Source organism: Neodiprion pinetum, chromosome 5 (genome assembly GCF_021155775.2).
Source record: "Neodiprion pinetum isolate iyNeoPine1 chromosome 5, iyNeoPine1.2, whole genome shotgun sequence".
Lineage (NCBI taxonomy): Eukaryota > Metazoa > Arthropoda > Insecta > Hymenoptera > Diprionidae > Neodiprion > Neodiprion pinetum.
Window position 1 is genome coordinate 23,085,103 of NC_060236.1, and position 128,962 is coordinate 23,214,064.

At 39.2% G+C, this 128,962-nt stretch overlaps 6 protein-coding genes and 1 non-coding gene across 18 annotated transcripts; 5 read left to right on the forward strand and 2 right to left on the reverse strand.

Annotated features, from left to right (window-relative positions):
* Positions 1-12,009: 12,009 nt before the first annotated feature.
* On the reverse strand, positions 12,010-61,920 carry LOC124220673 (synaptic vesicle glycoprotein 2C). Of its 3 annotated transcripts, none has more exons than XM_046629908.2 (9): positions 61,736-61,920; positions 22,412-22,620; positions 17,852-17,911; positions 17,113-17,196; positions 15,199-15,523; positions 14,904-15,025; positions 13,883-14,566; positions 12,958-13,245; positions 12,010-12,382 (listed from the first exon to the last, which is right to left on the reverse strand). In XM_046629908.2, the coding sequence occupies exons 2-9, from the start codon at positions 22,446-22,448 to the stop codon at positions 12,327-12,329; spliced, it is 1,656 nt and encodes a 551-aa protein (XP_046485864.1). In that variant the 5' UTR covers positions 22,449-22,620; positions 61,736-61,920; the 3' UTR covers positions 12,010-12,326. The 3 variants fall into 3 exon arrangements, with proteins under 3 accessions (XP_046485864.1, XP_046485862.1, XP_046485863.1); XM_046629906.2 differs by lacking the exon at positions 61,736-61,920 and adding an exon at positions 47,749-48,155; XM_046629907.2 differs by lacking the exon at positions 61,736-61,920 and adding an exon at positions 37,371-37,978.
* TRNAR-UCG (transfer RNA arginine (anticodon UCG)) lies at positions 24,147-24,219 on the reverse strand. The gene has a single exon. It is a non-coding gene; the product is annotated as a tRNA-Arg (tRNA).
* Positions 61,921-73,332: 11,412 nt separating the features above from the next.
* LOC124218911 (cytochrome P450 4C1-like) lies at positions 73,333-80,539 on the forward strand. Of its 2 annotated transcripts, none has more exons than XM_046625832.2 (13): positions 73,333-73,493; positions 73,613-73,791; positions 73,883-73,989; positions 74,057-74,147; positions 75,793-75,978; positions 76,077-76,146; positions 76,345-76,471; positions 77,889-77,967; positions 78,176-78,291; positions 78,460-78,528; positions 78,646-78,835; positions 78,968-79,147; positions 79,346-80,539. In XM_046625832.2, exons 1-13 carry the CDS (start codon positions 73,348-73,350, stop codon positions 79,525-79,527), a joined length of 1,722 nt encoding a protein of 573 aa, XP_046481788.1. In that variant the 5' UTR covers positions 73,333-73,347; the 3' UTR covers positions 79,528-80,539. The 2 variants fall into 2 exon arrangements, with proteins under 2 accessions (XP_046481788.1, XP_046481789.1); XM_046625833.2 differs by having other exon boundaries at positions 78,188-78,291.
* Positions 80,540-82,919: 2,380 nt separating this feature from the next.
* Positions 82,920-89,491, forward strand: LOC124218914 (cytochrome P450 4C1-like). 2 transcript variants are annotated; one of them, XM_046625837.1, is made up of 13 exons: positions 82,920-82,990; positions 83,752-83,930; positions 84,022-84,128; positions 84,196-84,286; positions 85,272-85,457; positions 85,556-85,625; positions 85,825-85,951; positions 87,324-87,402; positions 87,612-87,727; positions 87,885-87,953; positions 88,071-88,260; positions 88,370-88,549; positions 88,798-89,491. In XM_046625837.1, exons 2-13 carry the CDS (start codon positions 83,753-83,755, stop codon positions 89,001-89,003), a joined length of 1,599 nt encoding a protein of 532 aa, XP_046481793.1. In that variant the 5' UTR covers positions 82,920-82,990; position 83,752; the 3' UTR covers positions 89,004-89,491. The 2 variants fall into 2 exon arrangements, with proteins under 2 accessions (XP_046481793.1, XP_046481794.1); XM_046625838.2 differs by having other exon boundaries at positions 87,624-87,727.
* Positions 89,492-91,310: 1,819 nt separating this feature from the next.
* On the forward strand, positions 91,311-97,882 carry LOC124218913 (cytochrome P450 4C1-like). 2 transcript variants are annotated; one of them, XM_046625834.1, is made up of 13 exons: positions 91,311-91,381; positions 92,143-92,321; positions 92,413-92,519; positions 92,587-92,677; positions 93,663-93,848; positions 93,947-94,016; positions 94,216-94,342; positions 95,715-95,793; positions 96,003-96,118; positions 96,276-96,344; positions 96,462-96,651; positions 96,761-96,940; positions 97,189-97,882. In XM_046625834.1, exons 2-13 carry the CDS (start codon positions 92,144-92,146, stop codon positions 97,392-97,394), a joined length of 1,599 nt encoding a protein of 532 aa, XP_046481790.1. In that variant the 5' UTR covers positions 91,311-91,381; position 92,143; the 3' UTR covers positions 97,395-97,882. The 2 variants fall into 2 exon arrangements, with proteins under 2 accessions (XP_046481790.1, XP_046481791.1); XM_046625835.2 differs by having other exon boundaries at positions 96,015-96,118.
* Positions 97,883-99,709: 1,827 nt separating this feature from the next.
* LOC124218915 (cytochrome P450 4C1-like) lies at positions 99,710-111,173 on the forward strand. 7 transcript variants are annotated; one of them, XM_046625841.2, is made up of 13 exons: positions 99,710-99,772; positions 100,432-100,711; positions 105,667-105,773; positions 105,841-105,931; positions 106,891-107,076; positions 107,175-107,244; positions 107,445-107,571; positions 108,945-109,023; positions 109,233-109,348; positions 109,506-109,574; positions 109,692-109,881; positions 109,991-110,170; positions 110,419-111,173. In XM_046625841.2, exons 2-13 carry the CDS (start codon positions 100,534-100,536, stop codon positions 110,622-110,624), a joined length of 1,599 nt encoding a protein of 532 aa, XP_046481797.1. In that variant the 5' UTR covers positions 99,710-99,772; positions 100,432-100,533; the 3' UTR covers positions 110,625-111,173. The 7 variants fall into 7 exon arrangements, with proteins under 7 accessions (XP_046481797.1, XP_046481796.1, XP_046481800.1 ...); XM_046625840.2 differs by having other exon boundaries at positions 100,533-100,711; XM_046625844.2 differs by having other exon boundaries at positions 99,771-99,900.
* On the forward strand, positions 100,856-105,274 carry LOC124218919 (uncharacterized). Its single transcript, XM_046625850.2, has 3 exons — positions 100,856-101,174; positions 101,477-102,371; positions 104,189-105,274. Exons 1-2 carry the CDS (start codon positions 100,982-100,984, stop codon positions 102,364-102,366), a joined length of 1,083 nt encoding a protein of 360 aa, XP_046481806.2. The 5' UTR covers positions 100,856-100,981; the 3' UTR covers positions 102,367-102,371; positions 104,189-105,274.
* Positions 111,174-128,962: the final 17,789 nt, after the last annotated feature.

The following is a 128,962-nucleotide window of genomic DNA, read 5'->3' on the forward strand; positions in this document are numbered from 1 at the left end:
CTTGTACTCCTTCCGTCGTTATTTCTCTGCTGTTGGTCCGACGCACTTTCTGCTGCGTTTTCTGAGTTCCTGGGGGTCCAATTGGTCAGATAAGGGTCATACGAATCGAATCTGAGACCAAAAATTTTTCGTCCAAAAAATTAGTAAGGCTAACCCCTTTCCATCTTTGGCGAAAATTTTCGCGATTTTGAAAAGTGCCGGAATAAATTCTTCGATGCACTATTCCGACGTAGTTTTGCGAGAGAAATTGATTGGGCGCAGTCCCAATACGCTGCGGTCAACGAGTCAAAAGTTACAGCCAAATAACCTGAACCTAAATTTTCGCCATTTTTCAGCTTGTACTCCTTCCGTCGTTATTTCTCTGCTGTTGGTCCGACGCACTTTCTGCTGCGTTTTCTGAGTTCCTGGGGGTCCAATTCGTCAGATAAGGGTCATACGAATCGAATCTAAGACCAAAAATTTTTCGTCCAAAAAATAAGTAGGGCTAACCCCTTTCCATTTTTGGCGAAAATTTTCGCGATTTTGAAAAGTGCCGGAATAAATTCTTTGATGCACTATTCCGACGTAGTTTTGCGAGAGAAATCGATTGGGCGCAGTCCCAATACGCTGCGGTCGACGAGTCAAAAGTTACAGCCAAATAACCTGAACCTAAATTTTCGCCATTTTTCAGCTTGTACTCCTTCCGTCGTTATTTCTCTGCTGTTGGTCCGACGCACTTTCTGCTGCGTTTTCTGAGTTCCTGGGGGTCCAATTCGTCAGATAAGGGTCATACGAATCGAATCTAAGACCAAAAATTTTTCGTCCAAAAAATAAGTAAGGCTAACCCCTTTCCATTTTTGGCGAAAATTTTCGCGATTTTGAAAAGTGCCGGAATAAATTCTTTGATGCACTATTCCGACGTAGTTTTGCGAGAGAAATCGATTGGGCGCAGTCCCAATACGCTGCGGTCGACGAGTCAAAAGTTACAGCCAAATAACCTGAACCTAAATTTTCGCCATTTTTCAGCTTGTACTCCTTCCGTCGTTATTTCTCTGCTGTTGGTCCGACGCACTTTCTGCTGCGTCTTCTGAGTTCCTGGGAGTCCAATTAGTCAGATAAGGGTCATACGAATCGAATCTGAGACCAAAAATTTTTCGTCCAAAAAATAAGTAAGGCTAACCCCTTTCCATTTTTGGCGAAAATTTTCGCGATTTTGAAAAGTGCCGGAATAAATTCTTTGATGCACTATTCCGACGTAGTTTTGCGAGAGAAATCGATTGGGCGCAGTCCCAATACGCTGCGGTCAACGAGTCAAAAGTTACAGCCAAATAACCTGAACCCAAATTTTCGCCATTTTTCAGCTTGTACTCCTTCCGTCGTTATTTCTCTGCTGTTGGTCCGGCGCACTTTCTGCTGCGTTTTCTGAGTTCCTGGGGGTCCAATTAGTCAGATAAGGGTCATACGAATCGAATCTAAGACCAAAAATTTTTCGTCCAAAAAATAAGTAAGGCTAACCCCTTTCCATTTTTGGCGAAAATTTTCGCGATTTTGAAAAGTGCCGGAATAAATTCTTTGATGCACTATTCCGACGTAGTTTTGCGAGAGAAATCGATTGGGCGCAGTCCCAATACGCTGCGGTCAACGAGTCAAAAGTTACAGCCAAATAACCTGAACCTAAATTTTTGCCATTTTTCAGCTTGTACTCCTTCCGTCGTTATTTCTCTGCTGTTGGTCCGACGCACTTTCTGCTGCGTCTTCTGAGTTCCTGGGGGTCCAATTAGTCAGATAAGGGTCATACGAATCGAATCTGAGACCAAAAATTTTTCGTCCAAAAAATAAGTAAGGCTAACCCCTTTCCATTTTTGGCGAAAATTTTCGCGATTTTGAAAAGCGCCGGAATAAATTCTTTGATGCACTATTCCGACGTAGTTTCGCGAGAGAAATCGATTGGGCGCAGTCCCAATACGCTGCGGTCAACGAGTCAAAAGTTACAGCCAAATAACCTGAACCTAAATTTTCGCCATTTTTCAGCTTGTACTCCTTCCGTCGTTATTTCTCTGCTGTTGGTCCGACGCACTTTCTGCTGCGTTTTCTGAGTTCCTGGGGGTCCAAATAGTCAGAAAAGAGTCATACGAATCGGATCTGAGACCAAAAATTTTTCGTCCAAAAAATAAGTAAGGCTAACCCCTTTCCATTTTTGGCGAAAATTTTCGCGATTTTGAAAAGTGCCGGAATAAATTCTTTGATGCACTATTCCGACGTAGTTTTGCGAGAGAAATTGATTGGGCGCAGTCCCAATACGCTGCGGTCAACGAGTCAAAAGTTACAGCCAAATAACCTGAACCTAAATTTTCGCCATTTTTCAGCTTGTACTCCTTCCGTCGTTATTTCTCTGCTGTTGGTCCGACGCACTTTCTGCTGCGTTTTCTGAGTTCCTGGGGGTCCAATTCGTCAGATAAGGGTCATACGAATCGAATCTAAGACCAAAAATTTTTCGTCCAAAAAATAAGTAAGGCTAACCCCTTTCCATTTTTGGCGAAAATTTTCGCGATTTTGAAAAGTGCCGGAATAAATTCTTTGATGCACTATTCCGACGTAGTTTTGCGAGAGAAATCGATTGGGCGCAGTCCCAATACGCTGCGGTCGACGAGTCAAAAGTTACAGCCAAATAACCTGAACCTAAATTTTCGCCATTTTTCAGCTTGTACTCCTTCCGTCGTTATTTCTCTGCTGTTGGTCCGACGCACTTTCTGCTGCGTCTTCTGAGTTCCTGGGAGTCCAATTAGTCAGATAAGGGTCATACGAATCGAATCTGAGACCAAAAATTTTTCGTCGAAAAAATAAGTAAGGCTAACCCCTTTCCATTTTTGGCGAAAATTTTCGCGATTTTGAAAAGTGCCGGAATAAATTCTTTGATGCACTATTCCGACGTAGTTTTGCGAGAGAAATCGATTGGGCGCAGTCCCAATACGCTGCGGTCAACGAGTCAAAAGTTACAGCCAAATAACCTGAACCTAAATTTTTGCCATTTTTCAGCTTGTACTCCTTCCGTCGTTATTTCTCTGCTGTTGGTCCGACGCACTTTCTGCTGCGTCTTCTGAGTTCCTGGGGGTCCAATTAGTCAGATAAGGGTCATACGAATCGAATCTGAGACCAAAAATTTTTCGTCCAAAAAATAAGTAAGGCTAACCCCTTTCCATTTTTGGCGAAAATTTTCGCGATTTTGAAAAGCGCCGGAATAAATTCTTTGATGCACTATTCCGACGTAGTTTCGCGAGAGAAATCGATTGGGCGCAGTCCCAATACGCTGCGGTCAACGAGTCAAAAGTTACAGCCAAATAACCTGAACCTAAATTTTCGCCATTTTTCAGCTTGTACTCCTTCCGTCGTTATTTCTCTGCTGTTGGTCCGACGCACTTTCTGCTGCGTTTTCTGAGTTCCTGGGGGTCCAAATAGTCAGAAAAGAGTCATACGAATCGGATCTGAGACCAAAAATTTTTCGTCCAAAAAATAAGTAAGGCTAACCCCTTTCCATTTTTGGCGAAAATTTTCGCGATTTTGAAAAGTGCCGGAATAAATTCTTTGATGCACTATTCCGACGTAGTTTTGCGAGAGAAATCGATTGGGCGCAGTCCCAATACGCTGCGGTCAACGAGTCAAAAGTTACAGCCAAATAACCTGAACCTAAATTTTCGCCATTTTTCAGCTTGTACTCCCTCCGTCGTTATTTCTCTGCTGTTGGTCCGACGCACTTTCTGCTGCGTTTTCTGAGTTCCTGGGGGTCCAATTAGTCAGATAAGGGTCATACGAATCGAATCTGAGACCAAAAATTTTTCGTCCAAAAAATAAGTAAGGCTAACCCCTTTCCATTTTTGGCGAAAATTTTCGCGATTTTGAAAAGTGCCGGAATAAATTCTATGATGCACTATTCCTACGTAGTTTTGCGAGAGAAATCGATTGGGCGCAGTCCCAATACGCTGCGGTCAACGAGTCAAAAGTTACAGCCAAATAACCTGAACCTAAATTTTCGCCATTTTTCAGCTTGTACTCCTTCCGTCGTTATTTCTCTGCTGTTGGTCTGACGCACTTACTGCTGCGTTTTCTGAGTTCCTGGGGGTCCAATTAGTCAGAAAAGAGTCATACGAATCGAATCTGAGACCAAAAATTTTTCGTCCAAAAAATAAGTAAGGCTAACCCCTTTCCATTTTTGGCGAAAATTTTCGCGATTTTGAAAAGTGCCGGAATAAATTCTTTGATGCACCATTCCTACGTAGTTTTGCGAGAGAAATCGATTGGGCGCAGTCTCAATACGCTGCGGTCAACGAGTCAAAAGTTACAGCCAAACAACCTGAACCTAAATTTTCGCCATTTTTCAGCTTGTACTCCTTCCGTCGTTATTTCTCTGCTGTTGGTCCGACGCACTTTCTGCTGCGTTTTCTGAGTTCCTGGGGGTCCAATTGGTCAGATAAGGGTCATACGAATCGAATCTGAGACCAAAAATTTTTCGCCCAAAAAATTAGTAAGGCTAACCCCTTTCCATTTTTGGCGAAAATTTTCGCGATTTTGAAAAGTGCCGGAATAAATTCTTTGATGCACTATTCCGACGTAGTTTTGCGAGAGAAATCGATTGGGCGCAGTCCCAATACGCTGCGGTCGACGAGTCAAAAGTTACAGCCAAATAACCTGAACCTAAATTTTCGCCATTTTTCAGCTTGTACTCCTTCCGTCGTTATTTCTCTGCTGTTGGTCCGACGCACTTTCTGCTGCGTCTTCTGAGTTCCTGGGAGTCCAATTAGTCAGATAAGGGTCATACGAATCGAATCTGAGACCAAAAATTTTTCGTCGAAAAAATAAGTAAGGCTAACCCCTTTCCATTTTTGGCGAAAATTTTCGCGATTTTGAAAAGTGCCGGAATAAATTCTTTGATGCACTATTCCGACGTAGTTTTGCGAGAGAAATCGATTGGGCGCAGTCCCAATACGCTGCGGTCAACGAGTCAAAAGTTACAGCCAAATAACCTGAACCTAAATTTTCGCCATTTTTCAGCTTGTACTCCTTCCGTCGTTATTTCTCTGCTGTTGGTCCGACGCACTTTCTGCTGCGTTTTCTGAGTTCCTGGGGGTCCAATTGGTCAGATAAGGGTCATACGAATCGAATCTGAGACCAAAAATTTTTCGCCCAAAAAATTAGTAAGGCTAACCCCTTTCCATTTTTGGCGAAAATTTTCGCGATTTTGAAAAGTGCCGGAATAAATTCTTTGATGCACTATTCCGACGTAGTTTTGCGAGAGAAATCGATTGGGCGCAGTCCCAATACGCTGCGGTCGACGAGTCAAAAGTTACAGCCAAATAACCTGAACCTAAATTTTCGCCATTTTTCAGCTTGTACTCCTTCCGTCGTTATTTCTCTGCTGTTGGTCCGACGCACTTTCTGCTGCGTCTTCTGAGTTCCTGGGAGTCCAATTAGTCAGATAAGGGTCATACGAATCGAATCTGAGACCAAAAATTTTTCGTCGAAAAAATAAGTAAGGCTAACCCCTTTCCATTTTTGGCGAAAATTTTCGCGATTTTGAAAAGTGCCGGAATAAATTCTTTGATGCACTATTCCGACGTAGTTTTGCGAGAGAAATCGATTGGGCGCAGTCCCAATACGCTGCGGTCAACGAGTCAAAAGTTACAGCCAAATAACCTGAACCTAAATTTTCGCCATTTTTCAGCTTGTACTCCTTCCGTCGTTATTTCTCTGCTGTTGGTCCGACGCACTTTCTGCTGCGTTTTCTGAGTTCCTGGGGGTCCAATTAGTCAGATAAGGGTCATACGAATCGAATCTAAGACCAAAAATTTTTCGTCCAAAAAATAAGTAAGGCTAACCCCTTTCCATTTTTGGCGAAAATTTTCGCGATTTTGAAAAGCGCCGGAATAAATTCTTTGATGCACTATTCCGACGTAGTTTCGCGAGAGAAATCGATTGGGCGCAGTCCCAATACGCTGCGGTCAACGAGTCAAAAGTTACAGCCAAATAACCTGAACCTAAATTTTCGCCATTTTTCAGCTTGTACTCCTTCCGTCGTTATTCCTCTGCTGTTGGTCCGACGCACTTTCTGCTGCGTTTTCTGAGTTCCTGGGGGTCCAATTAGTCAGAAAAGAGTCATACGAATCGGATCTGAGACCAAAAATTTTTCGTCCAAAAAATAAGTAAGGCTAACCCCTTTCCATTTTTGGCGAAAATTTTCGCGATTTTGAAAAGTGCCGGAATAAATTCTTTGATGCACTATTCCGACGTAGTTTTGCGAGAGAAATCGATTGGGCGCAGTCCCAATACGCTGCGGTCAACGAGTCAAAAGTTACAGCCAAATAACCTGAACCTAAATTTTCGCCATTTTTCAGCTTGTACTCCTTCCGTCGTTATTTCTCTGCTGTTGGTCCGACGCACTTTCTGCTGCGTTTTCTGAGTTCCTGGGGGTCCAATTGGTCAGATAAGGGTCATACGAATCGAATCTGAGACCAAAAATTTTTCGCCCAAAAAATTAGTAAGGCTAACCCCTTTCCATTTTTGGCGAAAATTTTCGCGATTTTGAAAAGTGCCGGAATAAATTCTTTGATGCACTATTCCGACGTAGTTTTGCGAGAGAAATCGATTGGGCGCAGTCCCAATACGCTGCGGTCGACGAGTCAAAAGTTACAGCCAAATAACCTGAACCTAAATTTTCGCCATTTTTCAGCTTGTACTCCTTCCGTCGTTATTTCTCTGCTGTTGGTCCGACGCACTTTCTGCTGCGTCTTCTGAGTTCCTGGGAGTCCAATTAGTCAGATAAGGGTCATACGAATCGAATCTGAGACCAAAAATTTTTCGTCGAAAAAATAAGTAAGGCTAACCCCTTTCCATTTTTGGCGAAAATTTTCGCGATTTTGAAAAGTGCCGGAATAAATTCTTTGATGCACTATTCCGACGTAGTTTTGCGAGAGAAATCGATTGGGCGCAGTCCCAATACGCTGCGGTCAACGAGTCAAAAGTTACAGCCAAATAACCTGAACCTAAATTTTCGCCATTTTTCAGCTTGTACTCCTTCCGTCGTTATTTCTCTGCTGTTGGTCCGACGCACTTTCTGCTGCGTTTTCTGAGTTCCTGGGGGTCCAATTAGTCAGATAAGGGTCATACGAATCGAATCTAAGACCAAAAATTTTTCGTCCAAAAAATAAGTAAGGCTAACCCCTTTCCATTTTTGGCGAAAATTTTCGCGATTTTGAAAAGCGCCGGAATAAATTCTTTGATGCACTATTCCGACGTAGTTTCGCGAGAGAAATCGATTGGGCGCAGTCCCAATACGCTGCGGTCAACGAGTCAAAAGTTACAGCCAAATAACCTGAACCTAAATTTTCGCCATTTTTCAGCTTGTACTCCTTCCGTCGTTATTCCTCTGCTGTTGGTCCGACGCACTTTCTGCTGCGTTTTCTGAGTTCCTGGGGGTCCAATTAGTCAGAAAAGAGTCATACGAATCGGATCTGAGACCAAAAATTTTTCGTCCAAAAAATAAGTAAGGCTAACCCCTTTCCATTTTTGGCGAAAATTTTCGCGATTTTGAAAAGTGCCGGAATAAATTCTTTGATGCACTATTCCCACGTAGTTTTGCGAGAGAAATCGATTGGGCGCAGTCCCAATACGCTGCGGTCAACGAGTCAAAAGTTACAGCCAAATAACCTGAACCTAAATTTTCGCCATTTTTCAGCTTGTACTCCCTCCGTCGTTATTTCTCTGCTGTTGGTCCGACGCACTTTCTGCTGCGTTTTCTGAGTTCCTGGGGGTCCAATTAGTCAGATAAGGGTCATACGAATCGAATCTGAGACCAAAAATTTTTCGTCCAAAAAATAAGTAAGGCTAACCCCTTTCCATTTTTGGCGAAAATTTTCGCGATTTTGAAAAGTGCCGGAATAAATTCTATGATGCACTATTCCTACGTAGTTTTGCGAGAGAAATCGATTGGGCGCAGTCCCAATACGCTGCGGTCAACGAGTCAAAAGTTACAGCCAAATAACCTGAACCTAAATTTTCGCCATTTTTCAGCTTGTACTCCTTCCGTCGTTATTTCTCTGCTGTTGGTCTGACGCACTTACTGCTGCGTTTTCTGAGTTCCTGGGGGTCCAATTAGTCAGAAAAGAGTCATACGAATCGAATCTGAGACCAAAAATTTTTCGTCCAAAAAATAAGTAAGGCTAACCCCTTTCCATTTTTGGCGAAAATTTTCGCGATTTTGAAAAGTGCCGGAATAAATTCTTTGATGCACCATTCCTACGTAGTTTTGCGAGAGAAATCGATTGGGCGCAGTCTCAATACGCTGCGGTCAACGAGTCAAAAGTTACAGCCAAACAACCTGAACCTAAATTTTCGCCATTTTTCAGCTTGTACTCCTTCCGTCGTTATTTCTCTGCTGTTGGTCCGACGCACTTTCTGCTGCGTTTTCTGAGTTCCTGGGGGTCCAATTGGTCAGATAAGGGTCATACGAATCGAATCTGAGACCAAAAATTTTTCGCCCAAAAAATTAGTAAGGCTAACCCCTTTCCATTTTTGGCGAAAATTTTCGCGATTTTGAAAAGTGCCGGAATAAATTCTTTGATGCACTATTCCGACGTAGTTTTGCGAGAGAAATCGATTGGGCGCAGTCTCAATACGCTGCGGTCGACGAGTCAAAAGTTACAGCCAAATAACCTGAACCTAAATTTTCGCCATTTTTCAGCTTGTACTCCTTCCGTCGTTATTTCTCTGCTGTTGGTCCGACGCACTTTCTGCTGCGTCTTCTGAGTTCCTGGGGGTCCAATTAGTCAGATAAGGGTCATACGAATCGAATCTGAGACCAAAAATTTTTCGTCCAAAAAATAAGTAAGGCTAACCCCTTTCCATTTTTGGCGAAAATTTTCGCGATTTTGAAAAGTGCCGGAATAAATTCTTTGATGCACTATTCCGACGTAGTTTTGCGAGAGAAATTGATTGGGCGCAGTCCCAATACGCTGCGGTCAACGAGTCAAAAGTTACAGCCAAATAACCTGAACCTAAATTTTCGCCATTTTCCAGCTTGTACTTCTTCCGTCGTTATTTCTCTGCTGTTGGTCCGACGCACTTTCTGCTGCGTTTTCTGAGTTCCTGGGGGTCCAATTAGTCAGATAAGGGTCATACGAATCGAATCTGAGACCAAAAATTTTTCGTCCAAAAAATTAGTAAGGCTAACCCCTTTCCATTTTTGGCGAAAATTTTCTCGATTTTGAAAAGTGCCGGAATAAATTCTTTGATGCACTATTCCTACGTAGTTTTGCGAGAGAAATCGATTGGGCGCAGTCCCAATACGCTGCGGTCAACGAGTCAAAAGTTACAGCCAAATAACCTGAACCTAAATTTTCGCCATTTTTCAGCTTGTACTCCATCCGTCGTTATTTCTCTGCTGTTGGTCCGACGCACTTTCTGCTGCGTTTTCTGAGTTCCTGGGAGTCCAATTAGTCAGAAAAGGTTCATACGAATCGAATCTGAGTCCAAAAATTTTTTGGTCGAAAAATGAAAAAAAAGTAAGGCTAACCCCTTTCCATTTTTGTGAAAATTTTCACGATTCCGAAAAGTGCTGGAATAAATTCTTCGATGCACTACTCCGACGTAATGTTGCGAGAGAAATCGATCAGGCGTAGTTGCAATACCTTGCGAGCAACGGGTAAAGTTTCAGAGATGAAAAGTCAGAAATTCATATCCTTATTCCAATTCAAAACAATTCGAGCAAACAAAACCGCGAATCAAAGTAGCCTCTGAGATAATTTGAGATTCGACACTTGTTGTCAGGTTTCTCACAAGAGGAGTATTGTACTTAACAATCTGAATTCGATGTAAAAGCAGTAACAGTTGTGTTATTCACTTTGTCGTCTTATTTTTTGAACAAATTCATGCCGTAAAATTAGGATACGCGTATATTCATAGAATCGAGATAATGTTGCACCTATCATTAGGATTACTGGTATTTTATAGAATTTTGAGGGACGAGACCACAGAATTGATTGGTCAGAGCTAGTGAACAATCGCGAAAAATTCACCGACACTCAAATGGACGAGCTATTCGAATTGTAAGCATGCTCGAAGCTTCCGTGCAAGCGTTAACTGCTAGATTAGTACTTGATAAATGCATATAATTAAATAAATAAATAAATTCCCTTCGTAATTGACGTTATGATCAAATATCCGCTTCCTCAGTTCCAGAATTCTATACTTAAATGTTGCATCCCATATGATGAACGGCACAGTTCGATCACACATTGTTAGCCTGTTCCATTACACTAAACTTAAGATCGATCCCGTGATTTCCCTCTCATCGTTGTAGCACTCATCTCGTAGAAAATGAATGAATCTCTGGTCAATTGTGATTGACTAGTGAATACTATACATATGTCCAATAAGGTATAAGTTTTCTCCAGTTTCCATAAATATTGAAGTAAGTACCTGTCTTCTAAATGTTCTCAAAAAATATACGTCGAATATCAAAAAGCTACTCAAAAACTGAGGTGTACGAACACAAATATTTCAGTGTGTGAAAAATCTGATTAAATATTTTTGAAAGCGTTCACACATCTCTTCATAAGACTCTAAAGTATGCAGAAGTTTCAAATTTCTGCACAACTTTCATCTAGGAATGACAATTATAAAACCGTATATCTTAGATACATCAAACACATATTCTTACATTGTTTAAGCTCTTTTTTGATTTCATACTTTCATCTAATACGGGCCCTTTTTTGAAGTTACATGAGCAGTCGCTGAATATAGTAATTTCGATAGCATTGTTACAATTCCAAATAATTTTATTCTGAGTATTCTAACACTGAGTACAAATAGGCATAATATAATACATTGTGTGTATTCAACGATTCTCTTTAGTACCAACAGTAAGAAATCATCCAAATTATCAACAGCTTACGGTATCTAGATATATATGTATAGGTACAGTATAGGTATTGTATATATAACCAATATTTATATAATCGTAAAAGTTTCAAACAATAACAATCATCGTACTTCACCTATATGGGGTCGTGTATTTTTCTAAGATTCTCAATATGACATTTTTGTTTTTTTCGTGCTTTAATACTTTCCTCAGTAATTCATTGCAACACAAACCACTGCAATGATGATTATATTTTTCTATTGGGAAATTAAATTTGCAAGTAAGAAAACAAATTATTCGTGTTATTGCTGATATGTATATGAGCTGTATGAGGTTTCAAATAATCGGCATTTATACAGAGTATTTATTACCGAAGCAAGAAACTTACTACACCATTTAGATTTATATACATGTTTTTGGCAAAGGAGCAGAAGTGAGAATTAGAACGTGAAAAACAACAAAGAAAAAGAAAAAAAAAAGAAATCGAGGAACTGTGAACAAACAATTTTGAAACCGTAATTTTGATTCATAAATAACCTGTTAGTCACATTACATAACTATTAATCGTAATAAAAATCTTCATCTTATTCATTATTTAAGAAAGTATTACGTAATTGATATACGTAGAACATACCTATAATACGTATATTAAATTTAACGGAGTTATGTACCATTATAATTAGCATATTTTATTCGCTTGGTTCAATTAATTAATTTTTAACAACGACGTTACTTGCCGAGTGATTCAGTATATAATATACGTATAAATATTGTAGTGCATGCTGCCTCGCTTATTGTTAGGGTAATTCAGAATTTTACATAATCCAGTTTATTTAATATATGTATATACTTGGCGACAATTATTTAGTTTTTCTTTTTGTAACCTCTGACTTCGTTCCTCTGATCAAAATATACCACAATATCATTACTGACATGTTGTTGTTTTGTTTTTTTCTGTTAATTTTTCAACAGTTTTTTTTTCACCTCCAACTTCTTCAACGCGGAAACTAAGTAAATATTTTTCATTCCAACATGTAGTACACATTCATTTGACATACGTATACATACATATGTCCACTCTGTGTACAATCACGTGTTACATGTACTGTGAGCGTATGCAATTTGTGAGTATGTGCCTCTGTGTGTGTGTGGTTGTGTGTGTTTGTGTGTGTGTGTGTGTGTGCGTGTGCGTGTATGTGTGCATAGTGCAGTCAAACTTTGGGGGTGGGCATGTTACAATAATAAAGGTATACAGACCGGTTACGTACATCTTCCTAATAATACAAATGCATCATGACTATACAACGGAGCTCGATCAGAATCGAGTGTGTTATTTATTTATTTAAAGTTTTTATTTTTTTTTTTTTGTTCAATTTATATTCCTCTTATATATAAATATTTATATATTCAATTTCAATAAATTTTCATTAAAACGGTATCAGGACAACGGCTGGCGCGTTGTGTTTGGTAAACCTAAGCACATCAGACCTCCTCCTGTTTTGGGAAAAATGGAGAAAAAAAACAATTACAATTAGTCATCAGATGCAAAATCAGACCGGAAAGGATGTTGAAATAAATGTGTGAGTACATACCGGCGCCTCTTACGAAAAGTAGCACGTTTCAGATACCTTAAGATGACTGGCATGTTGTGGTTTTCACCGTGAAAATTGGCACCTTTTGTTTTTCACCGCGTGAACTGGCACGTTTTGGTATATACTGTGAAAACTAGTACGTTCTTAGAATTGGAACGAATAATATTTCTATCTTGCGAAGTTTTATCATTCTTTGACTGTGTACTGTAAGATTTACAAATTACGTATTAAAGATATTTCGACGACGGGAACACCGTACAAATCTTCAGAAAATCCTTATTGCATTAATCGAAACATGACAGTTTCGTGGGGATAACCGAAACGTGCTAGTTTTTGGCGGCAATAATTTGAACCTAGTATAGTTTTCAGGGTGAAAATCGAATCATCCTGGTTTTTCGTAAAAAGCCGAAACGTGCTGATTTTTGTAAGAGAGGCATCGTCACGTGGATAAATGGTGAGAATGAAACTGCAACTTACCGATAAGAAGTGCGGCGACGATAAAGGTGGGCGCTGGACAATACGTGTCCAGCAGCTGAGCAATGACTATGTTACCGATTATCCCACCCAGACGGGCTGCCACCATTGAAATTGCCACGCCGGTGGCGCGGAGGTTTGTGGGAAATACCTCAGTGATCAGACAATCGAGGGCGGCGTTACCGCAGCTTATCACACCGCTGAAGAACGCTGATACGATCAGGTTGTGTGTTTTGTTCGTCACGAAGTATAGTCCGGTGGAACAAAGACCGGCGGAGAAGGTACTGAAGACTGGAAGAACCAAAAAAATTTAAACAGATCAGTTGAATTCTTTCGTGCAGTTTTTGCTGAACAGAGGTTACTCGGTTCCTCGAGAATTCAACATTTTTTGACATTAGACTTATTTTTTCACCCAACACTGAGCTATTATAATTTTTGAGATTGAAATGACATCGAGGCATCCAAATCTTTCGCGAAGAATGTTGTGAATCTGTTGGATAATTTGTATTCATGGAGTTCATTGTTCACCGATTTAACATGGAATCGTTCCAATTTGACATCTTAGATTCTAGACTTCAGATATTTCGTATGAACTTTTCATCCGATTAGGCTGAGTTTTTCTAAATAATTTTATCATGTCGGTCTGAGTATTTTTTAGCCCAAAATTTGGATCTTAAATTAACCATACGAGCTGGTATTGATAACGATGCATGTTAAGTAGGAGAAAAAGACTAGGATCGAAACTCTACTCTATTCAAGTATTTTGTTCTGAGAACTATGACGTCACGGAGTTTAATAGAGGAAGGAACGGAACAGTGCTGAGGCTAGTTGTTGTATCTGCAACAAAAGATTTGTCCTGCGAATGAACGTATCGCTGATAAAACGGAACAATCGGCCCTCGGCGCGTAATGAAGTGCATAATTCTTACCGAGGAAGAACTTGCGACCAAGACGATCCATTCCAACAACAGCAAGGATATTAGCAGGTATTGCAGATGCGACGGTAATGAGAGACTCTTGGAACACTTGGGCAGAGATTTCGTTCGTACAAGTAACGTTTGATTCCTGTGTTTTATTATTGACGACGAAGTCCGTAACCTCGCAGATGCCTATCGAGGTGACATTTGGGTGGGCCGTTTGGTACTTGTCGAAACGGTTGAACAGTTCAGGGAACCACATCATGAGCCCGTAGTACCCGATGTGGAAGGTGAAGTTAATTATGATGGATATTAAAGTGAAACGGAGGATCGGTGAAATGAACAGCTGTTTAGTGTTTCCCAATATGTCACCGAAGAGCATTTTGCATTTGCTCTGCGGCTTGGTGCTCGCCTTTTCCGACCGATGCCTCGAGTCGTCGAATATCAGCTTTTTCACTGGGTACATTGTTCGCGATTGACCGGTGTTTATCGCGTATATGCCACGGAATATTTCCAGAGCCTCCTTCTCTCGTCCACGGATGAGTAAATACTTGGGGGATTCGGGCAGGAGCAGCAGAAGCCCTGCCACTAAAAAGGACGGTGCAGCGCAGATCAGCAGGAAGATTCGCCATGAGTTATACTTGAATGCGAGGCTGTCGAAACCGATCCCGGAAGGGATAATGAGCCATGCCAGTCCTGTAAGCAAATTGAATAAAATTAGCGCTTGGCCATCATCTGAAAGAAAGCCAGTAGCTACTGGCATATCGGTTGTTTGCAGCTATAAATAATCACGCGAGTATCGATTGGACTCGAAAAACGTCACTTTCTGGTACGAATAGAACCCCACTTTGTTCAACCATAGTGATACAACAAAAGGTACATTCGCATAAAGTTCAGCTGAAGTGACTTTACTTCTCTGCTGAAATGAGCAGAAGAATTGCCAACTACCATTAAAAATTGGTGATGATTTGAAAGTGGTTTGTTGGAAGCTGCGGAGTACATCTAGGCAGACGGGCAGAGGGTATACACTTACCAGCAACAAAGAGGTTCCCAAGGGTCCAAAATGCCGCCATAAACGACAACATGGAACCTCTTTTCGCCTTCGGCTGGAATTCAGCAAAGTAGGACCAGATCACAGGTCCACTGCCTCCAAGGCTGCAGGAATGAAAAGGATCATGATAATTACAGGATATCATGCAATGACATGGCGGAGAAAAAATCCACCAGGTGATAATCGATCTTGACGGATAACCTCCTTGGATATCTCTAGGATTGTTCGCCGCTTATTTCATGTACTCGGCTGCAATTTAAGTAATTCAGTGACTTACGCAGCACCGTTGAGAAATCTGAACAACAAGAAGTATTCATATCTCTGGGTGAAGCTGGAGGCGACTATGCAGACGGCGTTCATGATGGAGATGACGATCAGAACCTTGCGGCGGCCCAGGGCGTCTGCCACTGAACCCCACGCGTAGGCACCGACCATCATCCCTATGAATATGATGGAGCTCATCCATCCCTTCCTGTGGGTATCGAGATCCAGGTCACATTGTGCACTCGGCAAAATGTAGGACATGGAAATTACATCCATCTCCTCGCTCGTGCTGACCAACCCGCATACTGCGAGCAGGAAGTAGTGGAACTTGCCATATCCTGTGGACGATTGAAACAACCCCATCAGTTTCGTTTATTCATCCTTTACACATGGTATAGTTGTATTGTCAACGTTTATTGTTAGAGATAAAATGTCTTTGAGAAGATATTGGACTGCGACCAAACCATGAATTTATTTTTCGCTCATTCTTGCTCACTTTAGGGTTATGGAATGCTATTGTGTGGTTATATATCCCATATATTTTTCACACTTTTTCATTGATTATTTTTACGAACTTCATATCAGTGACTATTGCAGAAGTACGGTCATAAACCTGATAATTCTCAAAGAGACGAAGCGAAACTACTCGTTAAAAATTTTCCACACCTTTTCTTTATTTTTAGAAAATAAAAATTGGCTAATCAAGATAGCGGCGAAACGTAGTATGGATTTGCGAATGTTGCTTGTGGTGTTTATCCTTATTCAAAATTGTAAAGCTTCAATTACCTGAACCGATAAAAGAACCCTAACCAAACATTGAGCGTGTTGATACAAGTGTTAGGTATCGTAATGCGAGATGGGAACACCATTCCAAACATTGGCAATCATTTTTCTATAATACGCCTCAATTAAGCACAACATTTCAGCGCAACATGTGTACACATGAACGGTATGTATGACTTAGTATGTACATAGTTGTGCGTACAATAGAATGTTTATTCAAAACGTTGAAATACGATGGAACATGAAAAGCGTGCCACGTGTGTGGATACCATCTAATGCCTCGTCTTCGATACACGTGCACCGGTATGATAAACTTTAAGGAATTTACGTGGTACTAGTGCAGTTATAATATACATGTATATACCGGGTCATTTCGAGTACGCGTCCCGTAAGATTGATAGGACTAAGTTGACCGAATTGCCTAAATGCAGGCGGGTACGTAGCTGAGCGTATCTTCGGTTGCCTATATGCGGGCGGAATCGTCGTGTTGAATCTCCTATGACGCGCATACTCGAAATGACTCAGTATATATTTATCAGGATTATTTTTGACGACTGATTATAGTTGCGCAATTATCGAATTCATAAGATGGAATATTTGTATTGGTTTTTAAACGTGACGGCTAATTGACCTTATGTAAATGTTCAACCATTGGCCTTGCGTTCTTATTAGGTACAGAAGCTCAATTTTCAGTTGTTTTTTTCCCAAATAAATAGAGAAAGAAAAAGAGGGAAGTCAAAGAAACCCATTAAATCTGATAAGTAATACATTTTGCTATTTATTAGTCTTGAAATTATAACCTCCTTATTTCAAATTTTTATGTAATTATAAAACTTTTTCACCAAATATGAACCGCGCACGGATACATTTCTTTCATTCAACATAAGATTAATCACAGCTGTGTCTCACAAATATTTTTCTTTCAGGTTTATACGAAACGTTGAAGAAAGTAAGAATTTCTTGACGACTACGATCAAATGTTTACGTATAACGTTGTGAAGAAATCAATTATATCCTCGACGTATCGATTTAGTCAAGTATGAGCGTTATTACACAAGTAAAAAATGACTGCTCAACCGCATGCACTTGTGCAACCACGGTGGTTATGACAAAACGAAATATATTGATCAAAACAGGTACTCACCGGTAAGTTCGATAGCCTTTTCGAAATCCGCTTTTTCAAAGGATCCTTTCTCGGGATCGAGAGTCTTGCCCTTTGTCCCTAAACCTGCGTGAGAAGAAATAAGTTAATCACTTTTATGGTTGTAAAGAATAAACAGCAACGGATTATGTATATTTAAGAATGGTAAATAATTACAACACAGTTCTTCAATATCGTTAATATTGTACATTAAACGCGTGTCAAGAGATGAAAGAAACGGTAAATCGGATGCTGTGGTAACATTCAGCTTTAATAACTTCGTCATTTCTAATTATCGCTCTCTGACTGAACACCGTAAATATACGAGTTTTTTTTCATCCACAAGCAGCAGACAATTACTTCATGGTGAAAATATACATTTGAGTTGACGGAGGCATATGTAACGGGTCATTTCTGTGTTTTCTTGCCAAGAAACGGAGGTATTTCTTTTTTTTTTTTTTCTCAAATATCATTGAATCAAGAACAAAATTCATTCAACAGATTCTATACTGCTGGACTGATTCTATTTTTACGCGAGTGACACACTTTGTGTAAAAAAAATGTCATCTTCCTTATTCCGCGGGGGACCAAGGGTAAAATGATTTTCAAGCCCTGCTACAAAGGAGAGAGATAGAGAGAGAGAAAGAAAAGGAAAAAACGATTCATTTTTAACCATTGGAAAACGCATAAGTAGGTATAACTTAACGCCAGTGACTTCAAGACTTTTGATTTCGAAACTTACGTGCGAGCTCTAGGTCTTTTGAACCACAGCCGTTTGGGCGATCGTCCTTTACATCACTCTCTGAAAAATAAGGTTAACGGTAAAGTTATAGAAAAAGAAGACGAGTATATGGGAAATGCAAACACAGATAAAGTTTGGTCAAAGTCGCCGAACTTGGTACAAATTGAAAGGCTGCAAAGAGAAAAAATTGTTTGCTCTCACGTTTTAAAAGCTAATAACACATCTCGCCACGTTCCAAAAACGTACGCGTATCATCATATATATGCGTATATATACCAATATTAATAGTTTATTACCACGCATTCGGCGGATGTCTCGAGTTAAAAATATACACACAGAAATATCATCATATTTGACGTCAAGACTCGGCCACAAGAACTTTATATTCTTTTTTTTAGGTGTATTTTTTGACAATATTATTATTATGAACGTGTTACACGTGTATGTATTGTGGCCGATTGCAGATCAAGTTCAGCAGAGGATAAAATTGAAGCAAATTGTTGCAAAAATGCCTGACGCATTTAAGTCAGATTATCTGCCAAGCTATGCGTAAGAAATTTACAAGGGAAATATTTTTTTATACATTATTCTCGAAAATAGACATTTGCGATTTTCTTTTTTTGTCAATCAAAGGTAAGAATCTTCCGATACGTTTCGCAGTGCTGTGTTGTCAATTTTAATTGACAGTCTAAAGAGTATTTTCGATTTTGAATTCGAATTAAAATTCCTTGAGTAACCTTCGCCGCAACGCTCGCTGATTGTCTCGCGATACGTGAAATAGTCTGTGACTTATTGGATTGCGTTTGAGCGATGCATGAAAACTATAAAATTGCGATGTAGTTTGTTCCAGTTTTAAAACGAAACAAATGAAGAATGTATCGAACTATCGATGAGACAAGATACATCGCGACTACAGTTCAAAGATTAATTATTTCTCGGAGAGTACATAAATATCAATCACGCAGGCGAGCAAAGTACGAAAACGTTTAACTCCTAAGGTGTATCTTTGATTCATGTTAAAAAATTGTGCGTATCTGGCAGGTGTTACGGATACGGTGTATCGGAGTAAAAAAGAAAAAAAGAAGAAAAAAAAGAAGGAAAAGAAGAAGAGCAGCTGTGCAGAGTCTCGAAGGCTCCGAGCAATGTGCCCCGTTGTATAACGGTCGCGTCAAAACATTCGAAAACCGAAAATAATCACCGGCTAGAAAATAGTTCCAGTGCGGCATTCGCCGTCAATGATTTTTATTTAAAAATACTACTCGACAGCGCGACTTATACCTACAAGCGAAACATTCCCGATTATAAATTTAGTTTTTGCTCTACATCTTCGCGTAACCGGCCATCGTAGGTGTAAATGAATGTTTAAAGGTCCCGACGTTACTTTCTTTTATTATGCATCATGTCACGGGTTAGTAATATACAGAGTGAATTCCTAACGACTGCACGTTCCATACTCTGTTGAAATTTAACGCGCATGCGCTAAAATCCGAGAGTGGCTATTTGCCAGGCTGACCAACCGTCTCTAACCTCAAACATTGACCACCGATACAACATTCGTGACATCTTCGTAATTCGTGTTTTATAGCGAAGGCTTCTTCTTTGATATACGGGGTAGGCGACAAAAAATTGAAACGATTTAAAACGTGATTTTCAGAAACATTTTCGAGCTTCATATTAGGAGAATAAAACTTTTGTTTCGCGTTTGAAAATCCGAAGAATCTTTATTCCTTGCTGAGATATACGATGTTGAAAAACGGGGTTTGAAAAAGTCACTGGGAGTATGAAAAAAGACTGATATTAAGGAATGATTAACTTAATTTTCATCCTTAATTGTGTTTCGAAGTTTTATTCTGGCGTAATATTAAAGTTCAAATTAGCACATTGAGGTTAAAACTCTGTTTTCGGGACATTGTTAAGAAAGTTCAGTATCAAAAAAGTCCGCTGTATACAATATCACCAACTTAATCAAAATTGATAAGCATGAAGTAAGCGATCTGAATACTTCAGCCAACGGGCAATAAGAATTCTTTCATGTTACAAGAAACGTTTCGCGTCATGTGAATAAAATTGATGAGAATTGCTAAAATGCCAGAATCAAACTACGAATCGCGATTCGAGATGAAAATTAAGTTGAACATTCCTTAACATTTTTGTTTTTTTCATGCTCCCAGCGATTTTCACCAAAACCTGTTTTTGGCGAGCGTTTATCTCAGCACGGAATAAAGATTCTTTGAATTTTCAAACGCGAAACAAATGGTTTATTCATCTCGATTCGATCAAAAAAAAAAAAAGTTTCTGAAAATCGGTCAACGCGTTCGTATTTCATTAACGTTTCAAATCGTTCCGGTTTTTTTTTATCCCACCCTGTATATCCATGAGCTATTAAATTGTTTTCGTTTTTTTTTTTTTTTTTTATCGACGGCTACATAAAAATCTTCTCAATTACAATTTCTTATTTTCGGAATGATAAAATTGAAAAATGCACGAAGGCGATTATCGAAATTATTCTTCTTTTCACACCGAATAAATGTGATTATTGTGCCGTTTTCTACACGAATGGTTATTAAACATTTACACAATACTTGATACATTTTCTCCAGAGCTCTTCTTGGTCCGTTTTAATATTTACCGTGCTGATATAACCGACTTGAGATATTTTTAACTGCGGTAGACTTTTGGAGGACACTTTTAATTTCAAGGTTCCCAGCAGAGCTGATTCTCAATCCTCAAGGTATGCGAAATATTAAATGCCACAGGTCTGAAAGGTATGCAAGTCAGGTTTACTGGTGCGCGGTACAATTTGCACGATTTATCACCGTAATCGTAAAGCGATTTATAATTTATGCTGCGTATAAAAATACAATAACATAACGGGACGGGGTTGAAAGACCGTATCGCAGTATGAGAACATTACTGAATTGATTACCGTTCTGTATTGTACATTATTTTACATAATGCGTGTACGTATTGTCTGAGGTTACACATTGCTATTGATCATTTTTAATTAATTTTTCTTTTACGAAGCACATTCCAATATGCTTTTACAGAATACATACACATGCCTGTATCACTCGTACGTGTATATATTATTATACGTGTATATATGTTATATGTTATATGCGTAACATGCTTGCAAATGTAAGCAATAAGGAGAAAATGGATAAAAATTGGAAATATTTGTAATTTGTGAAACATTGATTTCTGTCATTTTCGAGGCAGTCTTGAAACGGTTTGATAAGATATGGAATACCGATGCCTAAATGACTTATGGAATTACGTGTGTGAATATTTTCTATTTTCAATTAATTTGGATTTCGAAGTAACGAAAAATGTATTAAAAAAAAAAAGAACCGCACAATTGCTCTGGAAAATTTTTAATCCGAGAAGCGCAAATCTGTGACTGATCAAGTTATAAACTAACTTTTTGACGCCTCAGCTTTACAAAAAAAAAGGAACAAAAGTATCGGTTTACCGTGCTTACAATTGTGGGCGAATGTAATTATGTTTATTAAAAATCGATCTTATTGTGAGGCGATTAGCAGATACAGCAGTCGTTTATTAATAAAATGAACCGTCATTGATCCAATGGGAAGTGTTTTATGATTGCAAAGAGGAAAAAAGATAAAAATTCGTCGCTTGATAATGAAGTAATTTACTCTGTTGAAGTTACTGGTTTGAAAATTTTTCAATTAATCAAAGAACATGTTTCTGTAACTAAATTTCAACCAGGTTTGAACGATCTGTAAATTATAATATGTTTTTTAAAACCATTTTACGACAACGTACGTATTTGGTTCAACACTTTTCACCATCGAAGATATATTTCACGCATTGCTATAGTAATTTGTCAGCGACGATAAGAAAATTTGATCAGTGAATCTATGCGGCGAGTTCTGAATGGTTTCTTCCATCAGCCGTTCGCCGATAATCGTATCGACAGTGGAAAACTATTTAAACATTTGTTGTTCAATGCATGGTCTGTGGCATAATTTACAGCGTCGATAAGTTTCACACATTTACGGACGTAAGTAGGTTTCGTTGCTGTTAAAAATATACGTGCGTATAACAGACTCGTAAAATTAACCTTAAGATATTGAAAAGAGGACGAGAACGCATTCGATAATAAAAATGAAATCAAGGACGTTGAAAGAGAAGACAGTTTCTGTAAATGATTACGTTCACACCTCTTCAGCCGCCCTGAATCAACTTTTGGAAAATGTTTTTAATTCAAGATTCGTGACAAAAAAAAAAAAAAAAAAAACAAGCAGCTAGTATAGGTGTAGAGTAAATGCGTTCAATAGAATTTAACAAATTTTTACCAATACGAAAGAAGAGAGAGAGAAAAGAAAAGACTTCATCTTGCAGATTATTTCTGAATCATCGCGGGAGTTTTTCGGACAGACCGAGAGATCGAAATTTTTCTAAAATCGTGTTTCTCCGATTCTAGTGTTTCGAAAACGTAAAGATTGGCAAAGTTTGTTCGCGTGTAATGAAAATCGAACGATTCGACGGCATACCAGCTTGTACGTCTCGTAATTAAAGGATTATATTTGTACTCACTACGATTGTGCTTTGAGTCGGGTTCACCTTCTACCATCCTACGATGTCGGCGCGGTGTTTAAATCTGGCTGCGGTAAGCGAGCTAAAAGAAATTACTCCGGTTAAGATAAGCTGGGAAACGGTTGGCTATGATCTGGCGTAGTCTTCCTGCTGATCCTGCGCTGCACTGCTTTTCGTGGGAGGGATTGGGTTCTGAACTCGCTGCCAAGCTGAAACATCACCGTGAATACAAACCGATAAGAAACTGTGACAATTGCGAAGGCAAGGGAATACGGGGCTTTCGTTGTAAAATCGACAAGTGATTTTCTTTCCAACCGCTAATTTGTTAGGATCATTCAGACGCGTCTTAAAATCGGTCCTTTTTAAAAATCTCAACGAGTTCTCAAAAATGTTGTTTTTTATTTCAATCATTTTGACACCCGCCGCATCATGGTATTTTTCTGAGAATTTTCAAAACTTTGAAACACGGTGTTTTGTTTCTTCAAACTGAAAGTGCTAAAAAGGATAAAAAACAAAAAATCGTCCCATCGTGGGACGGGTATCAAAATGATCAGAATGAAAAATAAGATTTTTAAGAAATTTTCCAAACTTTCGAAAAAGGTTAGTTTCGAGATGATTCTGGATGATCGTAAAAAATGAACGATTGAAGGAAAAAATCTGAAATAATTCAGGAGTAAAATTATTGATCGGGTTAACAAGGAAAGCTCCATATACATGAAACGAGAGAAAAGTTAATATATGTAACACTCAGGTATAACAAATCACGAATCAGAAAACGTTAGTTTGAAATAAATTCCCTACGCATAAATAGACGCCGTTGATTAAGAGAGAAAACATTTATTTTATTTTTTTTAGCCATCAACAGCACGTATTCGTACTTTTTATTTTTCACACCCGTTATATCGTTCACATGAAAAGATGCTGCTGATCGAACTACGGACTTACCAATATCTGATCTACTAGTCGTCACTTTTCTTTGTGGACTTCTTTTACGTAATATTATTTTTCCCCGTTGTTTGGTTTTTTTTTTTTTTTTTTTCTAATTTCTGACAGTGAATTGCTTGGCAATTGTAACGCGGTGCAGGGCTTGAGATTATTTGCGAAAATGAAACGAGGATGTAAACTGTGAACGAGGTTTTGGAACCCGCGGTCTTCTGGTCAGCTCATTCCCGAATAACAATTCAATTTCTTTATACAAAACATTAAATACATTTGAACTTTGTTGTACAAGCCCTGATTCTTGAAGCAGTTTCGTACGCGGGAGCGCAACGTGGACTATATTTCACTACTCCGGGTTTGAGAAAATGATGAGGAGAACACTGAGCAAACCACGGGCTAGCAGCGTTGCCGAAATATTGACGCTCAAAGTTCAGTGCGCCTCGTTATATATACGTATCCGTGTGTCGTACGTACGGAAGGTAAGATCGGTAACCACAATCCAGGCACGTGAAAAACATTGATATAAATATCTAAAACTGACACATCATCAAATGTTTTCTATTATTCGCATATTTTTCTACTTCCCTCTCAGGTGATCGTTGCTAATTTTAAGTATCTTTATTACGTTTAGATACACTTGTTTCAACAGAACCCGAACACGTACCGCATACACTTGAAAACCATAATTGTATAATCGAAGTGAACGTGATCTATTAGATTCGCAGGCTATGAAAAGACTGGTATACTTAATTTCGGAGCTCGCGAAACGGAATGAATGAAAAAAAAATATCATCCACGACCGTGACAGGACTCGAACCTGCAATCTTCGGATCCGAAGTCCGACGCCTTATCCGTTAGGCCACACGGTCTGTTGGGGGTGTATTCATATCAGTAAATTTCACCCCTTACTAGCCTACTAAATTCCGTATGGATCGATACCCTTGGAGCGGATGTTTTCCGGACTGAGATTGCTTTGTCTCTCGTACCGGTACAGCAGGGATTTATCGGAATAAAAATCTTGACATATTTCGAAAATCTAAGTTCAGTCAGATCGGAATTTAGTTTAGTTTCGACGGTAAAATTCTTTCGTACAGGAATGAAACGACAGCTGACGATGAACAGAAGAACAGCAAATAACTGTGCGTCAGTAAAGCGACCGGACTGCAATAAACTATATTGATAGGGAAAATAAAGTTCGACGTCAAGCGCAATGCACTAAAAGTTTTTCACGAGGATGGAGGTTGAAACGGAACGTAATCATTGACGACAATGAGGTGATATAGTTTATTTCATTGCACTGCGAGCGACGCACACGCGCTTGTCTGTACCTTGTGTAAATATACTTATTACTATACTTGTAAGCGGGGTACTTGGAAACTACTTTTTGTGGAGGAGGCAGAGAGCTTCCGCTATTGCGGCATTACGTGCAGTGCCTAACGTGAGCTGCGAAAGCTCAATGACATAATGATAGGAAGGCTGACGGTACTGGATTTTGAGCTTGTTCCAGAAAACTGCGTTAAAAGAGACATCCGGCGGTAAATTTGCGCTAACCGAGTATCGTCACGCTGATCTTCGGTATGTCAGGTATTGCGACTTATACGGTATGTATACATTACACACATAGTATACCCTTACAGGTTCTTTCAGGCTAGCAGAGGATGCTCAAAGTTAAATGCCACTTTTAATGACAGTTTTTTCACGCATGCGTGCGAGTGGTTTGTTCGAAATTCATGAACCTTACGTTTCCATTCTGCTAATTGAAATCAGTATTCTATTCCTCCTGCGCATTACGAAATTGCTCTTCCCCGTTGTAAGAATCTAATCACTTACAGAGTCAAAAAACGCGTTGATTCTTGATATAAACGTAGTGAAGAGTCTAATGGGAGTCACTCGGTTTTGTAATTTCATACTCAATCCTGGTATTGAAAATCGAAGAAGGGATAAAGATTGAGCAATCTGAACCTACTTGACGTATCATCATGTATTCGAATACCTGCTCAGGCATCGCCGATCAGTGTGTTGTTTTTTTTTTTTTTTTTTTTTTTCTTATTCATTACCTTGCACCCGCCCTTGACCCGAGCCCAAACTCTTAGTATTAAATAAACAAGATTTTCCCCGCCTTTATTTTCCAAACTTCCAATAACAAGAGGCGCCGGCTAGGTGCCGCGATTATAGGTATATGGAGTTTGCGCATGAGTTCCTACACACTTGAGGTGATGGTAGTACGAGGCCTTGAAACTCAACCGAGCATATTACTACACACGCCTTAGCGTCTCGCGGAGAGACCCGTTATATTGAGCACAATTAAGACGTCTCTCCCGAATCAATCACGACTACTATAGTCATGGCTTGTTACTACGAGTCGGCAAGAAGAGAAAAAAAAAAAAAAAAACAAACTTTGAATGCCGCACGATGAGACTTGTGTAGTAAAAAAAAAGAACAGGGAAAGAAAATATTCATAGAATGTGTGTGCGTGTGTGTAACTAGACAACATTTTTTCTACCGATGCAAATATACATGTATGTACGTAGCAGGCGTGTACGACTGGTGGTCGAATCTAATCCAATATTCGAGAAATTCGAATTAATCGAAAAAATCAAATTACTCGACAAAAACCGAATTACTAGTGATTTGAAACGATTCGCACGCCTCTGGTACGCGAGTAGGTAACGGATACACGCAGAAGAATCGAAGCGATGACAAGGAATGAAAGAAGAAACAAAAAAAAAAAAATGAAAGTAAAGTAAAGGGAATGGAAAAGATGAAACTACGGTCATGTTTCCATACGAAATGCCACGTGAATTCTCGACCCCGAAATATTATAGAACGGTGCATTCGATGAGCGCGTTTGCTGTTGTGTAAACGAAATGATTCAGCTACGATCCAGGGTTCAATGATCAATTTATTAATGCTAAGGCCACGCCTGTGACTGTACATTATTCCGACAGTCGCGGTTATCTTATAAAGATTTTAGAATGCGTCGATTCGTGTTTATAATGCCGTTCAAAACGTGGCACGAGAAAGCGCCACTCGTGTTCTGAAATCCTGCTGTGAAATTACGTCACGAATGATGCGTGCGCAGCAGCCTTCGAGGCCGAGGTTCACCTGCGTGGACTCGAAACGTCGTCGCTCTGAATAATGGACCGAGAACAAGAATCGTTCTATCGGAAGATTAGAATAAAAAAGAGAAAACGGCTCTGGAGTAATGCGATGACTCTTGGTCGACGATTGAAACTACTCCGATTACACAGTTTTTGGAACCTTTAGCGTCTATTAGTACCATGTGTTTGATTGGAGGAAGCAATTTACATTGTGTTAATTGAGAACATTTGATTCGCATCAAGTCACGTTGTGCCCGATACAACGTCAAATGCAAAAACAAGAACTCATTTAGTGCTGCGGTTTTCAAGTTATTCAAAAAGTCGTAGTCTCGGTTACTGATTGATGATCGAGCAATCCTTGATAAGTATGACATCTCCTTAAACGGTAATCACGCTACTTTAGGCAACGAAACAACAAGAACTCAAACATAAAATTCATAGGCCTAGTAGGTACAGACAATAATACATCAGTGACTAGAATCGCAATATAAATCAAACTCCTCGTTCCAATAATATCTTTTAATCAATTCTGACCCCCAAACGAAATTCTGCTGCAAAGAAACAGGTTCTTTTGCATTCTTCCCGTCCTAATCAATCATCAGTAGTATTCATTCAGATTATGTGCATGCACGAAATATCTAATATTTGTATGTAAACTAGAGCGTTACTAAATAAATATAATCAGATACGTGTGAACTTGCACTGCACAACAAAGTCTCGTGATCATATTACGCCGGCAAATGCAACGGCACATTATTTAGATGCTTATCGCTCCGGGTTCTCGAACATCGTGACGAGGCCGAGAGTAGATTGAAATTATACCCGAAATTCTAACTAGCAATGACGTATCTGGCGCTTCGCTGATAACTTAGCTGTTACGAGCATCACAAGACGCATGGTGTTCCATGGACAAAAATGTTGGAAATTTTGCTGGTCTTACCGACGATCCGAACCGTCCATGAAACGATAAGTATGTGCGTGGAGCTGAAACTTATTAAAGGATAGTCGAGTAACGCCAGGGCGCCACCATCCGCCATGTTTATTTTTCTGCTTTTAGCTTCAAGAGCACGCGATTGACGTTTTGCCAAAATGAAAATTTGCCAATTTTTCTATCCGTCGCTGGGCTGCTGCCGTGTTCAAGAAAACTGGGGTATTTACTCGGGAAAGGGTCGAAAATAATGTTGCAAAACGCGAGGTGGTAGACGGGGCGTTCCGTCGGCCCGCCATGCCTTTCATCGTCATGCAGAATTCATTACCAAGCTATTTTTACGATCCAGCCATAATTTTTCACTCGCGAGAATTATTATCAGCCGTTATACAAGTCTTGTTAACTCAAGTTGTGTGTTGAACGCTACTTCGAAATTATTTTTATACTATTTATTGCACTAAACACGCAGTGTGACTTCAATAATTTCGTATTACATATTCTCAGAGTTTATCATACGTCGAAAGGTAGACTATACAACAAGAAGGTTACTACAAAGAAACTTCGGGAGACGAAGATATTTTTAGAATTTGCTGTACAGAAATGGTACCTTGTTTTCCGCGATAAATATTTGAAATAAAACAAAGTAGGTCACGTGAAAGTTTGCAGGTCACGGCCGTGAAAAAAATATTCGTCAAATATTAGCCACACGCATTCAAGCCGTACGGCATCGGTGGAAAATCAATATCGCATTGATCGTCGCAGCATAGCGGTTGAGTTTCAAATATTATACAACTATTTCCAGCATTCAACAATATCACTACGTTTTCAAAGCCAATATTCACGCATGAATGATTCAGTTACCATTTCAACTTCGATTGGAAAAACCTTAATAGTGAGAATACATCTAACGAGATCCATTGGTACCCAGTTACTGTTGGGCCTATCTGTGTAAGCGTTGAATTTTTTTTCTCGAAATTAACACCTTTTCGGAGCTTATTTTACGTCTCTTGTTTACAAAAACAATTCGCAGAAAATTGTTAAGCCGTAGGTTCAACAGATATTCGCAAACTTCATCTCCGTCAAGGTGTCAACAGGTCTTCACAGATAAAAACACATCAAGCTTCTACTGTCTCACTGACGAAATACAAAATGTGAGTCACCACCAGATGTTACCGAGGTCTGAGCACTCTTGTGACGCAATGAAGTGGAACTCCGCGATAATTACTCGCATCCCAAACCCCCAAAAATCGTTCGTAAATATCCGGTACCTTGCCGTTATTTTCAGTGCAAAATCGTTGTCAATGAAACGTTAAACTAGAAGTATTCATTTTGTACAAATTTCAAACTGTTTCGCTACGTGTAATTCGTACCGGTTGCGAATCGACGCTATATTTACTACGTCTACTGTTCCAGGTACGGCGAGTAGTCGAATCAGAGTTGTAGATATGCATCTGCGAATTGGTCGTTCACATCAGAGTGCAGTGAGTTCAATTAGCTGGTAGAAGTAACCCAAGTGGCCCGAGTGTAACTTGTAAGCCAGCTCTCTGCGCAGCACGCTTGGATCTACTGCGCATGTGAACTCTCGCACGTGAACAATTGTCCACCGCATCAGAGAATCGTTCGTTCGGATCGTGTGTATATATATATATTTATTACGTCGCATCGCGAGAGATGTCAGATGCAAGGCTAAGCGAATTTTACACGCCTGTGAAAGGGCAGCCACTCGGTCCGCAGTCTCTTCTCGGCCGATTGATTGTAGTGTACCAATTTACAGTCCCACACTCGACACACGTACACTTGCGCAAGTGAATATTCTTTCCTGCCTTAGCACAACATCGCCGGCTCCCAGAGTGCGATAGTTATGTATTGAATATCCGTTTACGTGGTACCAAATCTCCCGGTGTTGACTTACAGATGTCAGCCTGTTGGACCGACCGGCATACCTTGAATCGGATAGCCCTCGAATTTGAGGTTGTTGAGATAAGAATCCCTGGTACGTTAAGCTGATTCGAAAAGACATAACGAAACGTGGGAGACTGGGAACAGTTTCATTACTTGCATACTAGCCAAGTTCTGCTTCGAGGATTGTTCGATTCGAAACCTTTCGCCGCATTTTTTTTTACACGTATTTCACAGACTCAAAATCCGTACGCTATAGGTATTCGTGATATTTCGATAGTTTTTGTCCGCGTTGTTCGATCAAAGATTGCATTCAAAAATTGGTAATCGAATAGCTGTAAATTCGTAACAATAAGTCGAATTTTTTCAACGACTGATGACCGAGATGCGAGTTGCGGAATTGCAGTGCTTGGTAGTTGGAACGCCGGAAGCTCGGATATTCTGCAAAGCGGACGGCAAATGGTGAATTGCGCAGCGTTCCTGTTCTGCTTATAAAGAAGTACTTGCTAATCTCGTCGAGAATTTATACCGCGAATTAAGGTTAGCTCATTCTACGTAGTACGAGATCAGCTGTCCTTTGCGCGGTGAATTGGATACTTGTACGAGATTCGCATTCGTCAACTCTCGAGTCTCGTGTTACATCGAATTCCAACATTCATCGCTCATCGTAAAACGAAAATCTTGCTTGATACAATTAACAAATCAAATTTTAATCGCTCGGATCCACGTTTTACTAAAAAATTGTGTTTCGACATATTTTTCAAGTGGATTTTGAAGTTCAAATAAACGATAAAGATTCTTTCGGAAGAGGCAGAAATTGACCGGTTCATCGCATACGAACTAAATGTGGATAATTTCAACGAAGAAAGTTTGGTTATCGGAAAAACAATTCGATTTTCAGATGAAATGCGAACAGAGCAGTACTTCAATTGATATTCCTGACGTTGCCGAGATGTGTAAAGCTTTTAATTTTTCATTTTCCTCGCGCAATAAAAATTTAAGCTGCGTTATCAAATTTTTCACTTTTCAACTGCGGTTAGCGAATCAAAAAAGTTCAAGTATCGTTAATCACTCATTGGTAAGTAAGAACGGATTCCTATTACGAATTTTAAGTCCAAGCTGAAAGTCCAACCTGCGTCTCATTCTATCATAACTTATCCCATACGTCATGAATCTATTGTCAAAGCGGTCAAGACTTGCCACCATAATAAAAGTAATAAAAAAAAAAAACAAAAAAAAAAACAAAAACACTTGTAACCTTTTCTCTTCACTATTTACGTTAGTACATAGTAAAGTATAATAAGAGGGACACTGACAAAAAGACATTGCATGTCAGTCATAACAATAAAATATATGCGACACGTATAGTGACATACATTATAGATGCAGCAAAACAAATATAAGTAAAAAATATGTATAGGCATAACGTTTGACATAAATGTAAAAAATTTATGTAGCACACGATATTAGAAACGTGGAAAAAGTGTACAGTTCTTGGTAAATGTGACAGCAAATAACAATAGGTAGTCTATAAGTAACATATCTTTAGTGTGTATTTCGCTTGTTTTATGCTTCCGTTTGTATATATATATATATACATTAGGGTGATTCAAAAAAAAACAAAAATTTTTTTTTTTCTCGCAAACAGGCTTAAAATTTCCTTTTGGCGTAAAAAAGTGCCAGTTAAAATTTGAGCCCTTAATATTAATATTAAAGTTGTCCGCATCGCGCTTTTCTATTTCCCATAAGAATAACATGGGAAAAATTTTTTTTGCACCTTCTGATTTTTATTGCTAGCCTATCGTGTGTCATAAAAAAAAAACCATGACTTAATCTTGTAGAAAATTGAACGCTCTACAAAAAAGGTCTCTTATGATTTGTTGCGGAAACTAATAGTTCAAAAGTTATTCGAGGTCAAAATCCAAGTTATCGCAAATTTTACCGTTTTTAATGCATTACAGCGAATTTCATGGTTTGATTAAAAAAATTTATCAGAAAATTTGTGTTTATCTTGAACTTAGTCTTAAGGAAAAATAAGTTCAAGATAAACACAAATTAAAAAAATTTATCAGAAAATTTGTGTTTATCTTGAACTTAGTCTTAAGGAAAAATAAGTTCAAGATAAACACAAATTTTCTGATAAATTTTTTTAATCAAACCATGAAATTCGCTGTAATGCATTAAAAACGGTAAAATTTGCGATAACTTGAACTTTGACCTCGAATAACTTTTGAACTATTAGTTTCCGCAACAAATCATAAGAGACCTTTTTTGTAGAGCGTTCAATTCTCTATAAGATTAAGCAATAGTTTTTTTTTATGACACACGATAGGCAAGCAATAAAAATCAGAAGGTGCAAAAAAAATTTATCCCATGTTATTCTTATGGGAAATAGAAAAGTGCGATGCGGACAACCTGAATATTAATATTAAGGGCTCAAATTTTAACTGGCACTTTTTTACGCCAAAAGGAAACTTTTAAGCCTGTTTGCGAGAAAAAAAAAAATTTTTGTTTTTTTTTGAATCACCCTAATATACATATATATGTCGGATACAATACACGACTCGATTATACGTCGAATGCTGCTCAAATACTTTCGTGACAGACGCAGGCACGATATCCTTCTTTTATCACACAGACGAACATCGTACGAATGTACCAAACGCGAATACCGCGCCCTGATTTATGTCAACAAATACCACGCGCATACAGAGAAACGGGCAAACAACTTGTCGGGAGGTTCGTCCGATAGAAAGAGAGAGAGGGGACGTTGGCCTTGCCGCGACACGATAATTTTTTATCATCCCTGAATATTTGTATAAAACTTACTGTTAATCGTGTTTACGGTAATATTAATATTTTTACCGATTCTGTCGCAGGTCTGCGTACGTGTGTATTTTTACGGTGAGCGTATCGAACGCATGCGTGTAAAATCGAAATTCTTTGGCGATCGTGATCTGCGGACGGTCGAAATGAATGAAACCGGAAGTAACGTCGAGCCGCTTGGCTGCGACGCGTCCTTGCATTAGACTGCTTGCGCTATTCGAATGAGGGCGACATTTTTAAACGGTACATATTCGAACATCGATGTATAGATTCAAGTATAGGCACTGGACTCTTTCAAATTCAGGATGCAATTTTTTTGTTTTTTCATTACTCTTTCTTCCGGTCGAACTAGATCCGAAAAACAGCATGTGCCTTGCAAAAATTACTCCGGAAATATGGGATTTTTGGCGTACGTCTAAGAAGTGCCTTAGAGTACGTGTGACTTTTACCTATTCGAATGACATCTTAAAAAAACATGCTTATTTCGAAAAGAGAGAAAAAAAAAAAAAAAAATCGTAATAATCGTGACTACCATCTCATGTGAATCTAATAGTCACGGAGATGATTGAATTACCTTCAAAAATTATGAGATCCTTTTTTCACATTCGGGCAACCATGGAAACCAGATACGTATTACAGAATCAAGAATTTTCGTATCTTCTGTTCGGAATTGCGGAGAAAAGCTGACTTTCGGTGAAAATGTGGTCAGTGCAACTGTAGAACCGTACTGTGCACAGACGATCAGGCACCTCTAAGACTTGAGCTAAAAATCTTACACTTCGGTAGGATTTAAAGTTCTGTAAAAACAATCGTTCAAATACTGTTCACGCAAAAAACAAGTAAAAGAACATCGCCTCAATTTTAAACAGTCTAATAATTCTCTTACCGAGTTTTTTATTCGATTTATTTTATTACTATTGTTTGTTTTTTCCAGTGTGCAGAGGGATTTTGCTGTAAGACACAAGCTAACAGATCGACAGAATTACAGAAACATACAGAAACGGAGAACTGACATTGCGTATATTCTATATGTTGTTGGAAACGCCGTTACCGACAGGGTAATCCTTTAAACACGTAGACACAATAGTTAGACATAGAGCGCTATTGAGAACCATGCCTTGTGCGTTATTTTTTTTTTTTTTTTTATGGTCACAGAGCCGAGAGTCGATACTTCAGAGAAGCCAAGCCAAGCCGTTTGCAACAATCTATCCTACAGTGAATACCACAGAATTAATGTTAAAAAGTACTTGACGTTTTTTCTGCTTCCAATCTCTAACGTATTTTGCCAGGGTAGCGAAACGCGAATGACAGATGAACTCGCGGGTCTCTGAGTATGATTAATTTTGGATAAGAATATAAGATTTGCACTGCAGATTCGAATTCCGCAACGGCCGTTACCCCGTAACCATTTAACGCCCGAATTGTACGAGGGGATCGGGTGGCTTGACTTGATTATGTTAACCAGGCAGCGGTTACCTGACACTATAATTGAACTTACCTAACACTCTAAACGCGCGGTATATACGCGAGCATATTACTGGGTAAGCGGTGTACAAGTATCGTATGCACCTTGATGCGATATGCCTTAAGTCTACAAAATTGTACCATTTAAGGAGGCTTAGCTCCCGCAAAATACAATTTTTTAATGAAAACTCAGATCTGGCCACACCGGAACCCAAGCGGATTATTATATATATATTTATATTATATATATTAGTGTATTGTAAGGATGTGTTTGTGAATAAACGTTTACGTGATTTTCTTCATTTCTGCGTCGACGAATAAAATTCACCCCTTCAGCGGTAGAAGTTCTGGTCAATTCACAATCGTCAAATTTTTTTAGGTTAGAGACAGTTGGTCACCCTGGCAAAGAGCCAATATCGGATTGTAGCGCTTGCGCATTAAATTTCACCAGATGACGTACCATGCAGTCGTTAAGAATTCACTCTGCGTGTATAACTATGTACGAATAAGCTTTGCCACAAGCTGTAATAACTTGAAAATTGTCCATTTTATAACTGTGGTATAAAAATTACGAAAATGTATTGATACAATCGGAGCTTTGTACACAAAACAAGAATGGCTTGAATTTGATAGGATAAAGGAAAAGAGGAAATAAAATAAAAACCGACAAGCACTCGAAAATTAAGGATTTATGTTCATCTAATTGCACGTTCACCTACTTACGATTCGAATAGCGAGCCGTGCGTTCTTGTGATACCTATTATACCCATTACTAGATGCGTTGTGACCAAACGTAGGCCCGCGCGCTCGTTTCAATATGCTAAAAAACGCGTTCTTGTAAGATAAAAATACTTGACCCAAAACGCAACGCACTCTATATAACTACATAAACCACAGAGCGCGCGATCAGTTTACCCAACGGCTATGACACCGTGCAGCCGTTGGTAAGAAATATAAAAATAAATTCATTTCAAAATACGTCTATACGTACACACGTATGATCGATTCAATGAGGAATTCGGAAAAACCAAAAAAAAAAAAAAAACGAACATAAAATCCATGAAATTTCATACCAATTACGATCCACCGACATGATAGACGCATAAAGATCAGCGTTCATGGGACATCAGGTCAGATACGTATTCCTGCCCAGATGCTCATGCGAGATGATTAAAACTTCTCACTAATTGAATAGTTAAATACCTCTAAGTGTACTGCATAAACATTCCCGACCATAATTCTGTGACACCATTTAGAAGCTGCTGCGGTGTTAACGCGCGTTTGCGGAAATCTATAGTAAGGCGTGACGATGGTTGCAGCAGAGAAAAAACGGAATAAGATATATATATATATGTGCATATGAAAACAACAACAAAAAAATTTACAATAAAAATTGATACGCCGTAGGATATATACACACACATACATACATTTCAACGGTTGTTATGTAACTCGTCTGATACGGTGTATTATACGAGAAACCGTTCTACCAGTGTAAAATAATCACGTGACATTAACAGTCAGTATCGCGGACTATCCATTGTCCTATTTTATTATTGTTTGACGAGTTGTGTTTTTTATTTATTTATTTTTTTTTTGTTTTTTATTTTTCTCGCCTTTGCAATTACTTTTTGTGCTACATAATATATGTTACGTAGGATTACGTATATAGCTATGTATACATATATATATGATATACATGCACGTGTTATTACACACGGAAAGATAGGTATTATAGATTAGTGGGTAATGTGTTCTACGTGCGGAGATAACTGTACAGGTATATTCATTTGAATAACCATTGTGATTATGGGCTGTTTTACGCACCTAGATCTTAATATTTATTTGTCTCATTATACACGATCTGTCATACGTTAAGTTATAGGTATGTATATTAATGCGTAACCGATCGCTATACGTACGTATTATACATATGTATATGGGACGGGCGGCAATGGTTTTCTAAACGCACGTATTGATTTCGATCGATGAATAAAATCAATAAATCGGTAATTTATTAATCGTACGGTGAAACCGCGTAAGATCGGAGATATGCATGATGAAAATAATCGGCTGTATCAACTATTCAAGCTCTTGTCTGACGTAAAAATTTTTAAATTAACACCTACAATATTCATTTTATTCCATTTGGTTTCACTGATTGAACGGCAGAGACTTTACCGATTCAAAATTTTATTCGACACTTCTTTATGTATAATAATCGCTAATTTTTTTCCCAACAATTTTGTTCGTTTCACAATCATACAGAATTAAATTATATCTATAATCATCTTAGTTTTTGATCGATTAAGAAATTTCGATCGATTAATATTGTAACAAATAAAGTTTTCGTCGTTTAATTATGCTTGTAATGTAGGAATTTAAAATCATCAAGCACGAATTATCTACCGGTTGGATTACTCATGAGTGAAAATCATCACGGGTTTCACGTTTAGTTTCATCTTCCGCATCCCTAACCACTTCTATTTGTTTACCAGTCTGGCCGATTATTACGGATAACATTCGCTTGGTTCACGACATTTTTTCTCCTTATAATTTAAAATATTTGCGGAGAAAACGCGAGGAAAATGTTCGGGACCCAAATATTTGACCACTGGAACTCGATTAGCGTGATTGTTTTTTCCGCCCGTGTACCGGAAATCCGGTATCGGATTCTCCGGTTCGTTATTTACACTCGAGATAAACGCGGAGGTTGTAATCGAGTATCCTTGACTCGTGAACTTTATCTACTCGATAATGGCGGTTGAGATTGCATTACGGATGAACAATGACGTTGATTCGAGAGCCTGCGTGAACGGCGCCGAATTCGTTGACCGACCAATCAATTACGCGTTTGCAAGCTCACCTTGTGAATGTTCCTAAATTAAAGTTTACAACAACGCGTCGATTGAATTTTCACGAACGTAGATCGAGATGTCGAATATTGCGTGATCGGTTGGGGCGATTCTTTGGCGTCGAACAACTCGACTTTATTTCAATGTTTATACCGGAATAAAATCCACGATCTTGTCTAATAACTGTCGTTTTATTTGGCACGAGAGTTTAAGGACGTATAAATTGATGATGTAACGAAGTAGCCCTCGCGAGGATTATAATAATTCATAGATAGATCGCACGTATAGATCAAGTCTATAATATGTATATTATACGAAATTGACGCGTTTTACGGATATTATAACTATTCTAGACTTTTAGACTTTTAGACACTTAGATTTTATCTGGGAAGTTGACCGAACGCCGAATTTCATTCGTCACTTGAATTTGAAGATCCACTATCGTGTTGCAATACGTGTCAAGCATGCTGCGAAGATTATGCAATTTATACGTTATTTTTGCTAAGTCGTTTCATTTCAATCAAGACACATAAATATTCGTACATTATAGGTAACCGTGTATCTGCGATATTTTGAAACTGCCGAGATTTGCATCGGCAGTTATGTCGCACGGGTATATTTAAAAATGTCGCTAAAAAGGAATAAATCAATGAAAAATTTGCACAATAACGAGTATCGAATAAAACGAGTATGAAGAAAGAAAGAAAGAAAGAATAAAAAAAAAAAAAAAAAACTTTTCCGCCTCAAATAACAACCTTTACCCAAAAACTGGGACTCGACGATTCTCAATTCAGCGCATAAAAATATATTTAAAATAAATCCATCGTCCTTCCATGCGGTCGAATTTGCGGTAAAATTCAAGTCATAAAAAAGAACGTCAACCGTATCAATGAATCTGATAAAAACATTGGAATTACTCGTACTAATAATTATCACCGCATACTCACCGCAGTGCGGTCGGAAGTTGTGCCTTTGGATCGGAAACTCAGTAGTAAGTCCTAATCCTTGGTGCGACGGTGTTGGGAGAGTTGAAGAAGGGTAAGAAGAGAAGGTAAAGAAGTAAAAGAGATAGAGAGAAAGTCTCTTGCTCGTTGAGCAAAGGCTTGAATAGAATCGGCGATCAAGGAAGGGATCAACAAACGATTTTTACACTTGATGTTCTCTTCTCCGTTATCACTTTGACGATCACAAACTGCAGCACTTTTCACCGAATAATTTGCCGCAGCTGGTTTCGGTCAGTTTGACGTTTGAAGTAGTGAAATTTTTAGCAAACATGTGAACTTTGTTTATACAAATCTTTTTTACGTTAAAAAACAACTTTATTTATTTCTTTATTTATTTATCCTCTCGTCGCGAATTATTTAATAACGAAGTTGCCTCGTCGCGTTACAACAACGAACTTTAATCCCCGGATTATTTACACCGTAAAATCCGCCGTTAGCTGTACATGTACAAATACATGAACATGCCTTTAAATTGTTTATTAATTATAACAACCAAGGGCTCATTATCAGCTGCGACGAACGAATCTATGGTACAATATTTTTGCTTATTCGTATAAATAATGTGCGCGTGTAAAAGAGAGAGAGAGAGAGAGAGAGAGAGAGAGAGACAGACAGAGACAGAGAGAGAGAGAGAGAGAGAAAGAGAGGGATTGTTTATATACACCAGCCGAGTGAGAGGAATTACTGTTTCATTCACAATTTGCGTTTATTATTTCCTTCGGTTCATCCGTAATTCAACGTTCGATTGTCTTCCGTTAATTTGTTTATACGTATATATTATATGTATATATATATATATATATATATTGACGCGATCGTTTTTTCTTCCTCGGTGTACGATACAAGGTCTTATATTTTCAATTAAATTGTGTATTTATTGCGTGGAGTAAACGCGGTGTCGGATATCGAAGAGATTATTGGCGCTGCTGGTGATCCGTGAGAGACAGCGAGTCGAGATGAAGTGAGTGTCGTTTCGAATACTGCACACGTTTGTTCAACCAGCTAAATGCTGCCTACCTGAGCCGCACCTCCCCCACTATAATATCACGGTTATACCGATGCTGTGTACTCGTGCACGCCTTTATCGTACATACGTAGGTACGTAAATACACGTAACGCATACTCGAAGAGTGGTAGGAAACGTGTGTCAGAGAAGCCGCCTGCAACCCGCGGCTAGAGCACGATTTCCAGTGTGATTAACGCTCCGAATTCTAGCCTCCTTTACGCCCGGGAATAAATTGCCCGAGGCTATCGCTAGCAGCCGGCCAAAAACGCAAACCGGTATAACGTTCGTTACTCGTTTACTTCATTTTTTACACAGCCGTGTCGGAGCTCTTGTATCAGTTATTCTGTAATTCGCAGATAACGCGGGTCGACCTCAAAAAAAAAAAAAAAAAAAAGAAAAAAAAAAAAAAACAATTATTTTCATCGAGTTTGTTTCATTGAGTTAAATAAATTTTGATTTTGTATCGAATAATAAACAAAATCTTCGTTTAGCACTTCATGTAAAAGTTTGCGTTTCTCTTTTTTACCTTAATAAACAGTCTTGAAGTTTTCGGTTCACAGCTGTGAGAAAAAGATTCAAGACTTCTTTATCAACGTAAAAAAGACAGAAGCAAAATTTATAAGTAATAAACCAAGATTTTCGTTATTATTCGATGCGTAGAGTTGTAATTTGTTTTTGTAAATATAAACTTCAGAAAAAAAGAAATCAGTTGACCTCCGATTAATTGTTAATTTTGAATATTAAATCCAAGTTTGTTTAGCTGTTATTTACAGTAAATTTTTGAGAAGATAGGTTAATTTTCTTAAAATTCCAAATATCATTCTGGTTTTTGCAGAAGCAAACTTTATCTAATGAAACCGTTTTTTTATTTTATTAATCACGTGGAAGAAATGAAAATTTTGTCACAATTCCTGTTGTCCGGTGTAATTCGTTGCCACTTATCGCATCGCTGAGTTGAAGAAATTAGTAATTAAAAAAATGAATTATTCCAATGACTAATTGACATTTCGCTACATTTAGTTCCGACAAATTGGTGTACGGAAGATTCGTCTACCAAGCACAAGAATAAATCGCAAATGACCCCAAAAGTTCGTTACAAACGAACCCGTAATTTTCTCTTTCATATTGCTTGGAAATATTGTTATACAATATTCGATGGAATCAATACACAAACGCATCATTAATCTGATTCATTTTAATTGCATCAATTAAATCATGAATCGATCAAATTATGTGACATAATTGAATCTAAACAAATTCGACTATAAGCAGAGGTGTGGAGAATTTGTGACACGGTTTCACGACGAGGATGTTAGAAATGATCGAACCTGATGGTTTCGATATAATTCTACCGTTTTTCGACTTGCCTTGTTTACTTATCGATATCCAGCGACCGCGTGAAAAAAATTTAACAATTCAAAATCTCGTTTCGAGACATTGATTATAGCGTTCCCGATTTTTTTCACATAGGTTTTCCTCACCGCAATGCGGTTTCCCAGCAGTGTTTCCATGTTTCGCGTTTATAAAGTCTGGTCTATTCATTTGTTTGTTTATTTCATTTTTTTTTTTTCTTTATTTATTATTCAGATTGATGCACAATTTACACGCAGACACAGTGCGGCTGGTTTCGCAACCGCGTGAGCGATCTGTTTCTAAAAAAAGCATTTGGAGACTTCAGTTACGAAATGAAATTCGTCCGTGAATATGTAGCGCCATGAAATTGTGCTACGTTCGAGTCTCCGATATTTCGTATGTTACGGTACATAAAGTTCGATTTATGTATCTATTTGCTGCTTTTTTTCGCGCAATACTGTCTCAACATATTCAGAGGTCATTTCATTGATGTTTCTATTTCTACGCCATTTTTTTTTTTTTTTTTTTTCTTGTCACACCATTTCGCAATTCGGACATAGTTACCGATTTATGTCGAATTCTCAAACCGTCACGGTAATTGTCCTATTTTCAAACGGATTTTCTTTACAACCTGAAAGTATGCGAGTTGGGAAATTTTCAATTTCCAACGCCTTCAAGTTTCCTCCTGTAGCACTTGGACTACATTTTGCTATAATTGCACGCGGTCCGAACCATGAATATCAATAGAATTGTGAAATTCCAGTGAAAGAAAGTTGCAAAGTTTTATACATCGCAATAACGAGGAAAAGAAGATTTCAATTTTCTTCGTCAAAAATATATATATAAAAAAATAGACGACTTGCAGGCAAACGAGTACCCGGCACGAAGTAAGGATACTGTAAATAGTGAAATTTTTGTTCTATTTTTTACTTCGTCTTAGAGCGAAAGAAGGTGAAATTTTTCAAACGATTTGAAAAAATCGCTTTCGAGTCCGGAGAAGGAAGATGAGACCTATAAAATTTTCTCGAATCCCGAGGTTAACGACTGCATTTAATCGACGAAATCTGTTTACCGCGGCATATTCGCGACCTCCGAAGCCGTAAATTTGCACTCTCGTAACCTCGGCGAGATAAGTTGTAGAGGAATGGGTGGCTGTCGGATGTGTACGGAGGTGAGTAGGCAGCGGTGTGGAGGGTATATAAGTTGCACGATCGTGACTGGCGCGAATTGTCGCAACTATTAAGGTCAGAAGACCATTTGCGCCTTACTCGGAGCGATGTTCGAGATCTCGGGAGCTCGCGAGGACGGCGTTCGCGATCGGTAAAGGCTAAATTTACGTCGTGACGCAGCCGGGGACCAAAGTCTGCAATAAACAAAAATATTTTCCTTCAATACCGTAGGCAAAAGTACCGGACGTAGGCAGATGATCGGTATTTACCGAAATCATCGAACCGCTTAGCGCTGCTCGAATCTACAAGTTCCGACCCTATTCACATTTTGCGGAGTGTCGAGAATGATTATCGTTAGGAAACGGTACTGAGTTTTACCGGATTTTCAGTCACGTTGGGTGTTGTGTATCTGACCCTTGATTCTTCCGAGTTAGCTCACCGATTTTTTGTATTATTGCTTTCACTCTCGAAGGCGACAAGATTTTACATCCATATTTTTTTAAGCGATTTTAATTGGCTACAATTTTTCGAAGCGACGATATTGATCGACACGATTATGAATATCTGAAATAATTCTGAAGAATCCTGTGTCGTGTATTCAAATTTTTCAGCACCGAGCCGGTCGACCGACTTTCTCATCAAACTTGAATGAAAATAAAATTTCTCGAAAAAACGTCAAGAACATATACCGAATTATTTTTCAAATCAGAAGGAAAGTCGGTTCATTTTAGTTTAATGCTCGAAAATTTTTACGTCTGATGTACAGTTTTTTTTATAATTGTGTCAGATTTTCAAAACGTGTCGATCGGTATGGTTTTTTTCAAAAAATGATAGCTAATTCAAACCGATTCGGAAAATGTCGAAAGAAAACTTAGTACCTTCGGGAGTCAAAACATTCGTACAAAAAAATTGCAAGCCAAATTGGAGAGGTCAAGAGTCAGACCCAGGTCGATTTGTGATGGAATGCCCCTTACATTTCACCAAAATCAATTTATATTGACCATCGGCACTGTACTTTTATCATAGTACAAGGAATCACTGTCACAGTATTTCGCAGAAAGTTAAAAGTAATTTTTTTTTTCATCAATCAAATACTTTCTCTTTCTTCATTGATATTTTTCCTTGTTTATCGTTATAATGAAAAAAATTAATAGCCGTGCGTGCGATTTGACGCTCGCGATATGTGCCTAGATATCGTGAATTGGTACGGATAATTCCTGCATTGACGATGCAGCTTCCACTTTCAAATAACTTATCCGCTTCGTATAATTTTATACAGCAGATTTTTTTACAATGCTGAATCAGCTTTCACAGGTAAACTGTAACAGTGATATTCCATAATTTATTAAAGTTTTGTTGATAACGCATAAGTTTCCGGTACCTTATACTTGGATAGAAAAAAAATCGCTGCTGCTTAAAATCAAATAATGCGGAAAAAAGAAACCACGACAGTGAAAACTTGACTTTTAATTTTTATTTGAAAATCAGCGTACTCGATAATCACTTTTTTATCTCTTTCTCTCTCTCTTTCTCTCGCGATATCTCGGGAACGTATCGCTCTCTCGATAGAACTCGAAAGAACAGATAATTATCATGCATGCACGAAATTCCAATGTTCGCTCAATCTCGGTACGTATGAAAAACAATGCAATCACGATTCTATCACGTTTATTAGAATGGTGTATGCAAATTTTATGATTGCACAAAAATTACAATACACATACGTAAACCCAGAACGAAGAAACAGATATAAACAGAAAAATTGGTACATAAATATCGGGATTATAGAAACACTTATTCGCGATAATGCATGCGCGCAGTGCGGAAAAGAGGCCTTTTCAGCACTCCGCGCATGCGCATCAGCAGACTCACTCGACCGTCGTAGAAACGGTTACTTTGTGTACGGAAAACACGTATGGAGAACCGCGTAAGACATTCTCGGGTTATGTGAAAAAGTAAACAGGTATCACGTAAAAACCCTCTATCGAAATTTATTTATCGTAGGCGAAAGTGACGAAGAAATGTAAAAAACCGAAGAAAAAAAAAAAAAAAAAAACAAAGTTAACAATCAATTACGATTCCCGTATATTTGCGTTACAAAATCGATTGACGACTAGATGACGATGATCACGCATCGTTGATGATTATCGACACGCCGGTGATTTGATGAACGTGAACAGAGTCCTACGACTCTCTCTCTCTCTCTCTCTCTCTCTCTGAAATCTTTACTTTCCAGCATGTGAGTGAATATCGCATGCGTCTACACGCAGTAAATATGAACGATAGAAAAATGGATTTGAAACAGCCTGGCAGACAGCTGCAGAGGTCGAGAGAGGAGACCTACGCAGGTCGGCCCTCGCCTCCTCGGCGGAAAATGATTCTTTTTTAAAAATAGGCATCGACCTTGAATACACCAAGATAGGTATGTGTAACGCGGCTTCGGTCGGTCCAGACATAACAGTTTGTCAAATTCTTCCTCTCTTGTTCTCAAACTTATTTGTTACGCGTAGATGGACAAAAATTTATCGATTTTAGGTACACAATTTCAATAACTACATATCAAACTATTTGCCTGGGATGATATGTTTCAGTAGGATTTACTGTAATTGGACCGACTCAGTGATAGTTGTCCTCCTTTATTATTTATTTTCAATAATTTTCATTGATTAATTACCGCTCATTTATACAATTTAAAGATGCGTCGGGATTAGTTATCAAGATTTTTAGAAACTTTTGTAATACTTTTGAAATTGTGTAAACGCGTTCTTAAAATTGCATCAATCAGAGTTTCAATTCTCGTCTACAAAAAGGTGGAGAAGAATACGATCAACAAAAAATTGAATTTGTAACGTTGGATGCGGCAGGTAAGCAAAAAAGTAAAATTTTAAAAAATGCAGCCAAAAAATAGTCGGTAAGTGCGAATTGTTCTTCGAATTGTGAGTGTTCAACGTAAAGTGAGGTTATGAAAATATCGAATGAAGCAAAGACAGAGAGTAACGCGGAAGAGTAAATAGCGCATAAATTTTACAATGTCGACACGGAATATTATTATAAACAAGTTTCTCGCAAGCTGCCAATGTACGGCATGTGGTAGCAAGTGATTAAATGAAACGAATTGTTGCCGAGGGGGGTCAACCGGGCATCGCAAGCAGCCATCTTTAATTGATATATGAGCTGCGAAGAAGCGGATCTAACCAGCTAGTCCCGATCTCTTTGACTTGACTGTATGGACGTATTAGTGTGATGTACTTATAAAATAATCGTCTACATAAGTGAGAGTATTGAATGGAGCAGAGAGCGCTAATAGCGAAGGAAAGTTACAATTAACCGTGTGTCGGGTATATTTTTCTCCAATAGCACAAGTACATACGAATCAATTACCAAAACGCAGCTAAAACTGAATTCTTGACACGATAAGGGCGATTGAAAAATGTCTACAGTTTTTATCGTTAAATATTTCTGCCGCGAGTCGAGACGCTAGGTCAAAGTCAACATGGCCGCCGTTTACACGCTTGCGATTATTTTTCGGTTGGGCGGAAGTTTTGAGATCTCATTGTGTATCACATTTTATTTAACGTTGAACCAAATCGTGGCAGAAATAGTTCAGTTGCGTAAGAATATGTGTGAACCGTGAGAATAATTGAGACAAATTTTATAACCTGATCATAGTTACTTCTTCTCGTTTAAAAAATTTAACTCTACGAGTGTCTGTACGATGCAAATTTTTCCGGTAACTGGTAGATAATCAGAAATAGTAAGTTCCAGCTTGTTTACTTAAACATAACGCAGTAATAGTTCGTCACTTATTACGCTTTACAAATTATTCAAAGTACATATTATCACCAGAAATGTGTGCTTAGAAGTATGCAAATATTGAAAATCGTAGGACCCTATAATGTATGATTATAAAATCTCGAAGGTCAGCGAAGTTGCGTTGCTAACAAAAATTCCGTCGCGTTGTTTTCGCCTTGAGAAACTTTTCACATCAAGGATTTTCATACTGGCTCGTAATTTCTTGAAATCTCGTACATTTCGACGATATTTCTTAGTGAGAACAGGAAAAGCTAGTATTTTTATATTTACCGGTCAATTGGGAATTCACATACGTGAATTCTTGTTTCGAAAAGTTCCTCCATGGGTGGTAAACATGATTTAAGAAAGCTCGGGATACATTTTAATACACGTGATCTTAGTGGTGTGTGTTATATTATCTGGTGGCGTTATGGAATTCTTCAGAAATAAAAGTAGACACATTTTTTTTTTTTTTTACTTGTAATAAAGTGCAAGTATTTTTCAGTTAATTAACTTCTTGAATTATTTCGCAACTTTAAGAACTGTCGTTCCACGAGTTTTTCGATCAATCGTGCATAGCTGTAAATACATCTTATCAGAGCAAAAGTTATAGGAAAAAACCGTCGATTTGGACAAAGAAAGATAGTTGTTATTTTTTTCAAATATCATTCAGGCTGACATTATAATTACCGCATAAATATAATACATTGCGTTCTGTTCGCAACAAGCTATAATTTTTTTCTTCATATTTTTTTATACTCATGGTAGGAAACGTGAACCGGTCGCAGAATGACGTATGGCAATATTCATTGAGCTCTGTATTCAGCATTATCATAATTTTGATAAAACCTCCGCTTGTGTTGTTGTTAGTCATCGTGGTGTAGTGATATTTCGTACTGCCGATGGTGTGCGCGTTGAAAGGAGATGTATGAAAACAGAATAACAATGTAAGCGTAAAAAAAAAAAAAATAAAGTGCTATGTACGGATCGTGAAACTTGTTCAAAATAAGTGAGAATAAACATATCACCTCGTAAAAACGGGAATAAAAATACTTGAGAAATTAGGTAAATCGATTATACATAATTTACGCGTTGAATTATAAGCACAGTTAATTGTGTACGTAATACTTGTTCGACAAATAAAATTTCGCCTGTGGTATGCGGGCGTGAGTAGGGTAAGCTTAGGCGATTGTCTAAACTGCATAAAAACTAGTATAAATACGTGCACCGCACGTAAAAATACCGCATAATATTAATATTTGACATTTAAATAGATGTAAATTATGCACTGTGAAAGAGTGTATTCTACAAAATAACATTTGCCAGTGCAGTAATGTCACGCGTAAATAATTCATAAGCTTGTAAGATTCACGACTGTCTTGCAGCCTATCCGATAATTATATTAACCGATGGTCAATCGCGTATCGTATATATTACTTGGAGTAATTTATTACTTCATTGACACTCAATTTCTGTGAACTTGTATCCGCAGAACGTGACGCTGCGAGTCGTTGGATATGAGTTTGTTGGGAAATAATCATGTACGAACGTTGTTCTAAGGCCTTATCACTCCGTGGTATCGTCATTAAACGCGTAACCACTTTACACCCATACTCCCGATTCCAGACAGAAGGATATTAATATTTACACAGTTGACTTCCGAGCTTGCAGCGAGACCACAAATTTGTCAGTCTTACATTTACGCTCTATAAACAATACGTGCGGTTAATCAACGCCAGCCAACATCCTGCACAACGAGTCGTAAATGGCGCACACAGATAGTAGCCCAATTTGTATACATGATTTTTGAAATTTTCCGTTCGTTTCGAAATTTGTTTTTTGCTAATAATGGTTACATAATTTTCTAAACCAACGCGGACGCTTTGTTCTCAAACGATTTATTAATCTTTCGTTCTAGCATCAGTTTGTAGATGAGATCGTGACGAATCCAACGATATGCCACAAAGCCCTATTTGAGTCACTTGATCAGGAGTTATCTTGTTTTTAACAACAAGCGCCAGAGCGGTGAAGCAGACACGCTTACCGTAGCACGCCCGTTCTGCGGACCATCATGCACGAGTCGAACGCTGCGCTGGCTGCGCTCTTACGCATTGGTACGCAATATTTCGGTATTTAGGCACCGGGATGGTACTTTGTTGGGTATCGTTGGATTCGGCTCAATCCCCGTTTCAACGCTGCTGATAAGAAATTCGCCTATTTCAACTTTGATTCCTTTCGTTACACTTCTCCTCTCTCCGAGTTTTAAAAATAATTGTAAGGTCGGTTTGGTGACATCTGACGAATTCCAGCGTTTTTATAGCCGCTTTGTATCTGTGTACTTTTTTCTCTCGTGCTGTACAATTTACGGATGCATACGCATGCGATCATACATGTTTTGTACGGATATCTCAAGTATCACCGGAGTTTAGTATAGCCTGTATACTTGGCCCATTCGAAGGAAGATTGATCGAGGATTTAACAAGCGGGAAAGATCACCGCACAATGCCCGTAAAATGAAATCATGCCAAGGTTTGATTGCCCATGTCGGTGCGAGACCCCGAGTATGCCTTGAATGAACTTCTATAATCGGCGGTTATTATATACGCTCGCGTAAACAAAGACAGCCAGGCTATCTCTCGCGGCGGCTCCGCCCTCGAGAAGGCTGCTCTGCAAGTTCAGAAGTGTAAACGAAAGTATACGTAATAAATAACGGAAAATTTACAGGTGGAAAGAAAACCAAAGAAAAGTAAAATAAAATAATCGTGAAGACGGAAAAGGACGAGGTTATAGATACGTTATTTACGGTATCGGTTAAAAACGGGTAAATGTAAACGATAAAATGACAACGATGATGGTAATAGTATGAGAAGGCAATAAATTATTCTAAATGAAGCGGAATACAGGGAAAAATAAACATTGTGTAAAAATGTGAAAAAATTGAAGTTTGAAAGGAAATTTTTTTCGTTTTTATATACGGTCGTGAGAAAAAAGAAAAACTTACAGTGGTTCCGGCGTTTGCCAAGTCTCGGGAAAGTTGCCCGTAGGGGAACAACCAAAGTCTGAGAGAATGATCAAAGCTTTATATACAGGGAGGCGGCGCGCTGAATGTCGATGCGCCCCCACCACCGCGGATAGCTGTGACCGGCTAACGTCAGCGTTGTTCTTCATCTTCGTCTCGGTACACGTTTTGTCGCCGATATCGCAATCCGGGGTTTAAGGGGTGCCACAAATCACTGCCGAGATATGGACGGCAGTTTGATTGCCGAAGGAGGCGTATCGCCGTACTCCGTACGAAAGTCTCGAAATTTTAACGAAAAATCAAATTCCGTTATCGCGATAAGAGCGGACGCCATTTGCGCGCACACATCGCTGGGACGCGGAAGAACATGCCTCACACACTCGCGCGGCTAAAATCGAACGAGCGAAAGTCGAAGCTGCCCGCAGCTGCAGCTACTCGCGCGCGCAGCTGCGCAAATCGTCGCCGTGCGCCAACGCGAGTTGCAGTTGATTGCGCCGACCTGCTGCAGCAGCGGCTGCAGTCCTCGAACTCGCAAGCGAACCGGACAAACTTATTGTGAATAACCCGGGGTGGGGGGGGGGCGGCGGGAATCCGAGGGGCGGTAGGTATGCAGAATGCCCGCGCTCATCGCGGAACTGTCGTTTTCCACGCTATTTGGGAAATGCAGAAGCTCCGAGAGTCGGCGATCGGACGCGATCGCCTCGCTCTCGAGTGCAGAATTCCAAAATGGCCGCGCGTAGTCGACCGCCTCTTTCACGCCTGGCATGATTACGTGATTCTTGCCTCTCGTCACTGGTTCCGAAGATTTGTTAAATCAGCCGACTGGCTTCCGAGGAACTGGAGGATGACGGCTGTGGAAACCCCGGTGAACGGGGGACGCAGAAACCGCGGAATAAAACTGTGCCAATTATTGACCACGCGCCGTCTCTCTTCCTCCTTCTAAATACATTTCGCATTTGGTACGCGAGTCTCTGCTCTGTATCGCCCGTCTCGCTCTAAAGTTTCATCTCATTCTACATCTCGTTCTTCCCGCCGACCGAGCTATATACATGTTTCTCCACTAAATATAGATCGAACGAGACTGCAGAATTGACTTCGTCGGAGTTATTCCGCCTGTTAGGAGGAAAAAAATATGACGATGAGAAAAAAATTTCCATTCTCGATTCCTCTATCCTGCTCTTACTTTAGCGATAATCAAATAAGTATGATACTGATTGTAGTACTAATTAGGAAAATCGAACGAGAACATCTGACGCCTTAGCCTTACTGTGTGTGAAACACGTTTTCCAGTCCCTTCGATATTACTGTTCAGATTTACCATACATAATATGTTACGGAATATGTGTATCCTGAGTAATTAAGGCTGATCAATGCACTCGCAATATTATGACGTTTTTTTTAGATGACTTCGAAACGGGAATGAAGCATGAGTTTTATATTTATTTTCATAGAATTTCAAAAAATGATTCCATATCCCACATGGGTAAGCGATACGGGACATCACATTTTTAGCAAAAATCATCAATGTCGCAATTGATTACCGCACTTGACAAAAGAAAAAGACGCGATGAGCATTGACGACGTTTCAACTAGATACTCACACATCGTTTTTTAAGAAGAAGAAGAAATAAATTTTCATAATTTGTGTGACGTTATGTTATATGTTTTCATTTTTTACGAGCGCGAGTCAATTTCATGAGTAGTATTTCTGAATCCGCGGTACGTTAAAACTTGAATGTTTCCGCACAGTCCGCAAAATTATGAGGCACTCCTTCTATAATGATTTTCTCGATTCCTGACTTCTCTTTTGTTTTCATTTCCTGTAAAATTGGTCGGAGGAATTTTTAAACAAAGTCTAATTTTCCGGACCGGTGTTTATGACATTTTTTGACAATATTCTGTCAAACCTTGGACTTCGATTTACGCAGATCATTATATAGTCTTCTGCATTTTATATCTACACCATCTTCGATCTACAGATGCTATGATACAATTTTTTCGTTCGAACTTCTCGGCGTCTCTGCAATCGTGTTTCAATCTCCACTCGACTGCGACCATGGTTCTGATTCCGCGATGCAAAAATCTTATTCAGCATTGAACTTGAATAAAAATATTTGCGCAAACAGAAGTATGTCAGAATCCAGTCAAATTGAGAATTTATCAAAAATCGTGATAGCAATCGCGTGTTTATACTAAACTGCGAAAATTCATTCCAAGATCGTTGACTTTGATTATTTCCATTTCATGTGCTTCTAGCTTTGCAATTTCTACTCTATCGTAGAAATTCACCGATACATGAATGAAAACGTGCTCAATTCATATTTGTAATCCTGGATGGCATAAAAAAGGGTGAAATTAATTAAGATGTTTACCGTCTCAACAATTAACGGACTTGCGTAATTATACATCAATTAACCTAGCTAGCCAGCTACCACAATCGCACGCAAAGTCCCTCGACGAAAGAACGACTCGTTAACGCCTTGTTTTTCAAGCCAATCTCTTTAAGTACATATTATTGCGCCTTACATATATTCGACTGTAAAAACTACTAGTGTATGCGTCCTATTCGAGAGCGCAAGGAACAACTGGAACATGGCATGTCTGGGTTTTTTCCAACCCTTACCGGACTACGCATGGAAGCACAGAAATCATTTTTCGTCGAGTGTTCGGCTGGTAATACATTTTTTAACGATGCGATTCATTGGGAACAATTTTACTCTCTTACACGAATGGAAAGGAATATTTGAGTCAAGTGATATATTCGTTTTATTTAACTAAAGGCTTTATAGTCAAATGCGCCGCACACAATGCTTACTTAATTCAGCAAAATACTTTTGTCGGACGAAACAGTTGTACCGACTTTAGATAGAATTGAATCAAGCCTTTGAATGTTCATGCTGACTGTCAATTTATTCAAGATAAGACGGCGCGAGTTCCTTGCAATAATATGAATTTAGTATCAAGACAATGTCTGATGGAAATGACTAAGGATTTGATTGAACGCACCTCAATCGTTTTGTTTAAAAAATATGATATTGTTGTAACAAAACAAATTGAGCTTGGTTTAAATTCACGTTTTGTTAAGTTACACGTGTTCAATGGTTGAAACAGGTGATGAAACTTGTTGTTACAAAAGTCTTTTGCGTAAGACTGAACATTAGAATTATTCAAGCGTAGAAAAATGGAATTCTCCAAATGATATTTAATAATTTTTCTAATTTGATATTTTGTGGGATTTACCCGAGATTAGTTGGGTAATACGCGGAAAGTTATCGTTGTTTACGTGGATGTATAACATTTAACGGGTGTCGCGACTAGTTTTTGATTATTTGTACTCCGTATCAATTTTGATTACTCGAAACATGGCATAACGTGTTCGTCGTGCGTATTCGATCTGACGCAGAACTTATCGTACAATGTCCGTAACCGATTTCTGGGTCGACTACCCAGTCTTACAAGTATCTCTGAAGCTACTTCCGTGGCGAGAAAGTTCGCCGCCTAGCGTCAGTTTATAGTACTAGTAAGACGGCTGTAAGAAGGTTTACTGGTAGGGGTTTAACAGAGCTGACATAGCTAGGCGTTTAAAAGGGCGAACGTTACATGCCTCGTTTATCCCTGCCCAGTTTGCCGAATCAACACCCTGATTAAACCGAGGCAACTGTTCAATGCCCGAATTGGACCCACAACCGTACTAAATATCTATTCTGGGCGACAATTGGCGTAACGATTTTTTAAAGACAGTTTGTTGTTTCAAGAAAATGTCACAGCTGTTAGGCACGCTTTACGTATAAGACGCGTGACGAACAAGGCCTGTTCTACGTACGAGGAAAAACGAGGAATTGCGAATCTCGGACACGCACAGCGAGCCGGTAAAATTGAGTGAGTCATTGACAGGCTTGACGTCACAAGATGATGAGGAGCAATCAAGTGATGATTAGAGCGCATAAATACTTTTATGTGTGAGTATAATTGTTGTATTTGCGCGTCGGTTTTATCAAGATTACAGTGGCGATGAGAGTAGTCAGATATTTCCTGATATCCCAGGTATCACAGAAGCTTCTTGATTTTGTAGGTTTTGTTTTCGGGTTGATGGAAATTCGCCTATCAGAACAACATGAATTTGGTCACACCTTAATTATTTCATAATCAATTGTGTTCTTGGACTAATCAGAAAAATTTTTCTCCAAAACGAACGAAATTTTTATGCTTTTTCTGACGTTATATTAAAAGAGCTTGTTTTTCAGACGCTTCTCCTTCTTTTTACAAACCATCAGTTCGGAAGTTCTGAAACATTTAGCAAGTTTTTTGAAAAACTTGTTTGCTTGATGTATCATCGTTTTTCAAACAATCGCTGCACCTTTCATTCCAAATTTTAGCACAAAAAAAATTTGCAGAACGATTCTTGTATAATTCTGTGATATGTTTTCCTTGAAAATTAAAAATTGAACCGGCATTGAGTCGTAATATTACATTAAAAGAAAAAAACATTCATTCTGAAAAACGTGGCCATGATTGTTCTTATCAATTGACTTTGACTCGGTGCCATATATAATACGGAGAGGTGTTTCACGAAACCCAAGTCTAATCTCGCTTCGCTGGCTTTGTTAATTGGTCCGAAAAACCAATTTTTTCATAAAATAACAAGGACCCAAATGAATGTGTACTTCAAAAACACGTCCTTGTTCCCCCAGGCGAGCTAAATCTATTTCGATGTATTTTTTTTGGAACGAAGACGCGACAGTGACGAGTCGAATGTTATACGCTGATAATGATAAGGACGCTTACGCACGTTTATTCCATAAATCGGTCCATCAGTAAAATGAGGAGAGAGAGAAGAGAAATAAAAAACATCGAACAATAGTGTAAACAGTAGGATCTTAACAGCAAACCGTTATTGTTTACTTATGCATTTGCAGATAGCGAGCTGCGATAACGTCGCCGCAGTTATACATTCTAGAAACAAGTGCGCCTAACTTCGCGTTTCTCTGCTGTTCCCAGCTATTCGTATGGCTTGTACATAAAAATTTTCGTGTAACTGCGGCTAAGGCTCTTGAGTGAAACGTTGTAAAGAGTAGTTAGCCAATTAATACCAGTTATATTTGTACAATTTTCTGCGTACTTTATGGCCTTGGATACAGACCGGCTGAACTAAATTAGGCAGACTTATATATACCGAATAAGATTTCGCAATAATCCTTTGGCACACTCACCCGTGTGTATTACATGTATATAAATAATATGTGTGTGTATTCTTCCTTAATTTAAACAATCTCGCGATAATTTGTCGCCCGTGGAATTAATTGATCTAATCTTCTATTTCGTTTTCGTTTTTTCAAGATTTTTCTAAAAATCTTTTAAATCGTAGTAAGTTCTTATTCGCGAAAAATGGGTTATTGTCGGATTCTTAGATTTGTTTTCTTTTTTTTTTTCTAATCACGTTGAGTGAAACAATACCAGTTTTATATTTTAGAGGTTGTAAAAAATTTTACTTGAACGATTTCGGGTGGACAAATCTGGGGATAACATTAACGCGTTGACCTAGAAATTTTGAACCCATGTTTCAATGACCGGTGTTGCGATGGATTTGTGTATCGTGATTCTAAGATACCCATTTTGTTCATGGTCATTCTCGATTATGTAACGATGTAAACGGGGTTAAAAATATGATTGGGATCGAAAGAGTGATACGAAAAACGTGAGGACGACTCGTAATAAAATCTGACGTCATCATCATTTGCGGTGACGTAAATACATTGGGAGGAGAAAATGTTTCTTTCACAGTTATACGAAACAGACAAGAATCTTGTCTTACGTATTCAAATTTTTCACTCGGTCTGTGATACAATTTTATCAGTAGAATTACTCGTCCGATCGTGACGTACATACGAGTAACTGTCACTAGAACCTAAATGGCGATTTTATATTCTATCCACTTAAAAATCACCAATTATTCCAGAAACTGCAGTTTTTCAAATTTTGAAACTTTGAAGATTCTATTATATGTTTCAAAAAATTTACTTCATTTTGTTCTCATGCCATTTAATTGGGTTTCACGGATTTCACAGGATTTAAAGAAATTCAGCAAGATGTTAGTAGAGTTTAGACGGACTTAGCAACAATTCGCCAAATTATGTAACATTTCATGGATTTCAAAAAATTTTGGCAGCTTTCGGACTGAGTCTATAAGAATTCCTGCGGTTTTCGAGGGAAATTCATATGTATAATTTTACGAAATTTCACAGGATTCCATGTGATTTTATGACTTTCGGAAAAACGTCAGAAGATTTCACAGATTTCGTCAAACTTTAACTTTTGTAGATAGTCTCAAATGAAGCATTAAAAAATGTTTGGTCGTCGCATATCAAATTTGAAAATTCTCTTCAATGTTTCTGCAAATATCGTATGTGTGAAAATTGGAACATAAATGAAAAAATTTCACCATTTTCCACGATAAGGGCAACCTTTGTCAATAAATATGTTACATCAAGTTTAGTTCAAGAAACATATTTAGGAACGGGCTGAGTTTCTATAAGGCGTTGTAAAAAAGATTCTGAGAAAATTTGAGAGTCAGGTTACGTTTTCAGTCATGCAAATAGTGCCAGCTGATTTTCTTATTTTAAACACTTCATTTAACAGCTAATAATAAATTATTGATTATAAAAATAGATGGGTTATTTTACAACGACTCTGTATATCTAAGAAGCGCTGTACATTTTAATGTGTAAAGCCCGACACATTTTCTATCGGTTATAAATTGCAGACACTAATTGTACGGAGATTGAATAGCCATTTTAAATATTCCGATCAAGAATGTATAATTTTAATCATCGACGAATACTTGTGCTACTCTTTAAATAGATATTGAACATCTGCGGAATGTGTGACGTAAAAATTTGAACATTTTTCACATATTGTGTCACTACCAATTTCATATATTATTCATACCAACGTTTATCTGGGCTTCAAACCTTCCAATCAAAGCTTTCGCAAATATTATGTGAAATTAAGTTGCGTATTTTTCCATCGACTAACAGACAGCTGTGTGAGAATGAGCTATGTCTCGATGGAGCTGAAAAAACTCTGGGCTGTAAGCTCTCGCCGCGATGCATGTACGTACATAAGTGTGCGAAGATAAGTGGTTACTAATGCTATTTATAGAAAACAGACCTGCTAAACACCATCGTTAACAGTTTAAGTTTCCCTGATAATTGCAGAACAGCCCAACCTCGGTAAGCATGATTATACCGCCCTGTACCTACTCTTCACGACTCGTCGTCAAACACATATGTATACATATAGAAAATTATGTTCACATTTTTGACGTGCAACGTACATTCCGTGTATAATATTCTCTTTTCTCTCTCTCCCCAAAAATCAGCAAATTCTACCTTTAATTATAGTTCGAGGCGTATAGGAAAGGTATGTTTTTCTCCATCGGTTTGTAAGTCAAATTTCACGTGGCTGCAGATTCGCGTATTTTTTTTAAATAAAATAAAAAACTAAAAAAAAAAAGAAACAAAAAAACAAAAGACGGTCAGATATGTTTGACATTTAAGTAATTTATACTGAAAGTTTCATTTTTCATGTTTTCCAAAAGCTTTGAGGCATAAGTAATTTTTCGAAAAGAACATCAAAATTATTACCTTTTTTTATTTGTCGCTACTGTCGTTATATTCGAAAACTTGTGCCACATAAGTATGTATATTCGCTATGGTAACGAATTATTTAAAATACACTTGTGCACCCATATTTCATCCACGTATAAACAATACTTTTAATCCGACAGCGTTCAACGGCCTACAGCATATACATACATACATACCTCTAGGTGTATTTTCTGTAACGAGCTAGAAATACACATTGATTACGATAGTGAGAAAACATCTCTCTGATTTTACCCCTTAGCACCAGTGACTTCTAGTCACCGTCGACAAATACAGTTCGATAATACTTATCACGTATAGCTACAGTGAAGTATACTTGATTCATTTACCATCCCGATCCACACTTTATTCCCACAATAATAAATGACAGTATAATTATAGTGCCTCAAATATAACTGCGGATGGTGCTTATCGTATTTGCTCAAGCGAAGAATGAGGCTTCAATTTTTAGGAAAATAGTATGACTTAAAAAAAGTTCGAGAAACTGGTAAAAGCATGAAACAGAAAAAGAATATGTGATAAAAAAAATTCTTTTTTTCGGACTAATAATCATCTGCTCGATTCCTTGTATTGACGGAATAAGTCTTCGCACGTGTAAAAACTAACCAGGCGATTAAACCTGACGAGAGAAAACGATGAAAGTTAGCAGCTGATTGTGAGTGACCTCTAACGTGCATGCGTAAGATAATTGAAATCTATCGGTGGGCGAGTTCATGCCGCGGCAATATTTTCATCCGCAAGAGAGATATACCAACTTACAATTAGTCAAAACGAGGTATGAGCTGTCAAACTCTTGGGCGTAAAGCAGCGAATTGAGGTTATGTTGTTACGATGACTCGTAGCGGTCATCGGATGATTATGCCTGATCGCTCAGTTAGCAATAAAACTTTGCAAAGCACTGATTTCTGTACTAACTGGATGACTGACTCTTATGCTTTCAGCGCATGGCTTCTTATGTCGATTAGAAGCTCCAAAAACCGACACTAGCGCCGCAATACCTGAAGTTGAACTAACGAGTCACGTGGGTAATAGCCCGTCATAAACAGACTTAGTCACATGGTGCAACGTGGGAAAGTTTGAATTCATGCGCCTCGTCTACAAAATGACAATGTCTTTCCTCTTTTCATTAGATACTTACTTGAAAAAATGCATTGACGAATGTATTTTCTCGATTTTCATACAAAACCAACAAAACCCCGTTTCTGCAGGAACGTTTACGTGCTGTCAGTTCTGGCGAGTCACGTGACTCGTTAGTTCCATTTAAGCTATTGAAGCGCTGGTGTCGATTTCCTTTACTTCTAACCGACTCAGGACGAGGAGGCTAGTTAAACATCCAGTTGTTACAGAGACCAGTGTCGCGAAGCCTCCTCGAGTCACTGCATCGATTACTTGAGAAATTTTTACTCCGAAAGAATTTGCAACGTCTTTTTAATAACCTTTGTACGACGAGTGTGGTAGTTGAAGTTTGCGTTGGCCAGCCTGCATGACCAGACGACAAAACCTGCGCGCGCATATCCAGTCGCTCAGCTTGTTTGACTTTCACCATTTGCTCACCATTTACAATACATAACCGCGCATAACCGGAATGCAATTCGACAGAATTATTATTATAATAAATATAAATATTGTTGTATTGTTGTTGCTGTTGTAATAAATTATTGCCATTTTTTTACTCCCTGGTAGTTTTTCTTTGTTTAGGCTTTTTCTTTACTTCGGTTGTATACTTCTCCCGCAGCCTTGACCCGTTCCTTGACAACAGATGTGGTCTACAGTTTTAACGTCAGGTTATCATACGCTAGTATAATACATACCGTTATGCAAATTAATGAGAAATTTACATAGCATGGCTCAATAGAACACAGATGATATAGATAGAATTCTCGAAGAATATGTTGTAAGCATCGGGTAGCGGCCAATCGCTCGGTATTATAAGGTATAATATATTATATGTGTACATTGAACGTCGACTGATCTGAGGCATTCGGCATATACCTACCTACATATATGGGTAAAACCGTTATGGTTGTGATATGAATGATTCTCTTCTTTTTAATACTGCAAATGAGAACAAGAATGGTCGCTGAAAAGAAAGAATTTTAACATTGTAATGCGATAAACTTGAAGGATGAGCCTCGTCTTCTGATTTCCAAATTTTCCAACATTTTCGGACATTCTTCTTACCATCCTTAATATAATTTTTGTTACATTTCTACCATTCGAACATTCCCGTCGAAATAATTGATGATTACCGTTGTTGTCTTGTTTCACGTCATTTCCTTCATCCATTCTTGCCCTTAACAGTAAAATTTTTATCCTTTACATTCTTTCACCATTTCAAAAGTGTTCATGTAGATTGTATTTATTATACCTTCTCGAATCCTATTTTTACAAGCTTTACGAAAATTCATTTCACACAACAGTTGAAAATTTTGTACTTTAAATATCATCAATAACATCATCGTGGACCAATTTGCGATTGCTAACGTTATTCGCGTTCAAGTTAATTAACATGTGATACATGTGAGTATGTAGCTATCTATATTAGGAACGAGTTGTCATCACTCATATGCCACGCATTAAACCGGGCATTAGACTAATCCAGTCAAAATAGGTCTGTATTAAAAATATTCGGGATATAACTGCAAAACAGCAAAACTTGACGTTTTTTGTGTTTTCCTCAAAAATTGCTATTCATAGATGAAAAATGTTTTGACGATCGTGCAGAGTGGAAAATTCTACATCGAATTATGTCCTTACATATCGGAAATGGAGTCGGATTAAAAAGTTAAGAAAAATGACGTTCTATGTATCGACGGTATCTCGGGAATTTTGGTGAAATAATTTTTTTTTTCTCAATTTCTTATCCAACTTCATTTCCGACATTTGAGAATATAATTCGTTGTAGAGTTTTTCGCTCTACGCGACGGTCAAATCATTTTTCGTCTACGAATAGCAATTTTTGCGAAAAACGCAAAAAACTTTAAATCTTGCCGTTTTCTCTAACGCCAGCTATGCAGCTCAAAAACCCTTGTACTCAAAAACGCAGCGACATCCGGAATATTTTTCATTCATATCTACGTATTTTGATCGGACTAAGATTCTGGGAGCGTCGCTTGATAATTTACTATTTTTGCCAACGGATGAGTCAGTACTTGAAACATGGATTCTTCCCTACCCGTTATCTCTCCGTCGATTCCATCGTATTTTTTAGAATCTCATAATCACGTTGTCATCTGATGCAAACCTCTCCGCGCAGTTCTGCAGAATCGAGTCTCTCTTATCTTCCAGACTTCGAAGCTAACTGCGATCTCTACACCCAGAGTAAACGTCCTCGTGCGCGAGATTCACGTCGCGTGTTTGTACAGCGGATGTAAAACATACATACTTAGGTGTTAGGTGAAATGTACGAAAAAAGAACGGAAAACAACCCAAGCATCAAACTGTTACGACGTAGTAGAAAGTATCACCCAATATGCCGGTACGCGTAGTATCACTGATATTATACAGCTGGTTCGCAACTGTTGCACAATTTCTCAGTAGGTACCCAGTTACTCCAACATCTGGCAGTTGCAAGGTATTATTATATCTGCTATCGCAAAAGCTGGTATTCAATAGGTCTTTGCACTGTTTATAACACAGCTCGCGAAGAAAAAAGAATTTTTTTACTGCCTTAATTTTGGTGTTTGAGAACGTAGAGTTTATTAATAATATCACGATTATATCAGATTGGCTCTAGCTTTTATCTTACTGTAGAATTATGAGAATAGTGGGAGATGGGATAGTTTCGGTAGGTTTTGCAAATGAACACGGAAGGTAGATGTTGAAGCTTTCGCCAGGATTTGAGAGTGATGTAGGAATGATTTGCTTCAGGGTCGGTGGGATAGTCACGTGACGCTGGATTACTGCTGGACTCTGTAAAGTCATAGGTCCCAAAAATTTTGTAAATCAAAAGCTTATAAGAGAAGTTTCTGAAAAGCGTTATATTGTTTATATTCTTTTCACTTTTGTATGAATAAATTAAGTACAACAAAAGTCATTGATAGTATTTTGTTCGTAAACTTTAGACATTAAGAAGGATCATCAAATTTTGCATCTAAATATCGCTTTTTCGCGTCACGTACGAAAATGTCGATAAAATAAATAAGTAGAGCGAATTTCGAAAAATTACTCTTACCATCAGGGTCGATGACATTAAATCTGTTTAAGACCACTCAAATATCGAAGCCAATGAAACCACTGTTGATCGGTATACCTAATATATTATAAATTGCAGCGGTATAGAGACTTAAAGAGTCGGAGATGAATTGGGCGTAATTTGGTTCAATATTTCATATTGAACCAATTGGATTTTTCTACCTTTACTTAAGAATGGCGCAACTTTCACATCACAGCATTTTACACCCTTGAATATATTACAACGGTTCTCGATGCTAAGGATACGCATTTTTGCAATTTAAAAAAAATATCTAGCAACTAGACGTTTTGAAAAATTTCGTCAAGAAACGTAACCACTTGTGTTGAATCTCAAATTTGCAGGTTTGAAAATTGCAACTTTTGCGCAAGACCGTGCAAAATCTTAAAAAATATTGATGGAATTTTTAAAACGCGATGTATAGTTTCATCTGCGTTCTCTTGGCTATCGTGATGCGTTATACGAGGCCAAGCGCGGTCGCAAGCTCTTCACTTTCAATACCAATTCGCCCCTGACACTCTGGCCCTAACACGCACGTTTCAACTGTCCATCTAGATTTAAATCCTGAATTACTTGATTACTGCGGGGCAGTTGGTGACGGCGAGTAAAGAAACGGAACAAGAAAGAGAGAGAGAGAGAGAGAGTGAGAGTGAGAGAGAGAGGTGGAAAAAATGACCCAAGAATGGTTTTATCACGTTTTGTCTCCCAAGTTGATAATCTTCCGGTGACAACTTGTGCGTATGCATTAATAAGAATTCACGTGACTATCAACCGGGCCTTTAACCAGTGATGAGCAGGTTGGAATGAGTTAAGGTTTTGAGCGAGAGGAACTGCTAAATTGATAAGGTGATCACGTAGATTTATACGTTCAGCTTTTTGACACTTGAGACGAATAACCGACTCGGATCACATTTCGTACGTGTAAAAAATGCACAAAATTTAGTCATCAAACCGTCTTCTCGAACGTTGAAAAGATTTTCACCTCCGAAATTATTCCAATTTGTAACAAGAAAAATCTGTGCGAAATAACAGTTCTCGTGGAAGAAAATCGTGGTTGCTGGCACAAGATGAATTTTTTCCCCCAATATTCACGTTTTCGATTTCATCATTCTTCGAAACAGTCTATTTGAGGTTGAAAGAAAAAATCAGATCTAGTGCACAAAAAGTGTGATCAATTGTGTATTTAAAAATTTATGTTTTAGTACTTAAATTCTGATCATAATTTAGAATTTTTTTGCTATCGCGAAAAAAGAATTTCCTTCAAGTCGATTTTGTTCGTTGGGATTCCGAAGTAGTAAAAATCGAAATATTCTACGAAAAATCTATTTTCACACGATTTCGTTCTGAACGTACAAAGTTTATTCCTCGGATACGCGTAAGTTGCTAATCATCATGATTGGGAATGAACAATTTTGTTTACATGTTTCATGATTTGAAGTCAGTAAGATATTTCAAAAACGTTTCAAGTCTTGCAATTTCCCGCTAAAAACCTGCACCCGTCAGGGTGAGTTTGATAAAAAAATTGTTTTTCTAATTATACGATAGGAGTAAAGTCAGGCAAAGGATCGTGTTATTCTGCTGAAGACTAAGTATCGCCACTTCCCAGAAATCGTTGCTAATTTTTTATAATCAGAGGCCTCGTCAAAATTTTCGTTGATCGAATCGTTGTTCGATTTCACGAGAAAAAAAAGAAGCATTCGTTCGACTAAATGACTGGATAGATAACGTGTCTCGATATGTGTTTTCCCCTATTTTTCAAAGAAAATTTGATTTCTTCTAGCTTCCAATTAGATTCAGAGAATTGATTAAAATTAGAGGACCGACGTACAAGAAATGAAAACGTATAAAAAGGAGATAAATTGACAAGGTGAAGCTAACAGCCAGAATTAGCAGCGAAACGTCCTAATATGCATTCACGTAAGGTAATGAAGTACGAAAATCAAAATCTTGCGAAAAATCTTGAACCCCCGACACTGATGTAGAATTATGATGATAAAACGGAACTGCATCGGTCTATTCCCAAAAAGTTTAACACGTTTGGCTGTTAACTCTGGCTGCAAGCTTCAGCCTCGTGTGTAAAGTGGCTGTTTAAACGGGGCTCGAGGCTACTCACCTAATCATAATATCTTGCCTTGAAGGGATAGTACTGTAGCAGAAGCTCACTCATAGAGGACAAAGGGCGCCTCGATAGGTAGATTTCCGTTATAGAGCACACTTTCCCGACGTGGACAGCCTGCGACCTGGCAAAGCGTCGATAGGTACCGTACGTGGTGACTAAATAACTGAAGGGGTTCGGTCGGTTCGCGACAAGAGCGTCTGTCAATCTGGTGGCCGAAGCCACCTCTCGAGGACGTCAGACAGGGCCGGCGGCTTGTCGGCCCTTCGAAAAGCCCGCGCGGCGTTTGAATTGCGTTCCGAAATCCCGCGCGGTCTCCTCAAGTGGCGGCGTCGAGCCTCGAGTGACTTCGGAGGGTGTTTTCTCACCGCCCGATTCCCGCGCTTTTTCCGTTTCCGCCGTCTCAGGAAGGAGAGAGGCAGGGCTCCCATAGGCGCAGCCCTGAGCCCCGCTCGATTTAAACTAGTGGCACTGTAAAGGCTTTATCCACTTTAGTCACTGCCCGCCGCGGGCAATCATTCTATTGCTGCATTATCGTATCATGAATGAGACGGTAAGAAAAGTAGCCCGAATCCAGTGTCATGAGCTCCCCTTAAATATATCGAACGCTGTTTACGCCCGGATGACGATACTTTTGATTATGCGTATCCCTTATAGGTACCCCTCTGCGACTCTGCGAACATCGACGCCCGTTTTTCACATCGCCCTAAGGACTCTCTCGTAATCGCTGATGATCCCTGGGTTGTCTGTCGGCCTCAGGTAAGGCGACCGCTCACGATGCGTGGGTGGTTACAGTTTGGCCGGAAATCTAGCCGACTTCAGAGATGCAACTGACGCAATCGGGCCCAATTTTGGCGACACATAATACCTGTATCTAGAAGAATATTGGAAAATCATGAATCTTTATTACGGTGGCGCAGTGATGAGTAATTAATTAAAAGAATTCACCAGATTTTTTGAAACGATCAAGTATTCTCGTCATTATTATCTGGAATGAATTGACGGATCGTGCTTTTTATGCCGTCAAGTGAGATTTAGGTATATCAAAGCAGTGTTGGAATTTCGTTTCAGTAATATTTTTCTCAGTGTACAATTTCACGTTGTAAGCATAAAGGAAAAGCAATTTCTGATTGATTTGACTGCAAAATTTTGACGTAGTGTGGATGATAAATGTAACACCAAATGAATCCAAACGCGATACTGTTTTCAATACAGACTTAAGCAAGTGTTTAATGGTTTGACGAGCTTCTTCGTTAAAATTTATTCTAGATAAAATTTCTTTTTCAGTGAATTTAGTACCTGCTATTCCACAGGCTGATGAAATGGACATTTTTTTCTTGGAATCGAGAAAATATTTTTATCGTCGGTCTCGTAGGAGACTTGCATACAAAATTCATAGACGTCTGTAAAAGAAGTTAAAAATTTACCGGAACAAATAAACTTAAAGTCTCCTGAATTTTCAGACTTTCCCCACAAATGACAAAGTCCAACATTTCGAAACTGCAAAATTGGTCAAATTAATCAGGCCGTCTGTAGGAAGAAATGAGGTTCCACAAGGAGGAACCGGGGAAAGCTCATTTCAGAAGAATCCGGATTTGGCACAAGAAGTAAGTCATTGCCGTTACCTGGGTTGAACGATTTGTCGAGTAAACAAAAAATGATGTTTTTTTTTTTTCTTTCTCAATACATTACCACGAAAACATTCGTGTCTCGTGGGTATGATTTATTTCTGAACAAATTTCCCGAACGGTTTTGCCAAAATATCTGCGATGTGAGATTTGCAGAAAAAATTTTCACACAGGTGTATAATATATGCGACCATAACAGCACCGTGAAATTCCAATTTGTTTTAGGTACGTACGCGATGACACGTCGCACGAGTTGACTTTAAGCACTTAAATATTGCTTTGTAAATTATCACTGTGAATCCGGCGTGGTTCAACTGTGAGTTAGTTAATAAGCCAATTATATGTCATTTACACGTTAGTGACTCATTTCATCAATTTATCCATGTCCGGTGGTGAGACTGCAGATACGAATACGTACCTATAGGTATCCCGAAGAGACAGACTTGGGTATGACGACTCGGCTTTCCGCCCGCCCCATTCCGCATGCGTTGCCATGTTTGCGTTGTAGTTGAAATAAAAAGTAATGTTAGACCCATTGTTGCATCGACGGATTGAATATTGTCGAGAATATGCAAAAATTGGATGCTGGTAACCGTTTAATTTGACTATAGTTTTCGTAACTAAATTTTCTGGACACGGTAAGGTTAAAGTGTCTGATTCGGTGCATTTTTTTCACGCAAATAATCCCTCGAGATTAATTTGCTGTCGCACCAACGTGAAGTTATCGCAATAGTTACAAGAAAGTTTGGTACGAATTGCCATAATCAAGAAGATTAGTAATGTAAATACGTATGTTGATTTTCCGATTACGATTGTACTGAGAGAAATTTGTTGGTTCCGGTTACCGCTCAGTCCTCAACTTTTTTCATTTTCTACCGCAATCGAAAAATATAGTTTTAGGTACGAAATGAAAATTAGTTTTCTAGCTGTTACCGGAAAATCTAGTATCCGTTGCTATTCTTTCTCATTACGATCACTGTTGCTATATTTTCTTGTAACTGTTGCGAAAATTTAATGCTTGTGCAACAATAAATTGATGTTAAAGCCTCGTTTAACTAAAAAAGTAGAGTAAACCTCACAAACTGATTTTGCGTTGCAATTACCAAAAAAGGATCGACAATAGCGCAAAATGGTTACGTGTACCTCGTTTTTCGTAATCCCAACGATATTCGAACAGTTTTTTTTTAACGATACCTGTTTTACTGAATTTTTCTAGTTACTGTAAGAAATGAAATTTTTTTCAGTGTGCAAAACTAATTTTCATTTTGTACTCGGAACTATATTTTTCAGCTGTGGTGGAAAATGAAAATACTTGACTGAATATATAATAACTTTCAAATGATTCTTCAGTTTACATTGCTAAACGAATTTTCGATAGCAATTATCGTTTTTCCGTAAGTAAGCATAAGTCGATTGTTATTTGCTACCTTTTAAGTAGTAAACTAATTATATTTCATGGATTTTGTGCAAATCGTATGCATTTGCCGTTGAGAACATCGTAAAATACTGCAGTTTCTTAAAATTTTTTTTAACAACAAGACATCGCGGTTGGAATATTGCAATTAAATACTTTTTCACCTCAATTAATTTTATCTCTAGTAATTTCATTTGACCTTTCGAACATTGTTTTATGTTGTTTTGTGCCGGCCGAGTAATAATACGTGCAGTTAATTCGGCAATTCCAGCATAAACTAGCCAATTTGCGTAAGCGGATATTCACTGACAATCAGGTTTGTAGCCATTGATACATGATTGCCTTGCGAGCAACGCGGATAAATTATTTCGAATGAAATTACATTTAACCATAGCAACAAGCTCTATTTCGCGTTATTTTCCACGCTGAGCTCTATATCTAAGAGGCTGTATTGTTTAGTGCTTTTCCTGAAATAATTATCTTTTCATTACTAGTATGCAAACAAGGCAATTTGCCTTGAGTTTCAATAAATTGCAGGATCTCATTCACATACGCCTGCACTGCCAGTATTGGTATACATAATTATTATTCACATATGACCCGCGGGCAAGAAGTTGAAGTGAATCATGCAGTTCTCTGTCTAAAGATGTCGTGCGTATAACGGCGTAAGGTCGTAAGCGTCACTTTACGATCCTTTGCTTCTGAGAAAAGGCAAAGGGGCGTATATGTTTCGTTTCATCGTATCTGGACTCAAACCATGAAAATATGATTAGAGACGTTGACATTGAATAATAGTTTAATGAGGAACAAAAGGTCTTATGTACTGGTAGATACGACCTTCTGCTACTGATTCAACTAAAGAAATCTATGTCGACCAATTCTGTAAGGTCGTATGTGTTACAAAGATCATTTTTATTTTCACCTTTCTAGGGTTCAAGTATAAATTCATCGACTCAAAGCAAAAGGTCGTATGTGCTGGTAGATACGACTTTTCGGTTCTGATGAAAATTGAAAAAATTATCTACTACGATAATTACGTAAGAGTGTAACCGGCACAAATTATTGTTGTTATCGTTATCACTCCGATACTTGGCGATTTGAATAATCGACATTCAGAAAATCGAACAATTCATTTGTTTTTTCAAGGGTATTCAGCATTATCTACGATTTGAGAATTTTTTTTTCCAAAGATATCTGAAAATTCGTAGCTTCCAATTCATTTGTGCGTTTCAATGAATTTTAGAACGGTTTCAGAAAAACAAAAGTGGCGGTTACGACCTTCTGTTTTGACCTTTTTTTTTCCACCTATGAATGGAAAAAGGTTGTATCGGCCGAACCTACGACCTCTCGCTTTTATATTTTCAAACGCTTGATTTTAATCAAACTATAAGTTTTCATCATTTTCAGAGTGAATGGTGAAAAATAAAATTATACGCCCTTTTGCCACTAAAATCGCATTTTTGGTGGTTACAACTTTATGCCATTAGACACGCGATATTTTAACATATATCCACATATTCCGCACCAAAGAACGAAACGTTGGCGTATTCGAGTCAGCCTATTCAAAGTTAACCGTCGAAACTTGATACCCAGACCCTTTTTTGCAAAAGCCTTGGATATTTACAATTTTACCTTTGATTGAGAAGTTTTGCGTTGCCAGTTTTGTATGCTTCGAAATCGCCAACGATTCAATGGTGTGATACTGTTCTTCTTACGATACTCGTATTACTTACTATTACTCACGTGTTTTTGTAATACCTACGCATGACTCAGGTTCCAGTTAACGCGATCAACTTGTTTCACACACGAATGAAAACTGCTCGGAGCACTCTTGAGTATAATGCAAAATTCTCGTTTAACTTGTTTTAGTTCTGTAGTGCCTGAAAGTTGTTAAACTACATTTGTTAAAAAATAAATAAATGATAAATAAGAAAAACCCTAATCTACATCTGAATCATTCCCTCTGAGATACGAGAACTGATGTTCAGTTGAACTCGTCTTTGATTTTAGTCTACGGTTGATTTCACGCATGAAAATTACATTTCATTTCCATTTTTTCTATCTCAAATGCTGAAACTACAGTTATATAACTACTGAAACATTCAACTATAAAGTCCATGACCACGAATCACTTGCATGATTAGTATTAACATTTTATGGTTAAGAACTTCCAATTTCATCGATCAATCATCTTTATTAGCATAGAATTGCTAGAAATAAATTGTCCCGTTGTTCCAGTGTATTATATGATGCTGCAACCATAGCCACCGTTGTATATTTTAACAATTTCCGATAACAGCACCGTTAATAAAAATTTCCTGCCAAACAACGGTTGGCAACTCGGATGTCGGTAAGATATAAAACATGGACCGGATATAAGATGACACTCGCAATGTCTCTGATCTTTTGCTGCTGTTCTCACAGTTACCGCCAGTCGCAAAAAACAAACTATTTCAATATCGCGGTTTTCATAAGCTCGCGAGCTTTATAAGTCGGTATTGCCTTTAGTCGATGTGTGTTCAATCTACTGAGATTAGCGAAACACAAAGGCAAGTGGAGAGTTCTTTACGAACTGCTCACTTATCGTGCAAGTGAAAATTTTCTGACGATCCGTAAGCGAGCAGCCTGGCAGTCGTTAACGTCTTGTCTGCTGGTAAGACTTCTCCGCAGATCCCTGCAAAGTTTCGAGGTATAAGCAACTGCCTGAGGTTCTTTCTCGGTCGACTGAAATTCCCTTCATTGGAGTTTTACCTGCAACCATTACACGTCGAACAGACGTGGAATCGATTTTTTTTTTACCGCATCAGATTTTTTATAAATAAAAATAGAATCGATTCAGGCAAAATTTTCGGAAGAACATCAGTGTACTTTGGAAAGAGTGTAAGTTTCCGGTATTGACGATACGGAAAAAATAGTTCACTTCTCGTTTCAATGAATGGCTCAGCTTCGGCGCACTTTTTACGAATAATAAGATATCAGCAAAAAAAGTGTTACGAGATTTCGCGAGTTATTCCTTCCGCAATCAACTGTGGTCTCGTGCTATCAATGATTCGTATCTAATGAGTAGAACGTCGCGTTAAGCTGCCGCGCAGCTTTCGCATTCGGGCTTGGTTACACGATAAAATTGTAACGTAAACTTAGACCTGGGTTCCTATCCGAGTTAATAATGCCGTCGCTCTTCTACCTCCGTGCCCAGCTTTGACTGATCCAATACCTGCTTTCGACAAATCTAATTCTAATGTTGGTATCTACGACAATGAAACCTCAGTTATACGTTTCGGACTTGTATGTTTTTCTCGTTTATAGGTTACAATTTCTTGGTCCTAAAAACTTATGTATGTAAACCACGTGAAGATAATTCACTTGTACGTTTTTCTCGTTTATAAGTTAAGATTTATTGGTTCTAAAAATTTCTGCCCATAAACCGTATGAAAATATTTCACATTTACGTTTCTCGTTTACACGTTTTTTGTACTTATACGTTAATACTGCCAGATCCCTTGAAAAATATATAACTGAAGTTTTACTGTATCTATTCTGCTTGTGGCAGTTATTGAAGCAAAGAATGAAAGGTACTATTTATCAAAATTGTGATAACGTTAAATTGAGCGTGGTACTAAAACTTTGAAAATACGAAGCCCCTTGCTCTTACCATTTTATCTTACAACCTTACCACATCAAAATTTGCAGGACATTACAGGTCCGGAAATTCAAGTAACACCTCACAGATTTATGGTTTGCAAGAATCAATTTCTAGTCAAACGTGTGTATACAATTGTTTATAATTCACACGCGTATCGTCTACGAGAAAATTAAGAAGAGAAATTTCAGTTTGCTTTCTGTCGTGAGTACAGAGACAGTGAATTAAGAACTTACCCTTGGATCATCCATGTCCATTCTCCTGGTCACTTGGGAGTCCATGTCTGCGTGGAAAATGCGTCCAGAAAAATTATCCGCATCACCACGTGGATACCTCGACACGTTCTTACTCGACTTTTATTATGGAAGGCCTGTATTCGCCTATAATCAAGATGTGGTCAACGTCTTCGAAGCGTCTCAAATGCCAGTGAAAGCGTCGTGCGGTGGTGAAATATTACGTTCATTAGTTTCAACGGTACGATCGATCGACAAAAGGGTCATTTACGTTCGGCGAGCGAAAGGTTGGCTTGTCTGTCAGTATTGACCGATTCGCAAATTTTCTTCCGTCGTTTATTTGCAATCGGTTGCGAACGGAAAGATAAACGTAAGCGCGTTGGTTCGTTACGCACGTTCATTGTAGATTCATCAGCGACTTAACGATCGCACTTTTGCGATGCAACTTTTTACAAACGTTTATTTCATCGTCGCATCTTGCCAAAATGATATATATTTGTTGGAAATTCGTTATTCTGCTGTAAAAACTTGTGCTTTTAATTTATTGAAAATTGACCGTCGAGTTTAAGTATATAAAAATAAAATTTTTACTTCGGAACCTTGCTTGGCTGGTTGGTTCATCACGAGTACGATGACGGTTGTTATTCATTTCTGGTGTTTTGAAGATGATGAATTTTCACCACAACGAAGACGCAGCTTTCTCCTCCGAGAGGTGGGTATAAGAACTTTTGAAAAACAGGATCGACTGTATCGCCAATAACACGTAATTAACGCTGTCGTCGCAGATTCCATGAATAATTCCCGGAGCTAGGCGACTAAACAACCCTGCGGTATCCCTCACATAACAGGCCATATTGAGCATGCATGAATTTCTTATGAAACCGAACGGGCAGGTGAAAATTAAGGATCGAGCTTTGACGAAGTCCTCTGCGAAGCCTTCGGCTTCGTTGTTCTCGGCAGAGGTTGAACCCGATCCCCGGGGATACGCCGATGCTCGACTGTTGCTTCGTTAGGGTAAAAGCACATCGCACTGGCCGTCTATTGAACGGTCTCTTGCTTACGGCACGATCCTGACCACCTTATTCCGCATAGATGGTAAGGCGTGGGTAATTGCCAATATTGGTGGGTCGGTTTACGCACTTTAATGTCTCTGCAGACACGAATATCGTACTTGCTCAAATACTCAATACGGTACTCTCTGTGATAAATATTTACTCAACGATAGTCTCAGTTTCGTGAAATTACGATTTTAGTGAATACGTCTACATTGTGCAGCAAACAAATTCTGAAAGAAGTTAACCTAGGCCAAGAGAAACATGGGATATTGATAAATAGCTCGCTGCTGCTTCTGCTGCTGCCAAAAAAAGAATATCTCTATTTCTTTACGCGACCATTCTGATACTCGTGGAATTCTTTCCATCGATTTACACCATCGTATTTTATAGATATAATACGAACGTAGGATATAGCGATGTAAGCAATGTGCCTGTACAGCAAACGAAGAAAACAAATCGAATAAAATTGTCGAAGACGGTTGATTAACTTGCGTGAAAAAAATCTGTCTACGTAGAATTCAAGCTGAGAAACCGAGTCCAGATGTTTTTCGCGGTATATTCCTGAGTTATACATTATACGTGCATGCGAGAGAGAAAATTCAACTTCCGTGTTTCCGTTGTATGCGCCCGCCTTTATTACATTTGACGGGTATATGTAGGTACGTTCGGTGGTGAAGAAGGGGGATGAATCGGGAGAAATTTAATCAGGTAATGCCCTGGTGTAGAAAAGAACCACCGTAACGTCGTGGAAACAAGCGATATTAGAATCAGGGCACAGGTTTCGCGGACCAGCCGATATTCTCCTCTCTGCAACAGCTCGCAAAACTTATGCCATCGTCGATTGATAGAAACACGTGTTTCGTATATTGGTGCAATTATATCCTTGGCTGAATATTAAATCAGGCTCGTAACGATTTATGTTTGAGTACAAAATAGTGGACGAAATAAAAGGTTCGCGATTTGTTTTCATGTTTTCAATCCCTTTTACGGGAAATGTCCGGCTTTGTGCGAATATTGTTATCGAGACTGCAATGATTGTTGTCCTGCATTATTGACGTCACTTAGGTGTAATATGGGGTGAAGTCATACTATTTTGTAACGCATGCACGATTTTCGCGCTTTGCTGGCCCATTAAGCGTTTTTTATTTGTTTCAAATATGTTTGTTTTCCTAGTAAAACTGATGAAAAAATATTTACTCAATCTTTTTCTCTCAAATAAGCAAAATTATTTCAAATAATCTAATAAATATGTGGCTACTGTGTCAGAAAACATTCATATCAGCTCCGCTTAATATGCCAAATAAACGCGAAATTCTATACGTGCGTTACAAAATATATTGTTTCGTCATACGAAGCTGAAAACCGGATTTTACGCCTGCTTAGGATAAAAAATATTGTTCGCATTACGGGCATGATAATTTACGCCCTTGGTACGAAAATAGCAGATTCCTTCATGTTTCATATATCTATTTGCGGGCGCAAAGCTGAACTTTACGCCCAGTAGGCGTAGAGTAATGAATTGTTAAAATGAGTGATTTAACGTGAAAAAAATGATTCAAAGAAATAATTTCAAATTCAAATGAACACGACACGATCCTGACGCGCGTCGCACGATAAAACGACCGTTCGTGTGTTGCGCATTTCGCGTCACAGAGGCATAGCATTAGCTTTTAATTAGTCATTTTCGCGATTCAAAATAGTCATTATGAAAGATCAAAGTGTAGACAGCGATGACGTCGTCCCTCCGAAATCACTCGTGGCTGTCGATAAAAATGTGATTATATTGAACAAAGTATATTTTCGTTCGATATATATTACACATTTTTATTTGACTTATTTTTATTCACTCCTTACTTCTTTCTCCAATGTTTCACAGAGTATTTTCGTCTAGGTGCGTCAAACAACCACGTGCATCACGTCGAACAACGTGGCTGATTATATCCAAAATCTTCGAAATCGATATCAAAACTCATCGGATTCATCGGAACGCCAATAACACATGGTTATTCAAATTACGGAGCTGCTGACATATTCGAAGCATACGGATGAGTTATTTTCGATTTATTACCGATTTTTTAATTCTTCCCGATGTCAAAAATAAGAAAAAACGTAATATTCCGACGCTTATCCCGACGTACCAAACTTTATTCTAACTTACGTGATATGTGATAAATTCTGCGAATTTCACAGCGTAATTTGATGCGTGTACGATTATGCGACGTATGAATGTACGAACGTATAATTTTGACTTTCATGAATACTACCGATTGAATTAATGCGCGAGTCTATTTTCGTCGAATATTCCCGATAGATATTGCTAATTGTGAATTAACGAAACAAATATACTGATTGTGTAAATATACAGGGTGTCCCAGAACTAGGTGACCAAACTGATAGGGTTGATCTGAGTAAATTCGCGTTCGCGAGATACGACTGGTTGAAAAATCATCTCGTAAAGACTGATTACAGTAATGATAATTGATTTAGGAAATACTTTCGTTCGGAATTCTTAAATCTGCAACCGTTATCCATTTCCATCGTACGTCCTCGTCGTTGTGTTTGGCAAAAATTCAATGTCAAGAGTGTTTTCGTTTGAAATTCGTAAATTTGAAATCATTTATCAACCGAACGAATCGAATCAAATTTGAGAATTTCAAACGGAAGCATTTTCCAATATCAAATTTTATCACAAAAACCAGTCGTTACAAGACGAGTTTTTAAACCAGTCGTATCTGGCGAACTTGATTTCGAAGAACATGTGTTCTTCAGGTTTGTTTACTCACTTCGATCCCCTCTATAACCCCTGTCAGTTTGGTCACTTGGTTCTAGGACACCCTGTATATGACTGACGAAAGTGAAAACTTGATATCGAATCGACTGACTGATAAATAAATACAATGCATACGTTGACGGTTGAAGCGACTATTCTGACATTCGCTGCATAGAATGCTGGCACATTTGACCGGGAGTTGAGAGTGATCGCAGTTTCAGTAGACGCTGAGTTCTCATGGCATGGCACGATGGTTTTTTACCAACGTGCTAGGTGTACAAAAGTTAACGAATCCAGTTTCTTTGATTCACAAATCGTAGGAAAAGGATTCCATCACCTGGAGTTGTGCAGTGGAGGTTTCACGCGAACTCGATTCATGATTTACTGGATGGGTGAGGGAAGTGGCTTTGAGAAACTAATTGACGGGAATCATAGTACAAATAATAAAAATCTGTCATTTTCAGCGTTTGATCACTCGCGAGCAGAAATACGCACGTATCACAAATTTCCTCTCCACGCAGAAAGATGTTTGATCCGACTACAGAATTTCTTTTGACACGCAAGATGGTTTGAGCCGCTGCAATGACATCACGTACAATGAATTTCATGGGTTGAAAAATATCAATTTGTTACCGCTGACGGAATATTCGTGACTGAATTAGTGTCAATTAACTCCGAATACCGCGTTAAAGAAATTCTGACGCACAAGGATCGAACGATAACTAGCAAGCTGCTTGCTGTACCTCTGATTTCAAAGGCAAATCGGATTTCTATGAAGCGCATCAAGTGACTTGAGGTGTCCCATTGACTGATTCTGTGTGAGCGATAAGTAATTACTGGCCTTGAGTGGATAGTGGGAAGAATTTTCAATGATTCTGGGGGGAATACGTGTTGCGTTGTTTCCCGACTCTATAAAAACGGTGAATCCGAACTCAAGTTCCACAGATCATTTCAAACCGCGCGAAGACAGGGATCTTGTCTACCCTCAGCCTGTTGTATATTATAAGACAGAAAGGTGAGTTCAGTGAGGACAAACAGAGACAGGTGTTGCGATACTACAGGCCGATTTCAATGAAATTTCATCGACACATTTCGGAGGAAAATAAAAAGAGCCGTGTTTTCGCTGAATCGCAGGATGGACCTTTTGACGGTAGCCATGCTATCGGTGGCATGCTTCGTGTTGTACCGGATAATCAGCTTTACAGTCAAGCTGTTGAAAGTTGTATTGCTCTCCGAATATCCGCCTAATGCCGATGAACTGCCGAGTCTGCCTTTCGTAGGCCATGCGTACCTCTTAGTCGGTGGCACTGAAGGTAAGCAGAATCCTGTTTTTGTCGAATTCGTTGACCAATCTTAAGTAACGAATAATATTATTCTGAGGCTCTGTCAAATGTGCAATTTCAGTTGTCTTGAAGAGGATACTTGAACTGGGAAAAATTTATCCTACGTCGTTTCGATTTCTGTTTGGTAACAATTCGGTGTACATCACAACTTCTCCTCAGCATATAAAGGTAAAGTAGTCTGATGATAATCGAAAACGGATGAAATTTTGAGATCTGAGTTAATTCGTCATTTCAGGAGATACTCCTCAGTCCGAAGACCATTGAGAAAAACTACTTCTACGAATTCGGGCGACCTTGGATGGGGGACGGATTAATCACCGCTCCTGGTAGGTGAAGATTGTCGCTTTGTTATCTAATTTCATGTGAGATATCAGAGTCAGGAAAGGATTGCCTAAATCTCACGAAATTTTAAATCATGTTCAATATATCGGAGTGAAATTTGTCACGTAAAGTCAAGATTCTTCACGAGTCGATTCATATCTCAAGCAAACGGAATGACATGATTCTTACTCATGGTCCTCATGTTCCAGTGAAGTTCGTCGAGCTAACAAAGTGTGCGATATCAAAAACGAGTGACGCGAAATCTCACCTCCGGTTTCTCGAATTGCTTTCTGAATTTACAGATCATACGTTGGCTCGAGCAAAAAACTTTTGTTGCGAATAACCTAAATTAAATTCTGGTGAATAGTAGTAACTTCGAACTTGTTACCGATCCGGCTGCACGCTTCGCTTCACATACGTAAATGACAATGCGTGTCTCCTTGTACTTTCATACAAATTTTTCCAGCACATTTCACCCTATTTCGTAACGGTACTGGTAGACCTCATCTGTTGCAAAATCGTGATAATAATCACCATGATTACTGACGTAAATCATCAGTGTTTCTGCGTCAATGCGTTGTTACGATTATAATCACGTTTATCAGATCATTTCTCTCAACATCTCAACATCTCAATCATCGGCATCGTCATCATGGTAAATTCGTTTTGCTGCCATGACTGGAAGATCGAGGATGAATGGGACGTAGAATCAGGTGACAAACGTGTGCGATCGAAAACATCGTAAAGAGAGTTAAACGGGGCAATTGAAGCTAATCAAGTTGAATCTAATTCAAGAAAGTCTTTGACAGCCAGACGACATCGTTTTGACTCTAAATTTTAATTATGAATACATTGTTATTAAGATCGTTAGAGAAAACGTATTGTTCAATTATTTTTCCACTAGAAAATACGCAATGTTCTTCACGTTGCATTTGAAAGTAGCTCGTTTTATTCGCAAATCAACTTCCTACAAATCGTGTCAGACAGATTCTTTGTTCATTGCGTCACTTGGCAAGGAACTTCCGGTATATGCAACCGTAATAATTCGCCGATGGTAACTTTGTGTTTTAATAAAATATACGTTACTGTTCATTACCATTTGACTAATTGTTAGAGAGATTAATTGAGAATTCGTTTGCGAATGAAATGAGCTATTGTTTATTAGAATAAGACAAGCATTATGAACTTTTTGGTGAACCAATACTAGGATACTGAGATTTTTACGATGTGATTGAAATTATCAGGTGAACGCAGTCGAATTTCAATATTTAAACATTTTCTCTGCCATCGCGGAAACCTCTACAGTCGAACATCACTCATTTCCTCACATTAGTTAGCTTCGGTGACACTGATTCAAATCTCTGTTTTATCACGTTTTTGTTTCCACACTTCTTCAACCATACTGTACGACCCATTCGTTCTTGAGGAAAATGGAATTCCATACGTCGCATATTGAAACTGAAAACTATCCATTGTTCGTCGCATGTGTGATCAGACTCTCCAATCGGTCTAAAGATTGGATTTCACAATTGAGAATAGTTGACCGGTAAATGTATTCAGCCGTGTCTCTACGGAGATGCATCTCTTGGGGGACTGGTCCGCGTCGATGTACGAAATTGTTGCCGAATACTCTAGAATCTTTCATTACAGCCTCAATATGGGAAGTGCACCGGAAGCTGCTGCAGCCGTCCTTCAATCCCGTGGCCCTCAAGTCTTACGTCAAAACATTTGCCACTCAATCAGTGATAATGACCAAGAGGATGGACCAACAGTTGGACGGACCAGAATTTGAAATATACAAATACATTTTTCTGAATTCATTGGACACAATTTGCGGTAGGTCGGGTGCAATTCGGGGAGACTCAATCATACCTATGTAAACGATACATTTTTTCTGACCCAAGGCTAGTACATATCTATTTTCCGTGTCACAGCGACGGCTATGGGCATAAATTTGGAAGCACAGGTGAACGAAGAATGTCAGTATGACGAAGCGATACGGAAGTAAGTCGATTGAAGCGTCTTTTGCATGATGACACATCAACCTCTCGCTCAATTACACCTTGTACGCAAAACCCGAAACCTAACAACTTTATTTGAAACACAACGCAGTTTTAACAATTCTACCACGATTACGGATTCGTATTTTGTTAAAGTCATCAATGCAAGCTTTCTGATTGTGCAATGATTCTGTTTTCACAGGGTGATGGCTGGTTTCACCGAACGAGCCGTTAGCCCTTGGCTGTACCCAGACTTTGTTTTTTACCGTACGCCACTTGGCAAGGACCTGATGAAACAGGTCGATTATTTGCACGAGTTGACGGACAGCGTAAGTGCGAGACATGTTTATTATTAAAATTACGGCAGGTACTGGATGAGTTATTTTGTGGACGAATTATTTTGCGAAAGTATCCCATTACCCGAATTCTTCGCACAGTACTTGAACAGGGAATTAGACGGGATTACTTTCAGGGCATGACAATCTAGCGTACGGACACATCATTCGCCAAAAATTAATTTCTTTGATATGTTGAGTTGCGAATTTGACGTGGCGTAAAATGACGATATAGGTGATGATAACACTTGAAGATGGATTTGGATTCAACACTCGTTTCTTTCGGTATTCTCATTTCTCATTATTTCCGTTCCTCACATTTTTGTTCCGGGATTGCACACTTTCGCAGTAAATTTTTTGTCGTAACTCGTCCGCAAACGTAGTGTTTGAGCTGATTCGAAGGGTAGGTTCATAGATCAAATAGAAATATGACATTCTTCGGTAAGTGTAACGATTCATGACGTCTACGGTGACTTTTTTACGCGGGCTTTTGCCACACTTGACAATCTCGAAGAAGTTGCAAAGCACTCATCCCGCGCGTGATATTTCGGCGACTCGCGACGATAGCTACAACGACGAAATTGACTTGACGCTTTGTTGCGAAACTCAGACAACGGCCACCAAGCACAGATAATGGCAAGCGTCTCTGACGTGCAGTTTTTAGCACGCAAACTTGAAGATGGCTAACCGTTCTTCGACACGCCGTTACTTCGTGTCTCTCGGAATTCGATCACTGGAAATTGAATAAGCGACAATTCCGTTGTCGGAGATTTCTCGCGTCTCACAAATTAGGCAACTTTTGGAATACTGGTCTGTCCCACTTTTATTTTTCACTATTCGATCCGAGCTTTCGTTCAGACTCAAGCGAAGAGCTACGCTATGTTGATCCAAAAGTTTGAAATTCAGGCGATATTATTCGTGGTATTGCATGATTCTTATTGGCTGTTGGATCTTAAAATTTTCAGATTCCAGCGTGACGCATCGATCGTCGCTCGCTGTCGCGAAACGCTTGTTGGCTGATGAATTCGTCGCTTTTCCGTTTTCGGAATTCGCGTCGCGGTGTCTTCCCGATGCGGCGATAACTACGGATTTTCGCGGGGCGACAGCGATACATAGAGTACATGTCATAGAGTACATTTTTAGTTTGTTTTTAATCGTTACCACGGATTCCCTAGCGTAATTGGGTTCCCGTTCAGGGTTGGGGGAGTCCTTTGTAACAGGCAGCCGTGATGACGCGTTGCTCGTTACACACACGCATATCGGGGCAGTTGTACATTGTTACCTAGAACACGCATGAATACTCGGTATCTGAACTTGCTCTTTAATCGATAGATATCTGAATTGATACGTACGTCTAAAATATTTGGAATGAGCTCCGTACAAGTTATCACCTTGTATTGTTTAATTTCAGGTGATACGACAGAAGAAGGCAGAAATCGTTCGGCGTGGTGATCAACGAGTATCAGCCGATGAAGAACGAGATGCAGATGGCAAGTATTACAGAATCCGGATGCAGTCGTAAAGTGCCACGATAGAGTTTTTGTTTCGTAGGAGTGAGTTGTACTTGAGGCCTTCTGCTTTACACTTTTGATGAAATGCATACGGAAACCCGAATAATTGTAGATTTCCGGGGCCATTTGTGGATGAGTTAGACGTGGTAGCTGTCTTTTTTTAATTACCTAATCATTCATGTATCAGATGATTCCACAGCTGGACCTCAGATACTGATAGAAAATCTCTTCAGACTGTCCGACGACAACAAAACGCTGACGGATAAAGAGGTCCGGGATCATGTTGATACTATGATCGTAGCTGTAAGTATAACGTACTTAATACTGTAATTACGGCGCAGTTTGGTAAAATTGTTGTACATGTAAGTTTTGTAATTCATTAAGAACGGAACAGTAGGTACACGCTACGTCATTGTCAGCTCGCAATAGGAGGCATCAATGAGTAATTTTACGATTAATGTCCTCTCTTAGGGCAGCGATACAACGGCCATCACGATGAACTACGTGTTGTTGATGCTGGCATCCCATCAAGACATTCAGGTGTGTTTGTTATTCAACTATACGTTACGTAGTGATCTTACGGAAACAAGCATTGAGTGTTGTGCACCTCTTACAAGGCTCTGCTTACAATGATTTCCGTTTCATATAATCGGGCAGGAAAAAGTGTACCAGGAATTGTGCGACATCTTCGGAGAACATGTATTAAACGACGACAGTGAAGAGTTGCACATCACGATGGACGTCTTGGCGAGAATGGCGTACATGGAGAGAGTGATCAAAGAAACTATGCGCCTGTTTGTCGTTGGACCCGTGACCTTCCGGAAGACGACGGAGGATCTGGATTTAGGTTTGTCAGCTTTCGTCAACTAATTCATTCTTCTGACATTGAATGTTTCTAAGTATCGCCCGTGAAATTAAGTTACATGTCATTTGTAGAAGGTGCATCAAGTCACTTCTCAAACGATCACCCATTTTATAGGTGGGCATACTGTGCCAAGAGGAAGTTCGGTCATGGTCAACGTTATGGGAGTTCACAGAAGTGAGAAGTACTGGCCCGACGCTCTTAAATTTGATCCAGACAGATTCTTACCTGAACGGTTTGCAAAACAAGAACCGTACTCCTACTTGCCGTTCAGTGGCGGTCGAAGAAATTGTCTCGGTAAGGGAAATTGTGAAGATGACAATGATTTTTAATTACCATTTTCATGATTCATCGAGATTTTTTGGAATCTTTATTCTGTTTCATATTTACTGTACTTTTCAGTGAAAAAATGTTCGGAATGACATGAATATGAAACTGAATATATGAAGAAACGAAATAACTTTCAATAATTGGACGAGTTCTTTTTCATTTCAGGAGCGAAGTACGCTATGATGTTCATGAAGACAATGACCGCAACGGTTCTCCGAAAATATGTTTTAACCAAGGACAAAGTGGTACCAGTCGAAGATGTGCGGCTGAAACTTGACTTTTTACTGAAATCTGTCCATCCTGACACTGTACGGATTAAGAGACGAGCAAAACAGCATGCTTCTTAGGAAGGGAATATTGCCGGCGAATATAATACTTTCCACAAAAGGAAAGTGATTTTACTTCGTGCTGATGCGATTAAATAAAAATTCCGCACTCGACAATCCTACCAACGTTGAAATTGTATGATTTTACTCCCAATCAACGGGGCTTTCTAAACTTATAAGTCATCAAATTCTGGATATGATCAGTCGTGTGGTTGCTGTTTTCTTGTTTTTGTTTTTAATATTTTGTGAGAATTGTTCTGTTTTTCTAAGAATTTCTCTGAACAACCGCATATTTTTCGAATATTTAACACTCAGCAGCACGTATGCATTCAAGCAAATATGACTGTCCAAGCTATGATACTTGTGGCTGCAGGGTCCAAACGTTCATTTCATTGTGATATTGCTGAATAAAAATTGATCAATTGAAAGTGCAATGTTGAGTAATTTAAAGAACAAATGAGAAAAAAAAGGAAAAAAGAATGGCTCTCGAAATTTATTGATTTCCAGTGAATAAATTTGTTGTTACAATATTAATTTCTGATTTAAAATCATTCATTATAAATAATAATTCATATAAATTGTACGGCCGCCAACTGCTGGCATAATTTCATAAGTCTAAATTACTGTCATTGTAAAAATTAAATGCTGAAAAAAATGTTTTTCATTATCCGACCGGAGCATGATTATTAATATTTCTTATCACGACAACTGTCTCTATCTTCGGAAATATCGACATTTTCATTGTTTTTCGTGTCCAACACTTTCCAAATGGTTTCCCAACCTGTTTCCAAACACGATGTTTTTCAATTATCAAAACAGAAAATTAATCGATCTTGTTCGACTTTTACGGAATTATTTACAATCCACTGTTCAAATAATCAGCGCCCTCGTAAAAATATGTGAAATTCATTTTCACGAACAGGCAATCTGTATATCATGTATGCAGATCTGTTTACGCGCTTAGAAGTAGTCCAGTAATTATCCTTCTGCCAGAACGAAGTAAATTAAAATGCCAAACAGTCATTCCGTGTATAATTACAATGTAAAACCAATTGCCGTGGTAATGATTAGTGAGTTTCGAATCCATTACTCATTACTTTGGTAATAGATAAAGCATTGCTATTTGAATTATCGTACTTTCGTAACCTTAGTCCCTTATCGTATCTCATTATTCCGAGTAAGTAGAATAATATAATCATCAATCCGGACACCACTGCAGTACTTTTTAAGGACCTCAAAACATTCGAACGGCTCTCATATGAGAGGAGCATCACAGAGAGTACCAGAATAGGTATAATAAGGGGTCCAAGTATGAAAGAAATAGCTCTCTCAAGTTTCCGAACAGGGCGTAAGGACCAAAAAGTACTAAATAATGCTCTGTGTAGTACCTACAGGCTTATGGAAGGGTCTAAATTTTGACTTGGGTGAAAATTGCTGCTACTTTTTGACAATATTTGCGTTGAGATGCTTTTCTTTTTCTCGTTTCGGCAAACGGCATTTCTTCTCTGCTGTTTGCTTATTCTTTTTTCATTTATACTGCCTACTTCTTTTACTTATATTTGAACTCGTAGTGGTAACTTCTGATGAACATTTTTTAGGATCTGGTTGATCGATCATTTCAAGATTATTCGTCCTGTTTCTGTTGAGTCATTGAATAGGATGACTTGCGTCTTTATTTATAGCTGCACCCATTGCCAAAATCGAGCCGAACCTGGCTGCTTTCTCACGTTGGTTTCCGAATTATCCGATACGTCGAATTCGTTGATTCTTTGAACATTCGCAAAATATGCGGAATACGGACGATGAGGCGATCCTGAACCCGATCCTGACAACGAGCCGGTCACGGTCTTTAGTATGGCTTGGTATTTGTAGTTACGAAACGCGGAGCGATAGACAAGCGTCACGGTGAAATTGGGTTCAGAATAGCCCGTCACTTGATTATTAGCGGAATTGACGTGACGCGCGATTCTGGACTGATGTCTGTATCGATTTAGGTCCAACTTTTCACCTAATTTCGTGCCAGTATAGACTACTGACTCTCGTCTACGACGACTGAATTGCTCACGACTGGCTAAGAACAGAATTTCCTGCGTGAATACGACGATTCTCCGTGAATACGTTTCGACAATGGATGAAGTGGAAGCGGCCAAAGGTTTGGGGGTGGAAAATGATACTGTGCTAAGGATCTGGGGACTCTGTTGCACTAAGAATTAGGAGACTCCCAAAAACGCATATATTCCACTGGGACAGCATTTAAAATTCGTGATTTAACGTGAAACAAATGATTCAAATGAATGATTTCAAATTCAAATAAATTCAACATTATCCCGACGCGCATTGCACGATAAAATTACCGCTCGTGTGTCTTCGCATTTCACGTCACAGAGGCATAGCATTAGCTTAGTTATTTCCGCGATTCTAAATGATCATTGCGGAAGATCAAAGTGTAGACAGTGATGACCTCATCCCTTCGAAATCACTCGCGGCTGCCAATGAGCTTATGAATTATATCCAATGAAATTTACTTCCGTTCCATATAACATGTTTTTATTTGACTTATTTTATTCTCTCGTTACTTTTTTTTTCAATTGTTCACAGAGTACTTTTGTCCAGGTGCGCGGAGTTCCGTCCCCCCGCCATCATGCCCACGAAGCTTTCCTTCTTTTATTGATTTGAAATCATGTTCCACCAAATTGACAATGCATACGTTAACAGTTGCAGCGACTATTTTGACATTCGTCGCTTCGAATGCCGGCACATTTTACCGGGACTTGAGGATGATCGCAGTTTCAATTGTCACTGCGTTGTGACAGCATCACACGATGATTTGTTACAACCGTGCTGGGTGTACAATAGTCAACGAATCCAGTTGGTTGATTTGACAAATTGTAGAAAAAAGATTCTATTACCTAAAGTCATAAAGTGGTTTATTTCCTTCCGTATTGTCAGCTGAGTTGCGATAATACGTGCCGATATTTTCTATACGACGTACATACATAGCGATTGAACAAGATCTTGGAAGTCTGCCGATGCTTCCGATATGCAAGATGATTCAATACGCTGTAATTACGTAACCCTTAATAAATTTCTTGTCTTGAGGGATATCAATTTGTTACCGCTGACGGGATATTCGTGACTGCATTAGTGTCAACTGACTCCGAATACCGCGATAACGAAATTCTGACGCACAAGGATCGAACGAAAATTAGCAATCTGATGGCTGTACCTTTGATTTCAAAGGCAAATCGGATATTCGAAAGGCTTCGAGTAAATTCAGGTGTCCCAGTCACTGATTCTCTTTAAGCGGTAAGTAATTACTGGCCTTGAGTGGAAAGTGGGGAAAATGATCAATCTGGGGGTAATATGTGATGCGCTGTTCCCCCTCTGTATATAAACGGCGAGTCTGACTTCAGGTTCTAGAGATCAGTTCAATCAGAGCGGAGACAGGAATCTTATCTGCCTTGTAATATTACCCGACAGAAACGTGAGTTTAGTGAAGACTAACAAAGACAGGTGTTGCGATACGACAGGCCGATTTCAATGAAAGGATCCCGCAGAATCCTTATGGAAATTGACTCCCGCTCGGCTTAGTTGGATTTTCAGTATATTATAGTACATATCTTCCCGATCAAAAGTTCGCACGCACACAAGTATCAAAAACTCAGTAGTTTTCGAGGTATAGGGTTCGGAAGGAGGGGTTAATGGACTTTTCGATGTCTACGGATTAGACGATCTTTACGAATTACAAAGCTTCAAGGGGGATTTGAAATCGAATGCATTATTCAAAAACTGCACAGCCGATCCGTAGAGACTCCGCACAGGCGTGAAGAACAGGACAAGTCGATTTTTGCAACAATCGGAGGGTCTCGCTCTTCACGCGAAATCTGACGTTGCGTCTCCTTCCAGTCAACCAACGAGTTTATTAATGGAATCAATCATAACTTCCTGCCTATCTTTGAGAATCAACCGTCAAGTTTTTTGAGTGATTTGTTTCATTTCAAGTCTCCTTGAAGCTTTGGAATTCATGAAACTCACGGAAGCCGTAGACATCAAAACCGTCTGGGCACCTTTCTTCCGAAGCCTGTATCTCGGAAATTACTGATTTTTGGGACTTGTGTCAAAAAGAACTTTAAATGAAATCCAGCCAATGAAACGGGGAGCCAATTCCCGTAAGGATTCGGCGGGGTCCTTTCATCTCAGGGAAAAATGAAAAGAGTCGTGTTTCGGGTTTTCACTGAATCGCAGGATGGACCTTTTGACGGTAGCCACGCTTTCGGTGGCATGCATCGTGTTGTACCGGATAATCAACGTCGCATTCAAGGTGTTGAAAATTGTATTGCTCTCCGATTTCCCGTCTAATGCTGAGGAACTTCCAAGTCTGCCTTTCGTAGGTCATGCGTATCTCTTCATTGGTGACACTGAAGGTGAGCAAAATCTTTTTGCTGTCGAATTGGCTGTCCAATCTTGAGTAACGAATGACATTATACTGAGGCTCTGTCAAATATGCAATTGCAGCTATGTTCAACAGGGTTATTGAACTGGGGAAAATTTATCCTACAACGTTTCAACTTTCATTTGGTCACAATTCAACGTACTTCACAACTTTCCCTAAACATATAAAGGTAAAGTAGTCTGATGATAATCGAAAACGAATGAAATTTTGAGATCTGAGTTAATTCGTCATTTCAGGAGATACTCCTCAGTCCGAAGACCATTGAGAAAAACTACTTCTACGAATTCGGGCGACCTTGGATGGGGGACGGATTAATCACCGCTCCTGGTAGGTGAAGATTGTCACTTTGTTATCTAATTTTATGCGAGATATCGGAGTCAGGAAAGGATTGCCTAAATCTCACGAAATTTTAAATCATGTTCAATATATCGGAGTGAAATTTGTCACGTATAGTCAAGATTCTTCACAAGTCGATTCATATCTCAAGCAAACGGAATGACATGATTCTTACTCATGGTCCTCATGTTCCAGTGAAGTTCGTCGAGCTAACAAAGTGTGCGATATCAAAAACGAGTGACGCGAAATCTCACCTCCGGTTTCTCGAATTGCTTTCTGAATTTATAGATCATACGTTGGCTCGAGCAAAAAACTTTTGTTGCGAATAACCTAAATTAAATTCTAGTGAACAGTAGTAACTTCGAACTTATTACCGATCCGGCTGCACGCTTCGCTTCACATACCTAAATGACAATGCGTGTCTCCTTGTACTTTCATACAAATTTTTCCAGCACATTTCACCCTATTTCGTAACGGTACTGGTAGACCTCATCTGTTGCAAAATCGTGATAATAATCACCATGATTACTGACGTAAATCATCAGTGTTTCTGCGTCAATGCGTTGTTACGATTATAATCACGTTTATCAGATCATTTCTCTCAACATCTCAACATCTCAATCATCGGCATCGTCATCATGGTAAATTCGTTTTGCTGCCATGACTGGAAGATCGAGGATGAATGGGACGTAGAATCAGGTGACAAACGTGTGCGATCGAAAACATCGTAAAGAGAGTTAAACGGGGCAATTGAAGCTAATCAAGTTGAATCTGATTCAAGAAAGTCTTTGTCATCTAGACGAAATCGTTTCAACTGTGAATTTCAATTATGAATACATTGTTATTACCAACGTTACAAAAATCATAACCAAAATCATATGGCCATGTCCCTCTATGGATATGCATCTCTTGGAAGACGGGTCCGCGTTTGATGTCTGAAATTGTTGCCGAATACTCGAGAATTTTTTCATTACAGCCTCAAAATGGGAAGTGCACCGGAAGCTGATGCAGCCGTCCTTCAATTCCGTGGCTCTCAAATCTTTCGTCAAAACATTTGTCACTCAGTCAGTGATACTGGCCAATAAGATGGAGCGGCACTTGGACGGACCAGAATTCAAAATATGCCGATACGTTTCTCTGTGTTCATTGGACACAATTTGCGGTAGGTCGGCTGTCATTTGAAAAAAATCAACTATACTTATGTGAATTTTACATTTTTTCTGACCCAAGGCTAGTTCATATCTATTTTACGTGTCACAGTGACGGCCATGGGCATAAATTTGAAAGCACAGGAGAGCGAGGAATGTCGGTACGACGAAGCGATTCAGAAGTAAGTCAATTGAAGCGCCTTTTACATGCTGAACACATCAAGCTCTCGCCTAGTTAGACCTACATTGCAAAACTCGAAACCTGATGGCAACATTCGAAACACGACGCTGTTTTCACAATTCTACCTGAATTATGGATTCATATTTTGCTAATGTCAATAATGTAAACCCTCGGATTGTGTAATGATTCTGGCTTCACAGGGTGATGGCTGGTTGCGCCAAACGAGCCGTTAGCCCTTGGTTGTACCCGGACTTTATTTTCTACTGTACGCAACTTGGCAAGGATCAGAAAAAATACATCAAGTATATGCACGACTTGACTGACGAAGTAAGTGCGAGACACCTTTATTAATACAATCATGGCAGGCATTGGTTGTGTCGGTTTGTGGACAAAAAGTATCCTATAGACCGGATTCTTAGCACGGTACTTCAACTGAAAATTAGACAATATTACATCACAGGCAACTTCAATCTAGGGCACGAACCAATCATTCACCCAAAATTCATGTCTTTGGCTTATTAAGTAGCGTATTTGATGTGGTTCAAAAGTACGATTTAAGTGATGATCAAACTTGACGGTGGATTTGGATTCAACATTACTTGCGCACAATCCGGTCTGGTATTGAACATCTTTACATTCAACTTTGTGTCACATCTTGCCGGCAAACATAGTGTTTGAGCTGATTCGAATGGTAGGTTCATAGACCAAATAGAAATATGACATTCTTCGGTAAGTGTAACGATTCATGACGTCTACGGTGACTTTTTCACGCGGGCTTTTGCCGCGCTTGACAATCTCGAAGAAGTTGCAAAGCACTCATCCCGCGCGTGATATTTCGGCGACTCGCGACGATAGCTACAACGACGAAATTGACTTGACGCTTTGTTGCGAAACTCAGACAACGGCCACCAAGCACAGATAATGGCAAGCGTCTCTGACGTGCAGTTTTTAGCACGCAAACTTGAAGATGGCTAACCGTTCTTCGACACGCCGTTACTTCGTGTCTCTCGGAATTCGATCACTGGAAATTGAATAAGCGACAATTCCGTTGTCGGAGATTTCTCGCGTCTCACAAATTAGGCAACTTTTGGAATACTGGTCTGTTCCACTTTTATTTTTCACTATTCGATCCGAGCTTTCGTTCAGACTCAAGCGAAGAGCTACGCTATGTTGATCCAAAAGTTTGAAATTCAGGCGATATTATTCGTGGTATTGCATGATTCTTATTGGCTGTTGGATCTTAAAATTCTCAGATTCCAGCGTGACGCACCGATCGTCGCTCGCTGTCGCGAAACGCTTGTTGGCTGATGAATTCGTCGCTTTTCCGTTTTCGGAATTCGCGTCGCGGTGTCTTCCCGATGCGGCGATAACTACGGATTTTCGCGGGGCGACAGCGATACATAGAGTACATGTCATAGAGTACATTTTTAGTTTGTTTTTAATCGTTACCACGGATTCCCTAGCGTAATTGGGTTCCCGTTCAGGGTTGGGGGAGTCCTTTGTAACAGGCAGCCGTGATGACGCGTTGCTCGTTACACACACGCATATCGGGGCAGTTGTACGTTGTTACCTAGAACACGCATGAATACTCGGTATCTGAACTTGCTCTTTAATCGATAGATATCTTAATTGATACGTACGTCTAAAATATTTGGAATGAGCTCCGTACAAGTTACCACCTTGTATTGTTTAATTTCAGGTGATACGACAGAAGAAGGCAGAAATCGTCCGGCGTGGTGATCAACGAGTATCAGCCGATGAAGAACGAGATGCAGATGGCAAGTATTACAGAATCCGGATGCAGTCGTAAAGTGCCACGATAGAGTTTTTGTTTCGTAGGAGTGAGTTGTACTTGAGGTCTTCTGCTTTACACTTTTGATGAAATGCATACGGAAACCCGAATAATTGTAGATTTCCGGGGCCATTTGTGCATGAGTTAGGTGTGGTAGCTGTCTTTTTTTTAATTACCTAATCATTCATGTAACAGATGATTCCACAGCTGGACCTCAGATACTGATAGAAAATCTCTTCAGACTATTCAACGACAACCAAACGTTAACGGATAAAGACGTCCGGGATCATGTTGATACGATGATCGCAGCTGTAAGTCTAACACACTTGATACTGTTATTACGGTGTAGCTTCAAATAATTCTCATACTTGTCAGTTTTGTGAGTCATTGAGAACGGAACAGTAGATACAAAATACACCATTGTTAACTTGCAATTGGAAACACGAATGCGCAATTGTACTCTCTTAGGGCAGCGATACAACGGCCATCACGATGAACTACGTGTTTTTGATGCTAGCATCCCATCAAGACATTCAGGTGTGTTTGTTATTCAACCATACGTTACGTAGTGATCTTACGGAAACAAGCATTGTGTGTGGTGCACCTCTTACAAGGCTCTACTTACAATTAATCGCTTTTCTTATAATCGGGCAGGAAAAAGTGTACCAGGAATTGTGCGACATCTTCGGAGAACATGTATTAAACGACGACAGTGAAGAGTTGCACATCACGATGGACGTCTTGGCGAGAATGGCGTACATGGAGAGAGCGATCAAAGAAACTATGCGCCTGTTTGTCGTTGGACCCACGACCTTCCGGAAGGCAACGGAGGATCTGGATTTAGGTTTGTCAGCTTTGGTCAACTAATTCATTCGTTTGACATTGGATGTCTCTGAGTAATAGCCGTGACATGAAGTGATGTATGATTCCTCAAACGATTACTCATTCCGTAGGTCAGTGTACTTTGCCAAAAGGGAGTTCGGTTATTATTAACGTTATGGGAGTTCACAGAAGTGAGAAGTACTGGCCCGACCCTCTAAAATTTGATCCAGACAGATTCTTACCTGAACGGTTTGCAAAACAAGAACCGTACTCCTACTTGCCGTTCAGTGGTGGTCGAAGAAATTGTCTCGGTAAGGAATATTGCGAAGTTGACAATGATTTTCAATTACTGTTTTCACGATTTATCGAGATTTTCCAGGATCTTTATTCTTTTTCATATGCAATGTATATTTCAGCGACAAAATGTTCGAAATGTAATGAATATTTAATCGAATACATCGAGATGGTTTGGTTTTGTTTTTCGTAGTTTAGAACGGGATTACGAGATGCACCAAATGAAATAACCTTCAATAATTGACCGAGTTCTTTTTCATTTAAGGAGCCAAGTACGCTATGATGTTTATGAAGACAATGACCACAATGATTCTCCGAAAATATGTTTTATCTAAGGATAAAGTGGTACCGGTCGAAGATGTGCGGCTAAGAATTGATTTTTTACTGAAATCTGTTGAACCTGACACTGTACGGATTAAGAGACGCGCAAAACAGCATGCCTCTTGGAAAAGCAACATTGCCTGCGAATAATCCTTTCCACTAAAGGGTAGTGATTCTACTTTGTTTTGTTTTATCAACTTATTTGTTGTTATTTACTTGTTCTTGTTTTCAATATTATCCGAGAAACGTTCTGTTTTTTCAAGAATTTTCTCTCTTATATTTTTCAATTATTTGTCACCCAACAGCACATAGATATTCAGGGCAACATTACCGTAGAATTCATGATACTTGTGCCTTAAGGGTATAAGATTTGCATTTCATAGTGATATTACTCAATTCAAACTGCTGAATTGAAAGTATAGTGTTGAGCAACTCAAAGCGTACCAAAAAGTAAAAAGAAAACAATCAAAAAAGAATGGTTATCGAAGTTTATTGATTTTGAATGAACAAATTTCTTCTAATTATATTATTAACTGAATCTAATTCATCAACTAGACATAATAATCCATATAAATTGTATAATCGCAACTGCCGGCACAATATTTCTTCATATTCAAAATATATTCTGTAAATCCAAATCATTTCCATTGTAAAAGTAAATGATGCAAAACTATATTTAATTTTCCTATAATGACCATTCGGTGAAATGCCAAAACCTAAATTCCCTTGGGTTTGGCCAAACATCAGACGACAGTTTTTTGTTGAATATGACTGTTTTTATCTCATGACTTCTCCTTCTAACAGAACAAATAGTCGTATTTTCTTCACCGTAGAAGCTGATCTTCTCGACGGCTTCCTATCGCAGAACGGAGCCTCGGCCGCAGCCGCTTTCATAGTGGCGCGTTTCACATTTCACTTTGGAAAATCGGATTTCTCTCCGAATTCTCGTCCGATTGTTGAGGGATGAGATTGAGTCTCGACTTGACAAAAATCATTTTCTCTCCGCATAATAGTATAGCTACTTTTTCAAGGACATTTTAGCTCAAAGCCGACGTCGAATACTCAAACTTTGATTCTCAAAATTGGTCCTTAAGCCTATTTTACGTCTGTCGAAAAAGATACAAGTCGCTTCAGGTGACGCGGCGTCACGGCGAATTATGGCTCGGAATAATCAGACACTTGACACCACGAGTCAAAGAAAATGATACTCTGCTATGATCTGCGGACCATGTTGCACTAAGAATTAGGAGACTCCGAAAAACGCATATATTCCACTGGGACAGCATTCAAAATGCGTGATTTAACGTGAAACAAATAATTCAAATGAATGATTTCAAATTCAAATAAATTCAACATTATCCTGACGCGCATCGCACGATAAAATTACCGCTCGTGTGTCTTCGCATTTCACGTCACAGAGGCATTGCATTAGCTTAGTTATTTCCGCGATTCTAAATAATCATTGCGGAACATCAAAGTGTAGACAGTGATGACCTCATCCCTTCGAAATCACTCGCGGCTGCCGATGAGCTTATGAATTATATCCAATGAAATGTACTTCCGTTCCATATAACATGTTTTTATTTGACTTATTTTATTCTCTCGTTACTTTTTTTTTCAATTGTTCACAGAGTACTTTTGTTCAGGTGCGCGGAGTTCCGCCCCCCCCCCCCCCCCCCCCCATCATGACCACGGAGCTTTCCTTCTTTTATTGATTTGAAATCATGTTCCACCAAATTGACAATGCATACGTTAACAGTTGCAGCGACTATTTTGACATTCGTCGCTTCGAATGCCGGCACATTTTACCGGGACTTGAGGATGATCGCAGTTTCAATTGTCACTGCGTTGTGACAGCATCACACGATGATTTGTTACAACCGTGCTGGGTGTACAATAGTCAACGAATCCAGTTGGTTGATTTGACAAATTGTAGAAAAAAGATTCTATTACCTAAAGTCATAAAGTGGTTTATTTCCTTCCGTATTGTCAGCTGAGTTGCGATAATACGTGCCGATATTTTCTATACGACGTACATACATAGCGATTGAACAAGATCTTGGAAGTCTGCCGATGCTTCCGATATGCAAGATGATTCAATACGCTGTAATTACGTAACCCTTAATAAATTTCTTGTCTTGAGGGATATCAATTTGTTACCGCTGACGGGATATTCGTGACTGCATTAGTGTCAACTGACTCCGAATACCGCGATAACGAAATTCTGACGCACAAGGATCGAACGAAAATTAGCAATCTGATGGCTGTACCTTTGATTTCAAAGGCAAATCGGATATTCGAAAGGCTTCGAGTAAATTCAGGTGTCCCAGTCACTGATTCTCTTTAAGCGGTAAGTAATTACTGGCCTTGAGTGGAAAGTGGGGAAAATGATCAATCTGGGGGTAATATGTGATGCGCTGTTCCCCCTCTGTATATAAACGGCGAGTCTGACTTCAGGTTCTAGAGATCAGTTCAATCAGAGCGGAGACAGGAATCTTATCTGCCTTGTAATATTACCCGACAGAAACGTGAGTTTAGTGAAGACTAACAAAGACAGGTGTTGCGATACGACAGGCCGATTTCAATGAAAGGATCCCGCAGAATCCTTATGGAAATTGACTCCCGCTCGGCTTAGTTGGATTTTCAGTATATTATAGTACATATCTTCCCGATCAAAAGTTCGCACGCACACAAGTATCAAAAACTCAGTAGTTTTCGAGGTATAGGGTTCGGAAGGAGGGGTTAATGGACTTTTCGATGTCTACGGATTAGACGATCTTTACGAATTACAAAGCTTCAAGGGGGATTTGAAATCGAATGCATTATTCAAAAACTGCACAGCCGATCCGTAGAGACTCCGCACAGGCGTGAAGAACAGGACAAGTCGATTTTTGCAACAATCGGAGGGTCTCGCTCTTCACGCGAAATCTGACGTTGCGTCTCCTTCCAGTCAACCAACGAGTTTATTAATGGAATCAATCATAACTTCCTGCCTATCTTTGAGAATCAACCGTCAAGTTTTTTGAGTGATTTGTTTCATTTCAAGTCTCCTTGAAGCTTTGGAATTCATGAAACTCACGGAAGCCGTAGACATCAAAACCGTCTGGGCACCTTTCTTCCGAAGCCTGTATCTCGGAAATTACTGATTTTTGGGACTTGTGTCAAAAAGAACTTTAAATGAAATCCAGCCAATGAAACGGGGAGCCAATTCCCGTAAGGATTCGGCGGGGTCCTTTCATCTCAGGGAAAAATGAAAAGAGTCGTGTTTCGGGTTTTCACTGAATCGCAGGATGGACCTTTTGACGGTAGCCACGCTTTCGGTGGCATGCATCGTGTTGTACCGGATAATCAACGTCGCATTCAAGGTGTTGAAAATTGTATTGCTCTCCGATTTCCCGTCTAATGCTGAGGAACTTCCAAGTCTGCCTTTCGTAGGTCATGCGTATCTCTTCATTGGTGACACTGAAGGTGAGCAAAATCTTTTTGCTGTCGAATTGGCTGTCCAATCTTGAGTAACGAATGACATTATACTGAGGCTCTGTCAAATATGCAATTGCAGCTATGTTCAACAGGGTTATTGAACTGGGGAAAATTTATCCTACAACGTTTCAACTTTCATTTGGTCACAATTCAACGTACTTCACAACTTTCCCTAAACATATAAAGGTAAAGTAGTCTGATGATAATCGAAAACGAATGAAATTTTGAGATCTGAGTTAATTCGTCATTTCAGGAGATACTCCTCAGTCCGAAGACCATTGAGAAAAACTACTTCTACGAATTCGGGCGACCTTGGATGGGGGACGGATTAATCACCGCTCCTGGTAGGTGAAGATTGTCACTTTGTTATCTAATTTTATGCGAGATATCGGAGTCAGGAAAGGATTGCCTAAATCTCACGAAATTTTAAATCATGTTCAATATATCGGAGTGAAATTTGTCACGTATAGTCAAGATTCTTCACAAGTCGATTCATATCTCAAGCAAACGGAATGACATGATTCTTACTCATGGTCCTCATGTTCCAGTGAAGTTCGTCGAGCTAACAAAGTGTGCGATATCAAAAACGAGTGACGCGAAATCTCACCTCCGGTTTCTCGAATTGCTTTCTGAATTTATAGATCATACGTTGGCTCGAGCAAAAAACTTTTGTTGCGAATAACCTAAATTAAATTCTAGTGAACAGTAGTAACTTCGAACTTATTACCGATCCGGCTGCACGCTTCGCTTCACATACCTAAATGACAATGCGTGTCTCCTTGTACTTTCATACAAATTTTTCCAGCACATTTCACCCTATTTCGTAACGGTACTGGTAGACCTCATCTGTTGCAAAATCGTGATAATAATCACCATGATTACTGACGTAAATCATCAGTGTTTCTGCGTCAATGCGTTGTTACGATTATAATCACGTTTATCAGATCATTTCTCTCAACATCTCAACATCTCAATCATCGGCATCGTCATCATGGTAAATTCGTTTTGCTGCCATGACTGGAAGATCGAGGATGAATGGGACGTAGAATCAGGTGACAAACGTGTGCGATCGAAAACATCGTAAAGAGAGTTAAACGGGGCAATTGAAGCTAATCAAGTTGAATCTGATTCAAGAAAGTCTTTGTCATCTAGACGAAATCGTTTCAACTGTGAATTTCAATTATGAATACATTGTTATTACCAACGTTACAAAAATCATAACCAAAATCATATGGCCATGTCCCTCTATGGATATGCATCTCTTGGAAGACGGGTCCGCGTTTGATGTCTGAAATTGTTGCCGAATACTCGAGAATTTTTTCATTACAGCCTCAAAATGGGAAGTGCACCGGAAGCTGATGCAGCCGTCCTTCAATTCCGTGGCTCTCAAATCTTTCGTCAAAACATTTGTCACTCAGTCAGTGATACTGGCCAATAAGATGGAGCGGCACTTGGACGGACCAGAATTCAAAATATGCCGATACGTTTCTCTGTGTTCATTGGACACAATTTGCGGTAGGTCGGCTGTCATTTGAAAAAAATCAACTATACTTATGTGAATTTTACATTTTTTCTGACCCAAGGCTAGTTCATATCTATTTTACGTGTCACAGTGACGGCCATGGGCATAAATTTGAAAGCACAGGAGAGCGAGGAATGTCGGTACGACGAAGCGATTCAGAAGTAAGTCAATTGAAGCGCCTTTTACATGCTGAACACATCAAGCTCTCGCCTAGTTAGACCTACATTGCAAAACTCGAAACCTGATGGCAACATTCGAAACACGACGCTGTTTTCACAATTCTACCTGAATTATGGATTCATATTTTGCTAATGTCAATAATGTAAACCCTCGGATTGTGTAATGATTCTGGCTTCACAGGGTGATGGCTGGTTGCGCCAAACGAGCCGTTAGCCCTTGGTTGTACCCGGACTTTATTTTCTACTGTACGCAACTTGGCAAGGATCAGAAAAAATACATCAAGTATATGCACGACTTGACTGACGAAGTAAGTGCGAGACACCTTTATTAATACAATCATGGCAGGCATTGGTTGTGTCGGTTTGTGGACAAAAAGTATCCTATAGACCGGATTCTTAGCACGGTACTTCAACTGAAAATTAGACAATATTACATCACAGGCAACTTCAATCTAGGGCACGAACCAATCATTCACCCAAAATTCATGTCTTTGGCTTATTAAGTAGCGTATTTGATGTGGTTCAAAAGTACGATTTAAGTGATGATCAAACTTGACGGTGGATTTGGATTCAACATTACTTGCGCACAATCCGGTCTGGTATTGAACATCTTTACATTCAACTTTGTGTCACATCTTGCCGGCAAACATAGTGTTTGAGCTGATTCGAATGGTAGGTTCATAGACCAAATAGAAATATGACATTCTTCGGTAAGTGTAACGATTCATGACGTCTACGGTGACTTTTTCACGCGGGCTTTTGCCGCGCTTGACAATCTCGAAGAAGTTGCAAAGCACTCATCCCGCGCGTGATATTTCGGCGACTCGCGACGATAGCTACAACGACGAAATTGACTTGACGCTTTGTTGCGAAACTCAGACAACGGCCACCAAGCACAGATAATGGCAAGCGTCTCTGACGTGCAGTTTTTAGCACGCAAACTTGAAGATGGCTAACCGTTCTTCGACACGCCGTTACTTCGTGTCTCTCGGAATTCGATCACTGGAAATTGAATAAGCGACAATTCCGTTGTCGGAGATTTCTCGCGTCTCACAAATTAGGCAACTTTTGGAATACTGGTCTGTTCCACTTTTATTTTTCACTATTCGATCCGAGCTTTCGTTCAGACTCAAGCGAAGAGCTACGCTATGTTGATCCAAAAGTTTGAAATTCAGGCGATATTATTCGTGGTATTGCATGATTCTTATTGGCTGTTGGATCTTAAAATTCTCAGATTCCAGCGTGACGCACCGATCGTCGCTCGCTGTCGCGAAACGCTTGTTGGCTGATGAATTCGTCGCTTTTCCGTTTTCGGAATTCGCGTCGCGGTGTCTTCCCGATGCGGCGATAACTACGGATTTTCGCGGGGCGACAGCGATACATAGAGTACATGTCATAGAGTACATTTTTAGTTTGTTTTTAATCGTTACCACGGATTCCCTAGCGTAATTGGGTTCCCGTTCAGGGTTGGGGGAGTCCTTTGTAACAGGCAGCCGTGATGACGCGTTGCTCGTTACACACACGCATATCGGGGCAGTTGTACGTTGTTACCTAGAACACGCATGAATACTCGGTATCTGAACTTGCTCTTTAATCGATAGATATCTTAATTGATACGTACGTCTAAAATATTTGGAATGAGCTCCGTACAAGTTACCACCTTGTATTGTTTAATTTCAGGTGATACGACAGAAGAAGGCAGAAATCGTCCGGCGTGGTGATCAACGAGTATCAGCCGATGAAGAACGAGATGCAGATGGCAAGTATTACAGAATCCGGATGCAGTCGTAAAGTGCCACGATAGAGTTTTTGTTTCGTAGGAGTGAGTTGTACTTGAGGTCTTCTGCTTTACACTTTTGATGAAATGCATACGGAAACCCGAATAATTGTAGATTTCCGGGGCCATTTGTGCATGAGTTAGGTGTGGTAGCTGTCTTTTTTTTAATTACCTAATCATTCATGTAACAGATGATTCCACAGCTGGACCTCAGATACTGATAGAAAATCTCTTCAGACTATTCAACGACAACCAAACGTTAACGGATAAAGACGTCCGGGATCATGTTGATACGATGATCGCAGCTGTAAGTCTAACACACTTGATACTGTTATTACGGTGTAGCTTCAAATAATTCTCATACTTGTCAGTTTTGTGAGTCATTGAGAACGGAACAGTAGATACAAAATACACCATTGTTAACTTGCAATTGGAAACACGAATGCGCAATTGTACTCTCTTAGGGCAGCGATACAACGGCCATCACGATGAACTACGTGTTTTTGATGCTAGCATCCCATCAAGACATTCAGGTGTGTTTGTTATTCAACCATACGTTACGTAGTGATCTTACGGAAACAAGCATTGTGTGTGGTGCACCTCTTACAAGGCTCTACTTACAATTAATCGCTTTTCTTATAATCGGGCAGGAAAAAGTGTACCAGGAATTGTGCGACATCTTCGGAGAACATGTATTAAACGACGACAGTGAAGAGTTGCACATCACGATGGACGTCTTGGCGAGAATGGCGTACATGGAGAGAGCGATCAAAGAAACTATGCGCCTGTTTGTCGTTGGACCCACGACCTTCCGGAAGGCAACGGAGGATCTGGATTTAGGTTTGTCAGCTTTGGTCAACTAATTCATTCGTTTGACATTGGATGTCTCTGAGTAATAGCCGTGACATGAAGTGATGTATGATTCCTCAAACGATTACTCATTCCGTAGGTCAGTGTACTTTGCCAAAAGGGAGTTCGGTTATTATTAACGTTATGGGAGTTCACAGAAGTGAGAAGTACTGGCCCGACCCTCTAAAATTTGATCCAGACAGATTCTTACCTGAACGGTTTGCAAAACAAGAACCGTACTCCTACTTGCCGTTCAGTGGTGGTCGAAGAAATTGTCTCGGTAAGGAATATTGCGAAGTTGACAATGATTTTCAATTACTGTTTTCACGATTTATCGAGATTTTCCAGGATCTTTATTCTTTTTCATATGCAATGTATATTTCAGCGACAAAATGTTCGAAATGTAATGAATATTTAATCGAATACATCGAGATGGTTTGGTTTTGTTTTTCGTAGTTTAGAACGGGATTACGAGATGCACCAAATGAAATAACCTTCAATAATTGACCGAGTTCTTTTTCATTTAAGGAGCCAAGTACGCTATGATGTTTATGAAGACAATGACCACAATGATTCTCCGAAAATATGTTTTATCTAAGGATAAAGTGGTACCGGTCGAAGATGTGCGGCTAAGAATTGATTTTTTACTGAAATCTGTTGAACCTGACACTGTACGGATTAAGAGACGCGCAAAACAGCATGCCTCTTGGAAAAGCAACATTGCCTGCGAATAATCCTTTCCACTAAAGGGTAGTGATTCTACTTTGTTTTGTTTTATCAACTTATTTGTTGTTATTTACTTGTTCTTGTTTTCAATATTATCCGAGAAACGTTCTGTTTTTTCAAGAATTTTCTCTCTTATATTTTTCAATTATTTGTCACCCAACAGCACATAGATATTCAGGGCAACATTACCGTAGAATTCATGATACTTGTGCCTTAAGGGTATAAGATTTGCATTTCATAGTGATATTACTCAATTCAAACTGCTGAATTGAAAGTATAGTGTTGAGCAACTCAAAGCGTACCAAAAAGTAAAAAGAAAACAATCAAAAAAGAATGGTTATCGAAGTTTATTGATTTTGAATGAACAAATTTCTTCTAATTATATTATTAACTGAATCTAATTCATCAACTAGACATAATAATCCATATAAATTGTATAATCGCAACTGCCGGCACAATATTTCTTCATATTCAAAATATATTCTGTAAATCCAAATCATTTCCATTGTAAAAGTAAATGATGCAAAACTATATTTAATTTTCCTATAATGACCATTCGGTGAAATGCCAAAACCTAAATTCCCTTGGGTTTGGCCAAACATCAGACGACAGTTTTTTGTTGAATATGACTGTTTTTATCTCATGACTTCTCCTTCTAACAGAACAAATAGTCGTATTTTCTTCACCGTAGAAGCTGATCTTCTCGACGGCTTCCTATCGCAGAACGGAGCCTCGGCCGCAGCCGCTTTCATAGTGGCGCGTTTCACATTTCACTTTGGAAAATCGGATTTCTCTCCGAATTCTCGTCCGATTGTTGAGGGATGAGATTGAGTCTCGACTTGACAAAAATCATTTTCTCTCCGCATAATAGTATAGCTACTTTTTCAAGGACATTTTAGCTCAAAGCCGACGTCGAATACTCAAACTTTGATTCTCAAAATTGGTCCTTAAGCCTATTTTACGTCTGTCGAAAAAGATACAAGTCGCTTCAGGTGACGCGGCGTCACGGCGAATTATGGCTCGGAATAATCAGACACTTGACACCACGAGTCAAAGAAAATGATACTCTGCTATGATCTGCGGACCATGTTGCACTAAGAATTAGGAGACTCCGAAAAACGCATATATTCCACTGGGACAGCATTCAAAATGCGTGATTTAACGTGAAACAAATAATTCAAATGAATGATTTCAAATTCAAATAAATTCAACATTATCCTGACGCGCATCGCACGATAAAATTACCGCTCGTGTGTCTTCGCATTTCACGTCACAGAGGCATTGCATTAGCTTAGTTATTTCCGCGATTCTAAATAATCATTGCGGAACATCAAAGTGTAGACAGTGATGACCTCATCCCTTCGAAATCACTCGCGGCTGCCGATGAGCTTATGAATTATATCCAATGAAATGTACTTCCGTTCCATATAACATGTTTTTATTTGACTTATTTTATTCTCTCGTTACTTTTTTTTTCAATTGTTCACAGAGTACTTTTGTTCAGGTGCGCGGAGTTCCGCCCCCCCCCCCCCCCCCCCCCATCATGACCACGGAGCTTTCCTTCTTTTATTGATTTGAAATCATGTTCCACCAAATTGACAATGCATACGTTAACAGTTGCAGCGACTATTTTGACATTCGTCGCTTCGAATGCCGGCACATTTTACCGGGACTTGAGGATGATCGCAGTTTCAATTGTCACTGCGTTGTGACAGCATCACACGATGATTTGTTACAACCGTGCTGGGTGTACAATAGTCAACGAATCCAGTTGGTTGATTTGACAAATTGTAGAAAAAAGATTCTATTACCTAAAGTCATAAAGTGGTTTATTTCCTTCCGTATTGTCAGCTGAGTTGCGATAATACGTGCCGATATTTTCTATACGACGTACATACATAGCGATTGAACAAGATCTTGGAAGTCTGCCGATGCTTCCGATATGCAAGATGATTCAATACGCTGTAATTACGTAACCCTTAATAAATTTCTTGTCTTGAGGGATATCAATTTGTTACCGCTGACGGGATATTCGTGACTGCATTAGTGTCAACTGACTCCGAATACCGCGATAACGAAATTCTGACGCACAAGGATCGAACGAAAATTAGCAATCTGATGGCTGTACCTCTGATTTTAAAGGCAAATCGGATATTCGAAAGGCTTCGAGTAAATTCAGGTGTCCCAGTCACTGATTCTCTTTAAGCGGTAAGTAATTACTGGCCTTGAGTGGAAAGTGGGGAAAATGATCAATCTGGGGGTAATATGTGATGCGCTGTTCCCCCTCTGTATATAAACGGCGAGTCTGACTTCAGGTTCTAGAGATCAGTTCAATCAGAGCGGAGACAGGAATCTTATCTGCCTTGTAATATTACCCGACAGAAACGTGAGTTAAGTGAAGACTAACAAAGACAGGTGTTGCGATACGACAGGCCGATTTCAATGAAAGGATCCCGCAGAATCCTTATGGAAATTGACTCCAGCTCGGCTTAGTTGGATTTTCAGTATATTATAGTACATATCTTCCCGATCAAAAGTTCGCACGCACACAAGTACCAAAAATCAGTAGTTTCCGAGGTATAGGCTTCGGAAGGAGGGGTTAATGGACTTTTCGATGTCTACGGATTAGACGATCTTTACGAATTACAAAGCTTCAAGGGGGATTTGAAATCGAATGCATTATTCAAAAACTGCACAGCCGATTCGTAGAGACTCCGCAGAGGCGTGAAGAACAGGACAAGTCGATTTTCGCAACAATCGGAGGGTCTCGCTCTTCACGCGAAATCTGACGTTGCATCTCCTTCCGGTCAACCAACGAGTTTATTAATGGAATCAATCATAACTTCCTGCCTATATTTGAGAATCAACCGTCAAGTTTTTTGAGTGATTTGTTTCATTTCAAGTCTCCTTGAAGCTTTGGAATTCATGCAACTCACGGAAGCCGTAGACATCAAAACCGTCTGGGCACCTTTCTTCCGAAGCCTGTATCTCGGAAATTACTGATTTTTGGGACTTGTGTCAAAAAGAACTTTAAATGAAATCCAGCCAATAAAACGGGGAGCCAATTCCCGTAAGGATTCGGCGGGGTCCTTTCATCTCAGGGAAAAATGAAAAGAGCCGTGTTTCGGGTTTTCACTGAATCGCAGGATGGACCTTTTGACGGTAGCCACGCTTTCGGTGGCATGCATCGTGTTGTACCGGATAATCAACGTCGCACTCAAGGTGTTGAAAATTGTATTGCTCTCCGATTTCCCGTCTAATGCTGAGGAACTTCCAAGTCTGCCTTTCCTAGGTCATGCGTATCTCTTCATTGGCGACACTGAAGGTGAGTAAAATCCTTTTGCTGTCGAATTGGCTGTCCAATCTCGAGTAACAAATAACATTATATTACGCGTCTCGTTCTCGATGATGTTACTTGTAGTAACGTCAGTTGAGGCAAATTTCACAGTTTTCAGAGTTTTTTTGTTTTTTTTGTGTGTGTGTGTGGTCACCCCTGACTACCCTCATATCGTTTTGTTGTGCGACACGAACAACGAGTAAGAGTACGAAGAAATCCAAATTATAAACAAATAACAAGAATCCCGAGGACGCAAATATGCCGAAAGAAAAGAAAAGAAAAAGGTCGAGGTCGAGATCTAATGAAAGGAGGAGGAGTGAGGATACGAGGTTTCGAAATATGCAAGCGCAATTGGATAACCTCACTAGCCTTGTTGTCGAGTTGACGCGGAGCATGGCAACGCGTGAACCTACGCTGCCAAAACAAAAAAATGACCAAGATTCCCTCCCAGGTAAGAATTATACAGGTTCATCACCCCCACCCCTCCCCCGTTGCTTGCTATCTCTTTTTTCTTTCGAACATCGGCATGGAGAAAATTTCTCTCAGTAAGACCGAACAAACCTCGACAAGTTCCACACGAACTTTAGAGGTTTAGGTAGCACATCTCGATTAATTCCACACGAATTTCCGAGAAAATGACGGTAAAAAATTACGTAATCTTCAACAAGAGGATATATCGCCCTGTCAGCGTCAATGAGACAATGACGAACCAATAGGTTATTTCTACCGCCCCCTCCCTTTTTTTCTCAACAGATAAACAGAAGGACGGGGAGAATGAAAATATGACGGAAAGTGCCACCGAAACTCCCAAAGAGCAAAACCTCTCGCATGAAACCAACAAGGTATCCGAGGAAGGGGAGATCGATGAGCTCGAGATTCGCGAACGAGCTGCAAGGAAAGAAAATTTTCTGGACCTGCTGGGCGAAGACCCGACAGCCTCAAAAGAAATCAAGATTGCGTTCGACGCAGACTTACAGACAAGGTGGAAAAAATGGATGGAAGATGGGTATCCAGAGGAAACCAAGAGAAAGACTCTTGAAAAATATCCGAGAAAAGCAGAACTGCACACGGAGGCTCCAATGATAAATCCAGAAATCGTTACCACGATGACGGATATAGGGAAAAAACGTGACCAACATTTCGAGTACACGCAAAACTGTGTAGGCTCGGGTATTTCTGCCATTGGGGGAGCGATCTCCATGATTCTTAACCCACCGGAAGACGGGGTTGACGAGCAATTGCTCCTCGAGTACCTCTGTGATGCAGGAAAACTATTCACCGACGTGCATCACCAGCAAACGGTGGCGAGAAAGTCCTTTATCACGCCAATGCTAAACAAGTCAATGAAACCGATAATCGACGCAGCAAAATCGGATGTATGGCTGTATGGCGAAAAATTCGCTGAGCGGTTAAAGGAGGCAAAAACCGTTGAAAGAGCGTGCGCCGATCTCAAATCGGCGGAAAAACCATCGGACAAGAATAAAACAAGGACCCAGGGAAACTGGAAGCACCCACCTGCGAACTATCGTCAGGTGGGGGGAACTCAAAAACGACCATCAATGAAGTTCAAGCAGAAACCGTACACGGGAAGACCGCAGCCCCGACCGTCGTCACGAACATCGTCACAAACGAGGAGGAAATAAAATCGGTAAGGATCAAAGCGGGCCGTCTAAAACTCTTCACCAAAAAATGGGAAGATATCACGACAGATAAATTTACCCTGCAATGCGTTACAGGATACAGAATCCCCTTTAGGTTTCACCCGACTCAAACAATTCCTCCCAAAGAACCGCCTAGGTCAGCATATGAGGAGAAGCTCTTGAAAAGTAGCATAGATGAATTACTCTATACAGAGGCAATAGAAGAGTGCGGAAGTTGCGAAGAGCAGTTTCTTTCGTCGTATTTCCACGTGCCCAAGCCGGACGGGTCAAACAGATTCATAATTAATCTGAAAAGTCTGAACAAGTTTATAGAAGCGCCCCATTTCAAAATGGAGGACATCCGAACTGCACAAAACTTACTATCGAAGCATGATTTTATGGCAAAAATAGATTTGAAGGACGCGTACTATCAAATACCTCTTTATGAACCGCACAGAAAATTCCTAAGATTTTCCTTCCAAGGAAAATTGTTTCAATTTAAATGTCTCCCATTCGGTCTGAATACGAGCCCATTTACGTTCACAAAGATTATGAGATCGGTTTTCAGTCAACTAAGAAATCAAGGCATACTTTCTGTCATATATATTGACGATATTCTACTGATTAATCAGTCATATGAAAATTGTATGAAAGACATTGCAAAAACAAAGACTTGTTTAGAGCGGCTCGGTTTTATTATTAACGAGAAAAAAAGTACACTAGTTCCAACCCAGCGCTGCGGATTTCTTGGTTTGATTATTGACTCAGTAGAATATAGACTGGAATTACCACAGGAAAAGAAAGAAAAAATTTGCAAAATGCTCAAACCTTTTATGGAAAAGACCACACACAAAATTCGCGAATTAGCAAGTCTCCTCGGTACACTCAACGCCGCAACCCCGGCAGTAGCGTATAGTTTAACGTATTGTAAAAGACTAGAGAGAAAAAAATTCTTAGCCCTGATAGCAAGCGATATCGATTACGAAGGGAAAGTAACAATTAACGAAAGAGTTCGGGAAGATTTAGTGTGGTGGAAAACGAATGTTAGCAAGGGCTTCAGTAAGATCAGAACGAAAAAATTCGCCCTAGAGATTAGCTCAGACGCCTCGCCGACGGGTTGGGGTGCCCACAGTGAGAACAGAAGTACGCACGATTTTTGGGAAAAAAGTCATGAAAAATATAGTATAAACTACCTCGAGCTTCTGGCAGCGAGCTATGTTTTGCATGTATTGCAATGTTTTGCTTCAAATCTGTCGGACTGTGAAATACTGCTCCGTATCGATAACACGACCGCTGTATCTTATATCAATAGAGCGAGGGGGATACAATTACCCCACCTGAGCGAGCTAGCTAGGAACATTTGGGAATGGTGTGAGTCGAGACAAATTTGGGTGTTTGCATCATACATACCGTCGGGAGAAAACGTAGAGGCAGACAGAGCCTCAAGAATTAAAAATATAGACACAGAGTGGGAGATTTCGAATAAATTCTTCTCAAAAATAGAATCAAAATTCGGGCCCTTCTCGATCGATTTGTTTGCATCAAACAAAAAATGTGAAAGATTCTGCTCTAGATTCCCACAGCCGAACACAGAAACAGTCGACGCATTTACCATTCCCTGGAGTGACAAAGAAGGACTCTATGCCTTCCCTCCTTTCTCTCTCGTCTTAAAAACCCTACGAAAAATCATCATAGAAAAAGCCGAATGCACTATAATTGTACCACACTGGCCATCTCAAGCGTGGTATCCGCTATTCGTAGAATTACAAGTCTTGGACTCATTAATCCTTCCTCCTAAAATCGGAATGCTGTTATCTCCTTGCAGGAAGAAGACTCATCCTCTAGCTGCGAGGCTGTCGCTGGAGGCAGCGAACATATCCGGAAAGCTTTTCAGAAAAGAGGACTAGATGCCCGGGCTGTGGAGGTTATGATGAGCTCGATAGCTCCTTCAACAATGAAACAATATCAAAGCTCTTTACGGCGATGGAGAGAATTTAGTAAAAATAACGGAGTCGACATGTACCAGGCGGGCAGTATACAAGTAATACAATTTCTTACGAAAAGATATCACGAAGGAGCGGGTTATGGGACACTGTGTTCCGACAGATCGGCGATTGCATTAATTTCATCACACGAAATCGGCAAAAGTGAACTGATCTCCCGTTTTCTCCGAGGAGTTTGTAGGAAGAAACCCGCAAAGCCTCGCTACGACACTACATGGGATGTAGCACCAGTCCTCAACTACATCGAGAAAATGCCGGCAATGCAAAATCTTTCGCTCAAGGAAAACACAGAAAAAATCGCAACCTTGCTGGCTTTGGTTACGGCGCATAGGCTACAAACATTAGCCTTAATAAAAACAGAAAATATAGTAATAAGCACAGCGGGAATCACTATTAAGATTCCCGACATCATAAAAACATCAAGGCCAGGCAAAAGTCAACCAGAATTTTTCCTCCCCCTTTTCAAAGACAGGCCGAAACTATGTGCAGCCACCGCGATTATAGAGTATTTGGAGCATACAAGGGACTTGAGAGGAGCGCTCAACAAGAACCTGTTAATCGCCACAAAAAAGCCTCACTACGATGCATCGGCACAGACCATCGGACACTGGATCAAAAATTTACTAAAAAGGGCCGGCGTGAATACAGAACAATTCACAGCCTACAGTACACGACACGCGGCCGTTTCAGCGGCTCTACGTAAGGGCGTGGATGTAGGGACAATCAGAAGAACGGCAGGATGGTCGGAACGCTTGCAAGTTTTCGCGAGATTCTACAATAAGCCAATTCAAACTGAAACAAATCACTTTGTATCGACCATCTTACAAAAATAAAAAATAAGGAATAGCTATCACGACAGCGCTAAATGTCTACAAGTAAAATCATCGAGAACGAGACGCGTAATATAATTAATCGATCAAACGAGCCCGCCGAAGGCGGGCGAAGTTCGATCGCAATTATATGAAGCGTCTCGTTCGAAGATGATCCTCCCACCTTACCCCGCAAGAGACACCAAAATTCTCATATACCCCGGATCATCGTCATGAGAGCTATACCTTGAAAACTTTTTTATTTCATCTCTAAAACATATGAGGGTAGTCAGGGGTGACCACACACACACACAAAAAAAAAAAAAAAAAAAACTCTGAAAACTGTGACATTTGCCGCAACTGACGTTACTACAAGTAAAATCATCTTCGAACGAGACGCTTCATATAATTGCGATCGAACTTCGCCCGCCTTCGGCGGGCTCGTTTAATCGATTAATTATACTGAGGCTCTGTCAAATATGCAATTGCAGCTATGTTCAACAGGGTTATTGAACTGGGGAAAAATTATCCTACAACGTTTCAACTTTCGTTTGGTCACAATTCAACGTACTTCACAACTTTCCCTAAACATATAAAGGTAAAGTAGTCTGATGATAATCGAAAACGGATGAAATTTTGAGATCTGAGTTAATTCGTCATTTCAGGAGATACTCCTCAGTCCGAAGACCATTGAGAAAAACTACTTCTACGAATTCGGGCGACCTTGGATGGGGGACGGATTAATCACCGCTCCTGGTAGGTGAAGATTGTCACTTTGTTATCTAATTTCATATGAGATATCGGAGTCAGGAAAGGATTGCCTAAATCTCACCAAATTTTAAATCATGTTCAATACATCGGAGTGTAATTTGTCACGTATAGTCAAGATTCTTCACAAGTCGATTCATATCTCAAGCAAACGGATTGACGTGAATATTACTCATGGTCCTCATGTCCCAGTGAAGTTCGTTGAGCATGGAAAGTGTGCGGTTTCAAAAATCTGTGACGAAAAATCTTATCATTGTTTTGCGGAATCGCTTTATGAACTTATGAATATTACGTCGACTCGAATAGAAGACTTTTATTGTGGACAACCGAAATCGAATTGTGGTGAATAGTGGTAACTTGGAACCTGGGAGTGATCTGGCTGTAAGATTCACATGCGTAAATGAAGATGCACGTCTTTTTACATTATCATACCAATTTTCCCAGCACATTTCACTTCATTTCATACTGCTACTATAGTGCACCTTATGCGAGGCAAAATCGTGATAATAATCACCATAATTGCTGACGCGAATCGTCGGTGTTTCTACGTCGATATAATGTGGCGACGATAATCACGTTTATCAGTTCATTTCTTTCAACATCTCAACCGTCGGCATCATCATCGTGTTGAATTTGCTTGCTTGCCAGGTCTGGGAGATTGAGGATGTACGAGATCTGTAATCAGTGAAAAACATAACGTAATGAGAGGTGAACGGAGCAACCGAAGCTAATCAAGTTATATCTGATTCAAGAAAGTCTTTGTCATCTAGACGAAATCGTTTCAACTTTGAATTTCAATTATGAATACATTGTTATTACCAACGTTACAAAAATCATAATCAAAATCATATGGCCATGTCTCTCTATGGATATGCATCTCTTGGAAGACGGGTCCGCGTTTGATGTCTGAAATTGTTGCCGAATACTCGAGAATTTTTTCATTACAGCCTCAAAATGGGAAGTGCACCGGAAGCTGATGCAGCCGTCCTTCAATTCCGTGGCTCTCAAAGGTTTTGTCAAAACATTTGTCACTCAGTCAGTGATAATGGCCAATAAGATGGAGCGGCACTTGGACGGACCAGAATTTGAATTATGCCGATACGTTTCTCTGTGTTCATTGGACACAATTTGCGGTAGGTCGGCTGTCATTTGAAAAAAATCAATTATACTTATGTGAATTTTACATTTTTTCTGACCCAAGGCTAGTTCATATCTATTTTACGTGTCACAGTGACGGCCATGGGCATAAATTTGAAAGCACAGGAGAGCGAAGAATGTTGGTACGACGAAGCGATTCAGAAGTAAGTCAATTGAAGAGCCTTTTACATGCTGAACACATCAAGCTCTCGCCTAGTTAGACCTACATTGCAAAAACTCGAAACCTGATGGCAACATTCGAAACACGACGCTGTTTTCACAATTCTACCTGAATTATGGATTCATATTTTGCTAATGTCAATAATGTAAACCCTCGGATTGTGTAATGATTCTGTCTTCACAGGGTGTTGGCTGGTTTCGCCAAACGAGCCGTTAGCCCTTGGTTGTACCCGGACTTTATTTTCTACTGTACGCAACTTGGCAAGGATCAGACAAAATACATCAAGTATATGCACGACTTGACTGACGAAGTAAGTGCGAGACACCTTTATTAATACAATCATGGCAGGCATTGGTTGTGTCTGTTTGTGGACAAAAAGTATCCTATAGACCGGATTCTTAGCACGGTACTTCAACTGGAAATTAGACAAGATTACACCACGGGCAACTTCAATCTAGGGCACGAACCAATCATTCACCCAAAATTCACGTCTTTGGCTTATTAAGTAGCGTATTTGATATGGTTCAAAAGTACGATTTAAGTGATGATCAAACTTGACGGTGGATTTGCATTCAACATTATTTGCGCACATTCCGGTCTGGTATTGAACATCTTTACATTCAACTTTGTGTCACAACTTGCCGGCAAACATAGTGTTTGAGCTGATTCGAATGGTAGGTTCATAGATCAAATAGAAATATGACATTCTTCGGTAAGTGTAACGATTCATGACGTCTACGGTGACGTTTTACGCGGGCTTTTGCCGCGCTTGACAATCTCGAAGAAGTTGCAAAGCACTCATCCCGCGCGTGATATTTCGGCGACTCGCGACGATAGCTACAATGACGAAATTGACTTGACGCTTTGTTGCGAAACTCAGACAACGGCCACCAAGCACAGATAATGGCAAGCGTCTCTCACGTGCAGTTTTTAGCACGCAAACTTGAAGATGGCTAACCGTTCTTCGACACGCCGTTACTTCGTGTCTCTCGGAATTCGATCACTGGAAATTGAATAAGCGACAATTCCGTTGTCGGAGATTTCTCGCGTCTCACAAATTAGGCAACTTTTGGAATACTGGTCTGTCCCACTTTTATTTTTCACTATTCGATCCGAGCTTTCGTTCAGACTCAAGCGAAGAGCTACGCTATGTTGATCCAAAAGTTTGAAATTCAGGCGATAGTATTCGCGGTATTGCATGATTCTTATTGGCTGTTGGATCTTAAAATTCTCAGATTCCAGCGTGACGCACCGATCGTCGCTCGCTGTCGCGAAACGCTTGTTGGCTGATGAATTCGTCGCTTTTCCGTTTTCGGAATTCGCGTCGCGGTGTCTTCCCGATGCGGCGATAACTACGGATTTTCGCGGGGCGACAGCGATACATAGAGTGCATGTCATAGAGTACATTTTTAGTTTGTTTTTAATCGTTACCACGGATTCCCTAGCGTAATTGGGTTCTCGTTCAGGGTTGAGGGAGTCGTTTGTAACAGGCAGCCATGATGACGCGTTGCTCGTTACACATGACAAGCATATTGGGGCAATTGTACGTTGTTACCTAGAACACGCATGAATACTCGGTATCTGAACTTGCTCTTTAATCGATAGATATCTGAATTGATACGTACGTCTAAATAGTTCGGATAAGCTCCGTACAAGTTACCACCTTGTATTGTTTAATTTTAGGTGATACGACAGAAGAAGGCAAAAATCGTCCGGCATGGTGATCAACGAGTATCAGCCGATGAAGAACGAGATGCAGATGGCAAGTATTACAGAATCCGGATGCAGTCGTAAAGTGCCACGATAGAGTTTTTGTTTCGTAGGAGTGAGTTGTACTTGAGGCCTTCTGCTTTACACTTCTGATGAAATGCATACGAAAACCCGAATAATTGTAGATTTCCGGGGCCATTTGTGCATGAGTTAGGTGTGGTAGCTGTCTTTTTTTCAATTACCTAATCATTCATGTATCAGATGATTCCACAGCTGGACCTCAGATACTGATAGAGAATCTCTTCAGACTGTCCGACGACAACAAAACGTTAACGGATAAAGACGTCCGGGATCATGTTGATACTATGATCGCAGCCGTAAGTCTAACACACTTGATACTGTTATTACGGCGTAGCTTCAAATAATTGTCATACTTGTCAGTTTTGTGAGTCATTGAGAACGGAACAGTAGATACAATATACACCATTGTTAACTCGCAATTGGAAACACGAATGCACAATTGTACTCTCTTAGGGCAACGATACAACGGCCATGACGATGAACTACTTTTTGTTGATGCTGGCATCCCATCAAGACATTCAGGTGTGTGTGTTATTCAACCATACGTTACGTAGTGATCTTACGGAAACAAGCATTGTGTGTGGTGCACCTCTTAGAAGGCTTTGCTTACAATTAGTCGCTTTTCTTATAATCGGGCAGGAAAAAGTGTACCAGGAATTGTGCGACATCTTTGGAGAACATGTATTAAACGACGACAGTGAGGAGTTGCACATCACGATGGAGGTCTTGGCGAGAATGGCGTACATGGAGAGAGCGATCAAAGAAACTATGCGCCTGTTTGTCGTTGGACCCACGACCTTCCGGAAGGCAACGGAGGATCTGGATTTAGGTTTGTCAGCTTTGGTCAACTAATTCATTCGTTTGACATTGGATGTCTCTGAGTAATAGCCGTGACATGAAGCGATGTATGATTCCTCAAACGATTACTCATTCCGTAGGTCAGTGTACTTTGCCAAAAGGGAGTTCGGTTACTATTAACGTTATGGGAGTTCACAGAAGTGAGAAGTACTGGCCCGACCCTCTAAAATTTGATCCAGACAGATTCTTACCTGAACGGTTTGCAAAACAAGAACCGTACTCCTACTTGCCGTTCAGTGGTGGTCGAAGAAATTGTCTCGGTAAGGAATATTGCGAAGTTGACAATGATTTTTAATTACTGTTTTCACGATTCATCGAGATTTTCCAGGATCTTTATTCTTTTTCATATGCAATTTATATTTCAGCGACAAAATGTTCGAAATGTAATGAATATTGAATCGAATACATCGAGATGGTTTGGTTTTGTTTTTCATAGTTTAGAACGGGATTACGAGATGCACCAAATGAAATAACCGTCAATAATTGAACGAGTTCTTTTTCATTTAAGGAGCCAAGTACGCTATGATGTTAATGAAGACAATGACCACAATGATTCTCCGAAAATATGTTTTATCTAAGGATAAAGTGGTACCGGTCGAAGATGTGCGGCTAAGAATTGATTTTTTACTGAAATCTGTTGAACCTGACACTGTACGGATTAAGAGACGCGCAAAACAGCATGCCTCTTGGAAAAGCAACATTGCCTGCGAATAATCCTTTCCACTAAAGGGTAGTGATTCTACTTTGTTTTGTTTTATCAACTTATTTGTTGTTATTTACTTATTCTTGTTTTCAATATTATCCGAGAAACGTTCTGTTTTTTCAAGAATTTTCGCACACAATTTTCGTCATTTCTCTCAACTCTCTCATATTTTTCAATTATTTGACACCCAACAGCACATAGATATTCAAGGCAACATTACCGTAGAATTCATGATACTTGTGGCTTAAGGGTATAAGATTTGCATTTTATAGTGATATTACTCAATTCAAACTGCTGAATTGAAAGTACAGTGTTGAGCAACTCAAAGCGTACCAAAAAGTAAAAAGAAAACAATCAAAAAAGAATGGTTATCGAAGTTCATTGATTTTGAGTGAACAAATTTCTTCTAATCATATTATTAACTGAATCTAATTCATCAACTAGACATAATAATCCATATAAATTGTATAATCGCAACTGTCGGCACAATATTTCTTTATATTCAAAATATATTCTGTGAATCCAAATCATTTCCATTATAAGAGTAAATGCTGCAAAACTATGTTTAATTTTCCTATAATGACCATTCGGTGAAATGATAAAACCTAAATTCCCTTGGGTTTGGCCAAACATCAGACCACAGTTTTTTGTTGAATATGACTGTTTTTATCTCATGACTTCTCCTCCTAACAGAACAAATAGTCGTATTTTCTTCACCGTAGAAGCTGATCTTCTCGACGGCTTTCTATCGCAGAACGGAGCCTCGGCCGCAGCCGCTTTTATAGTAGCGCGTTTCACATTTCACTTTGGAAAATCGGATTTCTCTCCGAATTCTCGTCCCATTGTTGAGGGATGAGATTGAGTCTCGACTTGACAAAAATCATTTTCACTCCGCATAATAGTATAGCTACTTCTTTAAGAACATTTCAGCTCAAAGCTGACGTCGAATACTCAAACTTTGATTCTCAACATTGGTCCTTGAGCCTGTTTTACGTCTGTCGAAAAAGATACAAGTCGCTTCAGGTGACGCGGCGTCACGGCGAATTATGGCTCGGAATAACCAGACACTTGACCACGAGTCAAAGAAAATGATACTCTGCTATGATCTGCGGACCACGTTGCACTAAGAATCAAGAAACTCCCAAAAACGTATGCATTTTACAGGGACAACATTATCCACGTAGTAGTACTCGGACAAGGGTTGAAGGTTTCGTATCATTCATTGCGAATAATAAGACGACAGTTGACATTTGAGCGCGATCGTACGGTAAATCATTTTTCGTCAATGTACCGAACTTACCCCTCCGCAGGCGTGAACTCATGAATTGTTGAAATGCGCGATTGAACGTGAAACGAATGATTCAAACAAATGATTGTACGCAATATAACGCCATCCGGTGACTACCACAAAGATTAATTGGTAAAATGTCTGATTTAACCTAAACCAAATGATTCAAATAAATGATTTCAAATTCAAATGAATACAACACTATCCCGACGCACATCACACGATAAAATGACTGCTGGTGTGTCTTCGCAGTTTGCGTTGATAGCGGCATAGCATTAGCTTTTAATTAGCTATTTCCGCGATTCTGAATAGTCATTTTGGATGATCAATGTGTGGACGGCGAGGACTTTATCCCGCCGAGACCACTCGCGGCTGTCAATAAAAGTATGAATTATACCCAAAAAAATTTATTTTGTTCCACATTACATATTTTCATTTGACTTATTTTTATTCTCACGTTACTTTTCTTTTTCAATTTGTCACACAGTATTGTTGTTTATTATTTTCTTCAATTCATGTTCCAGCAAATGCTCTTCCCTCCGACCCTGGTTGCGTACCTTCCACCTATTATGACGAGAAATATTGTTTGCACCATGGGCGTAAAATTTTACATTCACGGGCCGGTAAAGCGTCCCCCAATTACGAAATCCACCGATTCTGTGACGATAAAAGCTAATCCCCGCCGAAATGCACCTCAGGTGCGAAAAATTTCGGCCAAGCATATTAAAAATGTCGTCATCACCCTCAAAAATACCTTCTCTGATAAAATATGTAAGCATGTAATAACCTCGTACGAAAAAAGATCCAAATTATATACTGCTGCCAAGTACATGTCGGTTAATTCACAATGAAAGCATGATTGTAACTGAACCTTTAGCTTACACATCCCTCTGGAATTACACAACTGCCACACTGGGGTCAAACTGAGACGTTAAAGGCTAATGAATCCCCATTCTTCGTAGTGATCACATAAATCTCTTTATCAAATTTACCGAATTTAAAACCCTAACTTCACCCTAATCATTCATCGGTAATAAGCAACGTGTCATCGACGAATAAAAGAAAGTCACACATTCGACCGAAATTGTAAAGTTAATAACCTGTTGCGTCATTTGTTGGATAAGCCGCCACGTATACAACATAAAAAAAAAACGTGGCTGTGCTAATCGAGAATTTGCGAGAACGAAATCAATATCCATCAGAGTCGTTGTGAGGTCAGTAACACCAGGCTAATCAAACTATAGAACTGCTGCCATAACCGCAACATATGGATGAGTTCTTTCTAATGTATATCCGCTTCTTCAATGTTACCGATGTCATAAAAGACAATGTAATACTCTGACATGTTTTTCCCCATCTACCGAACATGAAATACCGATTATGTGATCCTTGATAAATTTTTAAGTATATTCTGGTGTATTTTAATGCGAGTCTGATTTTATAAAAAATGAATGTGATTCTGCAATTTGATGTAACGAATGCTGTTGTTTGAATTAGCGAAACGGTTTCTTTATGATATAATATAATTTATACCGAATATCCGCTACCAATATCTTCAAATTGAAAAACGTAACGGAAGAAATTTTCTGATAATGTGCATGTATGATTAACGAAAGTAAAAAATTGACATGATACTGAATGATGGATCAAAGAAACAATTTTTCTCATTGTCAGTGCAGGATTTCTTTTTCTTGTATGTTTAATTTACTTAATTAATTCCGTCCCTGTTACCCATGTATTCATTACTATTTGTGTCTTTTGTAATTCCGGCAAATTCATTGTTTGAAGTAGCGATGTAAATTCGTAATCCTTCCCTATTTATATCTGTCAAATCAAAAAAAAAAATATTCACAACACTGACCCTAAACTTAACCAACTACAAATGATAATTAGATATGAATAAAAACAAGATAACTCATACTGACATAAAAATACTGACGGGATATTATTGACTACATTAGTGTCAAGCAACTCCGAATACCGCGTTAACGAAATTCTGACGCACAAGGATCGAACGAAAATTAGCAATCTGCAGGCTCTACCTCTGATTTTAAAGGCAAATCGAATTCCCGAGATAGGCTTCGAGTAAATTCGGCTGTTGCAATCACTGGTTCTATGTGAGTGGTAAATAATTACTGACCCTGAGTATGCAGCGGGGAGAAAGTTCTATCGTTCTGAGGGCAATACAAAAAGGGACTGTATATAAAGAGTGAATCTGACTTCCGAGCGGAGACAGGAATTTTATCTGCGCTCACGATCGGTTTGTCATATTACATTTAGAGATAGAATTTGGAAGTGATCCAAAAGGGAGTTCGGTTATTATCAATGCGACATCTTCGGAGAAAATGTATTAAACGACGGCAGTGAAGAGTTGCACATGACGGTGGACGTCTTGGCGAGAATTACGTAAACGGAGAGAGCGATCAAAGAAACTGTGCGCCTGTTTGTCGTTGGACCCACGACCTTCCGGAAGGCGACGGACGATCTGGATTTAGGTTTGCCAGCTTTGGTCAACTAATTCATTCGTTTGACATTGGATGTCTCTGAGTAATAGCCGTGACATGAAGCGATGTATGATTCCTCAAACGATTACTCATTCCATAGGTTAGTGTACTTTGCCAAAAGGGAGTTCGGTTGTTATTAACGTTATGGGAGTTCACAGAAGTGAGAAGTACTGGCCCGACCCTCTAAAATTTAATCCAGACAGATTCTTACCTGAAAGATTCGCAAAACAGGAACCGTACTCTTACTTGCCGTTCAGCGCTGGTCGAAGAAATTGTATCGGTAAGAGAAATCCTCTGGTGCGAAAACCTTTTGCCAAGTACATTAAAAATGTGGTCATCACTCACAAAAATATCTTCTCTGGTCAACAATGTATGCACGTAATCACCTTCTACAAAAAAAAAAAACCTTTCACAAAAAGACATCACACATAAATATTTTCACCTTTTATAAAAAAAAATTTTAATCACATACTATTGCCAAGTACATGTCTGTTAATTTACAATCAAAGCATGATTGGAACTTGATGTAACTAAAGCGAAATAGAAGCAGTCTATACTTTTGACGTCCAACTATAAGTGTGGTAGCGAACCTTGCTGCCATTGCGTTATTGCAAGCAAAGGCATGGCAACTTCTATCTAATGGAATTGAAAATCCAGGGGAAAAAAAAGTAAATCAGTTCGTGGTACTTGGCGGGCCTTTTTCAATTTCGAAGGTGCTATAGATTGTCAAAGTTCACCCGATTACACGAGTATAAACTTGCTGTTCTCACAGTTGCCGCTAGTCGCAAGAGAAAAACGTTTCAATATTACGGTGTTCATAAGCTCGCTGGCTTTACAATTCGGTGTTACCATAAGTTGATGTAGTATGTTCAATATACTGAGATTAGCGAAACACGAATGCAAGTGGAGAGTTCTTTACAAACTGCTCACTTATCGTGCAAGTGAAAATTTTCTCACGATCCGTAAGCGAGCAGCCTGGCAGTCGTTAACGTCTTGTCTGCTGGTAAGACTTCTCTGCAGATCCCTGCAAAGTTTCGAGCTATAAGCAACTGCCTGAGGTTCTTTCTCGGCCGACTGCAATTCCCTTCATTGGAGTTTTACCTGCAACCATTACACGTCGAACAGACGTGGAATCGACTTTTTCTTTACCGCATCAGATTTTATATAAATAAAAATAGAATCGATTCAGGCAAAATTTTCGGAAGAACATCAGTGTACTTTGGAAAGAGTGTAAGTTTCCGGTATCGACGATACGGAAAAAATAGTTCACTTCTCGTTTCAATGAATGGCTCAGCTTCGGCGCACTTTTTACGAATAATAAGATATCAGCAAAAAAAGTGTTACGAGATTTCGCGAGCTATTCCTTCCGCAATCAACTGTGGTCTCGTGCTATCAATGATTCGTATCTAACGAGTAGAACGTCGCGTTAAGCTGCCGCGCAGCTTTCGCATTCGGGCTTGGTTACACGATAAAATTGTAACGTAAGCTTAGACCTGGGTTCCCATCCGAGTTAATAATGCCGTCTTTTTCTACCTCCGTGCCCAGCTTTGACTGATCCAATACCTGCTTTCGACAAATCTAATTCTAATGTTGGTATCTACTATAATGAAACCTCAGTTATACGTTTCGGACTTGTACGTTTTTCTCGTTTATACGTTACAATTTCTTGGCCCTAAAAACTTCTGTATGTAAACCACGTGAAGATAATTCACTTGTACGTTTCTCGTTTATACGTACTCCGCGCCTTATCGCTGTTCTTTGTTGAGTTACACGCAGTTAGAGCTGATTTTTTAGTCGAATCTTCCGATTTGACGTTCGACTTGCCTACCGCTAGTTAGTACGAGCGTTCTGATGTTTCGTGTAATTATCTACCGCTGGATGGCGCAGCTTAACCTATGTGCTCGTTGCTGTCCCAAACACGTTCTGGCAAGTTCAGGTCAGCGTCTCGTCTATGGAAAAGTGAATCTCCACTACCATCACTGGATTAACCTTAACTCTTCGAGAACACACCTGGTGTTTCGATCATGGAGAACACTTAGGTTCAAAATGATCCTGGCCCACTTTTGATGCGTTACCATTCCAAATGTATGAGTCCAATCCACCTGAAAAAATTTAAGTCTGTACTTTCACTATTTTAGAATGCGATAGTGTAGTTTAGAAGTATACATATAAGTCGTGAACATGGATAAAAAAAAATCAGGTGAACGGGAACCGTATGAAGAATCACTGTTTCGGAAGAAAAAGGTTTGGATCAGAATGACCTAGTGTAATCACGAAGAGTTAGCCTAGCGCGCGCTACGGTGAAATGTTGTGATTCATAGTATCAGTCTACTTCGCTACGGTGAATGAAATGACAAGATGATACCTATAAATCCACTGAAAATTATGCATTTTTAATTTTTCAATCACGAAGGTTCGAAATATTTAGATATTTCATTTCAACTTTATTCTTACTCGTACGTCAATATTACAATATCATTTGGAAAACGTGTAAATGACGTTTCACCGCATCTATTCTATTTGTAGCAATGTATGAAAATAATGAAAGTTGATATTTACCAAAATTGCGATAAAGTTGAAGCCAGCATCGTACTAAAAGTTGACAAATACGGAGACCCTTCCGAGATAGAACACACGTATATATATAAAATCTAAGTGACCGTCCGAAATACGTATAATATCCGTAGAATACGTTAATTACGGGTAATATAAATATTACAGACGGTCATTCAGACATTATCTATACGTTTGTTCCATCTGGGTGATCTTTACGTTTCAGCTTTCAAAATTAGCACATCATGATTTGCAGAACATTACAGGTCGAGAAATTCAAGGAATCAATTTGCAGTCACACGTATATAAACTAGATTGAAATTTACACGCGCATCGTCTGTAAGGAAAGTGAGAAAAGAAATGTCAGTTTGCTTTCTGTCGTGAGTATAGAAACAGTAAATTAAGAACTGGACTATTACCCTTGAATCATCCACTTGAGAGTCCACCTCTGCATGGAAAATGTGTTCGGAAAAATTGTCCGCATCACGTCTACATGACATGATATTGAAAAGGTCAGTCCGAAACGGTTCCATGTCACGTGAATACCGCGACAAGTTCTAACTCGGCTTTTATTATGGAAGGCCTTTATTCGCCTATAATCAAGATGTGGTCAACGTCTTCGAAGCGTCTCAAATGCCAGTGAAACCGTCGTGCGGTGGTGAAATATTACGTTCTTCAGTTCCAACTGTACGATCGATCGACGAGAGGGTCATTTACGTTCGGCGAGCGAAAGGTTGGCTTGTCTGTCGGTATTGACCGATTTGGACATCTTCTTCCGTCGTTTATTTGCAATCAGTTGCGAATGGAAAGATAAACGTAAGCGCGTTAGTTCGTTACGCACGTTCATTGTAGATTCATCAGCGACTTAACGATCGCACTTTTGCGATGCAACTTTTTACAAACGTTTATTTCATCGTCGCATCTTGCCAAAATGATATATATTTGTTGGAAATTCGTTATTCTGCTGTAAAAACTTGTGCTTTTAATTTATTGAAAATTGACCGTCGAGTTTAAGTATATAAAAATAAAATTTTTACTTCGGAACCTTGCTTGGCTGGTTGGTTCATCACGAGTACGATGACGGTTGTTATTCATTTCTGGTGTTTTAAAGATGATGAATTTTCACCACAACGAAGACGCACCTTTCTCCTCCGAGAGGTGGGTGTAAGAACTTTTGAAAAACAGGATCGACTGTATCGCCAATAACACGTAATTAACGCTGTCGTCGCAGATTCCATGAATAATTCCCGGAGCTAGGCGACTAAACAACCCTGCGGTATCCCTCACATAACAGGCCATATTGAGCATGCATGAATTTCTTATGAAACCGAACGGGCAGGTGAAAATTAAGGATCGAGCTTTGACGACGTCCTCTGCGAAGCCTTTGGCTTCGTTGTTCTCGGCAGAGGTTGAACCCGATCCCCGGGGATACGCCGATGCTCGACTGTTGCTTCGTTAGGGTAAAAGCACATCGCACTGGCCGTCTATTGAACGGTCTCTTGCTTACGGCACGATCCTGACCACCTTATTCCGCATAGATGGTAAGGCGTGGGTAATTGCCAATATTGGTGGGTCGGTTTACCCACTTTAATGTCTCTGCAGAAACGAATATCGTACTTGCTCAAATACCCGATACGGTACTCTCTGTGATAAATATTTACTCAACGATAGTCTCAGTTTCGTGAAATTACGATTTTAGTGAATACGTCTACATTGTGCAGCAAACAAATTCTGAAAGAAGTTAACCTAGGCCAAGAGAAACATGGAATATTGATAAATAGCTCGCTGCTGCTGCTGCTGCTGCCAAAAAAAGAATATCTCTATTTCTTTACGCGACCATTCTGATACTCGTGGAATTCTTTCCATCGATTTACACCATCGTATTTTATAGATATAATACGAATATACGATATAGCGATGTAAGCAATGTGCCTGTATGGCAAACGAAGAAAACAAATCGAATAAAAATTGTCGAAGACGGTTGATTAACTTGCGTGAAAAAAATCTGCCTACGTAGAATTTAAGCTGAGAAACCGAGTCCGGATGTTTTTCGCGGTATATTCCTGAGTTATACATTATACGTGCATGCGAGAGAAAAAATTCAACTTCCGTGTTTCCGTTGTATGCGCCCGCCTTTATTACATTTGACGCGTATATGTAGGTACGTTCGGTGGTGAAGAAGGGGGATGAATCGGGAGAAATTTAATCAGGTAATGCCCTGATGTAGAAAAGAACCACCGTAACGTCGTGGAAACAAGCGATATTAGAATCAGGGCACAGGTTTCGCGGACCAGTCGATATTTTCCTCTCTGCAACAGCTGGCAAAAGTTATGCCATCGTCGATTGATAGAAATACGTGTTTCGTATATTGGTGCAATTATATCCTTGGCTGAATATTAAATCAGGCTCGTAACAATTCATGTTTGAGTACAAAATAGTGGACGAAATAAAAGGTTCGCGATTTGTTTTCATGTTTTACACTCCCTTCTATGGGAAATGTCCGGCTTTGTGCGAATATTGTTATCGAGACTGCAATGATTATTGTCCTGCATTATTGACGTCACCTAGGTATAATATGGGGTATAATATTTTGAAGCACACGGATCGTTTGAGCGAGTGAATTGGCTCTGGTATTCACGTGGGGTACGTTTTGAAGAGGTTGGTTGACGGGAAATCGAGACTTTTTATTGATTTCATTACGAGATAATCGTGCATTGAGTATTTATCGAATTATTACATTCGTAAGCAGCGAAGATTTCGTTGAAAATGCAAGTGGAGAAAATATTATTGTAATAAACGAAAACTTGTTGTTAGATATCGAACCTCAGCCTAATGCAAGATGGAACTCTGAACAAAATCAACGGATCAATCACTTTTCAGTAATTTGAAACGGATTTGAACTTAGGCATCGATATTGAAGCTCCTTTTGTCATCACTTCAGTAATTTCATATTTCAAAGAGACGTTTGTAACTGACGAGTATAATAATATCATAGATATTTGATATCCAACGATCTTCCAACATGATTAAGAAAAAGTATTCCTAAAAGTCAGTCCTCGGGACGTTTAACCCTTTTTGTCATACAGCGGTGAGTATTCTTAGCACCTATTTTACATCCATTTTGTGTATATTCAGAGAACATTGAAAACATATTTTTTTGCGGTGTTTTGCTATTTCTGATAGTTCTCAATAATCTAGAGTAATTATTGCGATATAATGTAAATTATTATTGCTAGAAACAAATTGATTGGAAAAAAAATCATGAACATTAAAAAAATAATTCATTTCCGAGAAAATTACCCCTCTACACATGCGAATGTTTTGTATGAGTTATCAGTTTTTGGGGTCGCTGATTACGAATCTGAAATTAGATTTTGAAAATTAAGTATAGCGATTCCGATCAGCGACTCAAAAAACCCATGCATAGAGTTTTTTGACCGTATTCGATCAAATTGAAAATTTTCGTCCACGATATGGGATCCACCCTCTTGAGTTTTCAGAATCTGATTTCAGATTCGTAATCAGGGACCCCGAAAACCATGAAATACAATCAAAGAGTTAAGTGGGGAGTAATATCGGCAAAAAGGGAGACAGAGACAGAAAAAGGGAAAGGAAAGGAGAGAGCAGTTTTAATCGCTCTGATTAATGACGCTCAATCAATATTGCCGGAGTTGAACAAAACTTATCCAGCAGTTGAGGGTCACGTACGAGGTGTCGTAAATTCTCGGCTTGATGTGGTCGACCCTTTGCCTCTATTAGCCTACCAACAGCCCCGATCAACCGATCCCAAGTTGAGACAACTCTGACATATTAATTATCAGTCTGGTAAATACGGCGCGACATCGTATCAAATATCCAGACTTAATGGTATCAGATATCTACGTCTGCATATTCCCTTGATTTCAGTATATTCAGTAATGGCTTGGCAGTTCAGGTTTCTACGGAAATTTCAAAGGCAGTAATTATATGATTGTAATCCCAACGTTTGATCGTTCAAATACTTCTTACACTGATTGTGAGAGAAATTTTTAGTTCCGTTTACCGCTCAGTCCTTAAATATTTTCATTTTTCACCACAATCGAAAAATATTGTTCTAGGTAGAAAATGAAAATTAGTTTTCTAGCTGTTACCGGAAAGTCTAGAATCCGTAACTATTCTTTCTCATTACGATCACTGTTGCTATATTTTCCTGCAACTGTTGCGAAAATTTAATGCTTGTGCAACGATAAATTAACGTTAAAGTCTCGTTTAACTAAAAAAGTAGAGTAAACCTCACAAAATAATTTTGCAATAACCAAAAAAGGATCGACGATAGCGCAAAATATTTACGCGTGCCTCATTTTTCGTAATTCCAACAATATTCAAACAGTTTTGTGTACCCTACATATTTACAATTTGTTCAACAAATGTTTCGTCAATTATGAAAAATGGTTCAAGAATTTTAGTCTCCTTGGCCGGATGTTGAAACATGACAATGATTGGTTGAATATTTTGAAAACACCTCACGAATCTCAATCGGATCGTGCAATATTGTCAAGTGTAATTGCAGGGAATTGGAGCATCACGTGCGAATGTTCAAGAGGGCGAAAAAGGTTCAATGGAGTTTTGATCTAACCTTAGCTGGTTCAAGCGGATATACGCGAAACAGTGCAAAACGGACTAATTAATAACTCCAAGTTATTAACATCGCGATTAGATTGTTCGAAGGCTTTGCCTTTATACACGACCGAATCACCCCTCAGACATTTACATCGTTTAAACGTTAATGACAGAAAGTGATGAAAACCGTCATGGTGTTAATTATACAAACACTTGGGGGAGAAACGGTTGAGAACTTCGGATCTCTCTTGCGCTTTGCATTTCGCATTTCGTCGCGTCGGAAAATACATTCTTTCCACCGAATTAACTAAGATTTTGATAACGCTCTTTCAAACATTAAAGAGAGTCGCGTAATGTGTTTCGGGAACAGGGCTTCGTTTACTTCCATTGTAATTAAATAAATAAATCCTCATCTTACTTCACTTGCGAGAAAAGATTTTTACGCGTCACGGAGAGTGTTCAGCCGCTCGTACAAAAAATTTTGTAGTTTCACGATCGAACGTATTATTTGAAAGCGGTGATCAATTAGTATTAGCTCTCATGATTTTGTAAATTTGACTAATCTTTATCCGCCGGATAGATTTAGCGAACTGTACGAAGCGACTTGGTTGAATTTACCAATAGAGAGTAAGTATTCGAATATTTCGATAATGGCACAAAAAAAGTATTATTCTATTAAATTGATTGAATGATAATTGAAATTTCGTATTTATAAGTATATTTCATTCAGTCAAATTTTTTCGTGATATAAAAACAATCATTTCATTCATCTTGGTATTTATAACAAAATATTGTGTTCCCACAAGAAAATTTTCCACGAAATGCATATACAAATTGATTCGTTATAAAAAAACGTTTTCTGTGTGTATTTTTTCACACTATTCATGAGTAGAAAAACAAATAAAAAAAAAAAAAAACTACTCGAAAACGACAGGTAAGGATGATTAAGAAAATAACAAAAATTACTAGAATATGGAAACTGTCGTTAAGTGGGTTGTACGTTCTGTTCAAAAAAGTGTCAACAGAAATTCAAATCGTAATAATTTTATGAAAATTTTCCCTACACGGATGCAATAAAATGTTTTAAAACCATCAGATTTCAATTTAAAAAATTTCATAAGCACTAGTTAATTTGTACATACCTTGGAATTAGTCCTAATCTATAATCATCATAATGTCAAATCTACTTTTTAAGAATTATAGCTCATTTTGTCGACAATTAGTGAACTATTTACAAATATTTAAATATAACATTTCCGTCGTCTTGTCAGCTTTCCAAAAAACTGCGGTATATGTAAAGTAATGACAGATCATAATCAGTATAATATAATTAGAATCGTCAAGTGAGATTTGTACGTTTTTTATTCAATAACGTTTGGCGAATAATGCTTTTGGAAATGGACGATAAACATATTTATACATTCACTTTTAAGGTAAGAGTTTTAAATGTATCGCGACTAGAACTTCGCATTTATCAAAGGATGAAGAAAAGAATTCTTCAAATAAAATATCTTGTCGCATATAACATGAAAACAGAATTCCTTGACGCCGATGAAAGTTCGTGACACGTGTTTCCACAATATCCCGAAAAATCATTCGACGAAAGACGGTCACCGTGCAATTTTCTTTTTCATCTTCCGATTTCTTACCTATTAATCGACAAATGCCAAAAACAGACTTCCTGTCAGAAACGAGAATTTAATGCGACAAAGCAAAAGAGGCTGCGAAAAATATGGATTGGTCAATCGTGTCGGAAGCATCAGATTTTTCCGTGAAAATTGTCACCGGGAAACCGAAAACCGTTCATTTTTCACGTACGAGTGAATGGGCAAAAATGTTAGAGCGAGAGGTAAGATGAGATAAAGGTGAAGTATAAATTTGCTTCCGTTTCCGGAGAAAAAATTTATCGAAGCTTGCCCAGCGCCGTCTATATACAGATATAAATATAGCGTACACATACACAGGGGTCTGCTTTTGGGAATATAGGAATTCAATTTCTGTCATACCTTGAAAGGTTGAGCCCTTATTCTTGTTCTTGCGTGGCTCGAGGGTTCGAGGAGAGTGGAGTTAAAAAGCTGCGAAAGATAGAATAGGAGAGGAAACGAAGAGAGGAAAAAGGGAAAGCGAAAAGTCCGGTCATCACGCACGAATTCCACGCTTCTTCCTCTTCTCCCCACACAATCAATTTCGTACCCATCTCTCGCGTTTCCTCATCACCCTTTTCCCGTTTCCCTTCCCCTCGTTACACTGGCTCTTATTTCTCGCAGACGCGCTGCTGACAAATTAAAGAGTAATTTCCTCCCCCTCTTTTACCAACTGGCTTACCGCGTTCATCCTTACACTTCGGCCAGCTTCGGTAGGAAAAATAAATAAGAACCCTCACGGCGGTAATATTATATAGAGTGAATTTCTAACGACCGCACGGCCCGTCGTCTGCTAAAGTTTAATGCGCGTGCGCTGTAATCCGAGTGAAGCTGCTCACCAGGGCGACCAACCGTCATGAACGTAACCTAAATATTTTTGGCATTTGTCGCTGAAAGTTGTGCGCAACCCCGACTAGTGCGAAAATTTTTGAGGTTACGTTCGTCACGGTTGGTAGCCCTGGCAATCAGCTGCTCTCGGATTGTAGCGCCTGCGCGTTAAATTTTAGCAGACGACGGATCGTACGGTTTTTAGAAATACACACTATACACGTGCAACATGTCAATAATCTGCGTACACCGAAGTGTTCCATAAAAATAGAGTACTATAGAGTAAAAATTATATATTTCATGAGATTGAATGAGTGAAGGTATATTCGACAGATACACTTCTCAAAAATTAACCGGAGACTTAATATTACAAGTGTGGGTTTTCCGCAGGACGTAAATTAATATTTTCATTAATGTAAGCTATAAAATAGATTTCTTCAACAATTCCTTACGAATTCAAAGAAATGTTAAACAAGTGAAAAATCAAACGAGGACGATCTTTCACGTAACATAGAAAGCTCACATATTTCCACAATCTTTCTTTGAACCCAAACAAACTTTTTAGGGAATGCCACGTTTGAAAATCCGACATTATTTCTTTCTGAAAACTGAATTGTTTTCTCCTGTTTTGCTATGTATTCTACGGCGTAACCCTTTCCACCACCGATAGCTCGCCTCGGTCTTTAAGCTCCCGCTTTACGTGACTCGGCTTCCTAACGATTCGGTTTAAAAATTGCGGGCAGATGTATAGCGAGTCGCCAAATTACGAGCTACAGTACCAGCTGCTGCTGTTCTCTTTTTCTTACCTCTTGCAATGTTTCGTTTGCGTTTTCTTTTTTTTTTTTCTTACGCTTTAAAGTCGACGCTTCGCCCGAAGTTTGTCACGTGGAAAATTATTTATTTACTTACTCGCGCCGTTGAGAATAATTTCTGCAAAAGTTGATGAGATTTTTTTTTTTTTTATTTCTCAAAGCCACGAAGGTTACATGTTTGAAAATTTGAAAAGCGTACAGAAGACCCTTGATCTTTTTCGTTTTTAATTCTGAAATTATAAACATGTTCAAACTGTTGTAAGACGGTTCGACTGATTTTTGAATCGATTCTTTTCGCAGGATTTAACGAAGCTCGTTCGAGTTTCTCGTCTCATCTCTTTCTCGCACCGAATCTACTGCTCTTTTTTTTTTTTTTTTTCTTTTATTCTCGGTTGACGTATTTTCCGGTTCAAAATTGCCCGTCGATAGACCGTTAGTTAAGAATCATGCGTGCCAGCACGAATATACCGAGAAAATCGGGGGACGTGCTCTTCGTCCTGACGCTTGCAGATGACAAACGCCAACAGCAGGGTCAAGTTTATAGCTCACGGTAAGTTGGAAAGAAGAGGCCAGCAGCCAGCTGTGAGGGTGCTGCTGGTGCAGGGAAGGAAGATGAAGAAGAGGATCCGGATGGGAATCGCGAGCGACAGAGAGACGAGAGAAACGAGCGAGATGGAGAAGCAAGGCAAAAAAGATGATGAACGGATGGAGAATGAGGAAAAGGTGGACATGATATCATCCCTGAAAGTCGTGCAATCCGTACAAATAATGTCTACCAATTTTTCACTACGTACAAACGTATAACTCACGTAATTCCTATCAAGTTTACATAATATTTAAACCTAACTCGATCATCCAAAATATAGAAAATTATTATTTCAGGAAACAATTACGCTTGGAGTTGGTAAGGAAAAAATGATTTCCTTACATTCACGATCAGTAAATGTATCGTAAATCTGTAATTATCTTGTTCGTATGGTACATTTTTAAAATAGATTCGGTTTTCGAACAAATTTCTTGTCGATTTGCTCTCTTTTCTCAACAACCGAGTTGGACGATTAGAAAAATTTCGAATAACGTGTCGTATGACAATTATTTCACGAATAAAGATTTCTGTATTTCATTAGCTAGTTTCAAGGTATATAAATCATTTGAAACATATCATTCCTATACATCAAGCGATGTGACGACGTTGCAATTGAACACGAGCATTCATACGTGTGTCTGTGTGTGTGCGATCGCATATCTCGTACAACATTATATCCCATGGAATACCGCGTTATTCATAGTATAAATAAATACGCGTGTATTCTTATTCGTTGTATAAATTGGTCGTGTATTTTACCACGGAAAAACTAGAGATTATACACGGATACGGACGTATGTATGTGTGTGCTCGTATGTACCTAGAGGATTAATTAATCTACAGGCAACTATAGTATATATACCACATTCTATGTATACCGTATATACCGATCGAGCGTTAATGGAGCGCTGGGCAGTAGTTCAACGCTTCGAAACTACGCTATAATTGAAAATACAGGTACACGTGTAAATACATATATGAGGCATTCCACTCCAAATCGACTTACGTCTGATCCTCACCATTGGCGCTTGTTTTTTTTTTTTTTTTTTGTTTTATTTTTAAGTACAGTGTAGAGCGTTCAAAAATATCTTTCTTCGAGTTTTAGATTTCTTGCACCACGGTCGTTGATTTTTATTCCTCCAAAAACACGTAAGCCCAATTTTCGAATGGAATGCCCCGATCGATTCGGCTTCGAATTATTCTCACAAATTCTTCGTTAAAAAATGAGACTTTTTAAATCAAGGTCACTTTTTATCAGCAAAATCTGATGTTTCCAAGTCGTTAGCACGTTAACTTTCAATGCGGAAGTTTTTTTTTTTTAGGCGCACACACCGTGCGGACTACTAAATTGCGTCGTGTGTTAAGAATCGTCACGTTCATTACTGGAATTAAACAGTTCAAATGGGAAAGTCTAGAGAAAATTGATTACCTTTTTCTCCAAACTGTGAATTGTCGGAAAGCTAACTTTGACCACTGAATGTAAATTCCTGAAATATTACCAAATGCTTTCACATACTGCGACTTTCGAAGTAATTCAAATCCAAGAGAAAAAAAAAACAAAAATTGCTTTGCGGATGACAACTTATTCGCAGAAGATGTTTTGAAGAGAACTGTCGTCGAAGATGAAAAATTCCATACTTGTTCAAATATCAAATCAATAGAGATCAGCATTTTCATGTACTTGGCGAAAGGTTTTTGCACCCAAGGTGGAAATTTAGGGGAATTATATATATATATATATATATATATATATATATATATATAGATACGGAAGAATGCAAATGAAATAAATGTTTTGTAAGGCCAAGCAACGAAATGAGGCGTTTTGTTTTGTTTTTTTTTTATAAAAAAAATACATTTTGGTAATAAATGGTGCTTCAAGGCTGGCTTAGAATATGAAATTTTGAAACACGCTAGCCTCTAAGATATTATACGAGTGATGCAATAAATTCTAACACGTATACGATAAAATTACCGATACGAAAGCAGAATGCTTTGAATTCGGTCTAAAATTCGTGACTCTGATTTCGAATTTTCCGCTACAGCCTGCCGCATGCGGAGAAGTTGCAAAATTTTTTTCAACGAAGAACCGACGTTCAAGTGATAAATATTTATCCAATAGTTATAATTGCCTAGTACATCGTTGAAAACTTTTCGTGAAAGCCAGTTGTTAAGGTTATTCTTTTCGGACGCAAATAAAAACGCGGCCAAGGTAAATCAAGGAGTTCCTTTCCTCCGGGACAAGTCTTTTCGGTTGTTACTCTCGCTCTTCACCGGAAATAAACTTCGCGCCGAAATCGGGCAGAGAAGCTTTGAATATATCGGCCACGCGTCACCGTATATAAATAATTACGTATACGCGGAGACAAAGTTTTGTTACTCGAAATTTTCACCCGGCTTCAGGAACGGTGATTGGAGCGATTGTTGTTGTTATTCAGTACGATGAGTTTATAACTCTGTTGAATATTTTTTTTTTTTTTGAAATGACATGGGAAATATTCCACGCTGTTCAACAGATATAATCGTTCGTGCAATAATTAGCCGCCCCTGGATTCAAATCACGGTCACCCGAGTTCCTGGAGGTAATACATTATAATTACCTGTCTGGTAAAGCAATGCGGAAAATTTGAGCTTTCAGCTCGTTCGTTGCCGGTATTAACCAGCTGCAGAATGTTGCGGAATGCGAGCGGTTAATTACACACGCGAGGACAATAATTATTCATCGAGGGGGGATCCATTTTCAACAAAAAATTCTCCCCAACTTCGTTATTAGGCGTCAAAAAGATGAAGATCGTACAAGGATAAGATCGGAAACATTGGCTGAAAAGAAACCTGCGAGAAATATTACAGTTTTACTAATAATAATTGATGGATTAACTTCGAAAGCTGTATATGAACATCGACAGCTTTGAAAATCAATAGAAGATCTCATTGGACGCTTCTGGGAATGATATTAAAGCCGAAAGACTTGTTAATCGTCCAATAATTCAAATTTCACTCCTTCTCGAAGCATCGAGGTATTGAGACTTGAAAAAAATGCGAGATACATGTATTCAAGGCATGTGTTGAACGATTAAACGAATCGCTCAAATCGTTTCAAGGATTTCAATAGCATTCTGATATTTTTCAATTAAAAACATTCAGCGAGTTGGCGGGGGATGAAGTGGAAAATTTTTTTCCCACCAAAATAAATCCACTTACAACATAGTGCGGTGATTTTGCCAAGAGAATAATGACGTTCGTATGAAACTGGAAGTACAGATCGTGCAGCTGGCAAGACAGATTGTGTGTTCAATCCGGCGTCAGAAACGACATTAACCAACCCATACCTGCCTGCATTAGCTTTCATCCTTCACCCCGAAAGCTCGCACGCCTCGCGTCCCTTTCGCCTCCCCCCCTCATCCCTTCAACTCCAGGTTGATATCACCATTTTACCGAGCACTTGTTTATCGAACAAATTATTGAAATGCCATGCAAACGGTATGCGCAAACATGTACTAACAGAGCAGAACAAAACTGAGCACTCCTCTCTCTCT

What these genes read in the sequence shown, in the direction of transcription:
- LOC124220673 (XM_046629908.2), bottom strand. Translation starts at nt 22,448, where the DNA reads ATGGTAGAAGGTGAACCCGACTCAAAGCACAATCGTA. An exon ending in AAAAGACCTAGAGCTCGCAC is followed by an intron (nt 17,197 to 17,851) that starts GTAAGTTTCGAA and finishes CTTCTCACGCAG; the next exon opens with GTTTAGGGACAAAGGGCAAG. An exon ending in TGGGAACCTCTTTGTTGCTG is followed by an intron (nt 14,567 to 14,903) that starts GTAAGTGTATAC and finishes ATTTGCTTACAG; the next exon opens with GACTGGCATGGCTCATTATC.
- LOC124218911 (XM_046625832.2), top strand. Translation starts at nt 73,348, where the DNA reads ATGATTCTGGGGGGAATACGTGTTGCGTTGTTTCCCGACTCTATAAAA. An exon ending in GTATATTATAAGACAGAAAG is followed by an intron (nt 73,494 to 73,612) that starts GTGAGTTCAGTG and finishes GCTGAATCGCAG; the next exon opens with GATGGACCTTTTGACGGTAG. An exon ending in GACGGAGGATCTGGATTTAG is followed by an intron (nt 78,836 to 78,967) that starts GTTTGTCAGCTT and finishes CCCATTTTATAG; the next exon opens with GTGGGCATACTGTGCCAAGA.
- LOC124218914 (XM_046625837.1), top strand. Translation starts at nt 83,753, where the DNA reads ATGGACCTTTTGACGGTAGCCACGCTTTCGGTGGCATGCATCGTGTTG. An exon ending in CTTCATTGGTGACACTGAAG is followed by an intron (nt 83,931 to 84,021) that starts GTGAGCAAAATC and finishes ATGCAATTGCAG; the next exon opens with CTATGTTCAACAGGGTTATT. An exon ending in AACGGAGGATCTGGATTTAG is followed by an intron (nt 88,261 to 88,369) that starts GTTTGTCAGCTT and finishes CTCATTCCGTAG; the next exon opens with GTCAGTGTACTTTGCCAAAA.
- LOC124218913 (XM_046625834.1), top strand. Translation starts at nt 92,144, where the DNA reads ATGGACCTTTTGACGGTAGCCACGCTTTCGGTGGCATGCATCGTGTTG. An exon ending in TGCACGACTTGACTGACGAA is followed by an intron (nt 94,343 to 95,714) that starts GTAAGTGCGAGA and finishes GTTTAATTTCAG; the next exon opens with GTGATACGACAGAAGAAGGC. An exon ending in AACGGAGGATCTGGATTTAG is followed by an intron (nt 96,652 to 96,760) that starts GTTTGTCAGCTT and finishes CTCATTCCGTAG; the next exon opens with GTCAGTGTACTTTGCCAAAA.
- LOC124218915 (XM_046625841.2), top strand. Translation starts at nt 100,534, where the DNA reads ATGGACCTTTTGACGGTAGCCACGCTTTCGGTGGCATGCATCGTGTTG. An exon ending in TTCATTGGACACAATTTGCG is followed by an intron (nt 107,077 to 107,174) that starts GTAGGTCGGCTG and finishes TACGTGTCACAG; the next exon opens with TGACGGCCATGGGCATAAAT. An exon ending in TGCACGACTTGACTGACGAA is followed by an intron (nt 107,572 to 108,944) that starts GTAAGTGCGAGA and finishes GTTTAATTTTAG; the next exon opens with GTGATACGACAGAAGAAGGC.
- LOC124218919 (XM_046625850.2), top strand. Translation starts at nt 100,982, where the DNA reads ATGCCGAAAGAAAAGAAAAGAAAAAGGTCGAGGTCGAGATCTAATGAA. An exon ending in TGACCAAGATTCCCTCCCAG is followed by an intron (nt 101,175 to 101,476) that starts GTAAGAATTATA and finishes TTTTCTCAACAG; the next exon opens with ATAAACAGAAGGACGGGGAG.